General features: G+C 42.9%; 1 long non-coding RNA gene across 1 annotated transcript; it reads right to left on the bottom strand.

Moving 5' to 3' along the window:
- Nucleotides 1-70,354: 70,354 nt before the first annotated feature.
- Nucleotides 70,355-138,821, bottom strand: LOC121269817. The gene is made up of 5 exons (XR_005941421.1): nucleotides 138,759-138,821; nucleotides 136,936-137,001; nucleotides 93,734-93,785; nucleotides 74,695-74,759; nucleotides 70,355-70,399 (listed from the first exon to the last, which is right to left on the bottom strand). It is a non-coding gene; the product is annotated as an uncharacterized LOC121269817 (long non-coding RNA).
- Between the last annotated feature and the right edge of the window lie 5,358 nt (nucleotides 138,822-144,179).

The raw sequence follows: 144,179 nt of genomic DNA, 5'->3' as shown, positions 1-144,179 counted from the left end.
TCGCCATTATGTCCATGGAGTGTGAGGCTGGACCATCCCTTTGGCCTGAAGGCTGCATAGAGCACAGGGAAGAGGCCCTGGACTGAGAAACCTGCCTTTATCTTGTGCAGGAACCAAGGTTTTACATTTAAGTGGCCTGAACACTGCTCATCATATCAAGGCATCATTGGCAAGGTGACATCTTTGGGAGTTTATTTATGATAGTGAACATTAAATGCAAGTGATTAACACTCATACCCAGGCTGTGCAACTATATCTTCTTGACCTTCCTAAACCTGCCGCTACATCCTGGTGCTCCCCTGACATTCACAGCAGAGGTGGAGGCAGCCTGCTGACTGCTATGCCCTGTCTATGATGACCTTGGCAGGCATCCTGTGGAGGGCCACACTGGAGGGCCCTGGTCTGCTTTCAGGGTCCTGCAGTGTGGCAATGCCACCCTCCTCAACCTGTAGAGCTGGATCCATGGGGTCACAGGAAGAGGTGACTCGAATGGGCTGGACGCTCCCAGAGTCACCTGGGTGGATGGCCCCAGGGTGTGCACCAGCTGATCCTCCTCACTATAGGTTCCTGAGGGGCCCTCGCTGACACCTTGAGGAGAAGGGGAAGCTTGAGTGAGATCATGTTGACCTGCACCCCTCTTGCGTTGAGACTGTTGGAGGTCAGCTATGATGTCAGCAATGGAGTTCAGCATGCACAGGCCTGGACCAAGATCTCCATGGTGACCACCAACCTACCAGTGTTGACCTCGGTGCATTGGCATGCTTGCGCTATCACCTCAAATTGAAAGTGGACGGACTCCTCCATCGTGCCTTACAATCTGAAGAGTGTAGTGACCATCCCTTCCTGATGTTCCCAAGCTTGCCTTTGCAGTTCCAGCAACTGTGACATGACTGAGTTCAGAGGCTTGTCATCTGACTCAGACTCAGCAGATTTTTGCCCTCCAGCAGTCCTCTGAGTACTGGAAACCTGAGATGTCCCTGCTGCCACCTGCTGTGGGCCAGACAGTGCAATGTGCTCACCAGACTGTGACCCCGAGGCTACCCTAGAGCTAAGTGCCAGCGAGGTGTGTGTCTCTGTGCTGATGGAGAGGCTGGGTAAGCGCTGTGATGGGTCTTCAATTAAGTTGACAACAGATTCTTCTTCCAAGGCATTTTCGGGATTTGAGTCGAGGACCTGGCTCATGGACCCCCACAGCTGCTTCCCAGATGTGCCTGTGAAAACAAGGGGAGATAATTAGTGCATGGCAGGGGACTGCGGAACAGGGGAACTCACTCACAGCATAAAGGCAAAATACTGCGGATACTGGAAATCTGAAACAAAAACAAAAGCCATACGGACTCGAGAGGTTAACTCTGTCTTTCTTGCCACCGATGCTGTCAGACCTGCTGAGCTTTTCCAGCATTTTTTGTTTTTGTGTCACTCACGGCATGGTTGTCCGATGGATGTTGCACTGCTGGATCCTCACCAGGTTGAACACCACTGACCTCACCATCAGCACAGGAATGGTCCAGCTGGATGACTGCATTCTTCCACCAGTCCAAACTATTCCTTTTGTTGTGTGCCAGCTTGCCCTGCATGAAGACAGATGGAGGGAGTGTGAGCAGGATGCCTGCCAGGCCAGATGTGAAAGATGCCTGAGATGTGGGGATGGTGAGTGGTGCCATGGACGGGATGAAGATATGATCTGCAGAGCAGATGAATGTGTGTGTGAGAGACTGAATGGTGATATCACTTGAACTGGCAGTGATGAGATCCCCCGGATGTGTGATGGGTTTGTGAGTGTGTGAGTTGAGAGAGATCAGAAGAGTGATTTACCCTGGCAGAATGGAGGAGATCATTCATCCTCTTTTGGCACTGGGTGGCCATCCTCTTTTGCAGAGTGTTGGCATTGTTCACTGCATCCCATGCTGGATTGGTGACCTTTCTTGCTGGTCTTTGCCCAGAGCCGGGGTAAAGGACTTCACGACAGGCCTCCACTGCATCCAGTAGGCGTCCAAGGGAGGCATCACTAAATTTGCCGGCAACATGTTTCCTCCCTTTAGTAGCCATGACTTTGTAGCAACTTCCAATCCCTTAGAAAGTGCTAGCTCTGTGCAGGGGTATCCTTTAAATGTGGTGCCCATATTACTGAAGACCTGCAGTGAGGGCGAGGTGGGCGAATCAGAGACTGCCCAACCAGCGATCCAGCGTGTTTCCCAGGAATGCATTATTCATGAGGCAGGACGAAGCCGGAATGGGATGATATGGCATGCAATCCGCATTGCGGCCGGCGGGTGATTGCACTTTGGGCAATTCTGGGATGATTCCACGCAGAAATCCAGAAGTTGCTGTCAGTGATTCTGCACTTCTCCAGAGGGTGCGCTATTGAGGTCTCTCCAGACTGCATTCAATTAGAAATCACTGAACTGATGAAAATTTTCACTCTTCAGCTCTTAATCTCACTGTAAAAGCCTTTGAAGAAATTGCATTCTTGAATGAGGTGTAACTGAAAGTTTAACAGCGTACTAAGTTCATTATTGCTTTTAAATAGTCTAAAAAAGTAATTTTATATTTGTGGAAAATCAAATTTCTCCATAATGATAAGAAATTGTACATTTTTTTTAATAAAAAGATATATTTGAATATTTTAGCTTTTACCTAAATCCCACATGAACGTCCTTTATTCAGGACAACGTAGCCCACTTGATTGACATCCCATCGATCACCTTCAACATTGACTCCCTCCACCACCAATGCACAATGACAGTAGAGTACCATCTACAAGATGTACTACTGAATTCACCAAGGTTCCTTTAATAACACATTCCAAACTGCGGCCTCTACTTCCTAAAGGACAAGGGCAGCAGATGCATGGGAACACTACCACTTTCAAGTTCCCCTCCAAGCCACACACCATCCAGAATTGGAACTATATCACCGGTCCCTCATTGTCGCTGGTCAAAATCCTGGAACTCCTCCCAAACAGCACTATGGTTGTTCCTACAACACATGGAATGCAGTAGTTCAAGGAGGCAGTTCTCCACCAACTCCTCAAGGGCACTTAAGGATGGACAATAAATGCTGGTCTAGCCAGTGATGCCCATATCCCATGAACAAATACATTTTTTTAAAATCATTTATGTTGTGATATGTAAAATGTAACAATTAAATGTGAAGAGAGTGAATAGTTTTTATTTTCTGATTTGCTGTCTTTGAGCATGTTTCAAGGTGATTGGCAGCAGCTTGGTGACTTCACTGTTGCTAGGTGCCTGGAGGTCTCCAAGATTCAATCTGCAGTGGGGAAAGGGGTAATCCCTGTCACAGAGATCACTAGATCTAAGTCAATGGCAAGCTCCATGGCTTCACCGCTGATCACAAAAGCCAGGCCATTAACTAAAATGGATGTGCAAGTCAGGTGCTGAACAAAGCGATTGTCCCAAATCTTCCGGTCAGCATCAGAACTGCTGCATCTGACACTCATCAGGCTGAAAACTACCCACTCACCTGATAAAAGCAAAATACTGCAGATGCTGAAAATCTGAAACAAAAACAGAAAATGCTGGAAAAACTCAGCAGGTGTAACAGTGTCTATGGAGAGAAAAAAACAGTTACTCGAGTCCTAATGACTCTTCTAAAAAACTCAAAAGAGTCATAAGGACTCGAAATGTTAACTCTGTTTTTTTTCTCTCTCGACAGACGCTGTTAGACCAGCTGAGTTTTTCCAGCATTTTCTGTTTTTGTCACACACGTACCTGGATAGGGTTAAAGGTCAGCTTTCCGACCCACGAAGTGGAAGGGCTCCCACAGTGCAGGAACCCATGTGGAGAGCAATACAGAGAATCAGTGCAGAAGCCACGCTCCTGTCTTATAGCACAGGCTGCTGTAAGATAAGTTTAAGTGTCAGTGTGAACGTGTGAATGGGTGATGGATGAATAGGTGAATGGGTAGGGAAGTAGGTTGGGTGAGTGAGTGTGTGGATAGGATTGCAAGTGAGTGTGGTGGTAGGGTGGCAGTTAGGCAGAGTAGTGGGTGGGTATGGTGGCAGGTGGCTTGGTGGTAAGTTGGGTGGTGTGGAAGGTGAGTAGGGTGGAAGGCGAGTAGGTTAGTAGGTGGTTAGGGTGGTAGGTGGTAGAGTGTCAGGTCATTAGGTTGGAAGGTGGGTAGACTAGCAGGTGTGTAGGGTGGTAGGAGCATAGGGTGGTAGGTGCATAGGGTGGTAGGTGCATAGATTGGTAGGTGGGTAGAGTGGTAGGTGGGTAGAGTGGCAGGTCACTAGGGTGGAAAGTGGTTAGATTGGTGGGCTGATAGGATGGTAGGTGGGTAGGGTGGTAGGTTTGGAAGGCAGTAGGTGGGTAGGATGGAAGGTGGGTAGGGCGGTAGGTGGGTAGCATGGTAGGTTTGTAGGATGGTAGGTGAGTAGGGCAGCAGGTTGGTAGGTAGCTGAGGTGATAGGTGGGTCAGGGATAAATGGGTCAGGTTGGGTGGGGTTGTCAGGCTGAGAGTTTGTCAGGTCTGCTCGTGGTAGGGACATAATCAGTGGTCGGTGCTCATCAAGTCAGGTCGTGTTGTAGTCAGGTGGTGGGGTAGTTAGGTCTGGTCTAGGGGGGTAGTTGGGTCAGGTCAGGGAATAGTTGGGGGGGTGTCAGGGGGTATTCAGGGGGTCCTGGGGAGTCAGGGGTGCAGGGTGAGTGATTGGGGGTCAATTATACAGTTACCCCGGTGCTAGACTAGGATTCTTCTGTCTAGCCATGGAACTGTCCAAAGTCACTGGCTCTAACTCAGAGCTGGAGACTTTGCAATAGGTGCAGGGGAATTGCCTGTCATAAGTTCAAACTCCCTGGGCATTTCCCATGGAGGTCAGCGCATCGGGACTTCTGGCAGGGGTTTGGGGGGGTGGGGGGAGGTGGGGGTGTAGGGGGTAATGGTGGGGTGGGGTGGGTCCCGACGTGCATCTTGGGTCATAAATACGGCCTCTGATGATCTGGAGACTGGAAGTTCTGGGCCGTTGTGTCACAGGGGGAACATATTCTGAAGCAAAATCAGGTAAAAAGGAATCCATCCTTAACTGATAGGGATTGATAAAGCAGGTGTAGGGGGTTGCCAGACCTTTGGAACGAGAAGTTAAAGTAGGTGTAGATCTCCCATCAATGTTCCGGGTGAGTGTCTTGACTTTGTCACGCTGCAAATGTTATTTCCTATAGCTGATGCATGTGCACATTAACCAAGGAAATGAGCTAAGTATTTGGAAAGTTTTTGGTAATCTTAGGTTACATTACACAATCCAAAAACAAATGAGGTTAATCTTGACCAGGAGGAAAACCACGAGACTGACAAGCAAAGGATACATGTGGCAAATTACAGATTTTTTAAAAATGCACACCAGGGTGGCATCTGAAGTCGTCAGGAACTCCCTTCCTAACAGCACTGTGGGTGTACCTACACCACATGGACTGCAATGGTTCAAGAAGGCAGTTCACCACCACCTTCTCAAGAGCAACTAGGGATGGGCAATAAATGCTGGCCTAGCCAGCGAAACCCATATCCCATGAATGAATTTTAAAAAATTGGATTTTCATATTCAAGATTACTGGTTGACCTCTGCCAGGCATAAAAGGTCTCCAGTTGATCGAGCCACCTTCTTCCTGTTGAAGTTAGCTGATGGGTGGCACATTGTAAGGGAAGCACTTCCCAATTCAAATGTTCCTCACCACTAATCTAACCCACAAGCTTAGAAAATATGCATATATTGCTGTAAAAAGAGACATGTAGAAGCTTTTCATCTTGCACTCATCAGGACATTTCACAAGAATACCAATATAAGGGGAAAACAACATTTATACTATATGTGAAGAGAGTGCTGATTGCTTGGCAACTGTATTGCCATGGAGAATGCACCAGTAATGGTGGCTGACAGTTAACTGCCAAACATTATTTGAAATTTAAACCAGGCAGCTTGACCTTAATTAGTCAAGGCATTGCCCTGAGGAATGTGTCAGCGAATGGTTGTCACTTATTTAGTTTAGCTGAAACAGGCATAATGTGTGTACATGTTCTTTCTGTCTGAAAGAAGAGGGCCCAGTGTATTAATATACAAAGCTTCCAGTACACACAATTTCACCACATTGTGAGCCCAACTGACAAGCTTAAATTTGTTGTCAACATAATTCTTAGCACACTAAGGATTATTTAGCAAATGTTGTCCAATTGCAGAATCACATCTAATGTTGGACACTGCGTTTTGAGGTTTGCAAGCACGGGCTGGTTGGGTACGGTCTGTACCCTGCCAGTTGTGAACAGCGGCTGGGACATGCTGCTTGATATGATCTGCCAGCCTCTGGGATGTATGGCCTACATACCCTAGCATCACACTGGCACTGAAATTCATAGACCACATTACTCATTTGTGTGATAGACAGAATGTTTTTCTATCTGATGGCAGCATCCTGTTAGTGGTGAATACCACTTGTGTTGCTGCTGCATAGTAGCAGCGTGAAGCAGCTAATTTCACCTATTTCTCAGATTTTTGAGATGCCTTGCCCTTCCAGGGTATTCTGAGGTAGACTGGCCACTTTTCAGGGCCACAGATGAAAGTCTCAGGCCCATTCATGAGTTTGCATGATACACAGGGCAAAATGATCTGATCAGGGTAGCCTCTATCCTGCAGGTTGCCCAGGATGTGCCCTATTTTAGCATCAAGCTTGCAATGTGAGCAAATGGCTCGGTCCTACCTACAAGGTTGCCTATAAGACCAACCTTATAGCGTGTGAAACTGTAAGAATCCCGGTGTATATATTGGCCAGTGAAGGTAGGCTTGCGGTAGACCGAGGTAGAGACTCCCTTGGCAGATTTCTCAGCTAGTATGTCAAGGAAGGGGAGTTCATTTGGCTGCTTGATTTCAAAGGTGAATTTGAGTGCAGAATGGAACCAATAAAGGCATTTGAGGAAATTGTTACATGCAACTGCAGATTTAAAAATAGCGAACGTATCACCCACATATTGGAAAAATGCAAGGGATAGAAGGTTGGTGTCACTCCATCAAAGACACATTTTTCCTGGAACCCAACAAGGATGTTTTCAAGAGCTGGGCCTGGAAGGGACCCCATGGCAACACCATCTATATGGGCATATGTGGTGTCATTAAAACTGAACTCAACCACACGAGTCACCGAGTTCATAAGCTCAATGAATACTGAAATAGGCCATCAGCTGTGCTCCAAAGGACTTGCCAAGGCACCAGAACCTCATTTTCAAAATGCCTATCGTTTGCTTCACCAAAGTCCAGGTCGCGGCATGAGCCTCGTTACACCGTTGCTCTGCTGCAGCCTGAGCCCACCGCACGGGCATCATCAGCCACGTCCTCTGTGGGCAGCCCTTGTCCCCAAGGAGCCAACCCTGCAGCCTCTCTGGACCATGGAAGCTGCCAGGGATCTGAGACCAGCTAGGGATGTAGGAGTCATGGGAATCGTGTGCAGATATGTAAGATATGTTTGTGATGGTCGCACAGCAGCTGAACATTCAGCAAGCGGAAGCCCTTGGGGTTGACATAGTTGACTGCTTATTGCCATGGAGACCTAAACAACACATGAGTGTAGTCGATGGCACCCTGCACCTGTGGAAAACCAGAGATCGGCACAAATCCCAGCACTCATACTTCCTCGCCTTCCTGATCCCGGGTGAAATGCACAAAGTTCTGTGCCTTCTCGAAGAAGGCACCTGTGACCTCGTCGATGCACTTGTGTGTGGAGGCTTGCAAGATCTCACACAGGTCGCCTGTGGAGCCCTGGAACGAGCCATTGCATAAAAATTGAGCGCCACGGTCACTTTCATGGCCACTGGCCATGGATGCCCCACCATGTCCCCTTGGCACCGAATCCTGTAGCAGGTGGCATATGTGACCAGCCATTTTCCTAGACATGCACAGTCTTCAGCAACACTGGCACTCGGTCATCTGAAGGAATGATAAGCGCTGTCTACAGACCCTGAGTTTAGCAAGGTACCTATGAGCGACAGTTCGCTGTGGATCTTCAGCTGCACGCACAACATGCCCTGCTGTCCCTTCATTTTGAAGGAGGTGCTCCTCCCTTTGCCGAGCCAGGCACCTCTGCTGCTCTCTTCTTCTTCTTCTCTGCTCTCTATAAGCCATGAGGCATCCCGCTAAATCACCAGGCTCCATGATCCTGATGTTCTCTTCCTGCCGAGTCAAAGAGAGAGAGGTATGGGTTAGCATAGGTGTGCTAAGAACCTCTCTTGATTAAGTCTGAAGGCTTCTTCATGCATGTGTGAAAGTCCTAGCCACCACTTGGATGGCCAGTATGTAGTGCACTCATTGGGTGTCCAAACCCCATCCACCTCTGACCCACTCTATTTGACTGATTGGCAGCAGCTTAGGAGACTGGACTGCATGCTGTGCTCTCAGCTCAGATGCAGGCAATCTCCTAATCCATACTGCAAGGCTGCACTGTTAGCTTGAACCATGATGGAGACTGGTCCAACACTTAATAAAGATATTGCAAGAGGCTGTGAGTGCCTCCACCAGTGACTGCTCCATGGCCACCTTTCACAAGAGGATTCTACAACCTGTCCAGTTGGCCAATTGTTCTGCTGCCCCCTGAAACGCACATTAATTTGCAGCCTGTGCCTGAGGGGTGAAACGTTCTGGAGCATTTGGTGGCACTTTCATGCTTTTGCGTTGCTTCAGTGGGCAGAAGAGCTCCAGAGGCCTGACTCCAAGCATATCAATGGAGCTGCAGTAGGATGCTTACTTTTGACAAGCTTCACAAAGTGTACGGCCACTTCCCTTATCACCCTCCTCCCAAGCCCCAGCATGTGCTTGAGTATTTCCTCCAGTCTGTGTTTCTAAGCCCCCTACACACCACCCCCCTCCCACCCTAGCCTATCCTGAACTGGAGCTCTTGCCCGGGCATGCACTGAAAGCCAACTGGGAAAAAGTGACTTGACTTTGCCCTCCATGAATGTGCGGCACCTCTTCCTTGATGCCCTATGGGCAATGCTTGCAAGGTTGTGTGCACTCACTTCCGAGTTCCCCTCGAAGATCAGGTCAGCAGGTGCATGCCTTTTAAAAGCAGTCATGATGTACCCCGTTCTGATGTCACGCTGATGTGGGTAGTAAATTTGATGTGGAGGGATGATTCTGATGAGCAGGGCTTATAATTAGATGCAAACGTATTAAAATGATATTCCCAAGGTGTGGTGGTGGGAAATGTGGCCTGCCATTGATGGGTGGGGCGAACGATCACAAGCTGGTTGCACAACGGCGTTAAAGGGATTTTTGGCCTTCTCGCCATATTGTGCCCCCTGCCCATCATGACGCTCAACTTATATCCAATGGGGCTGGAAAATTCCAGCCTCTGATATTCAACTCTGCTTCTACTTCACTCCATTAGATATGTCCCTTCCTTCTGACATGTGGATTCTGCTTTAAAAGGAAGCAACACAATTATCCAAAATAACTAATGACCTAATAGTCTTGCATCAACAACTGGCAAAATAATAGACCAGCTCCTCACAAAAGGAACAAAGGATCAGACAAGAGAAAAAAATGCATGTGAGTAATTCAGTAAAGGGCAAGTCAACAAAGTAGCAGAAGGAGTGATTTTCCTTTGCTAAACCCTGAATATCTTCAGGAAGTTACATTACATTTTGACATTGGCCATGCTCGTAATGCAGTCAATGTCCATGTTAAGGCCTGGAGATGGAGGAGTTAACGGAAAGAAGGAAAGTACTGGAGACTAAGGCAGCAATGTTGAGCTGTGAAGATATAATGACTGGTGTGTTCAAAGGTTAGTGCCAATCCCTTATAATTCTTGATCAGAATAAAGTACTTGGATTCAGAAAAGACATAAAATTTGGTGTACTTTCAGATTATGCAAAACTGAGAAAGGAATGGCATCCAGGTCTGATAAGGTAGTTAAGGAATTATAAAGCATTGTGTTAAAACTTACGTGTAGGAAAAGCTATATGGGAGATGAAATTCAATGGATGAGTGCAAGGGTGATATATTAAGTTAAGTGAATGCAGTGATATATTGGCAAATCAGTAGAGTATCAGGCCTCAAGAATTAATTAGCAATTGAGTTGCATTTTCCACAACAGAAAGGGCACAAAATAGATTGGGTCTCAAACACACTGGCAATCAGCCTCATGTGCCAGTTTGTGAAAGGGCCAGTTTCAGTTTATAAATACTTTGCAGATAGAGACCCTATTATAATACATTCAAGTGTACCATGGCAGTAGGGCAGAGTGTACAAGATCAGGATTTAAAAGCATAAATTTCGACCAGGTGTCAAGAAACAATATTTTACAGACATGGTGGTCAATTAGTGAAATGGGCGCCAAGAAGAGTGGACGAAGCTGGAAAATTGGTCTGATTTAAGAGTTAGATGGTGCAATGGATACTTGGCAAAGTTGGTATTTTTGAAGGACGAGATTAAATAGGTAGAAGGGCCTTCACCATTCAAACTCACTTTGTGACCTTGTAAAGACAAAAGATGGCATGACTGCTTTAAGCAGTAGGGAATGAGAAAAGGAAATTAGGTTAGGAAAGAAAGTAGAAAAAAGGAACGTGAATGTAAAAAAGAATAAACAACTTGTATTATTATAGGACTTTATCACATTCTCAGGATGACTCAAAGCAATAATTGATGACTGATGTTTGAAGTATGGTCACAAGTTGTCATGGAGGCTAAAGCAGCAATCAATAACATACAGCATAGCCTCACAAACAGAAATGAAGATGATTGGCCAATTAATCTGTGTTTATGTTGCATTGGCTGAGGACAAGATATAGGCCAGGACACAGGGAGAACTCTTTGTTCTTCAAATATTGTTGTGAAATTTTTATCATCCATCTGACCTCAGTTTAATGAATGAATGAAGTCACCTGAATGAATAATGTTAGCTTATACAAGTTTAAATCTGATTTTGATTGACACGCACTCCAATCTTTCTCTAGGTATTGACCTTGCTTGTTTCAAACAAGTGATTTCGGGAAGAACATTACTGTGACAGCAGCATTGACATCCCCCATAGGCTGGTCATCCCACTCTCCAAATTTGGAAGGAATGAATATTGATAACTGTAGGCGATGAAATTAGAGGAGAAACATTTCACATCAGATGAAGAAATTAGTTTCAGAAGGAGCTATAACAGTGAAACAAAATTGCTAAACCATTAAAACCGCTTTAACTAGCAAAAACTTAAGTAGTGCCCTTCTAAAAATTAGACATAATTTGACTTTTGTAATAAATAGCAATGAATTGCCCCGAGTAATTACATTACTGATCCTGAGCAGATGTGACAAATTGTAAGAAATGGATTCCATCATCTGAGCATTATAGTATGAAATTCATAGTAATTTGCAAAGAAAAGGGTGAAAGGAAATGTATATTGTGTATATATTTTATGAACTTAATGGCTTATGTATATCTCTGATCTTCTTTATCTCTACTTTTGATCTTGGTGATTTGTGAGTTCTCAGCATGGAAAGCATGATACTTGCATGGTAAATAAGAGACACATACGGCCTCTGTATCATCAATGCAAAGTTTATTTTATAAGACATGCACATGGTATTTCTTGTGGTAAGTTAGCCTTTTTAATTTGGTTCAGCAATGTATGTTTATTTTCAAAGTTATAAAAACAGGGTTTGACTCAGCAGTGATGCTTTCATGTTGAATAGTTTTCCACACATCAGAGGATTTATCTTTACCCCCTGCCAGAGCCAGGAGAGAAAGTGGTAAAATTGGAAGGAGGACAAATATTTGCACCAAATGCTCTGAAAGAAATTTTCCCATCACCGGACAGATGAACTCTTTCCTTACATTGCCCTCAGTGTTTATCCTTAAATTATTCTTTTAATTCACGTGCAATCTATGAGTTGAGGGAGATCCTTGAAGGATCAGCTTTGAAAACAAGTTAAATTGTTCAGCATTCTCAAGCAGAATTAAATCATAAAACCTGACACATAAGGTTGAGGCCATGTTTAACTCCCTGAGATTTCAGTTTATAGTTTAAATTTGTCGACCAGAATATTGTCAATTTGTTCCTCCGGTTTTAACTCCGAGACAATAATTCTGAGTGGCACTTGATTGAAAGCATTTGTGGTAATTTTCCTCATGCTTGTCTAGTAAATCTGAAGAAATGAATGGAGGTTGATATGTGGCTATTAACCCATTGCAAACAGCCGTAGGCTTTCAGCGGCTTGTTGCTGGTGTTGGGCGGATGAAAGATTTCAGGATTTAGAATCAGCATGTGGTTGGACATATCACTTTGCAATCATAACTGTTTTCTTTGGCACTGCAAAGTAAATGCGACCCCAGAGAGCTAGTTACAGTAGGGAAACCCTGACCATGAACCTCCCAGTGTTCTCTGGAGACCCCCAAGGCATATGGTTTACATTTAAAGTGTGAATTAGGCCATCCACAATTATCATATTATATAAACACAGGTGAGATGGATTTTAGCACATGGCTGCTCGGGTTTTAAGAATCCTTTTCTAAACGTTTCTGCACATAAAATGTCACATTTGTTGTGTTTTCAGAACATCTTGGCCTTCACTCCCAGGCAATTTATGGTCAAGAACCACATCTGGTCTTAAAACCTATCATCTTGTGCTAGCTGTGCTAATATCAGACAGGAAATAGCAATCTAAAGGCTGGGGGGTAAATGGCTGCCTCTGTGGTCTGTAATTGGTTCTTTCTGGCTTGTGAAGAATGGCAAAAGGGGGCAAAGGGTGGGAGACAGTTTAATAAAGAACATATGGGCATCAGTAAACCACTGACAGGCTATACAAATGTGTTCCACTTACCATTAAGCAAAATACAGATCTTAAGTTTTAATAGACTATATAAAGGAAATTCTTCATTTAAGGGACCAAATTAATTTTGAAGGCCTATCTAGGCTTGTCAAGCTATTATGAAAAAATGAATTTTCTTTAAAATCCCTACCACTGTACTGGTAATTTGATTAAAGAAGATGACTGCAGCCATTTAATTACTGGGGTGATTCATTCCTATCACAGCTTTAAATGAAATTCTTCTCACAAGAATCACGCATATATCTCAAGATTAAATGCTGGCTACAAGCCGATAAAAAGGGATGGTTGTGATTTTCTATCTTTTACACCAGCACCAAGACAGCTTTGTATTATATGCAGTGATACAGATGAAAACTCGCAATATATTCTTCAGTTCTCTGCCCGAAGGAGGTCCAACCCACAGCACAGCAACCTCCACCATGGGCAAGGAGGCAGGTCCTGACTACACCCCAGCCAGAATGGGTAGCGAACCCTATAGTGTTGGCAGCAATCTGATCCACACTAGCCATAAGGCCAACAGAGCCAACCACCCCCTATTTCAAGCTAAGAGTGGGTGAAGTGCCTTTGTACCAGGCTGTGAGACTCCTTAAAAGGAATCCTTGAGGTCACTAGCAAAATGTCCTAGGAAATATATCTTTTTATTTGCTGATAGCAGAAGCAGGAGTGCTCTTTCTAGGGCCCAGCAAAAATATCTAGGCTGCTGCAGGCCTATTCAAGGCCACCCCCCACCCAAGTTTCAAGATCATAAGCCACTTTCCCCATTCAAGGTTCTGACTGCCAACCAGCTCTGTCAAGTGCCCACCTTCTAAGGGCAAGTCAGCTTCAAAGGGGCATCCTTTTGGTGCCCGCGGCTCACTAGCAGAAAAGAATCGTGGCCCTGGTCGCCAACTAACTTGCCAGCTGCCCAGTCTCTGCTGGTGGGTGAAATTAGCCCTGTAGCTTTTTTATTGAATCGAGACACGTCATTTACCGTAGCTGTCGATATGTAGGTAAACATGGGCAACCATTGCTAGCAACATCTCAAAATAGCAATGGGCTTTAATGGCCAATTATTTTGTGTGTGCTAATTTTTACCAATAATCTTGATGGAAGGAGGTTGACAAGAAATAAAGGTAATGACATGTTTCTCTTTTTAATGTGTGCTTTAAAGTTTAGCATCCATCAGGGCAAGCAAATTGATTTAATTTTTCATCTAAAGATCAGCACCTCCGACAATACAGCCACTACATAAGAACACATATGTGCATATGCATGTGGTGTGTGTGTTTTCTGTTAATATATATTATTTCACCCATTTGCCATTTCTTGTAATTGAGCTAAATATACCCAACTTTTAATGAAAATTATTCAATTTTAATGAAAAATTGGGCTGGATTTTCCTCTTAGTATCACATTTTGCAAGTTGGGCCATCTCACAGCTTGCAAACTATACTCCCGACTGATGTCGACTTTGCCCAGGACTTTTGTCTATTCCCATGGCCCAATATGGGAGGGGTGCAGATGTCGGGGCGTGCTGGTGAGGAGGCCTGCCACAGTTCCCAGCAACAGCAGTACAGCTCCTAACATTGTTTAAAGGTCCCCTAAATATCACCCCTCATCCCCTCATTCCCCCAGCTTTCCCATGACACCCTATAGCCCTCCAGGCAGGACACATACACCCCCATTTATTATCCCCCATAGCAATTCATTCAATATCCAGTATGTACAGTCCTAGGTTCCATGCAATCTCAGTGGAAAATATTTTACCTTTCTTGTGGAAAAAAACACCTCTCACCATCTAATAAAAACCTCCATCATTTATACTGAGAAAAAAATGCACTCTGCCGTGTGAGAAATCCTTTTGGTACTGGTAATTCTATTAGCCTGAGTCAACAAATCAAAAAACCACTTCAAGTGCACAATCTATTATTACAACCTCTTAAAACTGGCATTCATTCTCAGATGAAAGGAACACCTGCGGTTCTAAAACTGTTTAGCACTTGAAACTTGGCCAAGCATTTAGAATAGACACAGCTTTGCAAAGAAGGGAATACTCTCAGAAATGGAATGAACAGAAGGTGTTCATTTCAATTTCAAAGAAAAGTGCCTATCAATCAATGGATGGAAGCAGGCAGTTGGATTTTTTCAAATATCAAAAGTAGGGTTTCTCTCATCAGGCAGAGCTGACATTCCATTTAAATCACAGTAGAAAAGATGTCAGCACAAGCTGACAGACATTTTTTAACATTTTTCACTGCATTATTGTGCTTTCTCCATTGGAAAACTACTGTAATGCATGTGAACAATTACACAATGCTGGGCAGACCCCTACAGCACCTAATAATGACATTTGAATGTGTGAAAACATTTTACACTTACCTTTCAAAATGTTCCCTACTCCTCAGCAGGCTTTCCATTTTCTTCATGAACTCTCAAATGGGGCGTGCTTTTAATGCGCTTCCAAAACCCCACACCACCAGATAGAAACGGTGCATGGGATAAAATCCAATTCTCATGCACCACCCAAAATTGGGAACCCAATCTCAATGGGGGCAGGTGTGTGTTTTTCACACCAGGCATTCCCAACCCACAAAAAGACCAGAGGAAAATGGCACGGGGTCAGGGATGCAGAGGAAAATCTCATTTCCTCCAAAAAAAATTTGAAGTGTGGCCATATTAGTGCACAAAACATGCCCCTGCACTCAGGCAAAAAATTGGCCCCTTCTTTCCATAAAATTGAAGGATGTTAACACAGGGAGATGAAATTCTTCATTTTATGAGAACCCAGTATCAGGTCCATCATTTCCAGGTCAAGTGTAGCACAGCCAAGCTCCCCCAACTTTGTTCCACACCAATATCAAGGCCAGAAGAGAACCTCTTCACTCCTGCAGTCTGGCATTGTTTCCATATCCATTTCCATATGTTTATTGCCCATATCTAGCCCTTCTGATGGGCCTTCTCCCTGGACAGCTGCATTCCTTGTGGCGATGGTACCCCCATAATCATGTTAGGTATAGAATTCCAAGATTTTGGTCCAGCAATATTGAAGGAACATTCTCCAAGTCAGGATGATATGTGACTTTGCAGGGAACATACAGCTGATAGTAATAAAAACAGAAAATGCTGGAAAAGCTCAGCAGATCCAACAGCATCTGTGGAGAGAGTAATAGAGTTAACGTTTCGAGTCTGTATGGCCCTTGTTCAGACCAAGGGTCATACAGACTTGAAACATTAACTGTTTCTCTCTCCGCAGATGCTGTAGGACCTGCTGAGTTTGTCCTTCATTACTGCTTTTATTTCCGATTTCCAGCATCTGCAGTGTTTTGCTTTTATATTTATGCAGCAAATAGTGTTCCCATGGTTCTGATGCCCTAACCCTCGGAGTGATAAAAGCCGTGGATCCTTGGAGATTATGTCCACACACTTCAAGAAATTGAATGTTTTTTTTAGAATTAATTTAACATTGCTGTACTAATATTTAGCCAGTGAATTTATTTCTATTACAAATACTAAACCAGAATATTTGAATTCTGTAAACAGCCTTCAGAAAAATGATTGTATGGAGAAGAAAAGATGGTTAATACAGTTCTACAAGGCCACAATACAATCAAATGATATTTGTAAATAATAAACTACATTTATACAGTTAACAGAGCTCACAGCACATATCCAGTTATCTATTTTAATGAAATATGCCCTCTTCTGTTCTTACTGTTGTGTTATTGAATTTTCCCTTTTATCTTTTGCTATGCACATTCATATTAAACAGCAATATCATCAATCTGGCTCTCCAGTTAAGGTAATTGGGTTATGAAATGAGTTTGGACAGATTCACAAAATCACAGAATGGTTACAGCACAGAAGGAGGCCATTTGGCCCATCGTGTCTGTGCTGGCTCTCCAAAAGTGCAATTCACCACTCCCCAGCCTTCTCCCTGTAGCCCTGCACATTATTCCTTTTCAGGTAATAATTCAGTTTCCTCTTGAGTGCCTTTATTGAACCTTCCTCCGTCACACTCTCAGGCAGTGCATTCCAGATCCCATCCACTCACTGTGTGAAAAAGTCTTTCCTCATGTCTCCATTGTTTCTTATGCCAACTATTACCACCCACCCCCAGGTGAGGGTCCCCAAAGTTGTTGATCCAGGTGAGGCCCCTCAATTTGACACCTTCTGGCTGGGACACCCCCGAATTGTTATGCCCTAGCCGAGGAGGGGTGAACTGGCTTCCTTTTTCTATTCAGCCCCCTTCCTCACTTCTGTTGGCCGCAACAAGATTCAATCTAAAAAGGTTCCCATTCATGGATACCATTTTCCCAGACCCAATCGTTCTGGTTTTGAAAGAGCCAATTTGATCAGACTTCTTTAAGTTAAAGGTAAGAGTAAGTTAATTAACTATTTAAGGCAAAAAAAGTATAAAACATGCGCAAATACGGTCATACAGGTTAAAAGTGAAAATTTAGCTTGAAGTAAGTGAGAGAGTGTGTATATATATATATATTATATACATACATATATTAAAAAAAGGATACGGAACAGTCCTTGACTCAAGGGGAGTAGGTGATTGAGTAATGCAGCCACTGAGGTTCCTGTAGAATTTACTTCGGTAGGTGAATAGTTGGTTTCAAGGTTCCAGTCAAGTTGACTTCAGTAGGTGAATAGTCGATTTCAAAGTTCCAGTAGCATTGACTTTGGTAGAGAGAGTGAGATGGGGATATTTGCAAAATGGCAATTTGCATGGGTACTTTGTATGGCTGTTACTTCTGAGTCAAACTTCTAGCACTTGCTCTCTCTCAGAACACCCACACCAGACACCAGGGCTGCTTTTCAGCTCACTTTTAATCCCTTCTTTGTATATTCAAAGTGGGAAACAAACTCACAAATCTGTCTGGGCATTGCCCTCAGGATTTCTTGATGAGATGTTGCTCATCTCCCATTATGTCCCATTGTTTCTACTGGAGGGGGCAATTAGTTTCTGGGTGTCTTTAGAAGTCTGGCAACAGGGTAGTGTTCCATTACCTCTTAGGGAGTCACCTTGCAGCATTCCAGCCAGCGGCTTGTGTGCATTTTTAAAAACTCAGGTCTTATTTTTAAAGTCCAGTATTTCTGGATGCAACTCGACATTTTTTCCTTTATTATCATGACACAATTAATTTAAATCGGTGACCTCTGGTTCTCAAACCTTCCACCAATGGTAACAGTTTTTCCCGATCTACTCAGTCCAGACACCCAAAGATCTTGGCTACCTCCAGTCAAATCTCCTCTCAACCTCTCTCCTCCAAGGAAAACAGCCCCAACTTCTCCAATCTATCTACATAACAGAAGTTCCTCATCTCTGGACCCATTCTTGTGAATTCAATCCAGTTTCTATCAGCATAGCACAATACCTAAATGTTAAGTTATGCTACTAGACTAACAATCAAGAAAACATGAGTTCAAATCCAACCAGGGCTTTTGAATAAAGTCTGAAAATGTATCAGTAAATGGGGCATCAGTAGAAGAGGTGACCATCAAGCAGTTGAATGGTCATCGAATCCCACCTGGCTCCCTAACATCCTACATGGAAGGAAACTGGCTATAGCTTGACTACACGTGTCGGCTGTTGCTCAGTTTGTAGCATGCTCTTCCCCAAATCACAAGTATCTGTGTTCAAGTTCCACTTCTTGAGCACAAAACTCCAGGCTGGCACTCCAGTGCAGTACTGAGGGAGAATTGCAGGTTGTAGCTTCTGTCTTTTGGATGGACATTAAACCGAGGCACCATCCACCTGCCCAGTGGGTGTAAAAGCTTGCAGGGCAGGGAAGTTATCCCCAGTGTCCAGGCAATATTTATCCCTCAATCAACATCACAGAGAACAGATTATCTGTTCATTACCACATTGCTGTTTGGAGGCATTTGCTGAGTACAAATTGTTTGCTATATTCTCTAAATTACAACATGACTACACTTCAAAAAATAGTTCATGGGCTGTAAAGCACTTTGAGATGGTCATGAAAAGTGCTGTAAGAATGCAGGTCTTTTCTCTTTTGCAATCCCAATATGGTTGACTCTTTGCTGACTTCTGAAATACGACTAACACTCTGTTAAGTCCATGGAAACCTGGTGATGGACAATAAATGATGGCCTTGCCAATGATTCACACCATATGAGATTGGAAAGAAACTCTGAAGCCACAGAATGTGAAAGTAATGTCAGACTGTGGCAGTAGGGAGATTCTCTTCAATCATGGGGGTAAGTGGAGGAATCTTTCTTCTACATCAGGTTGGGCGACATTTGACCTGTAAGTGTTTGATTTGACAATGGGTGTCCATAACATAAAGTATTCCATTTCCCCGGTTAACACCCCTTAATTTGATAAACATGGTAGTTGGGCATATTTAGGTCTATTACAGGAAATGGCAAGTGCATAATATAATTTTTCCCTAATGGTCATTCTGAGCATAAACCTTTGTACTTTGAGTGACCTCTGATCTCTCCATGTACTTCCATTGTCAATGAGTTGGTGAAGATTGTGAAGGTACACTCTGTTGTGTATTGCTAGCAGGTTTGTGGCTTTTATGAGTTTGATGGCGATCACAAAGAGAGAATCTTCATGAGCATGTTACTGCATATGGTGCAAATCACCAATGTATTTGTAGAAGGACAGGTTTATGATTTTACTGCCCCAAGCATTTGGAGAAACATTTACCCATAGTGACCAAAGGAATCCTCAATCTTGTGTTTTCTACATACAAGAGAGAGATGGGATTCTACTTCAGAATATGTATATTTTTCCCAAGCAAGAGGAAGAGATACTATACTGAGGGAAGTATGCTTTCCCAGATGTTTATTACGTTGTATTTTACTTAGAATGGCAAGATATTATTTTATTTCAGGAAAATAAATCTACTTTTAACCTACGTTCCTGAGCAGGAAGGATTCTTTTTAACATCAAATACACAGTGGTCAGTAAGATTGACTAAGCATTTCTCCAGTGTGCCACTGAAAATCCCAAACAGGGATAATTGTATTTAGCCAGTATCCATGCAGGATATTTGTTGCAAATAGCCTTAGTGACGCATATGGGTTTATATCCAGCACAGGTCAGAGCTCATGAAGCTAAGCTGTTTGGCTGTACATTGCCTGTGCTCAGATTCCTAGTACAATGTTGACCTATCATGCTGACAGCATTGAACCATCACTATTAAATCAATATTGAAATGTTAATGGGTAATGAGCAATAGCTGCATCACACAAAATGGCCATATTTATTCCTGATTCTGGAGATGTGGAATAGAGAAAATACTTAAATCTTCTGGGTTTTTTTTCATACTACAATACTGATAAAAGTTATTTCATATCAAATTTGAGAGGAGAAATTGGAAAATGCTATTACCAATGGTCAGTGTGTTGGTAACTGGAGAGCATACATGTAAGATCATTACCAGCAGGATGAAGGGAGAGGTAAGGAGATTTTGTTTTACATGTAGTGTTGTTAGGGTTTGAAAAGTGCTACCAAAACCAAACTCTAATTTTAAAAGGGAGGTGAATAAGTCTTTGATAAAGAGAAATGTAAATGGGTTTGGGGAAAGGGTATGAGAGTGGGACTAGAGGATAGATTTTGTGGATTGCTGACACAGGTACAATAGACGGAATGGCCTTCTTCAGTGCTATGAGATTCTATGATTCTACAATTTCATAAACTTATAGGATAGTGAGTCTGTGGAATTCTTTACCCAGACAACTATAGATGCTGGGTTGTTAAGTATATTCAAGGCGGAGATAGACAGAATTTTAATCAATAAGGGAATCAAGGGTTATGGGGGAAAGGCAGGAAAATGGAATTGAGGATTATCAGATCAGCCATTATCTCATTGAATGGCGGAGCAGACTCAATTGGCCGAATGACCTACTTCTGCTCCTACATCTTATGGTCTACCTACAGGATTCTACATATAACAAGGATCAAATATTCATACTGTTGTCTACAATAATTTAAGATCTTTGAAGTGAAATATTGCTGTGTGATATTAGCAAATTGTTATATCTGAATAACCTCTCAAATTGGTGTGATAAGAACTAGCTTTGTGTTTATTTCCAGACCCTCTGGGACACTTGAGTCAAAGAATAACAGCAGCACTGGGAGAGAAGTGTAATTGCGACAAAGTGCTTCGTCCCATCAGGGGCTATTTAGAGTTCCATTCACAATAAGTAACACCACACATCTCACATACGAAAATATTGTCATCAAATAGTGCACAGGCGCTTGTCACCCTGCTTGAATAGTACATAGGTGTTTAATTAAAGAAATCTTATTCTGGTCTGATATGGTACCAACCTGAAGTCACCCATGCTGCTTATCTCAGCAGTCTCATGCTACAGAAATTGTAAAGTGAAGACCGGAACTGGAAGGGACAATTGCATAATGAGTTAACCTCAAGTTTTTCTCATGCACTGTCCATCATCCTATTTTGGGTTTGATCGCTGTTTGGGTGGTTTTATTATGCATACAGCTACCACTCTTTGAGTGGGATATTATTAGTTCAGTTGGCAGATTATACTGTCTTGTTACAAACCATTGACCCTTGTTTTTATTTTCTTCTACTGCAATATTTTATTCATTTGTTTTGTGTAGAGATTTCTTTCCTGTGACGCAATCATGTGAATAGAAGATCAAGCCTATTCATTTCATTCATTAGCCCTTCCTTTCATAATGATGGTACATGTGACATGATTCACATTGAACAAACATTCATTGCATAACAAATCAGCTTGAAACTAACTTACAAAATAAGAAAGGTTGTATCTTTCCACTTAAGATACTATACTTGCATCCATATAGCACCTTTCATGACCTCAAGATATCTCCAAGTGTTTTCCAGGCTGATCAGTAATTTTTGAACTGTTAGAAACATGGCTGCCAATTTATACACAGCAAGGTCCCACAAACAACTATGTGACAATCACGGGATAGTCTTTTTTTAGGGGTGTTGGTTGAGGGGTAAATATTGGCCAGGACACCAGGGAAAACACCCCTACTCCCTTCAGGTAGTATCATGAGATATTATATGTCCACTCAGAAGGGCAGTCAGGGCTTGGCTGATCTGAAGGATGGGCCTTCAGACAATGCAGCTCTCCCTCATCACTGTCCTGCAGTGTGGAGTGTCAGTTTAGATTTTGTATTCAAGTCTCTGGATTGAGGCCTGTCACCTACAACATTGTGACTCAGAGATGAAAGTCCTACCAACAGACCTACAGTTCAAACTGTTGAATATAGCAATTTACTTTGTTAAATAATGTTTCCTTTGTCACCAGACCTGCTCACAGGTTTTAGAATTTGCTGACATCTGCAGGGAGAATCCTGGAAACACATATTAGCGTTAAGTAAAACCTGTTCAGTACACTGATTAGGCTTGAGGATCCGATAATACCATGACAACACAGTTGCAGCCATTTTGTACTGAGCCATTTTCTGCTGATTTGCTTATTGACTTACTTTCGCAATTACTCAAAATTTTTCAAACATTCGCTCAGTATAAGTAGTTAGAGAATTCATTGCCCTCCGACATTGCATCATTTTAAAAGCCAGAAGGAATCAATAAAATAAACAGTGGGCTGGATTTTAATCATTGAAGCGGGTAGCAGGAGTTGGGGAAAAATGAACACAAAGGCGGGATTTTCATTGTCAGGGGCCATGTGTGGGCTGGAGTCAAACCAGCCAACCAGGGAAAGAGGTCAGAGGCAGCCACAGGTGCTGCTGGATGCTGAGGCGGACTGCTTAAAAGGCCTGCCTGGGTGATATGGGGTGCTGTCCCAGTTATATTAAAAACAGAAAGGCCCTCCAGCCCTCACCACCCACGTCCCTCACCCCCACACACTGCCATGCATGCCACTTCATGCCCCCCCACAAACATCCTATGGTCCCTCATGCCTCCAAGCCAAGCTATGGCACTCCACCCACTTCCTTGACCCCATACCCCCAATGCCAGGTGATGGTATTTCCTTGCCCATTGATTCACTATACACTCTGTGGAACCAAATGAACCCTATAGTGACAGTAGGATGTGTAAAAAAAAAAAGCTTTAAAAAGTCATTCATTCATTACCTTCCATTATGTTAAAAAAAATTAATTTCACTGCAAGTTAATACAAGTGTTAATCATCCAGATCCTTTAAAATATCAGTAACAAAAACAGCAAATCCTTGAAACTACTTAACCTTAACCAGAATTTTCACAACAGTGGGCGGGAGCGGGTCCCGCACGCCGATGTGTAAAGTGGCACGCGATGATGTCGGGCGTGCGTCCCAATGCCACCGCACATCATTCCGATCTTTCATTTGGTGGGTGTGCGCTGGAGGTAGCTGCACACCTGCCATTCTGTCAAAGGCCTATTAAGGCCAAGAAAAAAACCAAGTAACCTTAAGGTTGGCGGGCAGGCGAAGAGCCCAAGCGACCTTTGTGTTTTTCAGGAAACCTCATCCACAGGCGGAATGAGGTTTCCTGAAGGTTTTATTAAATAAATAAATTATTTATTCATTGTCACGTGAGGGGACATGTCTAAATAATTTTTACCTTGCTTTACTTAAATACTTCAATTTGAGCTTAATCTCCCTGCCGCAGCTCCGTGCCTGAGGGAGATTTCTGCACACCTTCACGCACATGTGCTAAAGAGCGCAGGCTCCAACTCTCCCTCTTCCTTCCCCCCCCCAACTCCCCACCCGCACAGGTAACACTGAGGCCATGCGTCACGCTGGGTGGGCCTTAATTGGCCCGCCCACATAAAATGGCAGTGTGGAGCCTGCGCCCACTCCTGACCGCCCCACCCAACAGGAAGAAAATTCTCCCCAACCTTGTGTAAATAAGCATTGTGACATTGACAGCGGTTATCAGAGAGCCAGAACTGAATCAAACAAATATTCTCTGGGGCTCAGCTGTTTTAAAAGTAATGGATTTCTGGGTTCTCAGTCAGGAATACAAAATGAGGCTTAACTGAAAGCCCAGAAATCCATTAGCCTTGTTGAAATGCCTGAGCTCCAGAGAATCCATTGTTTGATTGATGGTTCTGGCTTTTGATCTCTACTGTCAATTGCACAATGTTTATTTATGCAAGGTTAAGTGGTTTTAACTGCTTGCATTCTATTATTTATACTTTAAAGGCTTGGATGATTGACACTTTTATTTTCTTGTCCTGAAGTGATTTTTTTCTAACATAGTGAAAAGAAATGAATGAGTCGCTGCTTTCTTAAAGGTTTTTTTTTGCACATCCTCCTGTCACTACAGTGATCATTGGTTCTGTACAGTGTGTAGTGGGTCAACAGCCATGCAAGTGCCATAGATTGGCATAGGGGGTATGAGTAGCCATGGGAATGGGTAGAAGGGTGGATCTTAGCATTGGGGGTTTGAAGGGTGGATAGAGTGGCGTAGCTTGGCATGCAAGGGCATCTGGGGCTACAATGTTGGGTGGGGGAACCTTACCTTGCTATAGGGGGCTTGAGGAGGACCTTTTGAACTCACATTTTAAAAGGTCCCCTCATGCAGACTAGGGTTTATGACTCTTCTGAGGTGCATGGCACCTCAATTCTTTAAAACCTCCTGGCCAAACACCATGAAAATTACAGAGGACTAGGACATGCCTATCTCTGCAATGGAGTTGGCCAGATAAGGAGTTCAGGGTGTGGGCTTTTGAACAAAACCAGTGTGCACCCTTTATAGGCACTCTCAAAATTCAGATAGGCTGGGAGTGGGGTCGTGAATCCCAGACTCAGGACTTACTCATTTCTTTAAAGGGTTCCTGAATCATCCTGACTGGGTGAAATTGGGCACATCACAACAATGTAAAATAACTTTCCTCAATTATTGAGGAGTTAATAACAAGTAAATGCAGTATAAGGGTGTAGCACATATAGGGTTAATGTGGGACTGAGTACAGTATCGCCCACACAGTGACGTAAAAGAACATATGACCCGCACCTAGGGGTCAGTCTAGTGTTGAACAGAGCTGTGTGCACAAGCAAGCATGGAGACAGCTCCTAGCTTGAACACTTTATGTATGCAAATAGTTCTTACAGTTAATAAATACTTACAGTTAACCTACTTAAGACTATAAAGCCTTCATTAAGACCTACCGAATGGTATCCAACACCCTATAACAGTAACAGCTTAGTCAATAAGAGCTCTGCTAAACTGATGTATACTGCTTTCAGTGCTGATGAATAATTACAATTTGCATCAATTAAAGTAATACAGGGAGACAATTTCCTCTGGTCTCCATAGGATCATAAATATAGCAGGACTGCTTCCACCAATTGGTGGTTCCAGGGGAAATGCTCTATCTGAAAGTGATTACAAATTCAGTTGAAGCAGCTGAAAGGAGAAAGCTCCCCCTGTAATGCTTTAAGTCTGTCCGTGGTTCAGCACTATTTCATCATAAGGTCATGGATTCAAGTCTCACTCCAGAGACTTGAGCATCTGTTCTGATGTTTTGCTGTAGCACTGAGGGAGAGCCGCACTATCACTAGGGGTTGTCTTTCAGGTGAGGTATTAAACTGAGACATTGGCGCTCATAAAAGATCACATGGCACTGTAGGAAGAGAGGAACAGGAGTAAATCCTCCAGCCCATTGAGTCTGTTCCTCCCTTCAATTAGATCTTGGCTGATCTATATTTCAATTCCATCTAGCAGCCTTGGTTCAGTAACCCTTAATACCCTTGCATAGTAAAAATCTATCAATCTCAATTTTAAAATTTTCAATTGACAATCAATACCCCGCCCCCCACCACCCTTGCCCCCTAGGCTTAGCAGCTCTTTGAAGAGAAAACCTCCAAAGCTCCTAGCTCGAAGAAGAGCATATCAGGCCTGATAATATTTATCCCTCAGCAAACATCACTATTTGGTCATTATTTCATTGCTGTTTCTTGGACCTTGCTGTGTGCAAACTGGCTGCTACACTTCCGACGTTACAATGGCTGGGGCCTTCTGTCCCCTCTTCTCAGCAGGGTCTTCCGTCCCGCTGAAGTGAATGGAAGTTTGAACGGCCCACCACACAGAGACTGGAAAATCCTGGCCAATGATTACACTTCAAAAATGCTTTGTTGACCAGTATGAATTTTGAGTTTTTCTGAGGTGGTGAAAAGCATCATATAACTAACTACAAATCTTTCTTGATCTACAAGAATGCTTTGCAAAGCTGTCACTTGTGATATTGTCAACCTTATAAGGGATTGCCAAGTTTCCATAGGAGGCAAAGGAATGTGTCTTTCGCTCCTCAGAGGTGACAAAAATTAAGAATTCCTGGCTCTGTAAAGTTTATATAACTGATCTTTAAAATAGGATCTGCTCCTTCTAGAAATGCAGAACAGAGGGCAGGCTGTCAGAAACAAATTATTGAAGATTAAGGTGCTTTGATTGTACCATGATTGAATCTTCTACTGTAAGAGTCATAGCGAGTAATAGATGCTTGAGTCTCCGCATGGTCCTAAAATTCCTTTCAACGCCTTGAGTGCTGCAGCAGAGCAAATTTTCTACCTGTCCACTGATTCTAACATTAACTGGACAAAATCCAGAGGGAGCTGGCAGACAGAGAAAATTGGCTATTGCACCTTGCCACAGTGTCAGCCAGGTCACGGGGCTTGGGTAATGCCTCATACTTTATTTTTCTCCAAGTTTCCATAGTGTGAAACCAGCTTTGAAATTTCCTAACTCAGCCCACCCTACCCAACCCCTCCCCTCTTCAAGAAACAGGTAATGATGGGAGCCAGGAACTTATGACACCCCAACGTTCCAGCATTGCCAAGGGTGGGATTAAGGAAATGCATTGTGTGAATTATTTTCCTTAGTTAAGTTGGACTATAATATATCCCTTCATTTATAGATTGGCACACACATGCTTGCTTGCCAACTGCATTACAATAGTCACTGGGGCTGATAAAAGAGGTAGACCTCTGCTGGATCTGAGTTCCAGCATGAATTCTGGGTTTCTATTGCATGATGCGATGCAGAGTTGTCCTTCCAAATCAGTACATTTTGGGATTTTTCTGCTTAATCTCTCATTAACATTCCTGTAGTTGTTTTCCTGGCATTGTCTGTTTATGAACAGCAATGTCATTACAGAAAAAAGTTGCGATATGAATTCTTTAGTCACCATTGGTCCTGAGGACACCCCAGCAGCTGTGGCTGCATGGAGGCTTAAGCGTTCAACCTGCACCATCTTAGCCGAGAAGGTAGACAAGAAATGGTGCACTGTGCTCTAAGGAACAAGAGCTGAAGGCAGCATTCTGAAAAGGGAATATTTAGCCATATAGGCTAGTTCTCTGACAAGTATTGTGCTATTTAGTGTTTTTTCTTGCTTCTATGAATTTTTTTATTATAAATAAATTTGACACGTCACTTAGTCTGGACAATGTGATATGACTTAATAACATTTTTCACCAAATATATCCACGGTAGATCAAGAGGGTAGCCTGCCTGCTCCCCTGAAAACTATTTACTGTGGTTGGGGTTACTTGTTAGATCTGGGTTATACAAAATAAGGAAATAGGTTTCACTTTAATGGCAGACATGGCCTGCATATAGAAGATGCCATTAACCAAATTACACAAGAACATTTGTTATGGAAAGGTTTTTCTTATGCCTGATATTGTCAAAAAACAACACATTTGAATAAATATAAAGACATATCAAGAACAGAAACCTTTACATATATATGTTCATTCTTGCATATTGAATTTCAGTAATACAGTACAAGCTCCCAGTTCTCCAGTGGATACACCTCCTTGTCCTAAACTAAGTAATTATTAGTAGTCTCACAACAATACTCCCCTTTTGTCTCTTGGATATTGTTTATATTTATATTGAGGCAATTTTAACCTAACCTATGCAGTGGGAAGCTGAAGGGTTCCAAAGCAACATTGATTTTAGACCCTGTCCAATTTAACTCCCCATTGAGGTCAAGAATAACGGTAACATTGGGTGGGGTGTAAAACCAGAACCCACATAATCCTGTGGGTTTCTTGCCTGGGGATTTAAATTAGAATGAGCTCCTGTGCCTCTCTTTCTTCACTTCAGTGTCTCCTACCCATCTTCCAGCTGGTGAGAGTCCCAACTGTTATAAACAGGTAAAGAAAAAGGCAACTATAATTACTCAGCATTAAGCATCACCAGAAAGAAACCATGCTCATAATCTCAGGCATGGAGAGCTGTTGCAAGTTAACTACAATTTGTTGAACATGATATGAAATCTAACTTGCTGAGGTAAGCAGGCTGGTGCATCATTTTTCTTGCTTGAGTGTTTCAGGAAGTATACACTGCACATAAACCACCTTGAGTATATATCCATCAAGTTTGTTTATTAACTGCAGTCTCATAATATATTGTACGCTCTCACAGAAGAGAGATGAGTACAATTTTAGTTGACTTTCTTTATCAGTTTAAAGTCGCTCCAATACCAGTAGAAGCTAGTTGTGCTGCCACAGATAAACAAATCCCTGATGTTGATGCACATTAAAGAAAGAGCAAAAGTGGATGAAAGCAATGTTTTTCCATGTCCCCATATCATTTGGCGAACAATTCTTCTGAACAGGTTGAGCCTAACATAAAAGCCTTTGCTCCTTTCTGTTTCCAGGCTCGATAATGGAACTGAAATGGTTCAAAAAACATCTGTAATAATAGAGGTTTGGCATCAAAAGAGGTGAGGCGACTTCAAAAAGCAGCAAAAGTTTTGTGTGGGAGTGCTACTCAAGGGGCTGCTGTTCAGCTTTTAGTTGTCACTTTGAAGGGCTGAAAGGGAACAAACAAGCATGATCACTGTTGAACTCTGTAGTCAGAGTTGCATGACAGCGAAGATGAAAAGAAGGCAGTTTGGGCTCTGTTGTAAAATATAAAAAGAGAGCGGTACCTCTACATTCACTAATTCTAGCTACAAGGTGCTTCAGACAGCACTTTCACTAATGGCAAAAGAGACCTTAAGGCCACAAGACAAAACTTCTTGAAAAAACTGAGCCTGCCAACAAGCAAGGAGCAAATGTTTTATGCTAGGTTCAACCTGTTAAGAAGAACTGCTCACCTAATGATGAAGGAGCACAGAAACACATTTTTTTCATTCACTTTTGCTTCTCCATTTTAATGTGTTTCCATATCAGAGGCTTGTCAATTAGAGGCTAGCTCTCCACCACCACTGCAGTCTCTTTACATGTGCAGAATCGCCATCCGCAGAGTGATTCATCTTTGTCCTGCAAAAGAATACAGAAAATGACTGTATAAGTCAGAAGCGCTCTGAACATTCAAGGTATCTCACGCGCATGAAGATAGCTGACTGGAGTTACATTAACAAAATTGTTTTATTTTTGATCGTGCTTGTTCTCTGGTATGGCAATGAGTTGATACCGAGGACTGGATTATTAACTAAGCTGCGTTCCACTGCACTGAGGAAGTGCTTCACAGTCAGAGCTGCTGTCTTTCAATTAAGATATTAAACTGAGGCCTCATCTGCCCTCTCAGATGGACATAAAAGACCCTACAACACTATTATGAATAAGAAGCTAGGCGAATATTTATTCCTCAACCAATATTATTAAAACACAACTACCTGGTCAACTATTGTATTGCTGCTTATGGGACCTTGTTATGCACAAAATGGCTGCTGTATTTCCAACATTACAATGGTGACTATACCTCAAAAGTATTTAATTGGCTTTAAAGCACTTTAGGATGTCCTGAGATTGTTTAAGGTGAAAATTCTTTCCTTGTTTTCATTGTACAGGCTGTCATTTGCTTATATCTCCATTAGTACTGGTTGGCATTAGAAAAAAGTCCTGATGACTAGAATTCAGATACGTGTGAATGCATTTTGTGATCCCAAATCCAGTTTCTCATCGAATTTGTCTGCTGCACGAGCTGGTCATCTGGTTAATCCTTTTGAATCAACCCTGTTAACCACTTTCTCCCAGCTACGTGGAAAGCAGCAAGTCTTGGTACCTTTCTACAAGAAGAGTCAAAGTTAGACACTGATAAATAAACAGCCATCCAGCACAGTGCACTACTGGAGGCGCTGCCTATTGGTTGAGACATCCAGCATCACTACAGCCAAAGCTTGTGGAAACTGTCACGAACAAAACGATATTAAACTACAACAAAGACATATTTAATTTGGAGGCAGGGTAAAAGAGTTGCCTTCTAACACAATTAATCGGATAGCTCAGAATCTCTCAGTGCCTAACACTCCTAAAGTTGGAGTTTGTTCGAAGCTTTAATAGGATCTGGCAGGCAGATTCACTGAGTGACTGTTGGCAAATATCAACCGTATCTGAGTGCCTGTCAGCAGAAAACGAGCCTATAATTCCATGGAATATCAAAAAAAAAATCAGGAACACTGCAGAAAATCATTTTATGTTTCATGGAGGGCCTGATCTTTAAAAGGAATCAAGGTTTTTGAGAGCATGAAGTCACATTTAAACTTGAATGCCAAATAAAGAATATTGAAGTCATTGTCAGCAGAAGAAAATGAGAAAACTCCTTTTCACATTTAATCTGATTTTAAGTGACCTTGATCCAATACCACAATAATCTAAAATTCACTCATAGATCAATGCTCAATTTTGAAGGTTGTTGTCATCCAGAAATGGAGATGTCAGTGTCCAATAGAGGGCGCCCCTACCAGATACTCAGCAGGTCCGCTGACTGACATAAGGAGCAAATACAACTTTGATAAAGCCAGAAGTTGTGACAAATATAGAAAGTAGGGAAGAGTGCAGGTGGGCCATGTCAAGTTATACAATCAAAAAAGCCACAGATCTGGAATGCAGCATTATTTTTCTTTCCACAGCCTACCTCAGAGAAAACAATGCTAAATAACACAACCTTGTGGTGGAAAATCTCTCCAAATACTTCATAGTGTTAGATTGTTAATTAAAAATGCACAGAGTGTTATTGTGACAAACACCACTGAGATCAAATTGCTTATTTTTGCTCTTGCAGATTTAACTCTTTCATTTCTTGATTACTGGGTGTTTTAAGAACAACTTTCAAGCTGTTAAAACGGCTAAGCAGTTTAAAGTTATTGCAGATAATATCACCACCTTCAACACCTCTTTGTCCTTTTGTCTATGACATCTTTTGGGTATTCTCACCTATCACTGGCCCTCTATCCAGCTCTACCTGTCCCACCCCACCTTAAACCAGCTTATATTTCACCTCTTTTCTATTTTTACTTAGTTCTGTTGAAGAGTCATACAGACTCGAAACGTTAACTGTATTCCTCTCCGCAGATGCTGCCAGACCTGCTGAGTTTTTCTAGGTATTTTTATTTTTGTTTTAAAGTTATTGCATATGGATTGAAAAAAACAATCAGAAGGTTTCTTATTGAAATGTGCTCAGTTCTCAGCTCATATACTGTGACACTGAAATTAAACCTAAACTTGTAGGGCTATGGGGTGAGAATAGGGGAGTGGAACTAATTAGATAGCTCTTTCAGAGTGTCAACCAGGCAAGATGGGTTGAATGGCCTCCTTCTGCACACAATGACTTAAGCAATATTGCCAATCAAACAGCAGGAACTGCAGGGTTGTAAGATAAATCCAGCAGTAGAAAAATCACCTGAAATCAAAAATACTTTACTTTTATCTACCCGTTTTATTTTTCCTTCATATTTGCTATCCCTGTTTTATATTATTTTAAATTTATATTAAATAGAAAGGACATAAAAGTATTGAACCAAATCACATTGCAAAGTGAGTTTTCTATTTCCTTTGCTTCCTAATCCTGCTGTTCAATTTGGAGCAATGAGCAACATTGACAATTTGCCTCTGCATGTGACCAGAAACTGGGCTCTTAAATTGAAACTCATATCGTAGATATTTCACGTAACCTTTCAGTATTGAATTAAACTATATTACCAAATAAATTCCTTGCCTTGCATAACTGGTAGCTTGTCCATACATAGACATGCTAACTTGTCCTTGGTCTGCATTTTAGTTTTTAATATAAAATTCTCAGTATTGTCATGTTATTCAAATTTTCTGGCCCAGTTTCCATTGGAATGGAACAAATGCAGGGTTGGATTCATTTTAAACACACAATTCTCAGGAAATTGTGGTGTAAGCGAATTGCACAATGATTCATCCTGCACCATAATTTGCTTGGACTTTTCAAAAGGAAGAAGAAAACCTTGCATTTAGATACCACCTTTCACAACCACTGGGCATCCCAAAGTATTTTACAGCCTATGAAAACACCGCAGCCAATTTGTGCACAGTAAGCTCCCACAAATAGTAATGTATAACCAAGCAGATGTTGATTGAGGAAAGGCCAGGACACCAGGGATAACTAATTTGCAAAATAGTGTCAAAGAATCTATTACTTTCACCTGAGGGATATGTAAGGCCTTAATTTAATGCCTCTTCTGAAAGACAGCATCTCCAACAGTGCAGCACTCAGTGCCACACTGGACTGTCAGCCTTGATTTTTGTTCTCAAGTCCTAGAGTGAGGCTTGAACCAACAACCTATTACAACAATACCCACGCCAAAATCCAGAGAAGTTCACCCATAACTCTGTATTCACACACAAAATTTCTCACTGCTGCTATTTAGACTGGAAACTAATAGCACAAATGAACGGTATTAAATTCCTCAGTTTAAAATCATTGTTTAAAGTGAAGTAAGAGGCCAGATTTTCATCTCTTCATGGAGGCAGGAATTGGCTCGCAAAACACAGAACATGGTTTTTTGTGACAGGAGAAACAATTTTCCTCTGCCTTTCAGACTCATGATATTTCCAAGTGGCCTTTCTGCAGGTTGGAAATCTCTTAGGTACAAAAAGCACACATACTTCTGGCAAGGTCAGTGTCCCCATTGTGAGGACCACAGAATGGGTAATCTGAAGGGATATGGAGAGGCAGGGAGGGTGGATGGGGGGGGCAGGAGGGAGGGTGGCAGGTGAATGGGATGAAGGAGGGGGTTCAGCTGCCCTGTAAATAATGTTGAGCATTGGGCTATTGCACTCAAGAACCAAGCTAGGACTTTGAACCAACATGCCTCCTCCCACACTCCACTATGGTAATCAAACTGCACTGTGTGCCAGCAAAGAGACAAGGGCCATTTTGAGGCCTAGACATTTTAACCAAGCATTTGATCGGGGCTGGTATCAAGGAGCCTTAGCAAAAGTGGAGTCAATAGGAATCTGGGCAAAACTCTCCACTGGTTGGAGTCATACCTAGCACAACGGAAGGTGGCTGTAGTTGTTGGAGGTCAATCATCTCAGCCCTGGGGCATCACTGCATGAGTTCCTCAGGGTAGTGCCTTCAGCTTAACCATCTTTAGCTCCTTCATCAATGACCTTCCCTCCAACATAACGTCAGAACTGGGGATGGTTGCTGATGATTGTACAATGTTCAGCACCATTCGTGACTCCTCAGATACTGAAGCAGTCCATGTCCAAATGCAGCAAGACCTGGACACTATTCAGGTTTTGGCCGACAAGTGGCAAGTTACATTTGCACCACACAAGTGCCAGGCAATGACCGTCTCCAACGCGAGAGAATCTAATCATCTCCCTTGACATTCGATTGCATTACCATGAATCCACTGCTATCAACATCCTGGGGGTCACCATTAACCAGAAACTGAACTGGTCCAGCCATATACATACTTGTGGCTACAACAGCAGGTCAGAGGCTAGGAATTCTGCAGAGAGTAACTCACCTCCTGAACTCCCCAAAGCCTGCCCACCATCTACAAGGCACAAGTCAGGAGTGAAATGGAATATTCTCTGCTTGCCTGGATGAGTGCAGCTCCAACTACACTCAAGAAGCCTGACACTATCCAGGACAAAGCAGTCCGTTTGACTGGCACCCATTCACCGCCTTCAACGTTCACTCCCTGGGGTCCCAGTGTGGCAGCGGCACAAGTTATGCTTGTAGAACCCAGAGGAGCATCCCCTGGTCCAAATAATACTATATAGAACTAACTTTTTTGGAATACCTTTGGCTGTGCCACCGGTAAATCAGGTCCAAGGGTTTGTGAAACATGTTTTGACCAATTCTTTCTTAAAGTGACATTCAGAGTATGTTATTGGACCTTGATTTGCATGTCAAAAAAAGCTTACTATCAGAAACAGCCTGGGCCTTTGTCCACCCAGTGACAGCCCCTTGTAAAAAATTGGCAACATCCAGACCATCAGCATTAACTGGATGGTAATCCTAACAGCCCTATTTTGAGGTAATTAGCACCTGTTAATTTGACTAGTTAAAACTGCTCCAGATAGTTCTTGCTTTGGCTGATTTGGACAATAAAGTAATACGACATTGGCGAATTAGGGATATTTGTTTTTTTGGGGGGGTGGGGTTAGGGTTGAGGCTTTTTTTTTGGGCAAAGTTTACCTCTATTCACACTACATCAAACTCGCCACTGCTTGGTATAGGCACCAAGCGCCAGGAATGGGAAGTATATTGTTTCTTAGCATTTACATCCTTTTGATGAGCACATAATTCACTTTTTAAGAAAGAGTCTCTCGAGATGAAGCCTAAAGCCCACAGCTATCCTTCAAGACTGACTTCATCAAGTACTATTTCAAATCACAAATGTAATTACATTGTTATTTTCTGGAGTTATTTTGTATTTGTAATTGACATTGCCTTGCACCCAGAGAAGATCTTATCATTGTAAGAGGATGAAGACACAACTACTATTCAAAAAATATGTTTAGGTTGGCCATAATGGTGCCTAAATATGGTTGAAACTTCTACATTATGGTAAAGTGGAGCGCTATGTACCTTAAAGAGAATGTAGTTAGTTGACCATGTGACTGTATTGACCAATCACTACACAGTGCGGGCTTCTTGGGTAACTGTAAGTCCAGAGCTGGAGGTGATTGAAGAAGCACCCATGGGTCTGCACCTTCCGGTCGGCTAGTGGGGGGGGGGGAGGGCAGAGCCCACTCGCCGACGCGTAAAATGACGCCAGGTGAAGTCAGGCAGACGTACCCACGTCACCCCAAGACATTTACATTCTCAGGTCACGCCTGTTTCAAACCTGCGCCGATCTCCCTGAGGCAGCACTTTGCCTCAGGAGGATCTGTGCGCTCTTTCGCGTACATGTGCGAAAGAGTGCACTCTCGGCTCAGGGAATCCACCACCCCCCCACCACCCCCCAACAAGTGCTTCCTGGCAGACATCATGCTGGGTGGGCCTTAATTGGTCCGCCCACATAAAATGGCGGCGCGCCCCTAACCGGGGGTGGCGATCTGGAACCTGCCCACCACACCCGCTGTCGTATCTCACCCCCGATGGGGGAAAATGTTGTCCCATGCTCTGTCCTTAGTTCCAATAAACCACCAGGGTTTGTTCAGTTAATCAGCCTCTCTGCCTATATTGTTTCAAGCACTGATGAAGGTGTTAATATCAAGGGTGCAGCTAGCATTTGCCGGACAAAGCGAACCTGAAAACCAAAAAACATAAAAGACATAGTTCATCCCAAAGTTCCTAAATTCCCTTTCACCTTCCAAACACTGAATGATGTACCTCCGCCCAAAATATTATGCTCAACTGCACATAGATCTAGAGAGATTGAATGGTCAATTTTAACAACTCCACCAACCAGGCTAAGTGGGGGTGGGGGTGTGGGGGCGGGATTGGAGGGTGGGGAGCAGGGATGCGCACAGGGCTCTTCCCCACCCCTATCATATTTTAATAATACCACTAATTTTTAAGATTCCATGTTGGTTTGAAGTAACATTTGTGGATTTTATCTTGACCACTTTTTAAATGACTTGGTTTGAGCTGATGCTAGCGGGACAATTTATAGTTAATGCAGGCTGGGAGCAGAATGGCAGCTGCTTGCGAGGAGCTTGTGTTGATGACTTAATTACTTTAAATGGACTGAACAGTCTGGATTCAAGGAACCGTATTTGTTTTAATTACACTGTGCAATTGAGGGTTTCTTTGTAAAAGTTGGAAAGTCAGAGGGCGGGGTCTTCCATACCCGCCCGCTACCGGGATTTTCCGGTCCAGCCGCAAGTCAATAGGCTTCGGGCTGGGGCACCACCTCGCCCACAGCAAGTCCCACCCACGACAGGGCCAGAAAATCCCAGCCAGAGTCTTCATTGGCACAGTTTTACCATCGCTACTGTGGTATAGTTCTTCTGAGACACAGTTCAATGTAACATCACTTCAGAGGCAGAAGAAGAGAGGCTTAACCTGTGCAGGCTGCACTCGAGGAATCCTGGGGCCTTGAGGGATAAGAACTTTCCATGTTGTCTTCACTGCTTTTGATGAGTATATGTAACATCTTGCTTAATAAATTCTGCTTGATTCATGAATACTAATTATTCGTACCTTGTTAGCTCAGGCAGAACTGAGGACCCCATTGTTATAAATTAAGAATTTGAAACTTAGATATTTTAACCTCAAAACCCCTGAAGCTTACACCTCACCACCCAGGGCTGGCAGAAGCAGCCTGGGGAGGAGGGATGTTGAGGAGGGAGTGGCATGGGGGGGAGTGGTGCAGAGCACTTCCTGCCTGTTTTGGGCACCACAGGGAAACCTTGGACTACACCTTATGTCACTTAAATCCTCATAATCAAACTTTTCCTCACAGACATTCATGCCTCAAACAGCATACTTTTTTTTTTTGCAAAAATATACTTTATTCATAATATATCTTCAACCACATTCCAAACCATTTCAAAATCACCATCACAAAGGTTCAACAGGTTCAACTTTTACAACATGTATCATAAGGTGCATCAGTACAAACAATGAATATTACAATCATTTGCATGCATTCATTTTGGCCCTTACAGCCCGAGGCGCTTGACACAGTTCCCAGCCCCTCGGTGCACTGTGGCAGAAAGGTCTTACTGACCCCCGCCAAAATAGCATGGGGAAATCTATCAACAAAAAGCTAAAGCTCGACAGCAAGGCCGCAATCTTTACAAATCACATTTAGATGACAACTCTGTTTACTACTAGTTGTCCATTGTCCTCTATCACTCGTATGCAGATTATTCCTCAATAGGTAACATGGTCACGTTTCAAAGCACATGGAATGCACAGCACAGAAACAGGCCATTCAGCCCAACTGGCCCATTTTTGTTGCTACATGTGCCCCCACCATCCCCCCCCCATTCATCTTTGTTTAACCTTATCAGTCTATCCCCCTGTTCCTTTTTTCCTCATAAGTTTATCTACTTTCTCCCAAAATGCACGTTTGCTATTCTCAGTGTGGTAGAAAATTTCACATTCTTAACACTCTCTGGGTAAAGATATGTTTCTTGAATTCTTTATTGGATTTATTAATGATGATCTTATATTTTGACCCCTCATTTTGGTTTTGGCCACAAGTAGCAAAAAAAAATCATGTAATGGTAGCATTCCACAAGTCAGACAGTAAAGAGTTTGAGTCCCACTGCAGACAGCCTCAGTGGGTGGAGATTTGTACTAATCTGGTGTGTAATATACTTTTAAAATGAATGTTGTAAACGAAAATCACATGATCTTGATGTCCAATAGCAGAGTAGCACGGGCTACCTCTGTGGTCAGTAGTCTTGAGTTAGAGTCTAAACTGTAAAGACAAAGTTTTGAGTTGTAAGCACACAAGTGTAGCTGCTGAGTTACTTTTGTAAATAAACAGAATGTATTGTTTCTAAGAATGGTCTACTGATCTTCTCTGTCTTGGTACCAACTCGGTCATCTCGAAACAAGTGTGCAACCCCTATCCTTAAGTCCCAACAAACAAGGGTACAGGATCCAACAAGACTACACTAGGGTTCCTGACAATCAAAAGGGGGACTTGTGTCTGGAAAGTGTGAGCACTGGCTCAATGGTGGTATTCCTGCCTCTAAGTCAGAAGCATTGGGTTTGGACCCCACCCCAGATAGCACCCCATCAAAAAGGATAAGTCGGGTCTTTAGCCTCAGTTGCAGCCCACAGAGGAAGAGGTACTCCAAAGATCAAAACTGGAAGGAAGACAACAGGAAGCCACCTCTGCTACTCTACTCTACTCTATTAACCGGTTCAAGAATTCACGTGCAAAACTCAAGTTAGGACTTGCCCAAGTCCAGAACACAAAGGACAGACTACAACTTTTAAGGTATTATGGAAAATGATGGATATGTTCAATTAGTTAACTCACTACTTTGATGATTTTTTTATTCACTGGCTGGGCCAGTGCTGATCCCTAATTGCCCTTGAGAACTGATTGGCTTGCTAGGCCATTTCAGAGGGTATTTAAGAGTCAACCACATTATTGTGGGTCTGAAGTCACATGTAGGCCAGACCAGGTAAGGACAGTAGATTTCCCTTCCTTAAAAGACATTAGTGAACCAGATGGGTTTTTTATTAGACACTTAATTCCAGAATTTTTCATTAAATTCAAATTTCACCATCTGCTGTGGTGGGATTTGAACCCGGGAAGTACTATTCCAATGACAATACCACTACGCCACCACCTCCCCTAATGTAGTAGCATTAGTAATACAAATGGCCTTGCAGTATATTTTGTTCAAATCAACATATGGGTCTGTGCTGCTGTAGGGGTTTAGATATTTGATGGTGAAATAATCTACATTTATCTACATTAACTTGTGAACTTCTGTACTGTGTTGCAATATTTATTTGAACATGGAATGAAGGCTGCAAACAGATTCTTTTGGACTCTACAGTTGATTAGATTTTAATGGAAAATGTGTGAAGGTACAAAACAATATAGGAGTACTTTTTTAACCTTCGGCAATAATCTCTCTTTCTTTAATATCCAGTTGCTAGGACACCAAAGCACTATTTTGTGATTTAACCTCCTGCAGCATCAATGTGCTCCACTTTTGCTGAAACGTTTAAGTAGCTGAATGAGGTCAACACGAGGAGATAGCTCCACAACTTGCGAGAATTATTGTTTAATGTGGCTTACACAACCAGGATTCAGACATGCCAGCTTTAATTATGATTCATTTACAAACATACAAAAGACGAAAAGCCCAGACTCATTTTCTTTTGAAACCCCAATATTCTTTGCTTACTATCATTCTCCAGGATAAATTATCCTTTTCAAATGCTCATTAACTGACAGAAATGTGCACTGTTGCACACAGTGCGTGAAAGCAGCTCCATCCATGATATCTTCTGATCTAATAACCTCCAATTTAGAAATAATTTGATATCATTCACATCACTGTACTTTGTTTCATAAGTTGCCAATAGATGAGAAGGTAACTAAACTTACTAAGGCTTACTGGAGTACGCAATTATAACATTATATTATAAAATTGCAGTATATATTTCATTTCTCAAACCAAAGGTTTCATTTTTTTAAATAGTGTGGTCACCAACCATGTGAAATTAGCCCGTGTGACTGCACCAGGTTGCTTTGCCCCGAACTGCCACATTATAAGAAATGAACTAAATGGCATAAACCTATTGCTCTTGTCAATCTACAAACATAGAGGAATCCTTGGGTCACTCCTCATCAGGCAATATCAGCAGTTGCTGGAGGAGGGCTTGTAAATTGCTGAGATTGGTGTGCAAATGAAAGTTAAAAGAAAAAATCAGAATGAGCAGCCCTTTGTTGAAGGGACAGAACATTCTGTTACCTGGCAACTGGGTTCAACTTGAATTAATTGAATAACCACAGTGGGGATGGGAGGGCAGTTGGGTTTTTTATGATATTTATGATTTTTCAGCACATGAGCAGCCTCAGACGATTAGAGTACAGAAGGTTAGTAGGAGGATAGTGTGTAATGAGATTACTAATATCCAGTAATCTCTGCCACAGAATTCAAGCAGTACTTTGATTTGGACTTGTTTCCTTGTGGGCAGCTCAAGAGCAAGATTTGTAGAAGTGTGGAGTTCATTGCCTGCCACCTTTTTGATCAGGCAATGGTAGCTGATGCATGGAATCTACAAAAGGAAAGAATATGCCAAACTACTTCTGTTTTTAAATGAGCACCACCCGGGCAATTTATACTTTTGTTTGTTCTTAGTTTGTGTGGAAAGGCCAGCATTTGTTGCCCATCCCTAATTGCCCTTGAACTAAGTGGCTTGCTAGGCCATTACAGAGCGCAGTTAAGAGTCAACCACATTGCTGTGGGGCCTGAAGTCACATGTAGGCCTGATAGATAAAGACAGCAGATTTCATTAGGCAGCCAAATATGTTTTTACAATTGATGATAGCAGTTGTATGACAACCATTACTGAGACTACCTTTCAATTCAAGATTTATTAATTGAATTTAAATTCCACCAGCTGGTGGGATTTGAACCCATACTCCCACAGCCTCAGCCTGGGGCCTCTTGATTACCAGTCCAGCGGTATTACCACTACGCTATCTTCTCCCCTCAAGTATGAGTAGAAACAGGCTCTCAAGTAGCTGCTGGCCCTGTGCATTGAGCTGTAGCTGGGCAAAGTCATGAGACGGTCCAAAAGAAAGCTGGTCTCCACAGAACAGCAGTGTTCACAGAATCACAGAATTGTTACAGTTGAGGAGGAGGCCATTCAGCCCATTGCGTCTGCACTGGCTCTCTGAGCATTTTAACTTAGAGGCAATCTCCTGCCTTTTCCCCGTAGCCCTGCACATTGTTTCTATTTAAATAATCATCCAATGCCCTCTTGGATGCCTTAATTGAACCTGCCTCCACCACACTTCCAGGCAGTGCATTCCAAACCCTAACCACTCTCTGTGTGAAAAAGTTTTTCTAACCTCGCATTTGCTCCTTTTGCAAAACACTTTACAGCTGTTCCCTCTGGTTCTCAATCCATTTACGAGCAGGGACAGTTTCTCCCTCTCTCCTCCGTCCAGACCCCTCATGATTTTGAAAACTTCTATCAAGTCTCCTCTTAGCCTTCTCCTCTCCAAGGAAAACAATTCCAAATTCTCCAGTCTTTCCTCATAACTGAAGTGTCTCATCCCTGAAGCCATTCTCGTAAATCTCTTCTGCACTCTCTCTAATGCATTGACATCCTTCCTGTCAAGTATTGGGGCAAACTCCCAGCTGAATCACAAGCAACACACCCCTCAGGAACACTCTGAACCTGCTCCCAACCATTACTACATCAGATAGGGGTAATAAGATGGAACTACCATGCACTTTAATATCAAACCCTTTGAATGCACATTAGGTTCAACAAATGCTACAGCATCCTTGTTATCCTCTAGAACAAAACCTGGGCAGTTTATTTACTTTCAAAATTTATGACTTTGAACCTAATCACACAAAGAATGAATGATTATTCATCACAAAAACTCAATGAAATATAAAAAGTCTCAAGGATACATTTAATCAGAACTCGGTGTACTCCTTCTTCTTGTACTGAATGTTGAGCAGCAGCTAGCTTATTACCATCATTCTCAACCTTCTTCTCCTATACCCAAACTTGTTGTGAGGGATTGGAAAACAGTCTTGTTTGTAATAAAAATTTTACTCTAGATATGTTATAGTTATGCCATTTTGGTAGCTAGCCAGCAGTATTTGTGTGCCTTTGGAATATACTTTACGTGTTTTAATGTCATTTCAACACAGGCAGAAGAATCACCCCTGTCTCAACATACTGCCTAACAAGTTTTAGTTGCCAAGTACACACACCTGACAGAATCACTTAATATTAATGAGCTGGCTACAAGGAGACAGAGCTAACTGTATGGGATTGCCAGCCCACCATTAAGGGAAATGTAGCAGCACTCTATAACAAGAATTGCATTGTCTCATAGGTGTAAATACTGTACCAGGAACTCCTATCAAGTTGACTGTTTTTGACAGCTTTTGCAATTGGGAAGATAGGATTTTTTGATCTTACTTTATTCCAAACTGGCTTTCTAAGTAATGAAGATCTAAAACTGGAACTCTGCCTCACAGGTTTTTTAGTTAGTTCATATCTAGTTGCCAGGCAGTTGATGTGCTGGCACGCATGGAGACACTTCATGAACATCTGATTTCATATGGAACTTTTACGTTGCCAGTAGGTGTTTCAAGTTACGAGAATAATGGAAGTTTTGAGCCTTTACTTGTCTTGGAGCAGATTTGAGCCATATTGTATTTTTTCTATATGTGGTCATTTGACTTTGCTTCAGCTAACTATTTCTAAAAAGAAAACCTGATTTGTCATTTGTAGAGGGAATATGCGATATCTGAAAGTGTTATTCATCCCGTTGGTCAGACAGGCGAGGGGACTACAAGATATCCTGTACTATTTACAAGCAGCTTATCAAGAGAATATGATGTTTATTGATCAACTGAGAATTCCCACACTAGAAGTTTGGATAAATTAAGGGGCAGAATTTTACACCGGAAGAATTTTACTCTCCCACTGAAGTCAATTGACATTTGAATAGCTCGCCCCAATTTATGGCACCACCCGTGCCATGACTTGGTCATAAAATTCCACTCAAGGGCTTGCCTGTGGGAATAACGCTTTGCCCAAAGTGCCCATAGGAAAGTGTTTTCTGATTGTAGCCCAAATGATAAGCCATTTTCCACCAGCTTCTCCAATGCCACCTCCCAGAAAGATAGATATGTCTTTTTCAAGAGCTATGCTGCATAGTATGCGGAGCACCATTACTATTCTCCAGAGTCATGCTCTTGACTTGTAATCCCTAGAGAATAGAAGATTGAAGGAGGAGAAATGGATAGAGCAGGAGTCTGGAATTCTCTGCTCCAAAAGGATGCTGGAGACAAATGAAGCTTTGAAGACTGTAATCAATCAAGTTTTATTAGGTGTGGAGCTAAGGTGTGTAAATGGAGTTAAGGTACAAATCAACAATGATGTCATGTTCCAGCATATTATGGGCTTTCAGTCAATACTTTATATTTTTAAATGCCACCAAAGACACACAAAGATGGCCGCCTGAGGATCACTTGACTTCTCTTGTAGATTGGAACACTCCCCTGTCTCAAGAGGGGACAAAAGGACCTTTCCAGACTGATGTTGACTCAATGGGCAGAATTGGCTCAGATTTACACTAAGCGTGGTAGCAGGCGGAAAAAGAAACGTTTTGCACGTTGGCCGCAATGGCGGCTTTTCACGCCATTTCATCCCAATCCTGCCTTATTAATCATGTATTCCCAGGAAAAATGCCATTTCACTGACGGGTGGCCTCCGATTTGTTCACCACACTGTCATCTTGTCGCTACCTCACACCAGGCACCATAGTTAAAGTGCAGCAATATGCACACCTTTCAGTGCTTCCAGCCCAGGACAGCTGCACAGAAGACGTGGCCATGAAAGGCAAGAAGACTACAGCCCCCAATTCAGTGACACATCCCTGGAAAAGTTTTTGTATGCCGTGGAGGCCCATCATGATGTCTTCTGTCCCTCCTTTGGCCACAGAAGAGGCAGCAACATTACCAATCTGGCTTGGGAGGCAGTGGCAGCAGTGGTCAGTGCCTATAGCCTGCAAAGAGGACAACCACCCAGTGCCAAAAGAGGATGAATGATCTCTTCAGTTCCACCAGTGTCAGAGTCTTCTCTTCACTCTAAGCTCACACACTCACAAACCCATCACACATACAAAGGGCTGTCACTCACTGCCAGTTCAAGGGACATCAGTATTGACTCTCTCACACACACCTTCATTGTCCTCATCCTGATCATGGAACCATTCACCACCCGCACATGCCAGGCATACTTATCATCCGGCATGACAGGTATTCTGCTTACACCCTCTCCATCTGTCTCCATGCAGGACAAGCTGGCACACAACAAAAGGCAGAGGTTGCAGACTGAGTAGAGGAATGTCTGAATTCCAGGTCCTTACAGACTTTGAAAATAGAATCATCCAGCTGGCCAGCGAGGCTCTGGACCAGTCCTGTGCTGACGGTGAGGTCGGCGCTGCTCTACCAAGTAAGGATCCAGCAGTGCAACATGCATCAGACAACCATGCTGTGAGTGATGTGTCCTGTTTCGCAGGACACTGTCATGCCCTAATTATCTCTCCTTGCTTTCACAGGCACATCTGGGAAACAGCCGAGGGAGCCCACAACCCAGGTCCTTGACTCAAGCCTCAAAGGCACCTCAGAAGAGGAATCTTTTGATATCCTCATTAAAAACCCGTTACAGCACTAACCCACGCCCTCCACCAATGCAGAGACACATACTTCGGTGGGACCAAGCTTTAAAGTTGTCTCAGGGTCACAATCTGGTCACATCGTGCTGCCTGATCCACTGCAGGCGGTGGTAGGGACTTCCCAGTTGTTCAGCACTCAGAGGAACGCTGGAGGCCAGAAATCTGCTGAGTCTGAGTCAAATGAGAGCCTCTGGACTTGGTCATACCTCAAAGGCAAACTCGGAAACATCAGGAAGGAATGTCTGCTACATTCCTCAGATTGAAAGATGTGATGGAGGAGTCCATCTGCCTTCAGCCTGAGGTGATAGCGCTGGCATGCCAACATATCGAGGCCAGCACTGGTAGGATGGCAGTCGCCATGGAGACCTTGGTCTAGGACATTGGTCCTGCACTGTTGCGTGGGCTGAGCTCCTTCGCTGACACCATAGCTGGTCTCGAATAGTGTCAATGCGAGAAGAGTGCAGGGCAGCTTGATCTCACTCCAGCTTCCCCTTCTCCTCAAGGAGTCAGCCAGGGGCCCTCAGGCACCCGTGGGGAGGAAGATCAGCAGGTGCACACCCTGGGCCCATCCACCCAGGTGACTTCGGAAGTGTCCAACCCAATCGAATCCCCTCTACCTGTGACCCAAGCAAATCCAGCTCCACAGACCAAGGAGGGTGCCAGACCCACACTGCAGGACCCCAAAAGGGGGCCGGGGGCCCGACAGGTCTCTGCCCTCCAGAGAATGCTTGTCAAGGTTATCACATACAGGCCATAGCAGTCAGCAGGCTGCCTCCACTTCCGCTGTGGCTGTCAAGGAAGTGCCAAGACATAGCGGCAGGGGCAGGAAGGCTAAGAAGATATTGTTGCACGGCGTGGGCACAGGTGTTAATCACTTGTACATAATGTTCACTTTGTTAATAAAGACTGTCTTATTGCCTTTGGCTTCTGGTTCTGACGAGCAGTGTTTATATCGTTCAGATGTGAAACCTTAGGCCCTGCACAAGAAAAAGGCAAATGTCTCAGTCCAGACCCTCACCCTTGTGCTTTGTGCAACCTTCCCAGCGCACTGATGGTGTGTCTTCACTGTCACTGGACACATCAGTCATGCCTGCACCTCACTGGGGGTTATCATTGCTGCCAGAATGTCCTGAGCCAGTGGCCAGTTCCTCTTGTCACTTTTCACAGTTGCTTTTGACAGTGTTCTTGACAGTTCCAATGGGTTTATGGACTTCTATGCACATTCATGCTAACTTTTAAAAATCCAAAAAGGCACCTTACCTCTCCCAATGGTGTCCCTGGATCATGTCCAAAAGGGTACCTTATCTCTTTGAAAGGGTGCCCCATCTAACCAAGCAACTCTGCAAAGTTTAAACCTGCTCCTACCAGATCTAATCTGCACATGTCATTTTCCCACTCCTAGCTGGAAAAAAATCTGACATGACTGGAGGCAGCTGCTATTTTATATGGGCAGCTGCCTCCTTGAATCATGTATATGCAACTTAGAACCCACGCCTGTCTCCTCCCCCTCCCATCCCCACCACAGAAATGTTAGGTGCCATGTTCAGGGGCGGGACTCTGGATGCAAGCCTCCACAGCCACTTTTGTACTGATGGAGAAGCTCTCTATCTTTACAAAAATTTAGGCCGATGTTTCTATGTATCTATACTCAGCGGTAGCCAAGCAAATGGTGAGGCGTTATTCAAGCACATGCTCATGTCTGGTCATTCTCCTCATGTCGTCTCTAATGTCCCTGTTACCCTGTGCTCCTCACCCTATTCTTCAAGCATGTCCACCATAACAAGGCTCCCTGAAGATGCTGTATGGACTAAAACAGTTCAGTTGCTCTTTACAATGCCTCTTGCACCATTCCATGCCAGCTTCCTTGTAGCATTAGCTGCAATGCAGGTTTCAATATGTGATGTGAGCTGGAAGAGAGATATGCACAAATCTGAATGTCAGTCCTTTTAGTTCATGCTTAAGAAGTCTTTAAGAAGTAAAAAAAAATTGCTTAGTGCATTATATATTCATGTGTGCTAAACCAGTCCAGTTGTGAAAGGAATTTTAGAATGGTTCATTAGCTCTAACATGCACGGTAGTTTTTCAACTTAATTATGCATTTTTGCACATGTTTAGGTGCATTTTTTTTAGAAACATCATTAACGGAATGCTGCATGATTATATAATCTGAAAGGTGAGGTTAGTTATTAGGCCAAATTATCAAAATGTTATGGCATTAAGGTGCAGCTGTAATAACAGAAATTAAACTAAATTAAAAGTTAAGAGGGCAATTTTGTCATTTTTTTTAACAATAATAGATTGAGAGGATGTATATGCATTATGGACTTAAACACATGAAGCAGAATGTTTTCATATGAAGTGACCCTGTGGCAGTAAGATCCAGATAAATACTCATGTTCCAGTTAATCATTACCACTGGTGTGTATATGCTTTTATTTTTAATTGCTGTCTCTGATTTTCCTGAATGCACAGTAGTAGCCCTCGAACAAAATAACCAAAAAAAACAAAGAAGAAAGTTGGAGGCTCAATTTAGTTCTGTTAATTGGAGTTTTAAAAACGGTGTTCAGCCAATTAAGCCCTTCTTTCTTCCTGCCTATAAAATAAGTAACTAATTGATAACAATCAATCAATTGTATATTACTGTGCACTTAGAATGCATATAATGAATAACAATATGCTGGGCTACGTTCTATGGAAATCAAAGCTAAAAATGAAGAGACAAAGCAGAATGGAGCTTGTATGCTTCTCTGCTAGGTTTATTTTGTCTTATCCTTATATTAAGCATTTATCTGAAAGAATAGACTATAATAATTTTTAGTCTTTAATGGTTAAAGACCCTACGTTAATATTTCACACCATTGAAAATACAGCTTTTACACGTTTGTAAAAATATGAATTATTGGCTCATATCACTCCCCCATCCCACCAATCTGAAGCGAACAATTAAGGACTGATTGAATTGTGCATGCCCAGCATCTGGGCACGAGTGTGGTTAACATCCCCCCTTGGGTGCACACACCGACATCCTTCATCATTCCCTCAGGTGAGGATTTGAACCTGCTCTTCTATGCAGGAAGGAAAGACATCATCAACATGAATAGGGAAGGGAGAACTGTCAACAAAGACTGGGGGATAGGGGATGGAGTGTCATCCTTAAGCAGAGGAGATGGAGAAGGATGCCATTTTAATTGGTGACATATGTTGAACAAAGAAAGGTTTGCCAATTTGAACTGGGGAATGTGGGGCAAGAGTGTAAACTTGGATTGACGGGGGAGCAGAGAATAACTTCAGTTTGGATAGGGGATGGAAAGGGAGGTATGCCTCACCACACACTGGAAGTAAGTGATTGTAAGATAAGAAACTGTGCCACTATGGCAACGAGTAAGGGTAAAGAGTTCAGAAGAAGTGGAGTGGATCTGTAAATAGGAGGAGAGGATTGAAGATGGAGATATGTTTTGTGAAGGTGGGTGGTTGAAATGGCTTTTGAGGTTGCTTTATGGCAAGTGAATGTCTTGATTGGTCTGTTGCAAGCACAGGTGTCACTATTTCTTATTTGTTTAGATTAATAATCCATAAATTACAAAGTCTAAGAGTGTGTGGGTACATCATTTTGCTGTAAAATTCAATTATCCTTATGGGAACATCCTTCCAAACCCTTTTCCCACCAGTTCATGCCAAGGATGAGACAGCATTTGGTGTAGGCATTTGTTCATTTGCTGTCTACAGCCCTGACTGGAATCATCCGACAGTAGGTTTAAATTCTCTATTTCCTGTGAGACAATTTTTAAAAAAATAAAATTAATTGATTCTTTTTTTACCCAGTAATAGTAATCTGCTACTGCTGATGTTATGACATGGCAGATGATATGTGTCAGGTGGACCATATCCACAAGGGAAACTTGGCCACGCTATCACAATAGTTTTACAATTTGTACTCATCACAAGAAGGTTTGTGCACTGAATTCAGAAGTAATCAGCCTACTAACAATGTTAGAGATTTTAAAAATTAAATTAAAACATTTATTAACAAAAGAAAATAATTCAAATATAGGTATAAGATTACAGTTACTTGATATTATAACATATCCCAAAATTCCTAATCAACCTGACTCCCAACTACATATCCCCTTCAAGGCAACAGTCCAAAATAGATTTTAAATTTAAATAAGCCATCCAGGAAGGTTACCACAGCACCCACTCGACAGTGGAATTCCAAAGGCTTTGTACACAAACTTAGTTACTGGACGCAGAAGACTTCTGTAACAGTGGCTAGAGGTTTTCCCCCCAAGGCTGCTTTACATGGTGTGCCTTTCAAGATGTTACAAGGCCACACACTCACATAGACTTCCATCGTTCTTTACATGTGTTTTTTCTCTATAATGTATAAAATCCCATTGTTCTACATGTCTTTGAAAATTTCCTTTTCCCATAATAAAAATCTTTAATGTTGCCAATATAGTCAGTACCTTTGGGTAAAATAAACATACTGCTTGGCCTTGTTACCTTGTTAGTCATAAACATCCTACCATCCCTTTGAAACCTAAATAACCCCTTCACTTATCTAAAAATGCAAATTTCGTTCACACCTTATTTGTAGAATCCTCATCCTTGCTTGTCCATCTCCATTTCAAAAGTTTGCTTTACAACTTTGATAATTTTAACCTTGAAGTCTACCTGACTCTAATTCAATTAAAACAGTCACACAGACAGAACCATTCACACTCACACGCATCGGCATACAATAATATTGTGAAAAATATTATAGTTTAATGACAAAGATTTGAAATATAAAGTGAAATAATTAATTCCCAAATGACAACAGACAGTACTTTTCAACAACACTGAGGAAGTACCCTTTCTTTTTTAGATAAAGTATAATTTCCATGCTCAGCTCCAATATATTGGCATGAACCAAATTATGTACCAAAAAGGTATTTACTTTCCTGTGCAGGCAGAATCTCTTAGAAAATAAATCTTTAAGACTTTAGGAATTGGATCTCCTCAGGCCTTAATATATTTATGATTTATTTCCACCAATATGAATGCAGAAATGTGGGACAGATCTAGAGCTTAAGCTATGAGCCCATATTCCACTGCACTTCCAGTATAATTACTTATTTTTATATGTCATCTCTTTACATTAAAGACCTTTTTGAGTTGTCATCTATTCAGGGCCACGTCACCTGTTTTAGAGCTGTTCAGCTTGTGCTAATTATGCAAGTTGACATGTTTTTTTCGACATAGATCACGACAGTAGCATGATTTTGGCATGAATCAGGCTGCTGCTTTTGAGCATGATACAATATCCTTCCTTCCAACTCTCACCTCAAATTATACAATTTACAACAGAATGTGGGTAGGACAAGGCACTCACTGCAGCACAGGCATGCCACATAGAGGGTCATCTAATGATCCAGCAAATGGAGGCATAAAACCACTTCAATCCCAAAACGTCAGTACTGACACACACCAGCTACCGCCAATGTTCTCTCTAAGCTATGCAGCAGGAAGTCAATCTGGAATGTACCTTCCATTGAATCAAACTGGCCACTCGTTACTTCATCAGTTCACTGGGAGAAATTCCCAGCATAAAGTAAGGTATGACTTTTAAAATGCAGACTGCCCACAGTCAAAAATATGATGGTCAAAGAAAAATGCAGAGGGAACTTTAGCTACCACCTCTATTACTCCGTCACTCCAACGGAACTTTTGGTGCAGCGTGCAGGTGCGCACGCGACTCACTTGAGTGTAAAATAATGCATGATGAGATCGGGGAAGCATCCCAACACCATCCCACGCTCGTGCAATATTGTAGTCGGCGGGCGTGCACGAAAGCCAAAAGCATACCCGCCGACCATTAAGAGGGCAATGCAGCCCATTAAAGTTCCAATTGACTCTGATCTTTCATGGTCCGGCCAACCTTACAGTTGGTGGACAGGCAAATCTGCCAGACGGACTTTGCATCTTTGATGAAACCTCATCCAAGGGCGGGATGAGGTTTCAGGTTTTAATTTTAATAAAAAGCAAAAATGTTTGGACAGAATTCTCATATGTTCAGGTGACTGATTCTAATGTGTGAACATTTACTTTCTGTGTTTTAAAATCTTTATTACAAAACAAAAACAAAAATACCTGGAAAAACTCAACAAGTCTGGCAGCATCTGCGGAGAGGAGCGCAGTTACATTTCGAGTCCGAATGACCCTTCAACTGAACTAAGTAAAAATAGGTGAAATATAAGCTGGTTTAAGGGGGGGTGGGACAAGTAGAGCCAGTGATAGGCGGAGATAACCAAAATATGTCACAGACAAAAGGACAAAGAGGTATCGAAGGTGGTGATATTATCTAAGGAATGTGCTAATTAAGGGTAGAAAGCAGGACAAGCAAGGTACAGATAGCCCTAGTGGGGTTGGGGTGGGGCGAAGGAATCAAAAAAGGCTAAAAGGTAGAGATAAAACAATGGATGGAAATACATTTAAAAATAATGGAAATAAGTGGGAAAAGAAAAATCTATATAAATTATTGGAAAAAAAAGGGGGGAGATTGGAAATAGGGTGGGGATGGAGGAGAGAGTTCATGATCTAAAATTGTTGAACTCAGTATTCAGTCCGGAAGGCTGTAAAGTGCCTAGTCGGAAGATGAGGTGCTGTTCCTCCAGTTTGCGTTGAGCTTCACTGGAACAATGCAGCAGGCCAAGGACGGACATGTGGGCATGAGAGCAGGGTGGAGTGTTGAAATGGCAAGCGACAGGGAGGTCTGGGTAATGCTTGCGGACAGACCGAAGGTGTTCTGCAAAGCGGTCATCCAGTCTGCGTTTGGTCTCTCCAATGTAGAGGAAACCGCATTGGGAGCAGCGAATGCAATAGACTAAATTGAGGGAAGTGCAAGTGAAATGTTGCTTCACTTGAAAGGAGCGTTTGGGCCCTTGGACGGTGAGGAGAGGGGAAGTGAAGGGGCAGGTGTTGCACCTTCTGTGGTTCCATGGGAAGGTGCCTGGAGGGGGTTGAGTTATATGGGGTGATGGAGGAGTGGACCAGGGTGTCCCGGAGGGAATGATCCCTGCAGAATGCCGCCAAGGGGATGAAGGGAAGATGTGTTTGGTGGTGGCATCATGCTGGAGTTGGCAGAAATGGCGGAGGATGATCCTTTGAATGCAGATGCTGGTGGGATGATAAGTGAGGACAAGGGGGACACATCATGTTTCTGGGATGGAGAGGAAGGTGTGAGGGTGGATGCGCGGGAGATGGGCCAGACACGGTTGAGGGCCCTGTCAACCACCGTGGGTGGAAAACCTCGGTTAAGGAAGAAGGAGGACATGTCAGAGGAACTGTTTTTGCAGGTAGCATCATCAGAACAGATGTGACGGAGGTGAAGGAGCTGAGAGAATGGGATGGAGTCCTTACAGGAAGCGGGGTGTGAGGAGCCGTAGTCGAGGTAGCTGTGGGAGTCGGTAGGCTTGTAATGGATATTGGTGGACAGTCTATCACCAGAAATTGAGACAGAGAGGTCAAGGAAGGGAAGGGAGGTGTCAGAGATAATGAATCGTTATTCATTGATTTTAAATTCTTCAGCTCCCTGAGGCAGCTCTCTGCCTTCAGGGAGCTTTCATTCTATGCTCCCCGGACCTGCGCTTATGTCAGCACCTGCTCCCACCCCAGCAGCACTGAACATTTCTGTGTGCCTTTCATGCTGTCTGGCCAAAATGGAAAATCCTGACAGGAGTGTCTCTCTAGCATTGGATCTTTCATTATAAATGGTCATGGGACTAGTATAATGATGTCACCTGACAGAATGCCTTCTAGTCGAACTAAAAGTCCTGCCCTGTGTATATTTCAGGCTCCAATCTACAAGTGAGGTTTATTAAGCCGTAAAATTAAACAGAAGCAAAAATAATTCAAAAGAAACATAAAGCTGGTTTACAATGGGTCGCTTAGCTTTAAAAATTTATTGCAAAATTGCAAAAATCAAAAACGCTTTTCAATTCTCTGTAAGATTTTAGACATCGTGGATCTTGGAACAGAATGGAATGTTCATGTGTCCCTTTGTTTGTCTCTGCCAGTGGATCACTCGAACAAAAAAAGAATTGGTGAACCAGTCATATGTTTATTCCTCTCACAGGTGATCTATAAGAATGCAGCTGTCAATAAGCACCATCTTTGGTCAACATGGCCAAAATACCAACAATCTGAAAAGTTTAAATCAGTCTCCTTTTTATGGGACTTAATCAATATTAGTTGTTTTTAGCATCCGGGTGAACTTTGCACCCTGTTCCACATTTGAAGTGGCATTGACACTTAAGACAGATAATGTGAATTCCATATATACACACAGATGGTCACAGGCTAGACAGCTAACAAAGCCCCATCGAGAAATATTAAAGACCCCAAGATTTCACAATGCTGCTTCATTGCAAAATTATCCCAGAGTGGGACATAGGATCCACTGGAGATAAGCATGTCCAATCCTGCTGGATATTTCAAGGTTAGACAATTTTCATATTGTTTGACCGGTGCTCAAATCAAAATTGGCACAACTGGCTCACTCACAATATAGAGGGCTCCAGAAAATGTACCAGTGAAGTGCCACTTCAGGAAAAAGGCAGCAGCTCTGACTGAGACTTGATCAGAAACTTTGAATTGACTCCTTTATAGGCTGACACAATTCACACAGCCAACTCGGCTGTCTTTGTGTGCTCTAGGTCATAAGACCTGCTCGAAGGGTTCTGGTGAACTCCACTTCTACTTTAGAAAAGTACTGTACATATTCATCTTGAAAAAAGAGGCAGGACTAGAAGGCATTCTGTCAGGTGACACCGTCATGCCAGTCCCTTGTCCATTTATAATGCAAGACCCAATGCTAGAGAGACACTTCTGGCAGGATTTTCCATTTTGGGTTGGGAGTCCAACATCAGAATCAAATTCAGGTTCCCACCATGTATCATGTTGGAAGCAATAACCTGTCTTGATTTATGCTGGATTGGCCAACTAATGGCCAGCTCGGTCCAATTAAGGATGGCAGGCAGGCTTTTGAAGTTGGAGGGCCAATAGGAGGCCTCTCAGCACTGAAGCAGCTACAGCCTGTCACTGCAGGTAAAGGAGAGAGAGAGGTCACCTCCATCTTGAGGTGCCCTGTCAACACTTTTAACATGTTTGAAGTTAAAAAAATGAACATACAAAGGGGAAACGTGGCAACATGCGGGCACAGCTGTAACTGGGAACTTAAGGGTGTGGTGGTGGGGATGGCTCAAAGTGATCCTGGAGCACTGGCCTGCAGTTCTGCTGCTAAAAGGCCACCTCCCAGCATCTCCTAACTCCTAACTCTACAGGAGGCCTTGGAGGCCAGCTGGGAAATTCAGATAGCCATTCCTCACCCAGTCTAGCCTCTAGGTAAATGGCTGAAGGAACAGGTTCGCCAGCAGGTGTCAGGAAATTCCGCATCTTCACATTGCTGTTCCTGCCCAGAAATGGGGGCCAAAAATCTACACCCATCTCAGGTTGTCCCCAAAGCTACAGATCTTCATGGCTGTGATCTTTTAGAATTTGAAACAAGGCAGATCTCCAGGTTGTTTCGCAATTTATTTTGAGTTTTTTTTTGAGGTTGATGCCATGTAACCTGTGACTTTACTGCTTTCAGTTGTGTACCTCAGCAGAGCTGGGAAGTCCACTGCTACATCTAGGAAATCATGGAAGGAATGTTGTTTACACTTCAATCCGCGATTGAATGGATAACAGCTCATGTGCATCAACGGCAGAGCCCTCAGTAGCACAGGACATACAGTGTAGGCACAGCTCACAAATACTGCTGTGGAGACACCTTGGGCATGCAGTCCTGGTTAGGATCAACATACTTGTAATGCTAACAGTATGTTAATTATGTTAGTAGGATACACAGATAAAGGACATTGTTTAACTAAGTGCATGGAGCACGTATAAGAAGGGGATAGCTAGGATACTGGGTGTCTGGGAGGAGAGCTGTGAGGCTGAACAAAGTTAACAAACTCTCTAAATAAAAAAAAGCTCTGTGTCTTGGTTTCGAATTCATCAAGTGGCTTGGATCCTGTTAACATGTAGACTGCGTTAAACCAATCCTGAGGTATCGATTCACAGACCTACAGAAATCACAGCATGTGGAGGGAGCACCCAGCAAGAGGAGGATACCTGGAAGTGGCACAGATTGGATGACTGCCTTTTAAGGCAACATGTGGTTCATCAACCATTTCTGAATAAATAAATGCTCTATAGGCATATAAGTAATGAAAAAGGTGGTGAACAATGGGTGGGACCGATAATTTGTCAAAAAGGGGATCTATGCTTGGAGGCAGAGGGCATGGCCTAGGTTCTAAAAAAGTATTTTGCATCTGTTTTTACCAAGGAAGAAGATGTTGCCAAAACGATAATGAAGGAAGAGGTAATTGGCATACTGGATAGGCTTAAAGTTAATAAAGATGAAGTATTAGACTGGCTGTACTTAAAGTAGTCAAGTCATCAGGGCCGGATTGGATACATTGAGCATGCTGAGGGAAATAAGGATGGAAATTGCAGAGGTGCTAACCATAATATTCCAATCCTCCATAGACTCAGGGGTGGTGCCAGAGGACTGGAGAATTGTAAACATTATTCCCTTGTTCAAGGGTAAGCCCAGCAACCACCCATGTGGGTGGTGGGAAAACATTTAGAAACAATAATCTGTTACAAAATTAGTAGTCACATGGGCAAGAGTGGATCAACAAAGGAATGATTCTGTGATTCTGTGAAAGCTGCATGGATTTCTTAAAGGCAAAATTATGTTCAACTAACATGATTGAGTTTCTTTGTTGAGGTAACAGAGAGGTTGCAAGTTTGATTACCTCAAATGGTTAGAGTGGGGTGCTTAATAACACTGATGATGCAGGTCAATCCTGGTATCAGTTGAGATAGTTCTTGTCCCTTGTACTTGCCCCACTGTGATATCGTGGCAACATGGAAAGACTACTAGAGATAGAGATGTGTGGAGAGCCACGATTAGAAACCTCAGATAACCAATGATGTTAAATGAAGAGAGAGAACAGAGGGTTGATGAGGGTAATGCAGTTCATGTGATGTGTATGGACTTCCAAAAGACATGTAATGAAGTGCCACACAATGGACATGTCAGCAAAGCTCAGGCTCATGGGATAAAATGCATATGGTGGCATGGATATGAAGTTGGCTGAGTGACAGGAAACAGTTAATTTTCAGACTGGAGGAGGGTACACCATGATGCTCCCTAGGGGTCAGTACTAGGACAACTGTTTTTCTGGATATATACCAATGATTTAAACTTGGGTATGCAAGGGCACAATTTCAAAATTTGCAGATGACACAAAACTTGGAAATATTGTGCATAATAAGGAGTGCTCGACTTCAAGAGAACATAGAATGGTGGAATGAACACGTGAAGGTGAAATATATTACAGAGAAATGTGAAGTGATAGACTTTGGTAGAAAGAACAAGGACAGGCAATATGAACGAAGGGTAAAATTCTAAAGAACAAGAAAGAACAGAGAGACCTGGTAGTATATGTGCACAAATCATTGATTGTGGCAGGACATGTGGAGAAAGTGGCTATATAGGATCATGAGGTTTATAAATTGAGGCATAGAATAGAAAAGCAAGGACAATATGAACCTTTTTTAAAACTCTGGTTTGGCCTCAACTGTAGTTTCTTAGGAGCATACTTTAGGAATGATGTGAGAGCTTTAGAAATGATCCAGAAAAGGGTTACAATAATGGTTCTAGGGATGAGGGACTTCAGATACAGAATAGATTGGAGAAACTGGAGGGGATGCAGAGGAGATTCACCAGGATATTGCCTGGGATGAAACATTTAAGTTATGAAGAGAGGTTAGATAGACTTGGGTTATTTTTGTTGGAGCAGAGAAGACTGAGGGGCAACCTGATCGAGGTGTACAAGATTATGAGGGGCATGGACAGGGTGGATAGGGAGCAGCTGTTCCCCTTAGTTGAAGGGTCAGTCACATGGGGACATAAGTTCAAGGTGAGGGGCAGGGGGTTTAAGAGGGATGTGAGGAAAAACTTTTTTACCCAGAGGCATTGGCTGGGAGGGTGGTGGAGGCGGGTTGCCTCACATTCTTTAAAAGTATCTGTATGAGCACTTGGCACATCAAAACATTCAAGGCTATGGGCCAAGTGCTGGTAAATGGAGTTAGGTAGGTAGGTCAGGTGTTTCTCACATGTTGGTGCAGATCCAATGGGCTGAAGGGCCTCTTCTGCACTGTGTGATTCTGTGAACTGCAATGTTCTCCTTGGTGAAGAAGGGATTTCCTTTATTTCCACAAGCTCTTGGGGCTTGTTAGATCATTTCAGAGGGCAGTTAAGAGTCAACCATTTTGCTGTAGATCTGGAGTCACATGTCCTTACCTGAAGGACATAAGTGAACTAGATGGGTTTTTACAATTGATGACAGCTTCATGGTTACTAGTTTTTAATTCCACCAGCAATGGTGGGATTTGAATCCATAGCCCTACGGCATTAGCCTGGGCCCTTGGAATACTAGCCCAGTGACATCACCACTATGCTACCACCACCTCCCCTAGGTAAAAGTATTCAAAGTCATGTGTTACCTAGGCAGAGTATACAGAGATAAAATGTTCCCTTAGTTAGAGGGATCGAAAACAGATTCAAGGTGACTGACAGAGGAACCAAAGGCGACATGAGAAAACCTTTTTTTACACAGCAAGTGGTATAGGGTCTAAAATGCACCATCTGAAAGTGTGGGGCAAAATCAATCATGGCTTGTAAAAGGAACTGGATAAGCACCTGAAGATAATAAAAAAAGGAGGGCTATAGGGAAATGGAAGTGGGGCTAACTGAATTTCTTTTGCAGAGAGCCAGCGCAGACTCAACTGGCCAAATGTCTTTTTACTGTGTTATTAGCACTCTATAATTCTATCATACTATGTAACAGTAGACGCAGCGGAAAGCAAGCAGAACAGGTCAGCCTGATGACAACTGGGGACAATTCATTTCAAATCCAGGGCTATCAAAATGCCTGCCTCAGGGCTGCCAGAGGTGACCAGCTTCCCAATAGGCTGCAAGTGAAACCCAGCAACCACGAAGAGAATCACTTAGGACAAGTACAAGGCATAAGGTCACATGTCAAAACCAAAGGGGAAATCCCCTTAGCAGCACTGGTACACAATGGGTTAAATAGATGCAGCACAATTGATGTGAAGCTTGCACTCACCAGTAATTATAATTTAATAAAGCCCAGTGAAAGAAGGGAGATGGTTTACATAGAGGAACTACACAGAACATCATAATTTCGAGAAAGATTATTTTTCTTTAATGAAGTGCAGGTTTTTGAAATGCTGTCATAAATAACTCTCCAATATTACAGCAATTATCAGGCTTATAACTTTAATTGCATATTCCTCAACTCTTATCTGCTATTCATGAATGGAATTTCCATCCTAAAATTCTCTGTGCAATTCAACAAATTAACTTGGGGCCAGATTTTCGCTACCGGGGCAGACAGCTCGAGTTGGGAAATATCCCACTCAGCAGATCCGTTTCAGTTCAGAGGGCCACATTACACCAAATTTTCGCACCTTGAGCTGTGGGCGGGATAGACTCGGGTTCACTCGCCCAGGGAACAGATCATAGGGAGCCACGGGGGTCAGCAAGTGCCAAGGAGGGGTGGTTTGATGGCCTGCCTCAGTTCTCTGGGACTTTGTCTCAATTGTCTTGGAGGATGCTATTAGAACCTCTAGCCCTTGGCCGAGACACTCCCTCATCCCCCGACCCACTCCCCATGGGTACCTCCATGCCACCTTATACACCCATGCCACCTCCATAGCCACTCAGCCAGTGTCCACCAGTGGCAGACTTCAGGACCCCTGTGGAGATGAAAAAAAAAACTTCTAACAATCAAATATAGTTCTCATCCCCACACACCTCATACTCTAAAAAACTCCAATTTATGAAACCCATTCAAATGTTTCAGCGCATGCTGACAAAAGTAGCAAAATCTGTGAAGTTTGGCAAACCTTATCAAGTATTCCAACCCAGTTTGCGTCCTTACTTTGGGCCTTATTGCCCATTCAGCCCAAAATCAACCCAGGCCTAATTCTAAGATCCATCGATCAGGGAGGGAGTCAGTCAAATGATATGTCTGGACCCAGGTAAAAAGGTTAGTCAGTCTGTGACCTATGCTGACTGAAATTTTTACCTGGGTCCAGATATAACACAATCCTTACAGCTTGTCAGCAATGGGCTACATTGATTAAAATCAGACAACCAAGAACCTAACAAGGATCCACTTTCTCCTGCTTTTGCATCAGGTAATCTGATAGCTGATGTCAACAACATTTTTCTCTGAAATGTCTATTTTTATGATGTATTTTTGTTGGATCAAAAAAGGCAGGCAAATGTTCTGCAAAATATCTGAAGTAAATAAATGTATTGCTTGTCTCTAGATGTGTGCTAATACTTAAATAGACTAATTATCCTTTGGAATTACATACTGCATGAATAGATGGTTTTTATCTGAAACTCCCATAGAAAGAAAATAGCTGAAACTAAAACTATTCTGCTTGGATTGGTCTATTAAAACTACCCTCAAAAATCTGATCAAAAAATGGAACCTGTTGTAAAAGACTTTTAAGTGCTCTGCTTTTTTAATGTTGGAATGTCTTAGAACAGCAAAAAAACACAAATTTGAAACAATTAAATAAAATGGTGAATGAAGCTCTCCTGATGTGGGAATTCTGAAAACTCAGCAAACTACTGCGGCTTGAGGGAGTACAGAGAAACTCCCACTGCCCCCATTTATTCTCCAGTTTAGTTGTGGAGTCTCTTTGATCTAGCATTGGCATCTGTTTGGATTTCTTCACTGCTTTGATTGTTCAGGCTCAGTCCTCTTGTGTTTGCTTTTCAGGACTAGAGTCACATGTTCCTGCTTCTTCCGCAGGTAATTTGGAACAATGACAAGAAATAGGGCCCTGTTTCCACAGCATGAATCTAAATCTTCCAAGCCGCACACCCTCCCCTTTAAAGTTTGTTAAGAGGTCAGTGATGAATTTGGTTCTTTTTAAATGAACAATTTACCTTGCACCAGAGAATGCTTAGCCCTTAGAAAGGGGAAAAAGAGCAGCAAAGAAACCAGATATGTTAGATAGTTAGAAATATTGTTTACATATTACACATAATAATACTTGATAAAGTTAAACCAACTTCTGGTTTCAGGTTATTATACCTGATCATTGTGACTTTGTTTCTTTGAATGTGTTTTTATGTCACTGTTTGGTTTTATTGATTTGTATTTGCAATTGGTATATTACAAGCTAGAAGATCAGGGCAGAATATTACATTTGGCATGGGGGCGCACGCACGAAACTACCAAGTATAAAATGACGTGTGATGGCATTGGGCATGTGTCCAGATGTCATCGCCCAGTCTCGCGATATTTCGTTCAGTGGGTGCGCACCAGAGTTGGCTGCAAGGCCGCTGATAATTAAAAGGCATATTAAGGCCATTAGCAATCTAACTAAATTCAAATTTACGCTGCCCGCCCAACCTGATGGTTGGCCCAAGCGGCCTTTACATTTTATAGGAAGCCTCATCCACGAGCGGGATGAGGTTTCCTAAAGCAGATAAACAATAAATAAAAACTTAATTTTTGAATTAAAAAACATAAACCAGCTCATGTGATAGAATCATATGAGGGGACATGTTTTGTTAAATTTTTATTCTCTTCATTTTTTTTTTTTACTCAACGCTTCAATCTCCCTGAGGCAGCTCCGTGCCTCAGGGAGATTGAAGCGCTCTTTCTCGCGCATGCACGACCTGCGCGCCAGGCCCAGCTCTCCCTCTTCCCTCCGCCTGCGCAGGCAGGGCTTAGCGCTGCCGCTCGCGATCCATGCCTTAATTGGCCAGCCCACGTGAAATTGCGGTGCGGGGCCGATTGCAGGCGGCAGTCGGCTTCCCGATCACCCCAGCCCATTCCCGCCAAGAGCAAAATCCTGCCCATAGGAAGTCAATCTAGAGTGCCTTGGTATAATATGTTGTGGTGTAATAGGGAAGGAGATAGGATCAAATGCCAAAATGGAATTCTATCAGGGGTGGGCATTGATAATATTGTCCCTGATAATGCTTGGCTATTGAGATGTAAATTTGTTCAAGTCATTAGAGTATAGTCAAAGTATTCAACACAGTTGTGGATAGACCATTATATGAGGTGCTCTGGAACCATAAAGCATAAAGCAAATATGGACACAAATGATACCAGGAATTATGGATTATAGTTATAAAGAAAGGCTGAAACAAAGGGCTTTCTTCACTAGAAGATTAAAGGTTGATCTAATAGAAGTTTGAAAAAATGTTTTTAAATAATCGTTTGGGAGTACAGGACTTGAGTATTGCTGTAAAAAGACATGCTTTCAAAACTTTGCATCAGGGGTAGCATGCAAGAAATTCTCAACAGGGGGAACAACACTTTGTACTGCATGCAAAGGGAGTGCTGATTGGTTGGCAAGTGGACTCTGATTGGTGGAGGCATTGCCCTGGAGAATGCAGCATGGAACAGTTAACTGCCCAGCTTTGTTCAAATTCAAACCAGGCCGGTCGACTTTGATTGATCAAAGCATTGCCCTGGGGAATAGATAACGAGGAGACTGTCATAGAACAATGAATGGCAAAAAGGCATATATACAAAAGGGCAAAGTTGGAAGATTGTCTTATACAGAGTGTCATTGCACAGAGTATGGACATAAAAATAAGGATTGTGAAAATACAAACTTTCCATTGAGTTTGTCTCATACTGATAATGAGTGAAATTTACATAAAATCACACCCATTCCTCACACCACTGCCTGATATATTCTCACACACACACATCCACCCACCCACACATATCTAAACATACATATACACAAGCGTATACACACACACACACACACACACACACATATCTAAACATACATATACACAAGCGCATACAAACACACACACACACACACACATATCTAAACATACATATACACAAGCGCATACACACACACACACACACACACACATACACATGGCCATGCAATTTCCGGGCAGAAGGTGAAAATAGAAATTAAAAACTTAGGCCATTTTAGGAAAAAAACAGCAAAGTTCATCTCTGATTACTGAAAGTGATGAAGAAAGTCCAGAAGAGCACAGTGACTGGATGATATAACCCCAAAATTTCACATACGTCTGCATGAAGATATATTAAGCATTGTCAATAACTTGACCAGTTACCTTCTGAATTTTTATGAAGAATGCAAACTCACTGCACATGCTAGAAGCTTATTCCAGAAGTCATTGACCCTGGGAAAGAATCACCTTCTAGTACTGTTTTTGTAATTTATGTCCGCCATCTAGCTCAAATACTCCATCCACTTGGACAGGATCAAATCCTTTTAAAGACCTCAGCCATGACTCATTGAAATCGACACCTTTCCAGAAGAAAAAGCCTCAATTTTCTTAGACTGTCCTGATAAATGAGGGTCCTCAAACTTGGTATCAATCCAACATCTCACCTTTGAACACATTTCAGGACCTGTGTACACTCCAAAATATGAGGACTCCAAAGCTGGATTCAATGTTCTAAATGAGGCCTGACCAAGCCTTATTAATTTTGTTACAAATGCTGCATGCATTCAGTTAAAGGCTTTGTATCTGAATGTGCACAGCATTCATAACAAAATGGATGAATTATTAGCACAGATAGAAATAAATATATATGACCTGATAGCCATTATAAAGACATGGTTGTATGGTGACCAAGGTCAGGACCTAAATATTAAAGGTTATTTGACATTTCAAAAAGATAGGAAGCTAGGAAAAGATGGTGGGATAGCTCTGTTAATTCAGGATGACATTAGTACAATAGTGAGAGATGATCTTAGCTCGAAAGAGCAAGATGTAGAATCAGAGATAAGAAACAGTAAATGTAAGGGGTCACTGGTGGGAATAGTTTTTAGGCCCTTTAACAGTAGTGACAAGGTAGGACAGGTATACAGGAAGAAATAATTGGGGCATGTAAGAAAGGTACCACAATAATAATGGGTGACGTTAATCTACACGTCGATTGGGTGAATCAAATTGGCAAATGTAGCCTAGAACATGAGTTCACAGATATAGGACAGTTCCTCAGAGCTGTACATTCCAGAGCCAACCAGGGAGCAGGCTATTCTGAACCTTGTAATGAGTAATGAAACAGGTTTAACCAATAGCCTCATGGTAAAGGAGCCCCTAAGTGACAGCGGTAGTAAAAGTTTCTACAAGTATTTAAATAGGATAAGAGTAACTACAGCTAGTGTTTGTCCTTGAGAGTGAGTCTGGGGAATTGATAATGGAAAACAAAGAAATGGCAGAGACTTTGAGCTGATATTTTGTGTTTGCCTTCACTGTAGAAGACTTAGAAAATTTCCCAAATATACTTAAAAATCAAGAGGTGAACAGGAGGAAGGAACTTAAAACAATCACCATCACTAGGGAAAAGGTTCTGGGAAAGCTAATGGCTGAAAAGTTCCCAGGAGCAGATAGCCTGCATCGTAGGGGCTTAAAAGAAGTGGCTGCAGAGATATTAGACACTTTGGTTATAATCTTCCAAAATCCCTTAGATACTGGAAGCGAGACAGAACGCAGGAATTACAGGCCATTTAGCCTAACATCTGTCATAGGGAAATTGCTAGAATCCATTATCAAAGAGGTTATAGCAGGATACTTAGAACATCATAATTTGATAAGGCAGTGACAACATGGCTTTGTGAAAGGGAAATCATGTTTAACTAATTTGTTAGCGCTTTTTGAGGAAGTAACAAGCAAGGTGAAAAAGGGGAACCTGTAGATATTGTCTACTTGGATTTCCAGAAGGTATTTGATAAGGTGCCGCATCAAAATGATTAAGATTAAGGTAAGATTACATGGTGAAAGGGGTTACATATTAACATGGATAAAGGATTGATAGCTAAAGAGGGGATTTCATAAGGTGGATACCGGGAGGATGTTTCCCCTTGTGGGAGAGACTAGAACCTGGCGACACAGTAGGGATAAATTGCTCTTTATCGGGTTGGTCAGCTGCAACTAGTGGAGTGCAGCAGAGATCAGTTCTGGGGCCTCAAATATTTACAATCTACATCAATGATTTGGAAGAAGGGACTGAATACATGGCAGCTAAATTTGTCCATGATACCAAGATAGGTAGAAAAATGAGTTGTCAAGAGGAGATAGAAAGTCTACAAAGGAATATAGACAGGTGAAGTGAGTGAGCATAAAATTTGGCAGGGAGTATAACGTGAGAAAATGTGAACTTGTCCACTTTGGCAGGAAGAATAGAAAAGCAGCCTATTATTTAAATGGAGAGAGATTGTAGAACTTGGAGGTACAGATGGATCGGGTGTCCTGGTACATGAATCACACGAAGTTAGTATGCAGGTGCAGCAAGTGATTAGGGAGGCACATAGAATGTTGGTATTTATTGCAAGGGGGAGGGGTGGAATATGAAATTGGTAAGTTTTACTGCAGCTGTACAGGGTATTGGCGAGACCACATCTGGAATACTGTGCACAGTTTTGGTCTCTTTATTTGTAAAAAGATATAATTGTGTTAGAAGCAACTCAGAGAAAGTTTATTTGACTCTTTCCTGGGGTGAGGGGCTTATCCATTGGAGAAAGATTGAACAGGTTGAGTCTACATCAATTGGAGTTCAGAAGAATGAGAGGCAATCTTATTGAAACATATAAGATCCTGAGGGGATTTGATAAGGTGGATACTGGGAGGATGTTTCCCCTTGTGGGAGAGACTAGAACCTGGCGACAGTTTAAGAGTAAGATGGCTCCCTTTTAAAACAGGTGAGGAGAATTTTTTTCTCACAGAGGGTCATTAGTCTGTGGAATTCTCTTCCCTAAAAAGCAGTGGAGGTTGGGTCACTGATCTTATTCAAGGCTGAGTTAGACAAATTATTGATAGACAAGGGAGTCAAGGGTTATTGGGGGCAGACAGCAAAGTAGAGTTGAGACCACAACCAGATCAGCCATGACCTTTTTGAATGGCAGAGCAGGCTCAAAGGGCTGAATAGCCTACTCCAACTCCAAAGTCCTCTATTCCTATGGGCAGAATCATCCCAGATTTGCACTGTGTGGTAGCAGATGGGGAAAACAGCGTTTTACCCTTTGGCCGCAATGGCAGCTTCCCATGCCACATCATCCCAAACCCACTGTATTAATTATGCAATCCTGGGAAACACACTGTTTCAATGGTGGGCAGGCTTTCACCCGCCACGCCAACACCTCACCGCTTCAAAGTGCCGGGCGCCATATTTGAAGTGCAGCTGTGCGCACACCCCTCAGTGCTCTCAGCCCAGGACTGCTACACATAAGACAGGATTGACCCAAAAGACTAAAGCCTGCAGCCACCCGGTTTAGTGACAGGTCCCTTGAGCGTCTTTTGAATGCCGTGGAGGCTCTCCGTGATGTCCTCTACCCCTGCTCTGGCCTCAAAAGGAGCAGCGGCATTACCAATCCATCATGCAAGGCAGTGGCAGCGGTGGTCAGCACCATTGCCCTGCAAAACAGATCAGCCATCCAGTGCCACTACAGGATGAATGGTCTCATCTGTCCACCGGGGTAAGTCACTCTTCTGATCACTCTCAATTCACACACTCACAAATCCATCTCACATCCACAGTATCTCACATCTCAAGGGACAACACCACTAACTCACACACACACCCTCATCTCCATCAGGCTCATTTCCTCTGGAGCTCACGTCCTCATCCTGTCCATGGCTCCGCTCAGCACACAAACATTCCACGCAGTGCCCTGTGTCCTGCTCACACTCTCTCCATCTGTTTTTATGCAGGAGAAGCTGGCTCACATCAGCAGGGAGAGGTCCCAGACAAGGGGATGGATAGGCCCACATTGGGCACCTCACTCACTTTGAGGAATGTGCCATTGCGCTGACTGATGAGGACATGGACCCTGCCTGCAGTGACGGTGAGGTTGATGGCGAACATCCACGTGAGGATCCTGCACCACATCATCCCTCTCTCAACGCAACTATGAGTGCTCTCTCTCCTGCTTTTGACCCTGTGGCCATGCACTAATTATCTCTACATAGGAAGCTCTGCCAAGCAACCAACACCCACAGCCAGCCAGTCCCTCAGCTCCATTCAGGTCTTCATCTCCAACCAAGAGGACACCTCCTCCATTGAAGAGCTGGAAATAAGCAACCTGGAAGACCCATCACAGCGCTTACCCACACCCTTCACCAAAGCAGAGAGACAGGCCCCAGTGGGACCTAAATCTAGAGCAGACTCGGGTTCTGATTGTTACTGCACAGACACATGTCAGCAGCAGGGGGAGGCAGGTTCAGCCAAGATCCCCGGTACTTTGAGGACTGCTGGGGAAGAGGCATCTGTGAGATACAAGTCAGATGATGAACCTCTGGATTCGGCCTTCCAACTCATCCAGGAGAGTCAGCAGAAGGCAGGGGAACATCACCCACAGCTGTTGGAAGTCTTCAACAGAGTGGCTCATGAGTCGGACGATTACCTCTGCCTACTCTCTGATGAAGTGGTGACTACATGTGTAAGCATGTAGGTCTCCATGGGGACAATGGCAGATGCCAGACTTTGGTCCAGCAGAACACAGAGATGTGTGCAGGCCTGCACTCCATCATGGGAGCCATGGATGAGTTTCTGCAGTGGCAAAGTGAGAGGGAACGACACCCCTCCAGGTGCTCCTTCCCCTCAAGAAGTCAGGCCAGGCCTCCAGCACCCGAAGAGAGAAGGAACGGCAGCTGGACACCCGTGGGTCATCCCCCACTCAGTAACCTCAGAGGTTGTCCTCTCCCTCCAAGTCCTCTTTGCCTGTGAGCCCCTCAACCTCATCTTCTGTCACTGCAGAAGGAGCAGCCGGCCAACGAGTAATTTTGGAGGGAAAAGTATATGTGTGTGACAGGGCTTTTCAGAGCCTCGTGCAAGCACTCTCCCATGTACACAAATCATTCACGTATCACACTGACCTCAATGTCCTGAGCATTTTCAACGCTGCCTGCGTTTTCAGTTGTCCATCTGAGCTGACCTGCATCCCCGCCCACCCACTGACCACACTCCCATGCAGCACCTGATCTCGCCCACCATGACTCTCGTTTCAATGATTCAGTTCTTCGTTTGCTCCCCCATCCTTTCCCCTCCCCCAGTCACCCATTTCCTTTCTCCCAACACTGTTGACTCCCTTGGCATCACCTTCCACCTCTCCTCTGTGATCTGCCAGCCACAACTCTTTTCTTTCAGGGATGTCCAGGTGAACATGCACATTCCCTTCCTTCCTGGAAATCCCACCCCCATCCACGTTCACCTCCCCAATCTCTTCTTTCCCACCCCCGGGGTCCATACCTGCCTCCAAGTCCCCACCAACCATCGTCACCGTCCCTTCTACTGCTACTGTCAAACTCACACCCTCCCACCCTACCACCTCACTCTGCCCTCACTCATTCGCACCATTCCCTCATGCCACGCAGGCCTCAGTTCGCTGTCAGGGAGACAGTCATGGATTCATCAGAGCCCTCTCTTGCATGTTCACCTGGACACCTACCCTCTGGACCCCTTCCCCATCTGGATGCCTTCCCCTCTTGGAACCCCTTTCCTACCTGGAACCCCTTCCTCTCTTGGAGCACCTTCCACCCCCAGGACCACCCCTCCACCCCAGCTTAGACTTCCCCTCCCCCACCTGACTCCCTCCGCTCTTAATCCTTCCCCCCCGACTCCTTCCAACACCCTTACTTCTTATGCCACCCTTAATCCTTCCGCCCTCCTGACTCTTTTCTCGAACCTTACTCCAGTCTTACTCCTTCCCCTTCCCGACTCCTCCTCCACTCTCACTTCTTCCTCCACACCTTACTTCTTCCCCTCTCCGCACTCCTTCTTCTCCCTGGACTCCCTCCCCTCTCTGCATTCCTTCCTCCCCCGACTCCTTCCCCTATCCACACTCCTTCGCCCCTAACAACTCCTTCCTTTACTCCTTCCACCCCCCTTATACCTACCTCCACAACTGTCATCTTCTTCCCCATTACCTTCTCTTCCCCCAGTACTCCCTCCCCATCAACCATCCCGCCGATACCTTTGTTTCCCTCTTCCCAACCTCACCAACCCTGAAACTTCTGTTTCTCCCCCTCCCAAGCTCACCCCCAATACTTTCTTTCCCTCCCTCCCAAACCCACTCCCCTCGACACCTTTGTTACACCCTCCCAACCTCAACCCCCACCCCCCCGCCCCCAACACCTCTTCCTACCCCAGTCGCTCCTAGACCTTCCCCCACCCCCCCAGTACATCTTCCTCCTCTCCCAAACAGAGCTGGACCTTCCTCTCCCCTCACCCCTGACCATTATCTGCTGTTAGCACATCATCAACAGTGATTTTGCAACCTTTGTGAGCTGCATCGCTGCAGAGCCATGCCCAGTTGAATCCACCCAGCATACCGTGGACGTTCTTTCGGTGTGCTGTTGCTGTTGGGCTCCAGCATCTCCTGCTCCTCAGATGTCCGCAATATGGGCAAGGCCCTGGTGGTAAGTCCCGACTTCTGTACATCACACTCGTCGAGACATGTTCTGCACTGGTATGTTTTCCTGTTGATGTGGGCAGACGATCCTACATGGGGGGGGGTGGATGATTCCGGTGGGCTGGCCCTATTATGATATGCAGATGTATTACAATGAGGTTCCTGATGTCTATTGGCGGGGAACGAGGCCCACCGTTGACAGGCAGAATGGACGGTCGCAAACTAGTCGTGAAACTGATTTTTGGGGACTTGGAGGCAGGTATGGACCCCAGGGGTGGGAGGGGGTGGGAAGGAAGAGATCGGGGAGGTGAACGTGGATGGGGGTGGGATTTCCGGGAAGGAAGGGAATGTGCATGTTCACCTGGACATCCCTGAAGGAAAATAGTTGTGGCTGGCAGATCACAGAGGAGAGGTGGAGGGTGATTTCTGGCCTTCTCGCCTTATTGTCCGCTCACGCCACCCAACACGCCCATCATCAGCGGGCACGGAAAATTCCTCCTTATGTTATACAACGAAAGGCTAGCATTTCCGGTCTTCATAAAATCATGGGATAGATTTTTCGCCCCATTGGTCGGGGGGGGGGGTGGGTGGGGGGGGGTGGGGGGGGCGCGAGGTGGGGAGGGGGGTGGCGGGGGGTTTGTGCGGGGGCAGGCACAGACCAGATCGGTGCCCCTGATCTGGTCCACGCTGCCATTTTACGTGTGCACTCCCTGTACGGGCGGTGGGGGGAGAGGGTTCCCTGAGTTGGGAGTGCTCTCTCTCACGCAAGCGCGCAAAAGAGTACAGAAATCTCCCTGAGGCAAAGATTAGTTTAAAGTTTCTAAAGTTTAATAAAGGAGATAAAAATCTTTAGACCATGTCCCCTCAAGTGAAACTGTTACATGAGCTGGGACATGCGTATTAATTTTATTAAAAATTTTTCCCAGATTTCAAAAACATTCATGAAACCTCATCCTGCCCGTGGATGAGGTTCCATGAAAAATGCAAAGGCCGCCTGGGCTCTTCGCCTGCCAGACAACCTTAAGCTTGGGTGGGCAACTCCACTAATTATTTTAATTGTTAGTTAAATGGCCTTAATGAGGCCTTTGACAGTTCGGCAGGCGTGCAGTGGAGTCGGGTGTGCGCCTGCCGAACTGAAAGACTAAATGACGCGCAGTGACGTCGGTTCACACGTCTGACATCACCCCGCATCAGTTTACGCCTCGGCGAGCAGGCCCCACCCCCGCTCACTGAGCCAAAAATTCTCCCCATAGAATCATACAACACAGGAGGAAATTACTTGGCCCATGGGTCCTGTGCTGACCCTCTGAAAGAGTTCCTAATTAATCCCATTCTCCTGCTCCTTCTGCATTATAACAACCAGGTTTTGCTGATCTTCAGCAGCCTTTTGTATGCAGCCCTGCACTCCGTGTACATGCTTGGAGTGGCCTCTATTCAAATGCATCATGCTGCCTTTGACAACATTGAATGCAAATTACAAGACATGGGATACTTTTCCCAACATACCTGAATCCACCATCAATCTACTTTTCATCTGAGGTTCTTACACCTAGTTGTACTTTCATGCAATTTTCATCCTCACGAGCTTGTGGATAGTTCCCTTTGCACCGGCATCATTTTGGTCAAATAGATAATGAAAAGCAACAGCCCTAATATTGATTCTTGTGGGACCCTGCAGTTCATAACTACCTTCTGTTCATGTGAATACATCAGCCCTTATCCAATCTGAAGCCTGACTGATCGTCCAAAAAATGTTGTATTACAAATGTCTTTTGAGGCTGATGATAATACTACTTCAAAGAGAATTGGATAAGTATGTGATTGGGATGAATACAAACCAGTAACAGGAAATTTTCAAGCTTGTGATCAACAGATTTTTGTTAGGTACAGGTATGAAGGGATATGGCTCAAAAGCAGTTCAATGGAGTTGATGTACAGATCAGCCATGATCTGAATGGCGGTACAGTCTTGAAATGCTGCATGGCCCTTTTCTATTCCTATGTAGGAAAATGGCAAGGAAGTGGGATTGGAGTCTTCAAATGTTAGTACAGGTATAAGCACATTGGGCTGAATGGCTTCCTTCTGTGTTTCAAATGATATCGTTCTCTGTGCCCTTTGGATGTTGCACATTGTGGGCAGCAAAACCGGTTTCACTGTTTATTAAGGTGCGTGGTGGGATCTGAAAAAATTATCAAGGGTTACAGCAAACACATTACCGAGTAACAACATAAATTTTATGCTTTCCACAATCACTTACTTTTGTACTGGATTGCACTGGAGAGGATGCAGAGGAGATTCACCAGGATGTTGCCTGGGATGAAACATTTAAGTTATGAAGAGAGGTTGGATAGACTTGGGTTATTTTCGTTGGAACAGAGAAGACTGAGGGGCGACCTGATCGTGGTGTACAAGATTATGAGGGGCATGGACAGGGTGGATAGGGAGCAGCTGTTCCCCTTAGTTGAAGTGTCAGTCATAAGGGGACATAAGTTCTAGGTGAGGGGCTAGAGGTTTAGGGGGATGTGAGGAAAAAAATTTTACCCAGAGGGTGGTGATGGTCTGGAATGTGCTGCCTGGGAGGGTGGTGGAGGCAGGTTGCCTCACATCTTTTAAAAAGTAGCTGGATGAGCTCTTGGCATGTCATAATAATCAAGGCTATGGGCCAAGTCCTGGTAAATGGGATTAAGTAGGTAGGTCAGGTGTTTTTCACGTGTCAGTGCAGACTCGATGGGCCAAGAGGCCTCTTCTGCATTGTGTGATTCTGTGATTCTAAGCTATTAATCTGATTGGACAACTCACTTTCACAATCCGCAAACAAAACAAATAATTTTTAATGCTTAAAAATTAAGGTGTTGCAGTAATTATAACTTTAAAGAATGTAATGACTGTAGATTTAATGCTTATTGTGTTGTATAGTATCACGTCACAGTGTGAACGAATCAGCTCTAAGTGCGGAGAACCTTAGAGCGGGAGTTCTTCTTCTAGTTGTGGAGCTTGATGGAAGCATGTAACTGCTGCAGCAGCCTGTAAATAAAGTTTGATGTTTCTAATGAGAAACCTATGTGGAAAATCAAGGCGATGAGAATAAATCAGGTCCGGCATTGTCTCTTGCCCAGTGACTATGAGTATCTTGTTTAAACAGAAGAAAAGGAAGACGTAATCACAAGATATGCTACTTTTGGCAGCATTGACCACTTCAAACCATCCACAGAGGATTATTATCAATATGTAGAACACCTTGGGTTCTATTCCCAGACAAGCAAGGGGAAGGAAAAGAAGAGAGAAATTGCTCTAAGCATTTGCGGGAGTAAAGCTATAATTTAATTCAAAATTGGACGGCCTCGAATGCCCTGAATTTGAAGACCTTTGGTGAATTGGTAGAGTTCATTAAGGGACACTTTTAACTCAAACCATCAGTCACCATGCAGAGGCTCAGGTTTAATTCAAGGGTTAAAGCCCCAGGGGAGACCGTTGTCATATATGTGGAGAAATTGAAACGACTGACTTAACACTGTGATTTTGGGGAGACCCTAAGCAATATGCTCAAGGATCGTTTGGTCTGTGGTTTGCAAAATGAGCCATTCAACGATGATTATTAGCTGAAGTAAACATCAATTTTAAAAAAGCCTTGGAAATAGTGCTTATGATGGAACACACCAAACAGGGTGCGCAGACTATACCAGGTTCCCAAAATGGTGCCATTTTCCACTTGGGGCAGGGACAGATAGCTGGGTGTGGCACAGAAAGCTGGGACTCTGCCACAAAGCGGGAGACAGCCTCTCTACCTGAAAATTTACTATAAATATAGGAAACAGCTCAGCAGCAAATCTGAAAATGAGTTGTTACCGTTGTCGAAGCCATCATACTCCTGAAACTTGCCGTTTTAAAGAGGTGGAGTGCTATTTTTGCCATAAAAGGGTACATACTGAAGCATTGTAAAGCAAGATTAAGACCCACTCCCAGGCAGCAAATTAAGTTAATCAAAGTACATAATGTGGAAGAACCATGAACCACCAATTCTGATATTTACTCCCTGTTTAATGTAAAATTAGGGAAGACAGAGCCAATCACTGTCACTCTGCAGGTAAATGCAAAGCCTTTAATAATGGAAATGGACACTGGTGCTTCAACCACTGGAGTGGGAGACACACCTTCAAATATTTAAACAAGGGTACTCAACAATTGAATTTGCAGCAGACTTCAGCCAAAGTGAAAACTTATACTGGTGAAGCTATCCAAGTGAAGGGTTTTACCAATGTACCTGTTTATTAAAAGCAACAAGCAACACAACTCCCAGTGATGGTAGTAGGAGGCGAAGGACCAAGCCTTCTAGGTCACGACTGGTTGAAAGAAATTAAACTAAACTGAAACATTCCAGCTACAAGTAGGAGGACTGCCAGAGCTGCTAAAGAAACATGACAAGGTTTTGAGATGAACTGGGGAGAATCAAAGGCCTACAGGCTAAGACCTACTTTGACTCAGAAGCAACTCCTTGTTTCTTTAAAGCAAGGCCGGTGCCAAATACCCTGAGGGAGAAGGTTGACATTGAATTGAACTGTTTAGAGAGGCTGGTTGGGGGGGGTCATACAGCTGGTTCAATTCTCAGAGTGGGCAGCACCTATAGCCCCTGCCTTAAAACTGGGTCAAATGATCTGGGTCTGTGGGGAATATAAGCTAACAGTAAACAAAGCTGGCAAGTTGGACAATTATCCTATCCCCAAGATTGAGGATCTCTATGCTAAATTAGCAGGAGAAACAACTTGTAGTAAACTAGATATGAGTCACGCGTGTCAGCAGCTGCAACTGGATGATACCTCCAGAGAGTTTGTGACCATAAACACCCACAAAGGGTTATATCAATACACGTGTTTTCCCTTTGGTGTTTTTTCAACCTGTGCAATTTTCCTGAGGATGATGGAAAGTTTGCTACAAGCACTACCTCGAGAGATGGTCTACCTGAAAGACATCCTAATAACGGGGTTCACAGAAACCGAACACTTGGCTAATTTGGAGGAACTCTTGAAATGATTTTTAGAAGCAGGGGTGTGCTTAAAAAAATAAAAGTGTACCTTTCAGGCAAGCAAAGTCATTTATTTGGGTCATTGGGTGGATGTCCAAGGGTTACGCCCGGTAAAAAAGGTTAAAGCTATTAAGGAGGCACCTTTGACTAAAAATGTCTCTGAACTCAAGTCATTCTTAAGTACAGCTAATTTTTATGGTCAATTCCTACCTAATTTATCAATGGTCTTAGCCCCTCTGCACTCAGTACTGAAGAAAAACCAGCGTTGGGTTTAGAGGTCACATCAAGAAGAGGCCTTCACAAAACTTAAACAACTCTTGCACTCTTCAAACTTGTTAGTACACTACGACCTGACAAACGAACTGCAATACGTCCCCCGCATGGTGTGGGAGTGGTACCATCCCACCAGACAGAAAGGCCAATGGACTACACGTCCGGGACCCTTTCCACTGTCGAAAAAAGGTATTCACAAATCGAGAAAGAAGGATTATCGATTATTTCTGGAGTTAATATATTCCATTAATACGTACATGGCCGCATCTTTACGATAGTGTCTGACCACAAACTGTTCTTGGGTCTGTTCAGTGAAGAAAAAGGTATCCCTCCCATAGCTTCTGCACAAATTCAAAGATAGGCTCTAATTTTATCTGCATATGAATACACTTTTGTGTGCTGACCAGTGATACATATAACCAATGCTGATGCCCTAAGTCGCCTTCATTTGCAGGAGAGCAATGAACATGCCCAATTCCCCAAGAGGTCATATTAGTGGTGAATTTTCTGGATTCCTCACCAGTCTAGGCCAGGCAGATAAGAAACTGGGTGACTCGTGATCCACCCCTGTCTAAAGTGAGAGACCAAGTGTTGAAAGGGTGGTCCCAGGAACCAGTCCCTGACGAATTGAAGCCATCCTTCACTCAAAGTGAACTGAGTAGTCCAAATGGTATCCTGCTATGAGGTGTGCGAATAGTTGTTCCTTCACAAGGAAGGGAACCACTATTAGCAGAGTTGCACAGCACACATCCAGGAATCTCAGGAATGAAGATGATCATGCAAAATTACATTTGGTGGCTGGGCATGGACAGTGATATCAAGAAAGTGGTTGAACACTGTATACAAATGTTACCTGTTGCGGCCCCACTATACCCATGGGAATAGCCCAGTAGGCCCTGGGTGAGACTTCACATAGATTACATCAGTCCTATTAATAACTGACCCACATTCCAAATGGCTAGACATGTATGAGGTTAGGTTGCCAACATCAGTTGCGAATATAGAAGAGTTATGCCAAAGCTTTTCTATACATGTATTGCCAGAAGTAATCATCTCAGACAATGGTACTGTGTTTACTAGCATTAAATTCTTAAATTTCAAAGATTTGTGAACTTAAATGGTATCAAACATCTAAAGACGGCACCATATCATTCATCGTCTAACGGATTAGCTGAGAGAGCAGTACAGGCTTTTAAAGATGGGATGAAAAAATTATCAGGAGGATCATTGGAAACTAAACTTTCATGTTTCCTGCTTCTTTATAGAACAACTCCCCACACTACTACAGGTTCAACACCTTCAGAGTTACTTATCAAGCAACGCCTTTGAACGAGATTAAGCCTGGTACTTCCCAATTTGGAGGGGAAGGTAGAGAAAAGTCAAAGGGATCAAAAAGTAACTCATGATTTGCATAGTCATGAGCAAGAATTTACTGTTGGTGAAGCAGTATACATACAAAACTTCAGTGGTGGATCGAGTTGGTTACCCGGTGTATGAGGTTTGTAACCAGACCCTTGTTGTACCACATGGAAATGGAGGGCTGGATCACCCACAAACATGTGGACCTTTTGAGAAGAAGGGAGATACCCCAACAAAATACTGTTCCACATGTAACCATTGTAGAACCTGTGGTCCCTGTTGAAAATGTTTAACCAAGTATAGACATACCAGATGTCTCTGTTGAAGTAGATAACACTGAACTGCCTGTGCCTAAAGAGGCACCTGATGTTGCTACAGTTCCAGATAATGTGGACCCTGTAGGAGATATGAAAGTTGTGGAGCTACGATGTTTCTCCCAGATCAGGAAACCATCTGAGAGACTGAAGTTATAATTCCATGACCCATGTATATATTTGTAATGTCATGAAGGTAGATGTTCTTGTAAATATAAACTGTACAAAAAATTTAAAGAGGGAGCAATGTAGTATTGTAGCTTTAAGGAATGCAGTGACTGTAGCTTTAAGACTTATTGTGTTGTATAGTATCATGTGATAGTGTGAATGAATCAGCTCTAAGCGTGGGGTACCTTAGAGTGGGATGTTCCTCTTCTAGTTGTGGAGCTTGATGGAAGCATGTAACTGCTGCTGCAGCCTGTAAATAAAGTTTGATGTTTCTAATGAGAAACCTGTCTGGAAAATCAAGACTATAACAGGTGTCTAACACAAATCAATATTGTGCACCACCAACAACATAACTTCTGGCTTTAAATTTGCCTATACTTGCACTTCAGACCACATGTGAAGCATAAATTTAATTACAACTTAAAAGTTCAGGGAGAGTTTGAGTTTGAATAAAATGTATTCAATAGGACACTGGACCTGGGCAAAACATACTGCAGAAAAGAAAACATGATTAATGATCATGCCTCAACATCTTTATAAGATGGTTTCTTTTTTAAAAAAAGACATAACATGTTGACATCTATGTTAGTTGAATAAAAGTTAGGAATAAAGCAAAATGTTAAGTTTACCTATGCTTTATTGTGTACTTTTTGCATCCATACCATATGATAGCATTCCTGCAATAAATAGTGCATACCATGATATAATATCATAGTTACCTACGAGAGTCAATGGACAGGTGATGTCCTCTCCTCCTCACTCACTGGGTAAATTGGAGTGGATCTTTCTTTCTGATGACAAAATGTTCTCGTATTAAATCAGCCCCTTGTTTCATAGTCGGCACAGACATGATGGGCCTAATGGTCTCTTCTGACATAAATTTTCTAAGTTTCTATAATCATTTTCACAAGGACCATTTCTCCATTGGCATTCATTTAGGTGTCAACTTGGTTCAGTGGTAGCACTCTTCATATCAGAAGGTTATGGGCTCAAACCTCACTATAGATTTAAACACATGATCTAAACTGACATTTAAGGCAGAATTTGATGCCTCCCCTAAGCCAAGTTTGGTAGCAGGGTGGCATTTAATCGGACAGGTGTGTAGTGGGTACACACTTGAGGGCCTCACCCCACTGCCGGGTTTACTTGAAGAGAGGGTCCCTTGTTCAAAGGCACTTAGTGCCTGATGGAGGGATTCAGCATCGAGAAGGTGGCGGACGGGGTGTCCACTGACAGCCACGCCACTGCCCTTGCTGCTGAGCCCCTCTCCACCCCACAACCCTCTTCTCACCATCATTCACCTGTGGTGTGGGTCCTTCAGCGATCCTGGGCCTCAGTGGGTACACAGCAGCAGTAGTTACCACTCCCAATGGGCTGCTGAGCCCATGCACAGCTGCTGGCCTCTGATTGGCCGGCAGCTTTCAGGGGAGGATGAGATTTCTGGTCCCAGGGTCCTTGATCCCAGGAAAGGTCCAATGCTACCCAGTTAAGTATTGGCACTTAATTTGGTGAGCCTCCCTGAAAGGAAGTGACATGGGGCTCTCGCCAGTTCTCCAGCCAGTGAGCAAGACTCCCATCACCTCCATTAAACACCGCCCTTAAAGTGCCGCACTCCCATCTGTTGAATGGGATTTAAATCAAATCCCTTAAAAGGAACATGATGCCCACAGCCCTTCTAGAGAACAAAGAGTTCTACTGGTAGCTTGACCTGCATCCATCGCTTAAGCTACAACTTAACACAATCCCTGGGATCTTGCTTTCCACAAATTTAGCTATTTCATCCGCTGTGAAAATCCATGGGAAATCCTCAGAAAATAAAAGGCACTATATAAGTGTAGATGTAAACATTTCTTTTCTTTCTTCAGGATGCTTTCTGCAGTCTATTTCAATCCTATTCTGACATAAACATTTGGCACATTTGGTAAAGCAGTATGACATTTTAATGCCATAACTGCCTATTTAACTTCTCTAAGTAGTTTGCCAAAAGGATCATGCTGTCTGAAACACAGTCTTAGACTTTTAGAGTTTTTGACTATTACTGCCGAGTACCTCACACTTCATTCATTACAAAAGATTAAATGGCTCATTTACTGCTCTCCAGCTTAGTTTGCATGATCACACTTGATGTTCCAGCGGTTGGCTTACCTTGCCGTGAATGGCAAATTAAGGCATTCAAAGCTAGCACTTCACATTTATGCTCCTATACTTTTAATTATTGCACCCAGGAAGGCCCCAACTCAATTTTCACAATCAGTTTTTTTTTATAATATACTTCCGAATCTGGTGAGCTGGCTCTGCTCAGAAACAAAGAAAGAGTAAACCATCAACTGGCAAAAAATATAATAGACCTTCTTAAACAATTGATTTTTAATTGATCACCCAACTGTGGCACAACAACGATCTGTCTGATATAATGAAGCATTAACAATAATCAATTAAATGCTGATGCTGGTAGTATTAGACGGCAATAGAAATGAAGAATCTACTCTAAACTATGCAAATACTAAATGGACGCATCTTCTAATATACCAAATGCCCTCTGTCAGTTATCAGCATGGTCCAATTGTATTATTTATGCTGATATTATGCTTTTGTAACAACAATGTAACATTATAAAACTACATACCTTCCAGAAGACCAACTCTATCAAATAATCCTCAATAAATCAAATTACATTTTCAAACATATTAATCATATAAAGATGGCACTCATAATTGCATAATGCTATATTCAAATTATGCAATTAAAATACAAAGGTCATTCAAATTATTAGTCTAACAAAAGAAATCTTCAGATACATATAAACAACATAAATCACAAATTTCCACTAATGAAGGTAATTAATAACCTATTATTCTTTTGCCCTGTTAACATTATAATGTAGAAATTTTAACTGATGATTTGAACGGGGTGAACAGGGGCCATATAAGAACGGTAGCCACCAAGAAAGAGCGACTCCATCAAACATCAGATGAGAGGCACCTTCTTTATGGTCATACATATTATCTAAACAAATTTTTATACACCAGTCCTAAGTCTGTTAAGGCACTTCCAGGTTGCCCAGTTGCAACTAGCTCCTGGGGGAAGGCTTTCATTTGGTAGAATTTCCATTGCTGGGGGTTGTTCGAGACTGGCGAGCCGGTCTTTCCACAAGGGCTTCGGTTGGGGTTGATTGTAATGGAACAGCATGGTTCATGAAGCTCTTCCTTGACTTTAGGCGGCTGGGTGTAGATGTATGACCATATAGAAGGTGCCTCTCATCTGATGTTTGATGGAGTCACTCTTTCATGGTGGCTAGCGTTCTTATATCAGCGGGAGCGATACCCACCAGGGTATATAGGCTGTTGGTGTTTGTTGGTTTTAAACAACCTGTGATAAGTTGGCAGCTTGCATTCAGAACGACATCCATCTTCTTAGCATGAGCAGATCTTTCCCATGCAGGGCAGGCGTATTTGGCAGTGGAATAGCAAAGAGCAAGTGCACTGGTTCGCAATGTTTTCCAGCTTGACCCCCATTTTGTGTTAGTGAGCTTTTTCAGGATGTTGTTTCGTGCGCTCAGTTGACAAAATGTTGGGATTACTGTCAATGTTTCCCATCACAGGATTTCATGCAAAAGGATGACACTAGAGTCACAATTCCCACTCTCAATGTTATGCCACCAACTGTATCTCCAGGCCCAGGCACAGGACCACAGCATCGTCAGTCAGGATCACAGTGTGGCACATTTGCGTGCACTGGAAGCTACATATATTAATACCCAAGGCCCTGTTCTTTGCAGACAGGAAGAACATGTAAACACATTGTGCCTGTTTCAACTAAACAAAATAAGTGATAGCAATTTGCTGGTTCTTTCCTCAGGACAATGCCTTGACCAATCAGAGTCAAGCTGTCTGGTTTAAATTTCAAACAATGCTTGACAGTTAACTGTCAATCACCACTAACTGGTGCATTTTCCGTGGAAGCACCTCTGCCAATCAGAGTCCACTTGCCAATGAATCAGCACTCTCTTCTCATACAGTATAAAGTTGTTGCTTCTCCTGACATTGATATTCTTGTGACTGTCCTGTTGAGTGGCAAGATGAAAAGCTTCAACAAAATGTCTTTTTTCAGTAATATTCACATTTTTATTTTCTTGGTGGTAGGTGCTACAACTAATAGCCTACTCGTACATTATAAGCCCATTGCTGATACATCAATATTAATATTATGCTCATGAATGCCTCTTTGATAAGCTTGAAGCTCAGCTCAAACTGCCACTTCTGCACAACTTTATATGAGAACAGTTCAGGCAGTTTATTGAGAATTGAACTAAAAATTAAAAGATGCCTTTCTTGAATCACAGCCTTACATTATGATGGGAAAAGATTCCTTGCAGTGAAATGCAACACTTGCAGGGATTTTCCCACTCTATAACCCCTTGAAGAATCGAACCTTGTTACTAATTAAATAACCAGCAGTCATTAAGTTCAACAATATTATCACAAGTGTGACACAAGCGTGATTTTAGTTGGGAAGGCTAATTTGACAAAGGATCAAATGAAAACTAGGATGGGTTGCAGCATGTACTTTTTGTTTAATTTGGAATTTTGAAATGCCCAGTCTTAATCTCATAACAACTCATACATGGACCTGGTCCTGATATTCTTTTTTGAAGGTAAAGCCAAACATTGGCACTTCTTTTTCAACCTTTGCCAATATAATAGGCCCATTTGACATGAAAAATAAATATTTTACTTTGTTACATCCACTTTAGGTGAAAAGGTCCCTGCACTTTTTTTTCCAAGACAAGTTTATCTTTTATTGGTTGCACAATTAACTTTGATTTCCTCACACTGAACTGAAACACTTAGCAGCTAACCAACAGGATATAGTGCGGCTTCTCCCTCGAGGCTTATGGTATTTTTCTAAAGTGTTTCCAAATGCTGTTCTGGAGGTAACCCTTGGCTGAAAAATGCTTGGTGTTCAAACAGGTGGAAACACTTAATCACAGCATTTCTCCGCTGTGAGGCTGGGAGAAGGGATTGTTCTGTAGCAGGCAAATCATTGCTGTAGTCTAGTGAAGATAAAAAAAAATGAGACTTTTCTCTAATGGCTGTTCATGAAAAGCCAACAAAGAGATGATGTCCAGCTCCTTTTATAATATTGCAATTAGGAAGTGTAATAGAAAGCATTAGGAACTGGATTAGGGGGCTATAAATAGGGAATGAATTACAAGATGATAAATGGGGTTGGATTGCAAAACTGTAAATGGAAAGTTTATTGCAAAACCAGAAGCAGGGAGTGGGTTACAACCCTGTAAACAGGATGCAGATTAGAAAACAGTAACACAATCTTGTCATTAAACTGCAAAAGCAAATCTCAAATAGTTTACAAACACTGTCTGAGTGCATTCTGCCTTTTACATATGAACATACGAATTAGGAGCAGGAGTAGGCCACTCGGCCCCTCAAGCCTGCTCCGCCATTCAATAAGACCATGGCTAATCTGATTGTAACCTCAACCCCACATTCCCACCTTCCCTCAATAAACTTTCACCCCCTTGTTAATCAAGAATCTGGCTCTGCCTTAAAAATATTCAAAGACCCTGTTTCCACCACCTTTTGAGGGAAAGAGTTCCAAAGTATTGCAATCCTCTGAGAGAAAAAAATTCTCCTAATCTATATCTTAAATGGGTGACCTCTTATTTTTAAACAATGACCCCTAGTCCTAGATTCACCCGGAAAAGGATTTCCCTAAAATCTTAATTTGTACGAGCGCTGTATTTCTCACACAAGAGTGGGGCAGATTTTATTGTAGCAGAAGTCAGTGTCAGCTGACTGAGGGATGCACACTTTGAATCATACTGTGTTATGTTTCTATGGCAACTTTCATATCCATGTATTCTGTGATGGATTCCAATACTCCATAAAATGTTTGCACTGAAGCAGAGTGGATATTGCACTGCTTAATTCCAGAAGGTGTAATTTGTTTATATTTGTTTATTAAATTCTGTGTATTCATAGATTATGCATGTGGGGCACTTTTATTTGGCTGTTGGCTGGTTTCTTTCTCTGAAACTATTCCTGAAAAGAAAGGTGCTCATTGACGTGTTTGAGAGTTTTGCCCTTGTTTCCCTCCACCTGCTAAGGCCCGGCAGGATATGCTTGGCAATTTTAATATCTGACATGGAAAAATAAAAAGGCATTTTTAATATCAAGGTGCTAGAAAAACTGCTGCACTGTTGCATTTGTGAAAAGGTTACAGGAGTGACGTTCACAGTGAGCACCTGAAAGGCAAAGAGGAACCATTTTGTGGTGCTTTGAAGTACATGTCTTTCCCTGCGACAAGCACCTCTGCGCACTTGAAACTTAACTTGCCACTAGCAATGCATATAACATGTCAAAATCGTGAGTAGCTTGAGAGAGTAAATAGGTCGAATCTGTTTCCAGTGGTAGAATGGTTGGTAACCAGAGGGCACAGACTGAGGTGATGGGCCAAAGAATCGGAGGCAACACGAGGAAACATTTCTTTACTCAGCGTGTTGTTGTGATCTGGAATGCACTATCAGAAAGGATGGTGAAAGCAGATTCAATGGTAACTTTCAAAAGAGAATTGGATAAATATTTAATGTGAAAATATTTATAATGCTATGGGGAAAAGCAGCAAAATTATTTTGGATAGTTCCACCAAAGAAACAGCACAGGCACATAGGGCTTCTGCACTATATCATACTACAATTTTATATTAAATGAGAACCCAACCTCTTAGGGCAGTGCAAACGCCACTCAAAAACTAAAGTCATAAAATGAATACATTCTGAGGAAAAATTCCCCCTTGAAATGTATTCATTTTAGTTTTTGAGTGGAGTTTGCATTGCGCTAAGATATAGCATTCTCATTTACCTGAGATACCTCTGATATAGCCAAGTGGGTCTAGAGCTGCAAGCAATTTAGCTTGCCTTTAGCACAAGATGCTACCTTGTAAAGGAGTTCAAGTCCACACTAGAAATGGCCTTCTCAAGAGTCATTAAGACTTTGATTGACAATTAAATTGCCTGCTAGTGCTCATTAAAGAGGCTGTATGCCATTTTGCTGGCTAGCGACCAGCTGAAAATGAAGAACCAAGTTGGTGTCAAAGATTTCTAGCACTGTTTAAAGCCATGTTTCACTTCCATTCGTTACTTGCTGCTGGAGATGGACTGACTACACTGTGTATGAACACAACTTTTGAAACACATTTGAGAGACTTTCTGGGACATTTTGTCATGTCCTCACCAGCACTCTATCAACATATTTCCTGGATATCCACTGAGGATTAAGGAGAGTGAGTGCTGTACTACAAAACAATACTGGAGACCTTATAGGAATCCCGAGGAGAATGGGCATGCTTAGGAATGGAAATCTTACTATACTGTTTGGTCTGGAGAATGTTGGGAGGAGGACATGAGGCCAGGCAGAGCAGTACCAGCTGTTGCAGAAGAAATGGGACAGGAGGGTAAGGTGGGCTTCTTAACTCCTGCAGACAGAGGACATCCCTTCTCCTCTGGACCTCCTCCACCAGGATCTCTAGAGCATGTCTGAGAACCTGTGTGCTCTGCCCCCAAGTCCCTGAGCCATCCAGAAACATCATGTTGTGTGTCAGCCAGTGTACTCCACATCTTCAGTGGATGTGAGTATATGAAGGTTACATAGAGGTAATATCATCAAGGAAAGCTACAGGAAAATTGCTCCTAATCAGTCCTTGGGTAAGAAACCTGCAGATGTCTTCAAACACATTTAGTTCATGGAAATCACCAATTAGTCCCAAACTGCGAGCTAAAATTCAGGTTTTTAAACAGGCATGTTTTATTAACAACCCTCAGCATCTTCCCCAACATAACCCGCTCACAATTTGACAGCATCAATGAATTTGAATTTTTTCTTATATAACCTGAGTACAGATATTCTGGCTCTCAGATATCTGCAGGGTATATTGAGCTCTTTGTGTAAATTTCCTCAACTAAATGTTTGGTGACATTATTCGCAATCATGAGATCAGCTGTGACATGTACTCTGGTGATACCTAACACTATCTCTCTATCATCTGCCTTGATTCAGCCATTGCATCTATGCATGTCTGGCTTGGGTGAACTGCAATTTTCTCCAGATAATGACCAAAGACTTTGTCTTCGGCCCCCACCATAAATTCTACCAATGCCACAAACTGCACACTCTCACCATTGACTCCAACCGCACCCCTCCACCCCCTACACACCGCCTCCCCCACCTCACCCCAACCCCCAACTCCTGAATCAGACCACCTGAGGAACCAAGAGCACTTCATATTTTAAGTGAAAGAGTTCATCCATAACTTACTCTCATGCCATCAGTTTTGTCAAGGTGTCATCAATTCAGCTTAGATCAGTCCAATGTTTGAAATGTACAGGTAAATTTGAGGTTTGGCATTCATGTCACAAATGTAGGAGGGTTTGATTTCCTCCACAAGCTTGTTATGAACTTCCTTAACAATAATAGTTATTCAGTGAACTTTATTCCCCCCTTAATCCTCTTCACTTTCCAGGAAAAACCCCAGGAGACTGTATCAAGAAAATCTTGAAAAGAGCCTCGACAAGAGTATTGAATTTTGGGACAACTCCAAAAAAAATGATGTATGAATCCCATTTCTCCACATTCCCTAAAATATAAAGGGAAGAGGTGGGTCCAGATGCTACTCAGAGGCTCAAAAGAAACTGTGACGAGTTTTAAGCTGTGCACTGTTTTCTGGAGCATATTAATATTCAATCTCTTCGTCCTTACTAAATTGAGATCAGCAATTTTGATTTGGTGACCCATTCTAAGGTATCACTGATATACACACACAGCAATTTGAAACAGTTTTTAAGGTTAGATATTTAAAAGGATTTTCAAATATTTGTTTTGATGTTCAACATCACTTAAGGGTTTTTGATGTTGTTGGTGCTATATAAACAGCACATGACTGGCAGAGGTCTGTGATGAAAGGAAATGTTTTTTTATATTAGTATTTGTCAGACAATAGGGTGATACAATAGCACTTTGACAAATTTTGACTGTATTCTGCACATTACATTCATTATATATTTTACTTTAAATAAAGATTTTATTTTAGTTTTAGGAAACCAGCATTAGTATCGTATCTCGTAGCATTAAATCACCTTGTGTGTCTAGATGTTTGTTTGATAATGTCCCTGTGACATGACTTGAAACATGGTATTACACGAAATACTCTTTGGCCCAAAGCTTGTGGTCCCTGGATCATTAGAGACTGCATGTATGATTGAGATGCACGTCAAGAACCTATGGAAATCCTGACATATTAATCTACATGGGAATTGCCAGAGAAGTTTCAACTTCCAGTGGGCAAGTCCCCTGCTCCCCAGGACCCCTTGCAAATTTCTGAGTTAGAGTCAGAGACTTTGGACAATTCTGATGTACTTACCTGGATAGTTACCCAGGAAATGTCAGACAGATTATAATCTAGTCCAACTCCTGGGTAACTACACAACTGATTCCACAGTCACTGATCCACCTGCCACATCCACTCCCACCACCTCACCCAGCTACCACCTCACCTACCTGCCACCTCACCCTCCCACCACCTCACCCACCAGCCACCTTCCCCTCCTACCACCTCACCCAGCTACCACCTCATCCAACTGCCACCTCGCCCTCCTACCACCTGACCCACCTGCCAATTCACCCTCCTACCACCTCACCCTCCTGCCATGTCATCCATCTGCCACCTTAACCTCCTACTTCATCCACCTACCACCTCACCCATCCTCCACACTACCCTCCTTACACCCTACCCACCTACCACCTCACTGACCTGCCACCCTACCATCTCATCCACCTGCTACTTCAACCATTTACCACCTATCAACCTACACACTTACCGCCTCAATCACCTGGCACCTCATCAACCCATGCCATTTCCACTTACCTACCTCATCCACCCTACCCACCTACCCATCTTACCACCCTACCATTCACTCGTGTATCTACTCACCCATTCACTAACATTCAAGCTGGACCTTTAAACTTACCTGAGGCAGCTAGTGCCATAAAAAGGGGGCATGACTCCGCAAATCTACTCTGTTGCGGCAAAGCTCTCTGAGCGACGCCGCGCTCGTCATTTATGGGAAAGCTGGGCTCAGAATGTCCCAGAAGAAATGTGGAACAGCGCTGAGTCAGGGGAGTGTTTGAGTGAAGCAGCAATCTGATGACGATTTCCGCTCTGCGGAAGATCCGGTCCTATATGGATGCAATTTGGTGTTGTTGTTGCCTGTCATCATTGTCAACCAACAAGTGATACAGCAGGGGGCCAAAAACTGCCTTCTACTGACAAAGGTGCCTGGGAGCACATTAGTACTGTTACATAGCTGCAGGAAAGCAAGTTTAATTTCAATAGAAGCAAAGAAGATCCCAATGATAAGTTGGGAAATTAAAGCAGGCAGGTTGGAAAGCCGCCAAATCATAAAATAAAACCTGTCATTCCGAGTAAGCCTGGCAACTTGCCCCAAAATTTCCTTGGGACAGGCAACCTTTGATATACAAGAGGAAGAGAACTGGCACAGTCCTGGTCCCCATGGATCGAAGATACAGTTTGTTATAGGGAGCCTCCTGAGGTGGCGTACAATGATGTGCCTATGTGACTATCCATCATAGAAACAACGGTTGTTTCTATGTGTGAACTTTATTTTTTACAGTTGTGTGTGTTACAAGAGATACAGCCAAATTGCCTTTATTACAATAACACAGGCAGTTTCTGTTGCCTATTTAGTTGTGCTATATGGCCGAACACTCGACTGATTTGCTAATTGTCACTAATACTCTGACAGTTTTCTCTTCATTGGTCAGAAAGCATCCTCCTGGGACCTTCTGGCTACAGTTTTACATGCAATATGGCCACTAAGCCTCTTAAACATGGATGTAAGCATCATTTGCATCTGTTGTTGGTGTTCAGCATACACTGGTATCTGCTTCAGATATGATTGTCACATTTTTCATGCGTTGCTCAGAATAAGTTCACAAATCCATAGCAAATGCAACAGATGCAAGGAAAAAAATGCCATCCTTTGGCACCTTAGGAGAATGCAATGAAACCCAAACCTGTGTACAGTCAGCTTATCTTTCAAATGTCCGTACACGCACATTAATACATCTGAATAAAATTCCTCCAGTCAATTATTGTTCAATTTGAAATGGGTTAACACTTTCATTAAACAGCTGTTAGAGCAATTTTATACAAACGCCATCATCATGTAGCGTATCACAACTTCACTTCATATACCTCTATAGAGATGTAGGTTATCCTATGAAATATTGTCAAACATGCAGCAATAATGTGAGCTTGTTAGCATTGACTTCACGCAGCCAAAACCACAAAACAGTCAGCAGGGGTTGTTTTTTATTGATGGGTGTGGTTTGCAGAGTATCACAAGGCCACCTGTTCTTCTAAATTGATCCTAGAAAGTCGCCAAAGGTTTGCCAGTAGGGAAGGAAAAGAAACTCTTAAATTCCACTGATAATGAGCTATCATTGCTCAAATTACTCAGAACACTGATTAGGTTTTAAGTAATGAAGAGGCTAACATAATCAATCATAATCTAGGCCCATCTTGTCAATATGCACTGAAAGGTGAGGGAGTGCGTGCAGATCTAGACACCGTCAGCAGAAATAAGTCTTTCTGTCTGTACGGTTGCAGGGCAATGCAGAACTCTCTGCACTCCACAATCGATCCCATAAGGTCCCTAAAGGTTGACGAGTAGGAGAACATAAAAAAACTCTTAAACGCGGCAAATGCCGATAATGAGCTTTCATTACTTAAATTGCTGTGAACACTGATTAGGTTTTATCAAGCGAAGAAGGCAACAATGATCAATCATAATCCAGCCTCAGGTTGTCGATGTACATCTAGAGGTTAGCCAATTCTTACAAGCACTGGCGACGTCAGCAAAAATTAATCAAACTGATCATCGGCTGGTAATAGACCAGAGAGAAAATTAGCGAGTGATTAAAATGCCAATGCCCAGGAACCAATAATTAAATTAAATCACCTAGGTGCTATCAGGATGGCTTTGAACATTTGAAACAATAAATTCAGAATGTCTATTTACACCTTAGGTGGGGAGCAGCCTTCCAGTCATGAATTGGGGTTGCTTGCAAGAGTGCTGGCGTGCAAGCCAAAATGATTTTAAAGCTTGTCATTGCTCATTCCTCGAAGCCTGACTATTTTTTTTTAAATAGCCTTTCATTTTTGTACACGAGCCGTCATTTCAATTAAAACCAGATCGTTTTATGCCCTCTCTGTCCTTGAGCCATGAAAATGTAAACTTCTTTTCATTTCAGGAAAGCAGACTCAATCTTCTCTTTGTGCACTGTCCATTTGAATAAGGAGATGGAGCTGAGGTACCTCTATCTAGTTTTATTGTTTGACTTGACAGTAATATTACTTGAGCTGAAATTGTACATGCATTCACTAATTTAGTGATTATTTACATGGCAGTGGGAAGAAGTGTTAGCAAACAGATGCTCCATAAAACAGAAATGGAATGAAAGGCATTCATATCATTGCTGAATAATATTTTATACCTTTGCGTATCATAAATGGGCCCATTGCACCATTTCCATTTCCCTGCACATTTATAATTCATGCTCTGTAATAGCTCCAAATATTTTTTTGGGAGAAACTCAATGTTTGCCAGTTTGAACTGACAAAAGGTTCAGCACGTAATGCACACATGATAAGGTGACATGAAGCTGACCCTAGACTTGTGTGCAGGAGAATTGACACCCTCTTCTGTTCTGAAAACAAATTCCGATCGGTGCTTCCCTCTAAGATTCCATCAAGCCTGCCTTTTTGAAGAAACATTTAGCAAGCATTACGATCCTCATCATTTCATTGCTGTGATGATTTTGAATACCCAGTTAAACAGGCTCCCTCCAGCCATTACTTTTGGACAGTCAAATCCTCTGCTCCACCAGCTCTTGGGACCCCTGGCCCTCTTCAGGCACTATTTCCACAAGCAAACTGTGGAAGTCAACTATCAAGCAAATAACTCTTCGATCCAATGTGTTCTCCCACAATGAAATAATAAAAATGACAATAAATAGAATTTCTAATCCTTCTAAATAATAAAGTAGGTGCAGCTGTTAGTCACTGGCTGAACTCTGCATCTATTCCCTTTTGTCTTTTCCCCATAGCAGTAACATATTTAAAAGAACACTTAAGATACAATTTACAGGACATAAGGGAGGACGAAAGTTGGTACATATTTGAAGCCGAGGAAGGTACCAGGGGCAGGACAAGGAAGCAGAGCAGTGGGCTTCACCTTGAATCTCGCTGGCAAAGAGCCAACGGGGACACAATGGGCACAACAGCCTCCGCCTATGCCGCAAACTTCAAAATGGAAAGGCAAACATCCTCTCATGAACACGGGAGCAAAATACTGCAGATGCTGGAAATCAAATACAAACAGAAAATGCTCAGCAGGTGTGGCAACACCTGTGGAGAGAGCGACAGAGTTAACGTTTCAGGTCCCCCTTCCTTCGGTCACCGGCCTGAAACAAGAGGCAGTATTTTACAGCCCCTCCCGCCAACGGGATCTTCCAGTCCCGCTGTAGTCAATGGATCTTTGAACGGCTCGCTGCATTTTCCGGCCCCTCCCTCACTGCAACGGGGCCATAAAATTCAACGCGTTGTCCAAAATTTCCTGGTCCTGCCTGCCGCAGAAATTGTAGCAGGCAGGACGGATAACTTGACAGGCCAGTAAAAATTTTGTTGGTTTCGGGCAGGAATTTCCAGTCCCACGGTGGGCGAGGCCCAGAAATCCTGCCCATTAACTCTGCTTCTCTCTCAGATGTTGCCAGGCCTGGTGAGTATTTCCAGAATTTTCCGTTTTTATGTCCTTTTGCAGGATATCCCAAAATGCTTTATTGCCAATTAGGCACTTTTCAAGTGTAGTCACTATTGTCATGTAGGCCAATGAGGCTGATGATTTGCACGCAGCAAAGTCCCTCAGACTGCAAAGAGAAACATGATCAGATGACCTGTCTTAGTGATGTTGGTTGAGGGATGAATATTGGCCAGGACAAGAGGGAAACTTTTACATCCACCTGAGGAGGCCAATGGGGCCTCCAATTAGCACATGATCCAAACAACTGCACCTCCTCCAATTAGCACCCCCTCAGTATTGCACTGAAATGTTAGCCTAGATTATATGCGCTAGCTTCTGGGGTTGGCCTTGAACACACAGCTATCTGACTCAGAGACAAGTGTTTCAAAGAGATTTTAGTTAGTCTACAATTGACTGGAGATAGGTGGCATAGGTTAGCTAAAACTATTTAGCTACTCTATTTACAAGGCATAATAAGCATATGGTATTCAGGACACAGACTGTTCTACCCCTACTTCTCTTTGAGTCTCTCAGTCATCTGACTACTGATGGGGCAATTACATCAGTAATACAGTCATAATCTCATTAACATAACCATTAACCCTTTACCCTACATCTCCCCCCAAGTATAATTCAAAACTGTCTTTTGTTAAACTATTTACAAAACTATTTACATTCCTGCCATCTCCCCTGTAAAGTCATGACATCACAGGTTAAGCCTGTCAGGGGCTTTGACAGGTCTCCCTGATCTCCTCTTGAGTCTCCTTGGCTGGGTCCTATTCTTAGACCTGAGCACATTCCTGAGGGTGTTTTTCGTAGAGGCCTTGTCATCAGTGTGGTCATTATGACATTGGAACGATTGGCTCCTTGTCGTATCCAGGGCAATCAGGATTTCTGTTCCATCTTACAATTCCAAATGGTGTGTCGACAAGGTATGACCGGGGCTGCTGGGTTTGGTGGACGATCGTATCTTGCGCTTAACACTCCCTGACCCAGATCTTCTGTCCTTGTGCGAGTTTGGGCAATGCTCGTGCACTATATCAGTGGTTATACCAAGTGGACTGCCTCTATTTGCACATTTGCTCATGGCACCTTACTCAGTTATCGTCTTGTAAAGTGATGTTGGGTCTGAGTTGGTGGTGGAGCAAAGGAAGTTAGGTTTTTAGTCTCTTGCCCACCAATAATTCGGCTGGCGAAAAGCCATTCATCAAAGGTGTGGCTGCAAGACAAGCTCTAAGTCCTTGTTCTTTTTGATCAACACTTTGATGGTTTTGACCCTGTATCCTACTTCAGCATTCGCCTGTGGATAGTGTGGCAAACTGGTAATGTGGTGGAATCTGTATTCTGCTGCGAATAGATTGAAATGGGCATTCAAAAACTATGGACCTTTGTCTAACACTACATCGTCTGGGATGCCATGGGTAATGTAAATGCATTTCAAAGCTTTTACCACCACTTCTGTGGTTATGGTATCGAATCTGCATAACTGAATAATAATTCAAAGAGGCCCATGCCAAGCCTTTACTGGGGCCTGGAGAGGAATGGCAAAGGTAACAATGGTTAGTTGGTTTTTGGCCATGAATAGCGCCAAGTATGGCATACAGTAATAAACACATCAATAGATTGCAAAATTCCCGGCCGCCACACTGATTTTTGTGCCCATGCTCAACATTTGGCAATGCCCAGCGTGGAGTTTATGGAGGATCATCACTCACTCACAAGCTTACTAACCTTTCATTAAAGACAAGGAGGCCATCTACAATAATGGGATGCCTTTGAGGTATAGTCTCAATTCCTGATTGCTAGGGGCATATTTAGACCAACCACCATGGCAGTACTTTTGGACCTGGCTGCGTTCTGTGTCTCTTAGCTGGGTGTTCCTGATCTCCCAGAGTTTACTTTCCTAGGCTGTAATCAATGAGGAATATGCTTCCACCTTGGAGTTGAGTGTCAAGTGGTACTCTGTGTGTCAAGTGATACTCTGTGGCCTGGTTGTAGGTCTCGACAGCGTGTCTGCTGTAATCTAACTTTTGCCTTGCACATACTCCGTGGTATAGTCATAGCTCATGAGCCTTAACTGTACCCTTGGTGGCATCTTAACAGTCTCTGTAGAGGCTAGAAGAGTGACCAGAGTTTTATGGTCCACATCCATCTTAAATTGCAAGCCCATTGAGCAACCGGAGAACTTTTCGCAAGCTCATGTCAGAGTCAGTGCCTCCTTTTTGATTGCTGCACACTGCTGTCCCGTTTCTGTTAATGATCGAGAAGCATAGTACACTGATTTTCTCCTCCCCTCTTCCTGGGTCTGCAGTAAAACTGTTCCAAGCCCCATCACTGATGCATTGGCCGCTACTATTGTTGGCTGTTTTGGGTCGTAATGTGCAAGCGCTGCGGAAGAGACTTGCAACTCCTTAATCTTGAGAAAGGCATTCTTCTGCTTGACTCCACAATACCGCTGCTGACCTTTTGACAATAGGTCCCTTAGAGGTTAATTAATGGCGGACAGGTGTGGGATAATGTTCCCCACCGAGTTGACCATGCCTAAAAAATCGCTGGATGACCAAAATACACTTAGGCTGCAGAAACTTTTTAATTGCCTTGGTCTTCTGGGCATCTACCTTTGTCCCATGTTGGTGGATGATGTGACCTAGAAATGTAATGGTGGTCTTCCTGAATTCAGACTTATCATTCATGGTGGGGCTGGTTTGTTAAAGCACCCTTAAAACCTCCTGGACTCTATAGTCATGTTCTTCCATAGTAGCACCATGGATGAGTAAATCAACTATCTGGCAAATAATGCCTTCTTTGCCTTTGATTATGCCAGACGTATTGCATTGCAAGATTTCTGGTGCAGAGGATGTACTGAAAGGAAGATGATTGAAACAAAAACGATCAAAGGGAGTGATAAAGGTAGTTAACAACCTTGATTCTTGGTCAACGGGAGTCTACCAAAACCCACTGTTGGCATCCAGCTTCATAAAAAGGACATATTTGGACAACTTCACCAAACTGTCATCAATAGAGGACATTGCGTGTATCTCCCTTTGGACAGCCTTATTTAGCTATGTCAGGTTAACACAGAGCTTAATATCGCCGCTAGGTTTAGGGACCATAACTAACCTGGAACATCACTTTGTAGGGACTATAACAGGATAGATGCGGTACCCTGTCAATTTGCTCTTTAACTTTTCCAATCAGTTGGTTTGGTACACTCCTAGGGGTAAATAAACACACAGGTTTGCCATCTGGGAGTAGAGCATTAAGAGTAGAGCTTTCCCAGACCCCACAACAACCTGGGAAATTTATTCCTAAAAATGTCTCCACAGCCCTACATGTTACTTCTTTGACCCTTTGAACAAGACCAAGACCTGAAAATATGGCCCTGCTGAGTAGGGAATGTTGCTGATTCTGCAGAATATAAAGAGTTTCATTAATTACTTAATTACTTTATATTTAAGGGCTGTAGTAATCTGGTCCTTCACTTTAAGGTCCTTCGCTTTATTTTTAACAGCTGGATCTCTGCATTATTCAGCCAGTGTGCAGTTTGCCTGATAAGACTTCGACTGTCGTCCTTGCGTCCAGCTTAAATTCTGTTCCATAACCTTTGGCATCCAGCACTACAGACCAGGACTGCTTACTCCTTTATTTCCCTCAGGAATTCTTCATCACGAATGCCCCTATTTTCCACTGGCTGTATTTCAGAGATTGAAAAGCTGGCTCCTTCTCTGTTCCTTTCAATTATGCTTTAAGTCTGTGGAATCATTTTAAATGTCCGGTCCTGCCATGGCGAAAGCGTTCAGCTCCCCTTCCTGGGCATGTTCTGTGACAGTGCTCTGTTTTAGCGCCGCATCCGGAATATTTCAAAATGGGTTGGAGGGTCCTTCCCGCCCCTTTGGCAGTTTTGGCAGGCTTTATCGCGGGGATTTTTGTTGGACGGGGCTCCAAACTTTGGGCCTACATACAGGATCGATCCCTCCTGAACCTCAACATCACCCAGGATTGCTAGTCTGCTGTCGGTACTCTGCCTGCCACTCTAAAGTCGAATTGTCTATGGGTTGCGAAAGACCCGACAGCTTTGTCGCCAAGCCCACTAGCCACAATGCGATCGTGATTAAACCCATGTTTTGAGGCTCCTTGACTGCAAGTACTCGGGGATTGATATAACTCCTTGATAGAGGAATCAACGACTGTGCCAACATTGGTTTCTCTGGTCAACTCTTGCATCTTCCATAACCCAATTATTTTTTGGACTGCAGTGCTTATCAGAGGTGCCCATAAGCTCATTGCATGATGCCGAGGTCTCTTCAAGCCTTGCTGGCCCAGGACCTCATCAGCTATGGCCTCTACTGCATATAAAAGTGTACAGACCTGGTGTTGCCGCTTGGTATCTTTTGAACTGTCACTTATAGAGCTCGCATTGATGTCCTTACTATGGATCTTTGATGTGTCGGAAAGGTTGTGGAGGGGGTAGTGGCTGTTCAGTGGCTATTGACATCATGTGCCCCTCACAGTCACCATACCATGATGCTTTTCGGGCCTGATCTTCGTCACTGCAAAGTCAATTTCCTTCTTTCACCGGTCGTCACTCACGCTTTGCCCAATCTGTGGCTGCAGTTTGCTAGACTGTGGCCTCCAGCACTGCCACCATGTTTCAGAGAGGTTTAATTTAGTCTACAAATGACTGGAAATAGGCGGTATAGTTTATTTACGCTATTTACAAGGCATTATAATAAGCACATGGTATTTAAGACACAGACTGTTCTGCACCTAGCTCCCTTGGAGTCTCTCAGTCATCTGACTACCAATGTCTGGGTTACATCAATAATATCATTATAGTCTCACTAACATAACCATTAACCCATTACTTTACAACTAGAGTGCTACCATTGAACCAAGGCTGAGGTGCAAATGATTCTAAGGAACTAATTCATGTATCATGGCCACAATGAGCATGCCATTAGTTTTAGAAATTAATAACTATTTTAATGATGAAATCCAAGGCTTTTTCCATTTACTAAGACAGCTCCAGAAGGTCTAAGTTTTCCAAGATCTTGTGCCAATGGCTGGGCTTAACACTGAAACTTATAGTACATAATGACTATAATCAGATTCATTGGCAGAATTGCAAATGCAGTCAGCTGAATACTGAAAAAGTGCAGCTCTGCAGGGCAAGCTCTTTGCATTGACTTATAAAATTGCTAATTAAATACTCATGTAAGTATGCAGTTCAACACTGAAGAGCTCGGCTTTTCTTTCCTGCTTAGCACAGTTGAACCATTCCTGTTGTGGGAGTGATGCCGATAGTGATGTTAATGTGATTGGAAGCCTACCTGGTATTTCAGCACTGTTACATGTATGCTCACACTAGGAACCAAAGGATTTCTGAAAATATAAGAGCAATTAGAATTTAGGTTTGTTATCATTTTGCATATTTGCTTATACAAGGATAAGAGAACCCTGATTTTAAGGCGAGACCCAATGCAAAATCATCCCCTTATCTCATTGCAATGGAATAAGAGGTTGGCACTTTGTCTACTTACACCAAAAGTAGTTCATGCACAGCCCTGTGTGAGGCCAGATCTGTATTATACAGGGCTCTGAACAATTATTGTTTGCAGTAATTGGCTTTTTTGAGTTTGAATTCAGACTAATGTCAAGAGGACTCCACACTGCTCCTTCCTGGCACCATAGATCAGGCCATTTTGCAAGAACACAGCAAATGTTACCTTAACTGCAGGTGAAAACCTTGCCTGGCTTCATTCAGTGGCAGTTTTCTGACATAACCAATATTTTAGTAATTTGATAAGGCTGTAATCCAGACAACCTGGTCATGTGTCAAGAAAAAAATTGATCAAGAATGCTCAGGCGATCTTTCTTTTGACAGTCAATGTACCTGACATCAACCTGAGGGAATGAATTTTACAAGGATAAGGAATAAAGCAGGTTAGCTGTTTTTATGCTTCAGTCATTCGCTAGTTTCTTTTGCGGCCAATATGCCGAAGGGCTTCTTTTGAAACAAGAGCAGCAATTTTGAGGAGACAATGGCCCAAATCTTCCGGTCAGAGATGAAATACCTGCATCTGGTGCTGATCAGACAGAACACTACCCACTTAACTGCATACATTGTAAAGGATCTGACTTCTGATAGAGGATTCTGCAGAACTCCCTCAGCACAGGAATCCATAGAGACAGCAGCGAAGAGAATCTGCGCAGAAGCCACGTCCCCTTTTTATGGCATTAGCTGCCATATTATGGGAAATGTTTAAAGTCCCCTAGCTTCTCAGTATGTTCGTGAATGAATAAGTGAATGTGTGAGTGATTGTGTGAGTGAATGTTTGAGTGAATGTTTGAGTGAATGTGTGAGTGAATGTGTGAGTGAATGGGTGATCGTGTAGGTGTGTAAGTGGGTAAGGTGGGTAGCGTAGCAGCTGGGTAGGGTGGGTTGGAAGGTGGGTAGGGTGGCAGCTGAGTAGGTGGGGCAGGGGAGTTGGGGGTCAGGGGCCTAGTCAGGGAATCGAGGGGGAAGGGTTCGGTCGAAGAGTCATGAGGACTTGAAACGTCAACTCTTTTCTTCTCCGCCGATGCTGCCAGACCTGCTGAGTTTTTCCAGGTAATTCTGTTTTTATTTTGGATTTCCAGCATCCGCAGTTTTTTTGTTTTTAAGCCATCTGTATTGTTTTAGGAATGTAGGGACAGGACTAGGACAATCAGCTCCTCCAGCCTATTCCGCCATGTAATTAGATCATGGCTGATTTATGTCTTACCTCCAGCCTTTGATTCCTATCCCTTATTAACCTTGCCTAACAAAAATCTATCAATCTCAGTTTTGAAATTTTCAATTGACTCCCAGGGTAGGATTTTGGGTTTTTGGTTGGATCTCCAATGACAGGATCCCGATCTGCACCATGAAACATCACCCGCCAGTGATTTCCCCTGAATTAGTGGCCAGAGAGCCCGCCTACATCCAATCACAGATGAGGACCGGCCCTTGAAGGTCCAAGAAACCCTCCACCAAAATAGGATCTGCAGGCTGCCATTATTAGGTAAGAAAGAGAGAAAGAGCACCTCGATCTTGGACCACCCTCTGAGCAACTTTAAAAATATTCAAATTGAAGGTGGCTACAGCCGCTGAGCCACAAGCTCTCCACAGGGTGACCTGTGGCTGCAGTTGTACCCAAGCAGACAGGGAGGGCCTCAAAGGCTGCCTGGAGTGCTGGCCTCTCAGTCTGCTAGCGGATCACCTCTCAGAAGCTAATCAAATCCCAAAGCTGCGGGGGTTCCACAGGTCGACTGGAAAATTCCAATCAGCCTCTGAGAATTGGCCTTAATTGGGCTGTAGCCTACCTTAATAGGCTACCCAGCATAGACTCATAGACTCATGGACGTTTACAGCACAGAAGGAGGCCACTTAGCCCATCATGTCCACGCTGGTCAACAAAGACCAGACTACACTAATCCCATTTTCCATCGCTTGGCCCAGAGCCCTCGAGGCTATGGCAACACAAGTGAATATCTAAATCTTCTTAAATGTTATGATGGATTCTGTCTCAACCACCCATTCAGACAGTGAGTTCCAGACTCCCACTGCCCTCTGGGTGAAAAAATTTCTCCTCAACTCTCCTCTTAGCCTTCTACCTCTTACCATAAATTTATACTCCCTCTACTAATGGAGAAAGTGACTTCTTATCCACCGTATCTATATATCCCTCATAATCTGAAACACCTCTATCTGGTCCACTCTCAACCTTCACTTCTCCAAGGAAAACAACCCCAGCCTATCCAATTGTTCCTCATAGCTCAGATCCTCCAGCCCAGGCAGTATTCTGGTAAGTCTCCTCTGGACCCTCTCCAATGCAATCACATCCTTCCCATAATACGGTGACCAGAACTGCACGCAGTACTCCAGTTGTGACCTAACCAGCGTTATAAACAGTTCCAGCATAACCTTCGTGCTTGTAGGCAGCAAGTCCTTCAGCCACCAATCCACGTCTGATAAAATGGCACAGGGACAGGATGGTGCGGGCAAAGGTCAACAGCACAAATTTTTCCACCTCTGTTCTTACCCCAACGTCAACAGTTTTTTGGGGAGAATGATCTAGCTATCCATTGTCCTTTGTGAAAAGTAACTCCGAACGACAACCTGCATAGCCTAGCTCTAATGTTATGATTATGCCTGCTTGTTCTGGACTCCCCCACCACAGGAAATAGTTTCTACCCACCCGAACAAATCCTTTGATCACCTTAACCGTCTTAATTTAGATCACCCCTTTTTTTTATACTCAACAGAATATAAGCTGAATTTATGCAACCCTGTCTTCATAATTTAACACTCTTAGTCCTGACATCAAGGCAGCATTTGACTGAGTGCGGCATCACAGAGCCCTAGCAAAACTGGAGTCAAGAGGAATCAGGGGAAAAACTCTCCACTGTTGGAGTCATACCTAGCACAAAAGAAGATGGTTGTGGTTGCTGGAGGTCAATCATCTCAGCTCCAGGACATCACTGCAGGAATTCCTCAGGGTAGTGTCCTAGGCCCAACCATCTTCAGCTGCTTCATCAATGACCTTTTATCCATCATAAGGTCAGAAGTGGGGTTGTTAACTGATGATTGCACAATGTTCAGCACCATTCGCGACTCCTCAGATACTGAAGCAGTCCATGTCCGAGTGCAGCAAGACGTGGACAATATCCAGGCTTGGGCTGACAAGAGGCAAGTAACATTCACGCCACACAAGTGCCCCAGGCAATGACCATCTCCAACAAGAGAGAATCTAACCATCGCCACTTGACATTCAATGTCATTACCATCACTGAACCCCCGAGTGTCAGTATCTTGGGGTTACTATTGACCAGAAACTGAATTGGACTAGACATATAAATATCATGGCTACAAGTGCAGGTCAGAGACTAGGAATCCTGTGACAAGTAACTCCCCAAAGCCTGTCCATAATCTACAAGGCACGAGTCAGGAGTGTTATGGAATACTCTCCACTTGCCTGGGTTAGTGCAGCACTAACAACACTCAAGAAGCTTGACACCATCCAGGACAAAGCAGCCCACTTGATTGGCATCCCTTCCACAAACATTCACTCTCTCCATCACTGACGAACAGTGGCAACAGTGTGTACCATCTATAAGATGCACTGCGGAAACTCACCAAGGCTCCTTAGATAGCACCTTCCAAACCCACTACCATCAAGAAAGACAAGGGCAGCAGGTAAATGGGAACACCACCAACTGGAAGTTCCCCTCCAAGCCACTCACCATCCTGACTTGGAAATATTTCATTGCTTCTTCACTGGCACTGGGTTAAAATCCTGGAACTTCCTCTCTAACAGCACTGGGGGTGTACCTACACTAAAGGGACTGTAGTGGTTCAAGAAGGCAGATCATCACCACGTTCTCAAGGGCAATTATGGATGGGAAATAAATGCTGGCTTAGTCAGTGACGCCCAGATCCTGTAAATGAATAAAATAAATCATTGTAGTGAATCTGTGCTACATCCTCTCGAAGGCCAATATATTCTTGCTAAAATGGCCAGAAGTGAACATTGTATCCCACATGTAGTCTAACCAGAGATTTTTGCAATTCTAGCATATTTAGGCTCCTTTGTGTTCGAACCACAGTTGAACAAGGCCTAGTGTAATGTACAATGAGTAAGTATTTTGTACTAATGTCAGTTGAGGCATAGATAAGATGATAAACATTCATCCTTGATAGAAGAATATATAGGCATTGGAATTATGGTGGCATGACATTTACTGTATTCAACTTAGTACAACTCAATTCAGTTCAGAATTAAGAGCATTACGGCCCTGGCTGAATGCTGTTTAGTATTCAGATTTTAAGGATTATACTATGTACTTGGCTATATCACTTTAGATATTGAAGCAGCAGATAACAATTGTCTACTTCATAATTAAGCTATATCTTAGACAACTGCTATAGAAAACACAGGATCTCAATAGGACCAAGTAACGGTTGATCTGCTATATTGATACAGTTCTCGCTTCCTTCATGTTATGACTTCATGACTCATCTGTAGTCTTTAGCTAACTCCTTGCATGCACTTACACATGCTAATAATCTACACCCTTATTTTCGGAATTCTTTCTTAACATCTCTGAATTTCTGTTGTTAAGACCATAAGACCATAAGACATAGGAGCAGAAATTAGGCCAATCAGCCCATCGAGTCTGCTCCGCCATTCAATCATGGCTGATAATTTTCTCAACCCAATTCTCCCGCCTTCTCCCCATAATCTTTGATCCCCCACCAAATAAGAACCTATCTATCTCAGTCTTAAATACACTCAATGACCAGGCATCCACAGCCTTCTGTGGCAATAAATTCCAGAGATTCACCACTCTCTGGCTAAAGAGTTAAACTTTTCACTTTCTGCAATGTAAGATGAGATCCTCACTTTTTAACTTATCAAGACTATAACGTGACATCAGGAAATCTGAGCTATCATACATTATTAATCAAGATTGTAATTTCTGCCAAAACTCTACAGAGTGTCCAAATAACTTTAAAACTTCTCATGGAAAATAAACACTTAGCATGTTTTAGCCAATAAATTCTGTTCCAAGCTTCTGACCTTGCAAACTATTATTAACCAACTGAACATAGAAAACATGCAAAGTATCCTTGAATTTTTGGTTTTGAGGATCTTTAAATCTTACAATTTAACAAAGTGATTGACCTCTTTGAGCTCTTACAGACACATAGCTCCTATAATTCAGGGCTTTTCAAAGCTTGTGCCAGACACTCCCAGGATGCTACCACTTTCTCATTGGTAGTGTACCTTTAGTGTACCTTGCAAGAAAATGATGCTTGGGACACAGGAATAAATTATCAAAGAGATTACATAGACAAATTTAATACTATGATAGTTGCAAGTGCTGGTTCTACCTCCTTCAGATATGTATGCGCGTACATGTATATTTAATTAATTTTTGTGATGCTGATATCAGCAGCAAGGGTGGCATTTATTCCTAGCTGCTCTTGAAAAGATGGTGAGTGGTCTTGTAAGTAAGTTAGCACGCCCTCAGAAATATAGTGGGATTTCTCCATAGTCAGTGAAGTCTACTGCACATGACCCTTATTCAACTTCGGTATGCATTTGGGCAAGCTTGTCCTGCCATAGGTTGGACAACTTGCTTCTCAGTCAAGGGCAAAGGAGATAATGATTGACAGAAGAATGGTTTTGAGGACATTGGGCAGAATTTTGCTGTCGGTGAGCAGGGGGCGGGGCCTACTCGCCAATGCGTAAAATGACGCGGGATGACATGTTGTTGGGTGGAAACCCCGATGTCATCCCGCTCCATTTAAATTTTCAGGAAGGTGGGGGGGCGCAGCAAAATCAGCTGCAGACCCGCTGACCTGTCAATGGCCAATTGAGGCCATTGACAGGATCATTTAAACAATTAAAGGACCTGCCCGTCCAACCTTAAGGCTGGCGGGCAGGCCAGGAGCCCCGGCGGGGAATAGAAAAAACATGAAACCTCATCCACGGGCGGGATAAGGTTTCATGCAGGGTGTTAAAAATTTTAATAAAGTTATTATGTAAATTATGAACATGTCCCATCTCATGTGACATTGCCACATGAGGGGGACATGTTAGGGAATTTCTTTTTTCTATTTTTAATATTTTTCAAAGTGGAAGCAATCTCCCTGAGGCAGCACTTAGCCTCAGGGAGATGTGCGCTCTGTCGTGCGTATGCACAAAAGAGCGCACTTTCGCTTTTAGGGAATCCCCCTCCGCCCACACAGGAAGAGCATAGTGCTTCCCGCCAGAGGTCACGCTGGGCGGGCCTTAATTGGCAGGGTAAAATGGCAGCGCGGCCTGTTTCTCCGGCAGGGATTTGCTCCCCGCCCACCAGAGATTGGGTCAGGCCCTCCCAGCAGGCAGAAAATTCTGCCCATTATTGCATGGTGCATTCGAGAGGGAGAATGCCATAAAACTTTTCAATACATAGCAATTTAAAAAATCTAATATAAGAATGTGCTTAGTCTGAAAGCAGATATGAATTGTCAGGTAAGAAAAGTCCACCATAGGGAAACAACCTACACAAATGATCATCAGCATTGTACCCTACATATTGTAATTTCAAGATGATGCCCTCCCTCCTTTCTGTCACCTCATTAACTTATGATCTGAGCAAAGAGACAGGGTTAAGCTGTTTCTGAGTTTGCACAACTTCTTGAATTCACTTTAAAAATGCTGACAGTTTCCAAGAAGCCACAGGCTCCAATTTGCAAACCACTGCCACCATAATGGGCTTACTGTAATTTTAACTATGGCCCAAGTACTCATGCCTCAAAGTTGAGGAACCTGTTGCATATTTAGTGCTGGTTCCTCTGTACTTCTTTTTTTATTCATTCTTGGGATGTGGGCATCATTGGCTGGGCCAGGATTTATTGCCCATCCCTAGTTGCCCTTGAGAAGGTGGTGGTGAGTTGCCTTCTTGAACCGCTGCAAGGGAATGCATTGGAACTGCATTGAAACATCCCTCATGACTAGTCAATAAGGGTAGAAATGAAGGAGCTGGATATGTTGGCTAAAGGATCAGTGATGAGATTCATACATGTTAGGCTTGAAGAAGGCAGAGGTGAAAAAAAACTCTCCACTTTAACATTGCCTACCAATGATCCCATCATGAAGGCTGGTTTTGTGTCTCCTTACAGCAGGTGGAACCAATCCACAGGTGACTTCATGTCAATGCATAATGTGTGGAGCCAGTTCTCCCTGATCCTTCGCTGGTACATGTACTCAGGCATGTATGCTGAATGGTGTCAAGACATATGTGGCAATCTGACTCTGAAACCTACTGATCTGCCGAGTGTGGCTTCTTTCTTCCAGTATCATTTAATGCTTGAAGTTATAATGATTGAGGTATTTTCAAAGCATTCAGATAAATTTGACTTTGGACCAATAGTGTACAACATAAAACTAAGAAGAGAAAAAAAATCATTGAAGTTGATAGAAATTAAAATCAGGAGAGATATAGAATAGGTGGTTGATCTGAAATGCCCCATTTTAAGCTATCACCCAAAGTCAAAATTATTCCCTGCACATTGCTAAAGGTCACTGCACTTGGCGGAGCTTCCAATTAATTAATAACCCTCCCTGAGATGGTATTGTGGAAGACATTTTATAGATCCTGACTTTGTTAAGGCACTTCCTGTTGTACAGAGAACTTGGAAAAAGGTACTGTATAGTCTATTTCTCTCTGGCATTGGGAAATAAAAAATTATTCTGCTGTTTTTCTCATTTTGCAAACTTCCCTTCCATGGCCCAACAGGAAAACCTAGGAAAGATATATTAAGATAAAAGCAAAATACCGTGGATGCTGGAAATCCAAAACAAAACAAAAATACCTGGAAAAACTCAGCAGGTCTGACAGCATCTGCGGAGAGGAACACAGTTAACGTTTCAAGTCCATATGACTCTTCATCAGACTCTTCATATTAAGCTTTGACTGGATACCGAGCTAAATACATTAACTAAACTGTTAATGCACAAAAACATTAGCTGAAAAATTGAATTGTTTCCTTCGGTCCCTTTAAATTGTAGCTCTAGTCAGCTTCACTTTAATGGCTGTTGAACCAGAAGTGGGAATGGGCCTGATGAAGGCTGTCATTAGCATGCTGGAAGCATGCATAATGAATCTCCTGCTTACAATGAGTGGGAGTGAATCCTGTGGGTGTGCAGCACATAATGGAGTCACTGCAGGGTGTGTTTGAATTGGGGACAAGGTGCAAGCAACGTGCCTAATTTCTCAATCCTTGCTCGCATTGAGTTTTACAGTGGAATCTACGCCACTGGGCACTTAATTGACACTGTTACTTTTTTGGAAAAAAAGCTAAATGACTCAATTTCTGTTTGTAAGGTGCCAAAACACTTTGCAAATATATGCAACTTTTCCCACTTAAATTGTTAAGTATTTAGCCCTTGCTATTTCCCAAAATCTCACTTTTTTACAGAAAGGACGAAGTCAAGTCACAAGATATTTTAGAAATAGGTACGGATGTATATTAAATATCTTTAAAAGGAAGATTTTGTAGGCAGCTGTAAAGAGGGATGCACCTGATCTGGTAAGCTCGATAAACAATTGTCGATCTTAAATCACAAACCCAAATGAAGCTGCAAGTTTAAAGTTCCTGGTAAGAAACTTAAACTGGCAACCAACATGCAACCACTGCATGGCCTCAAGTTCTGGTTTAACACCAATACAAGACTGCAGTAGACGCTGATGGTGAATCCTGAAAAATCTCAAATGCTTGTCCTCATTATCAGTACTCCACAGTGACTTTAATAGAAAGAAGATTGCATGTCATCAGATTATCAATAACTTCAAATGGGTATAAATTACATGTGCATAGATGCAAGATAACCTATTATTTCAAGCTTTAAAAAGACTTTGGATAATTGTAATCCTTAAGGAAATTTCAGCTCTTAGAGACCTGTGAGTTGCAAGACAATTACACTATTTAATCTAGGATTCTTTTTTTTTTGGCTGAAGTCTTAATATAGCATTAGAGTGTTCAAGATGCATACTGATGCTGATGGCCTGCAGTACTGGATGGTTTGTGTAGTCACTTGATCCTCTAGGGGCGAGCAGTGTTTAATTCGCCAGCCTCAAGCCACTTCTTAACTCTAATGAGCACAAAGATAGAGGCCTGACTGATTTAAGAGATAGCAAAAAAAAAAGCACACCATGTTTTCTCAGAACAATTAAGGAATTTCAATCAAAACCTTGCACTCTGCCATTGCATTGATACCAATTTTGGAGTTCATTTGTGTATTATGTTTGCATTTCAGTCAAAAAACATAAATCTGTTGCATAAATATGTAAAACACAATCAGATTAATTTAATTCTAATAGAGTAAAATGGTCATTTTTCCCATTTAAATTACCACTCCAAAATGTATCACAAGAAACTTATAGCTCTGTCTCTGCACAATGACACTTGTCATGTTGAGAAGCATGAAAAAATCTTTAAAATTTGTTGCTCTGTTTAAATTCTATTTTTTAAAAATGGAATTGCTGGGCTGATAAAATGGCCACAGCTGGTCACATATGAACATGCGGACAAGGAGCAGGAGTAGGTTATTCAGCCCCTCGAGCTTGCTCTGCCATTTAATAAGATCTTGGCTGATCTGATAGTAACCTGAAATCTGCATTCCGCCTACCCACGATAACCTATCACTCCCTTGCTTGCCAAGGGGTAAGTTTCCGTACTGGTAGTCCTGGAAGATTCTAAGCTGTTCCAATGGACAAAGGCTAACTCATCATCCTCCTGGAATGTGACACCCACTTTACATTGTCTGAACATTCCAGCCAAGCCAACACAAAAGACTAGTAGACAAGATGTCTGCCCAGCCAGCTCTGGACAAAGGCAGAACTATTTGTGACTCCTCATCTCCAATATTGTGCTAATGGTTCCACAGTAACCTGCTCAAAATTCGGTGGGCAGGATTCTCCCCTCGGCAATGTGGGGGTGGGGCCCGCTCACCGAGGGGGAAATGACGCGGGATGACGACAGGAGGAATCCCCGATGTCATCCAGGTCCCTTTAAATTTTTAGGAAGGCGGGTGGACAGCGAAATCAGCTGTCTGCCCTCCGACCTGTCAATGGCCAATTGAGGCCATTGACAGAGTAAGTAAGATAATTAAAGACCTGCCCATCCAACCTTAAGGCTGGCAGGCAGGCCAGGAGCCCCAGGGGGCTTCTGATAATACATGAAACCTCATCCACTGGCGGGATGAAGTTTCATGTCCGCTTTTTAAACATTTAATAAATTTTATGTGTTTATTATTAACATGTCCCATCTTGTGTGACATTGTCACATGAGGGGGACATGTTAATAATTTCAATATTTATCTATTTTTATACGTTACTTACCTGTCACAAATCTCCCTGAGACAGGACTTTGCCTCAGGGAGCAGTGTGCACTTTGACAGGTGGGGATTCCCTCCCCCCCACCGCACAGGAAGTGCATAGCACTTCCTGTCGGGCAGGCCGCTGGGTGGGGCCTTAATTGGCCCGCCCACTCAAAATGGCGGCGGGCCCCGTTTCGGTGACGGGGGTCGGCTGTCCGCCCGCCGCCGAGCTGGTGGGGCCCGCACGCCCACTGAGGTTAAAAATCTGCCCAGTGTGTTTTAACGAGGGTCCTGAAAGTATATCCTTAATGGAATGGCTCATCCCAAAAACAATCTGTCACATGACCGAGACTTGACCTGTTTGAACTGCTTTTAATTACACAGCTTTTGGATTCGCTCTTCAGATGCGGTTTAAGCCCAGAAGAGAAAACCGGCCTACAGGCTAGGAACCTACCTCTGACCTCCATCGCTCTCAAGGTTGGATCTCCAGAAAGAATAACGTATATCGTCTACAGAGTGAACTAATTCCCAGAATGCAAGAATACACTGCTGCATCTTCAACAACCTAAACTGAGTTCCTAGGACAAAGACCAGGAATTCTGCCAGACAAAGCCACCCGAAAGCATTTTCATTCACATTGACTTACTGGACTCTTCACACTTGAATTAATGGCAATAAGTTTTTGATCTTTTTAAGTAACTTGCAATTTGCTACTTCTTTTCCATTTTTTCTCTGTCTTTCTACCTTGTCTGTTCGTGAGTGTGAATATGTGTTGTGGGCTATCCCTCGGGTTTTGAATGTGTTAATAAATCCTAATCTTGTTTCACCTTAAGGGATTTGCTATGGGGTTGTTTTTAATGTTGGACCTCATAAACCGGCGTTTGAGAAACACACCATGGCCCATTTCAACAAGGGAAAGGATACTAAGGGGAATAAATTAGTTTAGAAATTAAAACTATCACTGTTGGGGACAGAAGAGGGGAACAGTAATAATAATTCAATCCACCTCACCCTCGTGCCTGTATCACATTAAATAAAAGAACAACTTGTGTTGATATAATGTCCTCACATCCACAATATGCCCTATAATGCTTTACAGCCAATAAATTACTTTTGAAGGGCAATACAAACACAGTAGCCATTTTGTGCACAGAAAGATCCCGCAAACAGCAAGTGGGATAAATGGCTAGTTAATCATCTTTTCTAGTCCTGTTGGTTGAGAAAGGAATGTTGGCCAGGAAGCCAGGTGAACTCCTTGCTCTTCTTCAAATATGACCAATTGAACATGCAAAATTGATTGGAGTTTCCGGTCTTATCTAGAGGGCAGTGCCTCTGACAATGCAACTCTCCAGCAGTACCCCACTAAAGGAGGGGTAGCCTAGGTGAAGCTGTGCTTTTGGAACCTGTGTCTGAGAGGATAGAGTGCTACCAGCAGAGCCAAGTCGACGCTGATGTGGTGGGAAAATAAAGGAGGAGTCCAAATAGATATTGCAATGTTATTCTTAAATGCACTGGTACATTAAAATGCATGAAAAATACATAAAATGCAGCACAGTAATTAGATGAAGCATGGCAGATAGCCTTGAAGTGTGAAAGGTTCAAGAGGTAGATAGTCAACATACGTGCCAAAAAAGATATTTTAAAAATCACAACCGGATGCCAGGAAATAAAATGGAAACTTGTATTGATAAAGTCAACATAATCAATAGATTAAAAATGGTTGCTATGTTGACATGATGGGATAACTTTCCAACAGTGAACTTCCAACTGTTACCCCAAACAGCTGAGAGCATGCATTGAAAACTCAGTACATGCCGAGCAGGATTTCCTTTTGGCTTGAAACTAGCCGTTGGTAAAGCTTGCACACCAAATGACCAAATTTCCAGTGCACAAAATTGCTTCTTGGAAATGAAGTCCCCCTGTGATGCAGCAGGTACTTTTCCAACACCTTCACGAGATGTAACAACTTAAGGGTTAGAATGATGTAGGACCATCCATCCGATTGAACCTCGCCCCTGGAAATCAAAGCTCATTTCTCAACCGCTCTTTTAGAATAAACTATTCCTTAGCATGTAAATTTGCAAAATAAGAAATAATACCTTGGAATGGATAGACAAGGTTGTGTGTCACAAAATAAATCTAGATGCAGCTACACTTATGTGAGCTTCTGTGGAAGGCTCTGAATGTGCTTTGATATGGAATAAGAATGTTCAATGTACCCTTCCATGTGAAACTGAGTAAAATAGATCAGGAAGATCCCATTTGATCCTTGGTGAATTAGCTGTTCTCAGCCAGAAAGCAGGAGAAATATGTCACTGATAACCTCAACAAGTCCACGCAAATGTTATGGCATGGTGGTCGTTGGGGAAGGAAATCAGCAACAGGATGTGGAAGGCCAGAAACACTCCTTCCCCTCTCACTTTTGAACACATCCATCAGTTTTGGTTCTATCCAGAAGGAAAAACCAGTTAAAAATTTTAAAATCAGTAACACTGGCGCCAGTAATACTGGAGTTCTATTTTAAGGCATACAAGACCAATTCACACAAGCTTTACTGGTACTCTTCCAACTTTTAGTGTTTGTTTTTCTTTTGGGATTGCAAGGGCAGAAAATGCTGCATGCACCACACAAAAGCAATACAGGGAAAAATTTTCCACCCTTTTGTAGGGGGAGGTACGGGAGCGGGCGCCAGCAGGCGCGCCTCCAATCGGCACCCCCAATCAAGGGCACGCCGCCATTTTACATGGGCGGGCCAATTAAGGCCCAACCCAGTGTGACGTCCACCAGGAAGCGCTGTGCGCTTCCTGTGGGGACCGAGGTGGGGGGGATTTCCCTCAGCCGGGAGTGTGCTCTTTCACTTATGTGCATGAAAGAGCGCACAGATCTCCCTGAGGCTAAGTGCTGCCTCAGTGAGATTGGTTCAAACTTCAAATTGTTACTAAAAACCATCCTAACATTTCCCTTCATGTCCCCTTACGTGACAATGTTATTAAAACTCAATGTGCAGATTTTAAATCACTCATGCAACCTCACCCCGCCCATGGATGAGATTTTATGCTTTTTCTGATGCCCACCAGGGCTCCCGGCCTGCCCACCAACCTTAAGATTGGATGGGCAGGCCCACTAGTTATGTAAATTGATTTTATAATGGCCTCAATAGGCCGTTGACAGGTCAGCGGGCACACAGCTGACTCGGCTGCACCCCCGCCAGCCTGTAAATGGAAATGATGCAGGATGACGTTGGGAGTTTGACTCGACGTCATCCCGTGTCATTTTACGCGTCGGCGAGTGGGCCCCGCACCCCCACTCGCCAACCGGAAGATCCTGCCCGCAGTATTGAGGGAGTGCTGCACTGTTACAGGTGCTGCCTTTCAGGTGAAATAGGAAACTGAGGCCATGTACTCACTCTTAGGTGAAAAATCCCTCAGCATACTCAAAGAAGAAGAGGTGGTATGCCAGTGTGTTGACTAACATTTATCACTCAGCCCAGCTGGACATCTTATCCAAAAGGCAGCACATTTGAGAGTTTGATTGGATGGATGAAAGTAATCTTTACAAATGATAAGTGTGAATTAGGCTCTGGGTTGAAATCATTGAAGAAATGTCATAACTGACTAGTTTAACACATGGGTCCAAGTGTTTAAAGTGTTGACATTTGCTCCCACTTAGAAATGACTTTGAGTTTCAAGGCTTGCTCCTGTACAATTTATTCCCGAACTTCCTGGTGATTCTACACAGATGTATTTCTTAATCGGTTTGCAACATTGTTTACCAGAGAGGTCAGTGGTCAGAATTCACTTTATCAAAATTGCTGAATCAGGGGCTGGATAATAACAGATAATCCAGTTTGGAAAGAATGAAGTGGAATCTATTCAGCCAACTTGGCTTTGCAGCAGGGGAGCAAAGCCAAAGGACAGCAGGCCTCGTCTGACAGTTGCTGGACTGCCATGGAATATGTTATTCTGGAGAAGCTCCAACTGATGTCAGACTGACCACCATTGACCGAACAGATTGCATTTTTTTTTTCATTATTTGCCTGAGATTCATATTGCAATTTGTAAAGAGAGCACAAAGCTAACGTTAGCTTATTTAGGCAGAACGTGCTCTCAAAATGATCACGGAAAGCGCTACCACTTTTAGAAATCAACCTGCTTTGCCTAAATCAGGAACACAATCCAGGTCATTTCACAGGGGGGGTTCAAATCTGGTCGCCACTTACAAAGATCAACAGCATCTTCAGCACTTAGCCTCCTAGCAGAGCAGAGCAACCTTGAGCCAGCAAGTGATCATGGATAATTTTAACTCTTCCACTCAGCATTCCCACCTGATGGGTGGAGAAGGGGGTTAAATTCAACCTCAGCACCTCTGAGACTCTGGATTGCACTGTGGTATCAATCTAAATTGTGTGCTCCGTTGCCTCTGGAGGTGGGGTTTGAACCCGCAACTTTCAGATTCAGAAATAAGAGTGCCACCAAGTTTAAACCAATAGTGTGCACTGAGAAGGATTTAAAACAGACAGGGAGCTCTCAGATTGTCCCACCTCTGCAGTTGAAATTAGCATTTATTACACCTTTGATCTTGAACACAAGTGCGTCAGCAATAGTGTGCAACTGTGAACATGTTAAAGCATACCAGTGCATAGTTCAGAGTGTCAAACATTTCATTCCCATGAGAGTATTAAAATGCTGCAGATCCATATTCACTCTGGTGCCTTAAGTAAAGGAAGAACCAGGCTGGCCTTTCTTATTTCACTTTAGGGCAGCAATTGGTTGATCCAACTCAGTCAGAATTTTTATGAAGCTAGGAAAGTTCAACTTGCAAAGCCTCACAAGGTGAGAAATGGTCATTTGCCACCCTCCAAATGATACAGTTGGGAAACATCTTCCAAGATGAGTCAATTCAGGGTCATAAGCATTGAAAGGCCATATGATGATTGCATGATCAGCAAATGTTGCTTTCTTGATTGACTGCGCTGTAAAGTGACACCTTGCAGTTCTCCAAGAGAACCAGGAGGAGAGAAAACAGTTTTGTTGACAAGAAAGGATTCCACTGACCTTTATGCTCCATCAAAGTACAGGATTTGGATTTTCAATTCTAGATCGAGGATCCCACCACTAGGTCATCTCTGAGTTCTGGCCTTCCGTTTTGTCAGCATCGCTGATGCAATGCTATTTTCAAATGGAAGTGAACTAATTGGCCAGGAGGAGGATTCGACTCCCAATCAGTAGTGTCGAAAGCAGCTTGAAGGCAGGTCACAGATACTGAGGGGCCTTTGAAAAGGTGAGCAGCAGTCATGACTGGGCCTGCCACTCGCTATGGAGCTGGATTTTTGGAAGCCTCCCTGGTGATCGTCACCGAGGCTGTGGCTGGAGGTGGCAGATTTTCTTCTCTGCACCTGGCCACGGGGGAAATAAAACACCCAGGAGATGATCAGGGCATGGCTGGAGATGGGGGAAGAGGTCAGCAGTCACAGCATGACCAGGGGGACAGGAGCCCAGTGCCAGAAGCGGTTCAATAACCCCATGAGATCTGGGATAATGAGTGGCAATCAACACCTGGATGACAGTCCCCAAACTCTGTACTCAGCAGCACTCAGCAGATTCTGTGTTCATAGTGCCCCAGAGCATTGTCATAGCAAATGATCAGCCACATCATTCAGAGCACAGAATGGTTACAGCACAGAAGGAGGCCATTTGGCCCATCATGCCTGTGCTGGCTCTCCAAAGGAACAAATCACCTAGTAACACCCCCCTGTCCTTTTCCCCAAAGCCCTGCATATTCTTCCTTTTCAGATAATAATCCAATTCCCCCTTGAATGCCTCGATTGAATGTGCCTCCCCCACTCTCTCAGGCAAATGTCAGCCAACCTCACATGTGGGCCACTGGTGAACAGGGAGTATTACTGAGGAGCAGAGAAGCTCGAATTCATGTTCTGCTGTGTAGTTGAGGGAGGACAGCCAACTTATACATCGCTCTCTCCTGATGGAGAAACACATGGACAACACACGAGAAGTGGCGTGGACAGGAGCCGGAGTGCCTGACCTGCTCCAATTGACAGCCATGGACATTGCTGTGGTGTCATCGCAGCAGGCCATCAGCTGAAGAGCATGGTGGAGACTCCTGCCCAATGTGCACTGTGGCTTGTCAACCATTGTCATCAATGGGTTTAGTTTTGATGACGCACCTGCTGAGTTTTCCGAATTCTCATCAACACCTTCTTCACGTGTCTCCTCTTGGGCCTGCAGCCTGGGTCAGGTAAAGGAGCCATCACGGTTGGCACTGGCCTTCTGGGCAGGGCGAGACTTCACAGAACCGGCCACAGATCCTAACTCCACAAAATCCACCAGCACAAACACTCTCATCTTGATGGGGTCACATTCGGGATGAGAGCGGAAGGCACTGGGCAAGCATCACATGGCCAATGAGCAGGAGGAGGAGAGTGAGGCGGAGCTGGCTGTGGGCAACTCCCTTTGGAGGATGGAGGACAAGCACATCCATGCTCCACTGGGTGAAGATGCTGGATCCTGGGTATCACAAACAAGGTCTTCCTGGAGCACCAGAGGCAGATGAGTTCCCGATTGTCAGAGAGATCCCTGAGGAATCACAGAGCCATTGGCAGATCATGGAGGAGCCCATACAGTTCATGTGCACTCTCATGGCTCAGGGAGTTGAGCAAATGCATTCCTCAATTGACAGAGTGGCTACTCTATTGGGAAGCCAAATGCAGCAGCGCTCTGAGCAGATGCAGGAGCAGGACGCTGACACACACAGAAAGAGTGACACTGTCTGTCGCATGGAATACTCAGTGTCAGTGATGGTGCAGGGATGTGAGGAGCAGATGCTAGCTGCATCTCAGCCGGTGATCTTTTCCAGAATGCACGTGCTCCATGAAAGGGCTAAGGCAGTTGACGAGGTTGATGGGCAGGGAGGTCAGCCCTCAAGGGGCATTGGTGTCATCCCTCATCTCCTCATCCCCTCTGACTCAGCAACCACCCCTGCTGCAAGACTGTAATAATCTGAGGGGTAATACACCTTTAAGAGACTGTGAGCAGATTGACCACATGACTGTAAGACCCAATAGCTGTGTAGCGCAGGCTACCATATAAATGTTAGTCTAGAGCAGGGTCTGGAGAAGCACACATCATGTTAATGCTCTGTTGTTTGTGAAAATAAATAGAATGTGCTTCATTTCATATTGGTCTCTGCACCTGCCATATATTGTAATTGACTCGCCCGCTGACAGATAAACCTGCAACAGGTTCGCAAGCAAAGTGAACCCATAGTCAAAACATAACAACTGGTGACGAGACAAAACACCACATGTCGACGACACCAAGGAAAGTCGTGAAAACTCAACTGTACTGAAGTAGCCGTGCCTGCAGGCCGATTGTAATTACATTACCATTGTAAACCCTCACTGTAGTTGTCAAAGCCATTGCCCTCTAATATGACACAACTTGGCCGCATCGAACCATTTGATCAGACCACTGGCGACCGGTCATATTATACTGAATGCCCTGCATTTTTCTTTTCGGCCAACAACATATCAGGGGAGGAGAAGACGTGGGCGATCCTCTTATCAACATGTAGCAGTAAAACTAACGGCCTAATTCGTAGTCTATCGACACCCAATGCCCCAGATTCCAAACGTTTTGATGAGTTGATGAATCTAATGGAAGGCCATTTCCAACCGAAACCCTCGGTAACAACGCAGTGTTTTAAATTCAATTCGAGGTGTCGCGCCCCTGGAGAGACTGTCACTTGCTATGTAGCAGCCTTAAAACAACTGACAGAGCAACTGTGAGTTCAGGATGTCGATTAATGACATGTTAAGAGACCGATTAGTCTGTGGAATTAACAAGAGCACCAGTCAAAAAAGGTTGCTGTCTAAGACAAATTTGGATTTCATCAAAAGCCCTGGAGTTGGCACTCGCATTGGAGAGTGCAACTTCTCTACTTGCTTTGATCTTTCAAACCTCCTCCCATTCCCCTGTAAAGGCCGTGTTGTTTAATTTGATAATGTTTACAGCTATCCTGCTTCATAACTCACATTTTCAATTCATCTACATTTCCATTCCCTATTTCATAAGTCACTTCCAGTTTGATTATTTATCGCTATTATCTTTACCTATGTAACAATGGTAATGGGACTTCAAAAGTAAATGGATGTCAAGCGCTTTTGGAAGATTCTGAGAATTTGATGAAGCGTCGTCTAAACACAAGTTCCTCCCTTCTATCTTCCTTTATTACCTATCTTCTCCTTTATTCCTTTCCATCCAGCTTATATTAATACCGAAAACACAACCAACAAAATAGAACTTGATACCACTTGACTGTTTGGGTCCATTAATGTTGCCAAGGCTGTGGAAGCCTGATGGCTCAGGGGGTCCAGTGTGTCACTGAGCTATACAGACCAGGGAGCCTCTTTGCTTTGATTTTTGTTCTGTGCTGAGTTTCAAAGTTGTGAGGGGTCTGAGCAGAGTAGATACAGAGAAGCTACTCCCACTGGCGGAAGGATCGAGAACGAGAGGGCACAGATTTAAGGTAATCAGCAAAAGATGCAAAGGCGACATGGGGAGAAACTTTTTCACACAGCAGGTGGTTGGAATCTGGAATGCACTGCCTAAGGGTGTGATGGAGGCAGGGTCAAAATGAAATTATCTGAAAAGGAAAAATTTGCAGGGCTACAGCAAAAAGTCAGGGGAGTGACACTAAACAAATGTTTTTTTAAATTCTTTCAGGGGGAGAGGGTGTTGCTGGATAGGCCAGCATTTATTGTCCATCTCTCATTGCCCTTGAGAATTGCCCTTGGTAAACCTTCAGATTGTTCCTTCAGGAGGGCCAGAACATCATGACAGGCCAAATGGCCTCCTACTGTGCTGCAACTATTCTAAGATGATAGTTGATCACAATAATGAGGGTGCTAGAATTGACTTAGAGAGGGGAAAACTATTCACTTTGGTCACTCCTTATGATTGTCCAGTCACCCCTGCTGGAAATGCTGTACAGAATGTCTGGTGCGGATAGGATTAAGATCAGCTGTAATGCCCCATTACTGTCAAATAGTCTACCAAAATTCACTGTCGCTACAGGTGAGTAATAATCACTGATTACGAGCAGCCAATATTTTCTTGAGTCATATTCCCCCAAGGAGCCTATATATTCAGCAGAGTGGCAGAAGGGAGAAAATTCACAACATCGCTGGTCTTCACCTTAATAGTCCATTTGTTTCTGAGTAAGAAGCAATAATTTTCCTGAAACAGTTCTGAGCTGATTCTTCTTTAGCTAGGAAACTATGTCAAGGTCATTTAACAGTGTACTTCCATAGCTTGGACCTCACCGCCTGGAGAAGAAAAGTAAAATCTATTAAATAATACATACACTGAAAACTTGCTTAACTACAGAAATCTCTATAGTTTATGGAGTGTACCACTAAAAAATCTCCCTATGTTTATATCCCTGTATATCAGGTAAATTTTCCAATTCAAACATGGAGTAGTAGCTTGACGCTCACCAGAGTTGCACTGGGATAATTTCTCCTGTTTGGTCCCAATCGCTTAAGCTACCAAGGTCCATATTGGCTGAGCTACCAAGGTCCATATTAAGCCTGGTGCTGGGTCAAGAATTTTCCTCGCTACCTGTTCTACTAGGTTGTGACTGCATTCTTAGCCAGGCTTGGCTTTTTAAAAGGTTGCATTCTAATTTCAAACACAATTGGCAAAGCACTGCTTTTTTACATGGGGTTTGCAAAAAGAGAGTTTTACGTAAATATTTCAAAGAGCTCAAACCATGAATGATGGCAGGTTCAACACTGCAGGACAGCAATTGCAGCGAGTTCCAGCTCATCACTGAAAATCCAGTCTTAATTCACCATGTGAAATTTTGAGGCTGTTAACTTTCAAATTACCTAAAATTATAATTGTGTTTAAAGGCTTTATTGTTTACAAAAAATCTCCACTGACAGTAGGTCTATTTTTAATGCTGCCTGTAGCTTGCTTGGCAAATTAAATTCCAACTGGAACACCTTCGGCGTTTTCTCTTGGTGATGTATCTTTGCAATGATATTGGCTGCACAAGTTAAGGTCTCAGCCAATTGAGTACATCATTATAAGGTTTAGCAATTATCTTACCACATTATCACATTGCATTGTTTGCAAACTCAGTTTGCCTCTGAAAGTCATTAAAAGGGAAACAGGTATCTGCAGGCAGGCTTATGGAAGAAGAAACCTTTTGAAGATTCCTGAAGAAGTAAAAACAATGGCCAAGACGTCCCTTGAAACTGCTCCTATTTCGCCGCACTCCCTTCAAAGTTATGGTGACAAAGTTGGAGCAGCTCCAAGGAATTGCACATTGTGAGGATGTCTTCCTCTCATGCTCCTTCACTCCATTCTTATTGTACAGTCTACTTTATGTCACTTGCAATATGTTGTCTTTCACAATTGAACAGCGTATGTGTTTGGAATGCCAAGTTAAGTGATGCTGGAGATTTCCTTTGAAGCGTAAGCCTCGTGGGAAAGTCATTATTAATAGAGAAATTTCATGGTATGAAATGCTAAATTGACAGAAGCAAGATATTGTAGTCTCCGTCTCTCCAGGCAAGTAGTCCTTATAATAAGATATGACTTCCTGTGCCTGTGTTGTGTTTTTGCTGATGTCAGTCACGATATCATTATTTTATCACATCACTACCCATAGATCTGAAATTTCAGCTAAATTAGCAATCATAGTATCACAGTATCCTTTACAGTGCAGAAGGAGGCCATTCAGCCCATCTAGTCTGCACTGGCTCTCTGAAAGAGCATTCCACCTAGTCACATTACCCTGCCTTAACCCCTTAACCTTGCACATTCTCTGTATTTTGAACGCTGCATGACCCTGTATTATAATGCACATGCAGTATTGTAGAACAAGCAAATGTTATTTTTGATTTAATGTTTATAATACTATAACAAAATTATTTAAGCAGTATATTAGACAGCAGAAAAATTCTACTTAATTCAAAGATGAAATGTTCAACCTCACACCATCGACAACCCTTCACCAGAGCTTGGAAATTACTTTGGTTTCATTGGCCAGAATTTTTCGTTCAGCCGAGGCATAAAATGACGCGGGGTGACATTGGGCGTGCATCCTGATGCCAGCGCACATCATTTAGATTTTCAGTTCAGCGGGCGCGCAGCTGTCAAAGGCCTATGAAAGCCTGTTAAAAACTAATTAAACTAATAAACTGAGCTGCACGTCCGACCTTAAGGTTGTTGGGCAGGTGAAGAGCCCAGGCGGCCTTTGCATTTTTCATGGAACCTCATCCATGGGCGGGATGAGGTTTCATGAAGTTTTTAAAAATCGAATAAAAATTTTTTTAAAAATTCATTGACATGCCCCAGCTCATGTGACACTGTCACATGAGGAGACGTGTCTTAATTTTTAAAAATTTCTATATTAGATGTTTAAAACTTAAACTAATCTCCCTGAGGCACCTCTGCGATGTGTGCCCGGAAGTGCTGAGCGTTCCCTCTGCGGGTGAGGGGTGGTTCCCTGAGTCGGGGCCTGCGCTCTTTCATGCGCAGGTGCAAAAGAGCATAGGCCCCGGCTCAGGGGAACCCCCCAACCCACCCCACCTCCCCACACACCCGCACAGGGAACGCTCAGCGCTTCTGGGCACGCATCATGCTGGGCAGGCCTTTATTGGCCCACCCACATAAAATGGTGCTGCGAATCCATTTGGGGGCACTGACCAGGTTCATGCCTGCTCCCGCCTATCCCCCCGACACAACCCTCCCCACAACAGGGGGAAAATTCTCCCCGTTGTTTCACACTTAGATCAAATTCTTCTTTCACTTTTTTTTATACAGAGATGTAAACCTCTTTATTTCAAATAGGTTAACTGCTCTGTTAAAATAATGCACAGAAAGAATAATGAGGTTGTGTTGTATGGTATCACTAACATCGCTGCCAGAAATTGCTGCCCTCTCGGTTATGCATCAATGTTTAATATTTTGGAGAATCATTTTTCTTAGTGCAGCTTATGTTGGGGAGCATTAGATAAACATCACTAAATTGCTTTTTGTTTTCATATATTTTTATTTTTAAGTTTTAAGATTCTTGAATAAACATCTGTAGTTATAAGGGCATTACACATTTTGCTGGATTTAATAGTCAGCGACAAACAAGCAGCAATTGCATTTACCCAAAGATCTTCTGAAATGATGACACTGCACTTTCCCACATTAAATGCCATTTGCCACAGTTTTGCCCACTCACTTAATGTATCAATAACCCTTTGCAACATATTGTTCCCAAAGTGTTATCTCCAATTCCAGGCCCTCTCATTTTTGTTAACTGTTTCTTGTGTGAACCCTTATTGAGTGCCTTCTGGATGTTGTTATGAATGTGGGACTATTCAAGACAATTATGTTTTAAAATGTCTCCTTGAATGTAAGGTGGAGCAGAATGTTTTGGAAAGGTGGGTGCGGTGACCATACTAAACCTCTTCTCGGAGACAGGCACATGTGATCTGGTTGTCATGGAAAAGAAATCCAAACCAAAACCCATTGAAAATCAAATGGCAGTTTTCACACCTTCACGCAGAAAAGGGACAGCTGCTTTTTGGATACAGAGACACAGAGGCAAAGGGAGAGACAATGCAGCTACTGTGTAGCGCATAAAAAAACTGTGCTGCGATTGGCAGCCAAACAGGATGTTAGTGAGAGCTGGTTCGTTTGAAAAGAAGAAAATGGAACTTTGAGATTTAAGGAACAAAGGGTCACCGAGGTGGGCTTTGCTGGTGGAGTGGACATTGGAAGATTCATCGCGACATAACAGGGAGATGTAAACCTTCTGGAAAGCTGTGAGTATCTTGGCACTAGATCTGATAACGCTATATATCTGCCAGAATTGCCGTGCACAGTGAAAGGATTTGTGAGATATATCTCAATTGTGTTAGTTAGTTAGTGTGAAAGTACCCTTTGTTCAGGTCAATGTATTAATTGCCTATGAAGGAACATTGGATTTATGTTGATTTTAGTTTCTTAGTTTCAGTAAAAGTCTTAAAATGTGAAATCTTATTGTTACAAAATCTCATAGATATTGATAACTTTAAAAAAAGAGATTTGAATTTCCCAGCAACTTGCACAGTCACATGACAAGATTTCATGTAGTAGGAATTTTGCTGCAATGAACATACAAAAATCAACAGACTAAACATTACTTAGTAGGCAACTAATACAAAACTACAGAAAAGGTAGTCTTCTTTAACTTTTTAACACAACCAGAAATCCAATGCCGTATCGAAACATTGCACTGTATTCTCAGCAGAAATGGGCTTCGGATAAGCCCCCCCTTGCTTTAGCAGGGTGTCCTCTCCCTGTCCCACCAGGGTGAATCTTCCAGTGTCCTTTTAAACAAAGTCCTCTTCACTCAATCTTCTGAGCAGTATATTAGGGATGGGCAATAAATGCTGGCCTAGCCAGCGATGCCCACATCCAATGAAAGAATATAAATAAAAATCAAATGGACTTCCAGTAGCAAAGGTGCCCCCTGGTGATTCCATGGTCATTTAACTCTCCAAAATCTTTGTTTCTTTGAACAGGGGTTCTGCCCTCACCAGCACTCTGCTTGGGTTAACCCAAAAGCAGTTCTTTTCTTCTGCCTGGCAAAGCAACACCTATTTTCAATCTCCTTCCCCAAAACTCTGACTAGCCCTGGGAGTCTGAGAGCCTGGGCAGCAGCAAGGTTAGCTAGCTCCTGCTTTGTGTCCTGGTGTTAAAGTTTGCATCTCATTCTGAATAGGTTTTAATTTGAGTTCCTATCTCCATAACAAGCAGGTCACATGGGTTTGCCTCCAAGCAGATTTAGTATGAGGTCTTCAAACTCCATTTTATATTGAATTTTAGGAGATAGTTTAAAATATAGCCATCTCATAAAGTCCAGTGGTCATAGCACTGTCCTTTGATTTATTAATTTTGGTTGCTGGGGAAATTTTTTTTTAAAGTCTCTACAGGGATCGTAACAATGTGTATAAACATCTCCTTATCTATCACATTAGTTACCTCCTCAATTAATTGTTTTATGTTTTATGTTTAATTGTTTTTATGTTTTAATGTTTTATCCTTTACAAATTCATCTGGCTCTCTTTGATCAGCCCACATTTCTCCATATGCTCAGCCACTCTATCCCTGATAAGTATCTCTGGTAACTTCCCCACAACTGACTATGGACAGATATGCCAGTAATTTCCTAGTCTATCTCTCCTACACTCCTTAAAAAATGGAGTGACATTGGCAATTTTGCAATTCAAGGGGACAATAGCTGAGTCAAGAGATTTCTGGGAGATCATGACTAACATAGCAACAATATAACAATATCCTCACCAATTTATTCTATTACTCTGGAGTGGAAACAACTGAGCTCTGAAGATTTCTGTATCTTTAATCTCATTAATATATCTATCACCTTTTTTTTTACTTACATTGAATCTGAAGAGTTTCTTCCCTTGGTGTATTTTTATTTTCATAATATCTCTTGAACTTTATCCTTTACTGTGAACACCAATACAAAGTGCTATTTATCATGAATTATATTAGTAAAACCTTCTAAGATGCTTCCCAGGAACATTATCAAAGTTTGGCACCGAGATACATAATGAGAGATTAGTACAGATGACCCAAATCTTGGTTTAAGGAGGGTCATTTAAAATGAGAGATTAATAAAGAGGGTTAGGTAGCCCATTCCACTGTATCGGGCCTGGGCAGCTGAAAGCACAGCCAGCTTTGGAGGGCTGATGAAAACTGAGATTGTGCAAGAAGCAAGAACTGGAGAAGGGCAGAGTTCTGAGTTGTAGGCTTAGAAGAAGCTAGAGAGATAGGGAGGGGGGTCAAGGACATGGAGGGATTTGAACTCAAGGATGAGAATTTTAATTGAAGCAGTTAGATAGGGAGACAAATTAGGTCAGGTACAATGGGGTGATAGGTAAATGGAGCTTGGTGAGAGTTGGGGTATAGGTAGCAGAACTTTCATTATGCTGAAGTTTGCAGCAGGTGAGAGGTGGAAGGCAGCCAGAGAGCATTGGCTGAGATAGCATATATCAACAATATCCCTTGGGGAACTCCATCGGAGTGGAGTAGAGTCGGGGGAAGACGGAACATCAGCCCCGCACTATTCTGCATCCCCCTCCCTTTTTACAGCACTAGCTATCATATGTTGTTTATCGATTCAGTCTTTGAATGTTAATGAATGGATGAATGAATGGGTGAGTGATCGTAAGTGATTGAGTGAGTGAGGAGGGATTGTTTATCTTTGTCACAGTCATGTAGAATGCCTATTGTGACTTTGATAAGAGGTGTTTCAGTACTGGGGTAGTGGTGAAAACCTAATTGGAGGCACTCAAGCAAATATTATCAGAAATCCATCATTTATAATGTATGGTGCCACAGTATAAACTCTGTTTGTGGGAAAACAATATATTTGTCTCTCCTACATTACTGACTTGTAGATTAGTAAATACTCCAGAATTAATTTGCAATTCACATACAAATATGGATGACTAGAAAGCAATGTCAGCCCTCATGCTCTGGTGAGGGATGTGCAGCTGAAGGTAAGTGAAGTGACTTTCAAGAAGTTAGCAATCACCTGTCAATCAGTGAAAGGACTGTCTGTGAAGGAGTGCTTTGAACAGCAACCTCTCACCTGGCTATGTCTGGAGCCCTTCAGTTTCATTATTTAAAGGCTTCCCAGCCTGTCAGTTTCACTGAAGAAGCACTGGCTACTGTTGCATTAGCCTCATCTGCTGACAGTTCAGGAAACTGATGTCCTGGTTGTTAAAGCCAGAACTGAGCATTAAAACAGTACTTAAGACAAATGGAATGTTGACATTTATTACAAAGGGCGGCTGAATACAGAAGTAGGGAAGTTTTGCTACAGTTGTACAGGGGTTAGTAAGACCACATCTGGAGCACATTTTGGTCTCCTTAGTTAAGAAAGGATATAATTGCGTTAGAAGCAGTTCAGAGAAGGTTCACTCAACTGATTCCTGAGATGAGGAAATGTTGGGCAGGTTGGGCCTGTATCCATTGGAGTTTAGAAGAATGAGAGGCTGAAACAAGTATGATCCTGAGGGGAGTTGACAGGGTGGATGCTGTGTGGGTGTTTCCACTTGTAGGAGGGACTAGAACTAGAGGACATGGTTTAAAAATAAGGGGTCTCCCATTTAAAATGAAAATTAGGAGAATTTTTTCTCCAAGAGGGTCATTTGTCTATGGAATTCTCTTCTCCAGAGAGCAGTGGAGGCTGGGTCATTGAATATTTTTAAGGCTGAGTTACATAGATTCTTGATTGACAAGGGAATCAGAGGGTCTAGGGGGTTGATAGGAAAGTGGAGTTGAGGCCACAACCAGATCAGTCATGATCTCATCAAATGGTGGAGCAGGCTCGAGGGGCCTCATGGCCTACGACTGCTCCTTATTTACATGTTTGAATGTTAATGAACTTTTTGATTATTTTTGTCTGGGAAAACTCCCCCTCTCTGTCACATCTTTTCCATAACATTCTTACTGTTCTGACTCTCCATGATCAATGCCACAGGAGCTTTGCTATGATAAATAAAAATAGAACAGATTTATTTAACTCTTCTGTTGTAAATATAGTATATATTTTTTTCCTTTTTTGTGGGATTATTCCAGCATTGCATAACGAACTCACTTGAAGTCACCTCTTCCAAAACACTATTAGGTGACTGCTCAGCATTATCCAAGCAGTCTCGCAGTTAAGTATTGCCTGAATGTGAGATTCACCGGTGTCTCATTTACACGGCTCTCTCTCAGCTGAAAATCCACTTCAAATCACTTGCACGGAGTTGGCAAGCTCTCATAATGGACATCTGTTTTTGGCAGTTCTTGCTGATTTGCCTGAGCAATACCCTCTGCCAGTGCAGGAGCGAGCATTTCATATTCAGAAACTGGTACCAACAAGACATGTAAATTTACACATGAATCAGCTGTCAGAAACGCCGACACGTGCAGTGACAGCTTTGGAATGTGGGGGGATATTTTGTTGGCTTCTTTTTCTAAAAGAAAAGCTTCGGTTTCCTGAAAGCTTTTACTATCTGATTGCCTTCTCACAATATCTGATTACTATTTTGGCATCTCAGTCCCCACAAAATCAGCAAGGATTTCGCTTTGAAACCTCAAACTTTGGGAGAAAAAATATTAGCTAGCTTGTCTCTGCATATATTGTCCTTATTTCCTGGTTTTTATGCCTTTCTAGTAGCATTTCAACAGCGGATGTCCCAAATATTTTTAGAAAGAGACCAGAGCACCTTCAAAAGTAGGCAGTTCTAGCATGGAGATTTTTTGATTGGCTAGCTGTTAATCAAGAACACATCCCTTCACAGAGTAGGGCTTTCCTTCACAGTCGGCAGTTTTAGCAACACTGAGAGCCCATGGGCCTGGCAGTGGCTGACAATAATTAACTGATCAGTTTGGCAGACTCACCTGGTGTATGGTCCTTCATTAACAACGTAGAAATGTCTACAGAAATGTCTTAAGTAAAAGGTTTTTCTTGCATATTTCATGCATACAGCGTTTGCATGCCCTCGCTCCTTTCCCACTGTGCACGCAGGATGTTTACCTCACACCTGGAAGAACAACAATTCTATAAAATTAACAATATTATCAGATGCTGGACATGCTACAAAAATCTGTACTTGGTGTAGGAAGGTTCATGATACAAACCTTATACTGATTCGATGCTATTTAAGGCATGTGGTTCAAATCCATAATCAAACAAAGTAAAAGAGAACTGTTGATCAGTTCTCTATAATACAAAGTAAAAACTTTTAATTCCTTCCCATTATTTATTCAGTATGAAACAAAAAGATACAAGGAATTTATGGACTCACTAATATTTAATTTCAAGACATTTAAGTGTATAACACTTTCTCAGGTAACCGGCAATTGTAAACTGAGAAATATTTAATTTGTGCTCATTTTATACAGCTTTGAAATATTTAAATATAGGGAAGACGTAGTCTACGTTGGGAGTCTATAGATAAATAAGAAGATTCGATCACACTGAAAGAACAAAAAAAAAGTGTTGACCACACACAGGGCAGAAGAATGAAATGAGAGTAAAGGTAAATATACAGGAAAGCTACAAAAAAGGTAATTAGCATTACTGCGAGGAATATGAATACAACAAAAAGATTAAGGAAAATGATAAGATTTTCTCAGGTCACGTTTGTTGCAATAAGATACTGAATGTAAGATAGGACTGGGAAGCTTGTGGTGGTGAGTGAGGATATACTAGATAAGCATATTGGGCCGGATTTTTACTGCTGAGCCAGGTAACTCGAGTCAGGAGGTTTCCTGACTCAGAAGACCCACCTCCATTTAGAGGGTCCCATTAGATCCAATTTTTGCTCTGGAGAGGTGGGGGCAAGATAGACTCAGGCCCAATGACCCTGGAAGCAGACTCTAGGCAACCATGGGGGCAGGTGAGTACTGAGGCAAGCTGCTTAGAAGGCATGCCTCAGTTCTCTGGGACTTTGTCCCAATTGTTTTAGATGTCATTAGGCCCTCATATCCTCACCCCTCACATCCCCTCACACCACACCCCCCCACTCAAGTTCATGATGCCTCCATGTCATCTTATCTCCCAGTCATTGCCCATGCCCCATCATAACCCCCATGCCAACACCATGCCAATTCATGTCCCGCCACCCTCTATGTGTCCTCCATAGCCAGTCACCCAGTATACACCATGGGCAGACCTCCAAGCTATGTTGAGAGGAAAAAGATAAACTTCGAACAGTCTAATATAGTACTCGTGCATACACACTTGATAATGAATAAACTCCCATTCATGAAAGTCATTCAAACCTTAAGGGCAGATTTTTTCCCTTGGCATGCGGGCTCGGCAAGGGTGAGCGGGGGTGGTCTGGAAGCCGACTGCCGCCCGCAATCTGGCCTGGAAGGCAATTTTATGCTGGCGGGCCAATTAAGGCCTGCCCAGCATGAAACGCAAGCGGCAATGCTCAGCACTGCCTGTGTGGGCGGGGTGGAGGAGTGCTAGCCAGGCAAGTGCAACCTTCACGCATGCGTGCAGGTGTGCACTACATAACCTCCCTAAGGCAGAGAGCTGCCTCAGAGGGATGAACTGATCTCAAAAAACATTAAAGATTTCATATGAAACATGCCCCCTCATGTGACTCTGTTACAAGAGCAGGAACGTTATTAATGGAAAAATAAAAATTTTTATTTGATTTTTGTTTGCTTTTGGATACTTCATCCCGCTCGTGGATGAGGTTTCCAAAAAAATGCAAAGGCAGCTTGGCCTTCTCCCTTGCTCGCCAACCATAAGGTTGGACTGGTAGTGAAAATTTTATTTTAATTAACTTGTTAATGGCCTTAATTGGCATTTTAATTGTCGGCAGGCACGCTGCCAACTCCGGCGAGCACCCGCTGACCGAAATATTGCCCAAATGCGCAATGACATCAGAAAGCGTGCCTGACTTCATCGCATGTAATTTTATGCTCGATCAAGTCGGGCGTGCGCTCACCCATCAAGCTAAAAATGTTATCCTATAATTTCCCTCAAGTGGTTCAACTCTTTTAAAAACAAACTTCAATCCAAGCCACACATCTGTAAATTAACAATCAAGCTGTGAACTCAGAACCCCTGCTGAAATGATCAAGCTTTTGAAACTCAGCCAAGCATTCATAACAACATAATAATAATAATCCGTGGGTAATTTCAACAAAGGCCTCTATTGAAATTGCACCAAAAATGATCATTTTATTTCCTAACCTGCAACAGAATGCCTGTCAATCAAAGCAGCCCAGTGAAGATTTTTTAAACTTTCAGGGCAACTTCAGCCTGTTATTTTCATGTTCAATGAGTGGAGGGTTTAAAACAACTTTAGATCATGACACTTACACAGACCTTATCCACCCTTCAAGAGCATTTATGTCAACTCCATCAACTTGCAACGCCCATACAGTGGATTCAGACCCTTAGACCAGTCAAAAAGGGGTCGGAACATAGTACTAAGTTCAAATAGCCCTGCTGAGTTCAGGTTTCCCTCTAGTGTGAGCCACGCCTCGTCCTTCCCCATTGCTGGCAAAAATGGGATCCACTTCCAAGTCTCATCTACTATTTTTAAAGGTTCACGGAATCTTCCTGGCTCTGCAAAAATCCAGCCTAATTGCTTCTGTTTTCACAAAGAAGATGAACATTGGGACCATTGAACACCAGCAGTGAATATCGAACAGAGATTATTATTCCAAGACATAGTATTAAACGACATGTAATCAATCTACTCAAAAAAAGTTAAAGGTGGTTAGGAAAATATTTTTGTGGAGAGTAATTAGAATGCACAATTCTCCATCACAAACCATTATTGAAGCAATTAATAAATTCTTTGAAATAGTGCTTGAAAAAGAAGATTGTTGTAGGGACCGAGCAGAAGGGTAGAGATAATGGCTCATATGGAGAAAAACACTGATGCAGAAGCAATGTGTAAAATGGTTAGCATCTGTGTCACATTCTATGAAATACTCATTCAGATCATTTTTGTTAAGGGTCAGCAATATTTGCAATAATCTATCAACGCCCAGAAATAGCAGTATATCTGTTTGATCAGGCGTCCATTACCAGTGCCTGAGATCAAAAACAGACTTAAAAACCTGCTGCAAAAATATCAATTAAGCTCACTGAGTGTGGACTTGATCCAAACAAAATAGGCTATGTTGCAGTTTTTTAATGATTTAGAGGCTTGTATCCTTGTTACCCATAAACCTAGCTTGCAATGATCAGAAATTCACACATAGGACTAACAGAGAAACATGTTCCTCAGCTACTGAACTACAACAAAGTTCAGTCTTGACTATTACAAAGCTCTTCTGGTCGGCCTCCCATCTTCTAACCTCCATGAACTTGAACTCATGCAAAACTCTGCTGCCCACAACCAAACTCAAACCAAGTCCCATTTACCCATTACGCCTGTGCTTGCCAACCTACATTGGTTCCTTCTTTGGCACACCTCAATTTTAACATTCTCATCCTTGTTTTCAAATCCCTGAATGGCATTTCCCATCTCTGTAGCATCCTGCAGCCTGAGAAAATTGCAGCACTCTTCCTGTCCTAGGCTCTTGAGCATCCCCAATTTTAATCACTCCACCATTGACATGGTGCTTTCAGTTACCTAGGCCTTAAGCTTTTTTATTAATTTTTTCACAGGATGTGGGCATCGCTGGCTTGGAGAGCCTTTATTGCCCATTCCTAATTGCCCTTGAGAAGGTGCTGGTGAGCTGCCTTCTTGAACTGCACACAGGTACACCCACAATGCTGTTAGGGAGGGAGTTCCAGGATTTTGACCCAGTCACAGTAAAGGAATGATGATATATTTCCACATCAGAATGGTGAGTGGAACTTCCAGATGGTGGTGTTCCCATGCATCTGCTGCCTTTGTTCTTCAAGGTAATAGAGGTCACGGGTTTGGAAGGTGCTGCCTAAGGAGTCTTGGTGAATTCCTGCAGTGCATCTTGTAGATGGTACACACTGCTGCTACTGTGCACTGGTGGTGGAAGGAGTGAATGTTTGTGGATGTGGTGCCAATCATCGGGTTGCTTTGTCCTGGATGGCGTTGAGCTTCCTGAGTGTTTTTGGAGCTGCACTCAACCAGCCAAGTGGAGAGTATTCCATCACACTCCTGGTTTAAGACCTGTAGATGGTGGACAGACTTTAGGGAATCAGAAGGTGACTTACTCGCTGCAGAATTCCTAGCCTTAGATCTGCTCTTATAGCTATTGTATTTATATGGCTGGTCCACGGTCTGGAAATTCCTCCCTAAATCTTTCCATCTTTCGCTCTCAGCCATTAAGACATTCCTAAGGCTCTTTGATCAAGTATCTTGTCATATATCCTTATATCTCCTTATGTGGTTTGGTGTCAAAGTTTGCTTGATTTGCTCCTGATGATTACCTTGGAACATTTCACTACATTAATTGTGCTACATAAATGCAAGTCATTGTTGCTGGGTAGCTGCTAGTTTGAGTTTGTCCTCAATACAGGAACCGAAGATTACAGCTGCTCTGGGTGTTTTGCTACTGGCTTTCTCCAATCATCTGGCAGTGATTTAGTTCCATTAACCAGTGTTTAATCTCCACCTGCATTCAATATGTGACTGCCTTCAATATGATGCAGAAGAGTTCCTGTCTCATCCTTCCCTACTGAGATACAAAGCAACAGCTCTGAAGGCAGTGTCATGCTTTGATGTGAAGTGTGAAGACTTCCATTCAATTAATATCAATGAGAGGATCTCATAGTGAATGTACCCAGAAACAATATATCCCTCAGTCATCCTCAGCCATTTACAGTAGTTTGAACGCAATATCTAGTAGTCAGAGAATTTTGACCATGGTGTGAAAAGGTGACCTCTTTTCCCCTTTCCACAAGCCACAGATGCTGGCAGAGCAATGGGCATGCAGAAAATGCATTCCATCACTGAGCATGCTGCCCTCAAGGGTCAATATCACATGTCTACAGGTGGAGTTTACAGTGTACACCAGATCAATTCACAAAAAGATTTTGCTGTGTGACATAGCCACATCATCAAGCAAGGCACCATGGTTACCGAATGAGAAATGCATGCATGCTTCGAGAATGAATCACAAAAAACTGGAGCTGGACACGCCAGGATATTGCATTAAAAATGCTATATCAATGTAACTTCTTGCTGCCATCATTTCACCTTACTACATTTCTCCTGCATGGGATTAGGAATGTATTTTGTACACATTTGTGGTTGGGGTAGATCTCTCATTTCTATGCTAAGGAATTTGAAACCATTGACATTAATTCCTGGGGCTTATGGACCAAGGGAAAAACGTTCTGTTAGCACGGAGCATTGTTCGACAGGAGCAGGGACTGTGAGATCAGGCATGGAGATAATGCTTAGGAAATCAGGTATGCCATAGAATGGATGCACAGCCCTCAATAGAAAGACTCTGTAGTGGGGGCATAGCTTTCGCCAAGACCTCTTTAAGGTGTATATCTATTTCAACTCTAACTGAATAAAGTAAAGAATCTCAGTCGCTTAAAGCAGGTGTGTTTAGAGTTGTCTGTCAGTCACTGCAGATTCTTTACAGCTACTGTTGATGTTCATGCCCTCACCATATGCATATCTATAAATAGTATGATTGAATGACACAACAGTCTTAAGATTCTTTGTAGATTCCATGATTTTCCTCTCCCATTGAGGCCTACAGGAGGGTATAGCATGGTGGAACAGTGTCCTTTCTGTATTTACGGACTCTATACTGTCACAAGGACTCTTTTAAGGCTGTCAGGCTGTCATCACATTATCAAGCAACCAAGTCATGCATAAAGTGAAAAGCAGGTGTTTTACTTATAATGGAAAGTATATTCACGCTTTCTGGCATACCTTATTAGCTCTCTCCGCATAAGTGAGTTTTGGAACCGTACTATGCAAAGAAATGTGAAGGATAACAGCTAATACAATACATAATCCTTTCAAAAACTGTTTGTGGATGGTATCAATATCAGCACCATGATGATCCTATTATGATTTAAAATGCTTTGCACAAAGAATGACGAGAATTTAATGACTCTTTTGATAGGCTCCTGGTCCATTTCACTCAACAGCAACTCTCTGCAATTTGATCGCCTCATGTTTTTAGCCCTTTCAAGAGGGTGTGTTTAATGACCTGAACTCTGACTGGCTTCTAAAAGCTCCAGCCTGATTGATGCTTCACTCTTTCTCTATTACCAAGAGCAAAAGGGCTGCTCCAAGGAGATAATCATCAGAATCAGTGTAAAAACACCTTGTTTACTCAAGTTAATCTGCTTCTATCTCCAAAGTAACTCACTGTCAGTTAACAGTTAACTAGATGGAACTCATTCCTGATTGCAGGCAACCTTTATGGACAGTGTGCTGAATCAATCAGGGATCAATACTAATGGCTGATGCTTTTGCTCATCATCAATAGGTGTTCCCAATTGGTTTAACAAGGTAACAGTCTTGTTCTACTGTACTGCAGAGGTTTACAGTAGGTCAGTAATTTCCAATCAATTTGTTTCAACTTCATCAAAATTGTTACAAGGGTCAGATTTGCAGATTTAATCAATTGCAAACACAATTGCGTAAGGCAGACAAAATTAAATATTTCTGATTCTGGGAGCCTATGATTTAAACTTGGTCTGCCACTGAGGAACCAACAAGTTCTGTGCAATATCACATTTCAATCACTATGGATGTTATGCAGAATCAAGGGATAAAAGCTGCAGGATAATATTTGTGACAGTAACTATTTCTCTGTTTCGATTTTCTACAATTGATCTATTGACAGTCCCAATACACAATGTGGTATTGAATGGTGAATAATAACAGAAATAAAATCGGATCATTATCTGGTGTGTAAACAGAGGACACAGATTTAAGATAATTGGGAAAAAAAGCCAGTGTGGAGATGAGAAGGATTTTTTTGCTCAGTGAGTTATTGTGATCTAGAATGCATTTCCTGACATTGTGGTAGAAGCAGAATCCATCACAACTTTGTGAAGGGAAAGGGATATATATTTGCAGAGGAAAGATTTACAGGGCTATGTGGAAACAGCAGGGAAGTTGAACTAATTGGATCCTCTAGTGCATAAAAAGAGTAATGTTAGAAATGACTCTATGATTTCACCAGTCATAAACTTATACTTACACTTAGATCCAAAAAAGTCCTTGAGCTACAGTTCCGACTGTTATGTTGGGATTTGGTCCTCTGGTATTGAGCCTGTCAGAATATGCAGGATCAATGGGAGACAACTCACTTTCATGGAACCAACAAGTCCAGGTTGACTCCCAGCCCCAATATCTTATGCTACCATCCATTTCCTGCTGCTAGCGTAGACCAATTTCATCCACTTAATCTCCCCTGCCTTCCACCCTAATATAGACCTTCCCTTCTCTTTTGTATTTTAGTCCTCCCCTCCCCATTTTCCTGTCTCGGTACTGGACTAAATCTTGTTAATTTTCTAACATTTTCCAATTCTGATGAAAGGCCGTCAGCCTGAAACATTAACTTTCAGCAGAATTGAATTGGAAAGTTGTGGCCCAGGAGTGGGCACCAGTTCTGCTGATGTGTCGGGAGCCACGACACACACAATTATGATGCAAGTGATAAGTTCGTGCAGTAGGCATCTACTGTGCATTCAATTACATGGCTGGGTGGGCAGCAAGTGTCTGCCAACAACATCAACTGCTTCAATTTCAGATTGGGGCGAGCTATAAAAGACCCACCTCTGCAAGTACCCATTCTCTGCAGACATGGAAAACTGGTGCCAAGTTTGAATACAGATTCTCAACCTGGGAGCGTCATTTAGATATTTTCTTTCTGACTCACAATCTCCATCTCTCTTAACACTTTCCATCAATTATCCACCATCACTCCCCACTTTCATTTAGCAAATCATCGTCTTGGACCACCATTACTTCCCTCCATTCAGTAAAATAGCTGTATACAGACAAAGAAGGCCCCACAGTTCAAACGATGCCTCCCTGTAGGTTCTCCTCCAGGTCGTCAAGGAATGGCGGGAGGTGCTCTTTCCCCAGGGATGCCAGCAGGAGACCCTCCCATTTGACCAAGGTGGCCTGGGTGGAGATCACAGAGGAAGTGAGCAGATGTTGGGTCCAGCCATGAATTTGGTTCAAGTACCACAAAGAGATAAACAGCCTCCTCTGATCAGTGGCAATGCAGCATCGCATGAAAGGGCCTCTCAAAGGTTATCAAGCCAAACAACGTTGCAAATGGGGAGAGAGGCCAGGCTGGAGAATGTGTGCTCATCATTGGTACCACATGGCCAAAGAGGCCAGACCGTGTGACAGTTGCGCATGATAAGTTGACTGGGTACCAGTTAGAATGTGGGGCCTGTTTGTGGGTGATGGGCATGCATGGGAACAAAGAAGATAGCTGTCTCTTGATATGCCACTAAGTCTCCACTTTATCACGCAGGATAAGGAGACTGTCAATGCCAGGGAGAGGGTCAATATCGGAGGAGGGTGGCTGACATCAAAGTACTAACACCTTGGAGATTGAGCGCAAGCAGGAAGCCCAGTCTGTTGCAGACAGTGAGACTGGCCTAGCCAGCCAGCAGAGGGAGAATGCCTCCACCTGGTGTAGAGACATCAGCACCTTAGAAACACTACAGCCACATGTGAAACTGTTGTTTCCTGAAGTGTGGGGATCAGGGCCATGCTGAGCCCCAGGCTGATGACGGGCCTCTGGTCTTAGCCACAATAATCCTGCTGTAGATGCAGAGACTGGCAGGACAAGTACCAGAGATTATAGGGAACCTTGAGCAGATATTGGAGGGGTCCATCCATGCCCTGCGTTTTGTTTATGCTTTTGATGGAGTGTGGGTGTTGCTGGCAAGGCCAACATTTGTTACCCATCCCTAATTGCTCTCACAGCCATTTCAGAGTCAGCCACATTGCCTGCAGATCTGGAATCACATGGAGACCAGGCTAGATAAGGAAGGCTGATTTCCTTCCCCGAAAGACATTAGTGAACCAGATGGGTTTTTAAAACAATCAATGTTAATTTCATGGTCACCATTACTCTAGTTTTCAAATCCAGATTTTATTAAATGAAGTTAAATTCCACCAGCTGCCATGGGGGGATTTGAACGTATGTCCCCAGAGTATTAGCCTAGATCTCTGGATTACTAGTGCAGTGATGTTACCACAATGCCACTGTCTCCTGAGGAAGTTGGCTGAAGTTACATATGAACATGTGAAGTGATGTGCCACCCAATCAATGCAGGCAAGGAAAGATGACCAGGCATAGCTTCAGTGTTATATGTGCCAGTGTGAAGCCGCTATTCTCGTCGACAGTCATCTCTGATCACCCTGTGTGATAAAGGTCCTCTCCCCTTGGCCTTCTAGGGAGTAAAGGACACAGGTAGTGAGGTAGCTCCAGATGGAGTCTGACAGAGATGGGTGCACATTCAGAGCAGGCAAAAGTTTGCAGGCGAGGTACTGACGATCATGTAGGCTCCTCATTCCTGAATAAGCTGTTTAAAGATGAGGTTTCCCTGAAAGCCCTGCCACATCCCTGCATAGCCTTGGCACCTTGGAGAGGTGCAGCGATATCGGTGTCCTCTTCCTTACATTACTCTGAGCCATGCCCTGATGAGATTGCCCTTGCCACTTGGGCACGGGATGGAAATAGCTGTGGCAACTGCGAGTTCCTTAAGATGATTGAGTCACGAGAACATCCAGAGAAACAAGTGTACACCTGCATAATTCTTTTCCAGTTGTCACAAATAACTTGACCATTAAGGGCGGGAAACCCCCTTCCAATGGACAAATGCAGCTGGCTGTTCTCAGGAGCTCTGATGGCCATGTGAGTGCAGTCAGCTACACCTTGCGGCTGTGGGGACCACGAGAAGCCAACTGCCCAAATGGCATGGATATCAGCATCTGATGGCCCTTCTGAACAGGACATTGGTCACTTCCCCTATGTGTCGATGTATTGCAGCCTGGGAAATGCCACACATGTCCCCCAGGGACCCCTGAAACAGTAGGCATGAGCTAACTTAACCTTGAAGGTAGGACAGAGTTTGAGGTGAAGTTCCCACTTAATGAGCATATGGTGTGCAAATACATGTCCCTGCTCCATCACTGACATGCCGCTGAGTTTCTCACACTCAACCTGAAGTCTGGAAACTGATATTTTGGCTCCCACCTAATTAAATCCCCCCACCCCCCTTGTTTCCCACTCTTACAGACCCTATCTAATACCTTCCTTTGTTTCTCTTTCCACACATCCTGCAGAGTATTTCCAGTGTTTCTGTTTTTATTTCAGATTTCTAGCATCTGCAGTATTTTGCTCTGGCCACTCTATGTTATTGTTCTTAATATCTTCAATGAATTCATCTTTACATTTGGTCAGGAGTACTTCATTGTTATGTTTCTTTGGCATTTCTGTCCATACAAGCAAGCTGAGTTCAAAGCCTCAGCAATGTACATAGTTTTTCCTTGATTGTACTTCATTCGCAGAGTGTTCTTCTGAAATGCAATAACATGCTTTGTAATTATTTAGTTCTGGGCAAGAAAGGTTTCTCAACAATGCTCTTCAAGGACTCATGGTCAATCTGATTTGCAATTTCTTTTCCACATACACAGTGTTTGATCCACGTATAGCCAGTCACTTTCTCAGTTGGTCCATCGTTGCTTTTTTTTTGGAGTGGGTAATCATGATGCACAGGCCGTTCACTATCATTTTTGCACTAGATTTTCATCAAGACTTGATTTCCTGCACTGACTGATACAATCCCACATCTCTGTCTTTTGGAGTTCTCCAGTTTCACCAAATATAAACCTCTACTCCCTCACAAGTCCCACACATTCTTCACCCCAATCTTTGCCAGATTCTACTGGCTCTCTATCCCCCAACTTATCGACTTTAAAATCCTCATTTTGAGATACTCCACGTAATCAATTTCTGTAACTTTTTCCCAATGCCTCGGTCTCAGCTTTGTCAACTCTGCTGTATTGTTTGCTCTCTCTTCCATCTGCCCCATCAACAGAGGCACAAATTTCAGCTGTTATGTCCTTGCTGTCTGGAATTCTCTTTCTAAATCCCTTCACTTTGTCACCTTTGTCACCTCACACTCCACCTTCAGAAGTCTCTTCAAATTCTCTACATCTCCTTGTTTGGTCTCCTTGAATTTCCTGCAAAGTACTTGAGATGGTTTTATATGGAAAGCACTAAATGTAGGTTATTTATCCTTTCAAGAGAAATGGGCATCACTTGCAAGGCTAGCATTTGTTGCCTGTTCCAAATTGCCCTTGAACTGAACATTTCAAAGAGCAGTTTGCTGTGGGTCTGGAGTCACACATAGGCCAGACCAAGTAAAGTGACAGATTTCCTACCCTGAAGGACATCAGTGAACCATTTGTGTTTTTACAACAATCAATGATGGTTTCATGGTCACTAATACTGAAACTAGCATTTTATGTTACAGATTTATTTTTATTTCGCACCAGGCAATGACAATCACCAACAAGAGAGAATCAAACCATTGCCCCCTTAATGGCATTACCATCACTAAATCCTCCATCATCAACATCCTGGGGGTTATTATTGACCAGAAACTGAACTGGTCCAGCCATATAAATACTGTGGCTACAAGAACAGGTCAGAAGCTAGGAATTCTGAGGGGAATAACTTAGCTCCTTACTCCCCAAAGCCTGTATACCATCTACAAGGTACAAGTCAGGAGCATGATGGAATACTTTCTATTTATCTGGAAGAGTGTAGCTCCAACAACACTCGAGAAGCTTGACACCATCCAGGACAAGGCAGCCAGATTGATCGGCACCCCATTCACTATCTTAAACATTCACTCAATCCATCACTAGCATCGTGACAGCAGTAAGTACCATCTACAAGATGCATTGCAGAAACTCACCAAGGCTCCTTCAACAGAACCTTCCAAGCTGTGATCTCTACCACCTAGAAGAACAAGGGCAGCAGACACATGAGAACACCACCATCTACAAGGCCCCCTCTAAGTCACACAGCAGCAGTTCAAGGAGGCAGCTGACTATCACCTTCTCGAGGTCAATGAGGGACGGGCAACAAATTATGGCCTTGCCTGTGAAGCTCACATCCATGAACGAATAAAAAAAATACCTACCTCTTTGAGTCACTTTGGTCATCTGCCCTATTATGTGCCTTGGTGTCAAATTTTGTTCGATAATATTCTTGTGGAGCATTTTGTCACGATTTACTACTTTAAAGGAGCTATATAAATGTAAGTTGTTTATGTTCTTGTTGGGTCTTGATTTTACTGGGTTTTGTGACAATGCCTGGGTGTCGGCCTTGCAGGTGAAATCCTAAGGAAATATGCAGATGTTCAACTTTACAACTGCCACTCCATTTGAGGCACAATCTGTGGGTTCACTCATAGTAATAAGCACCTTTATTCGCAGCAGGAAGTTTATAAATTAATTTCCTTACAGGCTTCTTCAAAAACACATGGATTGTCTCAAACGGTTTCACGTTCCGCTATGCCTCAATGCGGTATGTTCCCTGTGGGCAACACAGACCTTAAAACAATGGCAGAAAACCAATTTGTACCTTTTTTCTTTAGTCTGGGAATGTGGAATCAGCATGGGTGGAGCTAATAAATAACAACGGCTAGAAAACACTGGTGAGAGTAAGTTTATTGGCCCCTTAAGAGTAATCATAGTGTGGATAGAATATAAATCAGGAAATTAGAGGAGGATGCAGCAATCCAATAATGGAATAATCCTGGGGGATTTGTATAGACTGGGTAAACCAAAGTCGCAAACGTAACTTGGAGCGCGAGCTTTCAAGGACTGAATTTGAGAGAGTTTCTAGAACAATATGTTGAGGAATACATTAGGGAACAGACTATTTTAGATCAAGTATTGCACAATGAAACAGGGCCAGTTTGTAATCTTATGGTAACGATCCTCTGCAAAAGAGTGGTCAGGATTTGATCAAATGTCATGGTAAGTTTGTAAACAATGTGGCTAAGTCTGAATCAAGGATCTTAAATTTAAATAAAGTCCATTACAGAAGCATGAGGTGTGAGTTGGTTGAAGTAGATTGAGAGATTATATTAAAAGATATTATGATAGATAAACAATAGCAGATACTTCAAGAAATAATCTTTAATTCACAACAAATACAGATTTGCTGAAGGAATAAACACTCCACTGGAAGTGTGGTACAGTCATGGCTGACTGAAGAAGTTAAGGATAGTATTCATATTCAGAGCTTGTACAATTATATAAAAAGGAAGAGATTAGCTAACGTAAACTGGGTCCCTTATAGACAGAGACAGGGGAAATTATAACAGGGAATAAGGAAATGGCAGACATTAAACAAATACTTAAGAATTTTCAGGTCTCACTGAGTTCAGAGGCAGACAGGACCAAAAATTACGAGGCTGACCAGCGTGCTAGCTTCCCAACCACTTTCCTGAAGCCAGCTATTTTGGCTGATGTAGATTCAGGGCCGAGTGAGGCAGTCCGGCCTCATGAGGCAGGCAGGCAATTAGGCTCATTAAGAATTTTGTTAACTAAGGATTAAAGAGACCACCTGAGATTTTCCAGTCAACCTCCAGCTTCCCGAAGCGCCGGGAGGCAGTGGCAGGCCGAGGTGCCAGCACTCCAGGTGGGCCTGTAGAGCATCCTTGCCAAGCTGGTTGGGGGTGCAGCCAAAGGCCACCCAGTACAGGGGCTCACCCTGCCACAAGACCATAAGACGTAGGAGCAGAAGTAGGCCATTCAGCCCATCGAGTCTGCTCCACCATTCAATGAGATCATGGCGGATCTGATAATCCTCAATTCCACTTTCCTGCCTTTTCCCCATAACCCTTGATTCCCTTACTGATTAAAAGTGTGTCTATCTCAGCCATGAATATAATTAATGACCCAACCTCTACAGCCCTCTGTGGTAAAGAATTCCACAAATTCATTCCCCCCGAAAGAAAAAATTCCTCCTCATCTCTGTCTTAAATGGGCGCCCCCTTACTCTGAAATCATGCCCTCTGGTCCTAGACTCTCCCACAAGGGGAAACAACAGCATCTACCCTGTCAAACCCCCTAAGAACCTTATATGTTTCAATAATATCATTCATTCTTCTAAACTTCAAAGAGTACAGGTCCAACCTATTCAACCTTTCCTCATAAGAATATCCCTCCACACCCGGGATCAACCTAGTGAACCTTGTCTGGACTGCCTCCAATGCCAGTATATCTTTGCTTAGATAAGGAGACAAAAACCATTCACATATTCTAGCTGTTGTCTAACTAGTGTCTTGTATAGTTGTATAGTAAGACTTCCTTATTTTCATATTTCATTCCCTTTGAAATAAAGGCCAACATTCCATTTTCCTCCTCTATTACCTGTTGAACTTGTTTGCTAGCTTTTTGCGATTCATGCACGAGGACCCCCAAATCCCTCTGTGCTGCAGCTTTCTGCAGCCTTTCTCCTTTTAAATAATATTCAGCTCCTCTACTCTTCCTGCCAAAGTGCATAACCTCACACTTTCCCACGTCATATTCCATCTGCCAAGTTTTTGTCCACTCACTTACCTATGTCCCTCTGTAGACTCTTTGTGTCATTCTCACCACTTGCCTTCCCACCTATTTTTGTGTCATCTGCAAACTTGGTGATAGTACATTCACTTCCCTCATCCAAGTCATTAATATATATTGTAAATAATTGTTGCCCTGGCACTGATCCTTGTGGCACTCTATAGTTACAGGTTGCCACCCTGAAAATGCCCCCCTTATTCAAACTCTGTCTTCTATTAGTTAGCCCCACACAGTGGTGGCCTGGCTGCTTGCTGCATGTTCCAATAAAAAAAGTTTTAAAAAGTGGCTGAGATGACACCTTCTTGTTGAAGTGGACTCTGATTATTCCTCCAGCTTTGAGAGCCCACCCACTGCTATTGATTGGATGGGGAACCTGTCTCCATGCCACTTAAGAATAAGAGCTGATTCCCTTGAAAGGTATAAAATTCTGAGCGTCCTTGGCAGGGTAGACATACAACACACATACAAACACATGGCCAAGAATCAAGAATCACATCAAGCCTACCCCATACTCTTGTGCAGAGATTCAACACTTCCTTCTTTCCAGTTATCCTCACAGCTCTGCAATCTCCTGAGAGAAGGGAAAAAAAAGAGAAGTAATGCTGATCTGTAATTTTCCTTCCTCTGGAACGCTTATAACTAACACATAATGCGACCAACTTTAAATAAACTTCGTCCCGTTTCATTTTGAGTTTCTAGCTGAGAGTTGAAATTGTTCTGATGAGAAACCCTGCTCTGTTATTTTCATACCCCCTACTTTCTAATCAGCTTCTTTGAGTTGTTTTTGCTCTTCTGGCAACATTTAATGTTGTCTCCAATTACAACAGACATGGAATGTTCTTTGCTACCTGGTAGCTTCTTTTTGCTTCACAAAGCACACAACTTAAACATTGTTTCTGAGAATACTTTGAATCTAGTTGCGTACTTAGCTAAGGTATGTAGTCACCTACTCAACATCAGCAGCTGCAAGGGACATGATGACCTCAGGTGAATTGTACAGATCTCATTACGCCAACCATCAATGTGGGCCTAATGCTTGCCAATGAGAGATTATGTCTCTCAACAATGGTCCTCACACCACCTCTTACTTCCAACAATTCCTTGATTGGTTTAGTGTGGGAGCATTGTTACAATCCCTGTAGAGAAAGAGCTATCTTCGAAAAAAAATAAATTCAAACTTCCAATTGATAGCTGAAAAAATGACACAACAAGATTTCATATTTTAATACATTTAATGTAACAAACAGGCTAACAGCACTATTGATGAAACACTATTTTTGTAGGCAACTTATAAATCAAACTACAGAACAGAACTTTCCGATTTTACTTTTAACAAAACCAAAAAACCCACTTCACAGGCATATTTTACTCTGTCCCATAAGTTATCACTCTATTTTACTCTGTCCCTTAAGTTATCACTCTATTTTCCCGGTCAACTGCAAAGTGATTCTTAGCTCCCTCGGGTTTACTTCCATGCTTTTCCTTTTCTAATTTGGTAACTTATGACCTCTGAACTGTCTTTCATGGAAAGGGTTTTTCCTGGCAATTCTTCCTCCAACCCAAGACAGGCATATCTTCCAGCCCCTCTTCCAATCCTCTTAAACTTGCTCTTTTCAATCTAAGTGTGAGCTACGATTTGCATTCCTGCATGGCGAATCATAGAGATTTTCAGCCTCTGGCTGCTCCCTCTCTCCCCGTTCCTGGCAGACTAACTTGTCTATGCATTTTCAGGGTTATTTTAGAACCTATTCACTTCATGGGCCTTATATCCAGGTAGAAATGCTGATTAGCTATTCTTTAAACCCCAACTCTATTCTATTTTGGAAGTGAATGGACAGTTTAAAATATAATCGTTTACCACCTGGCATTCTCGACAACTTCCTGGGAGTTAGGAGACTAGCTGTCTAACCACTGTGAACACAGCTGCTGCTGCCATCTTCTTCAAAAGTGGACACCTTACACAGTCTTTCCAGCCAAACGACCTGGGCCTCCCTTTAATCTTTAACAGCCACATCACCCAGGTCAGGGAGACTGCATAACAGATCACAGAACCGCCTTCATTTTATCCTAAATTTAAAACACAATCCCATAACATAATAATCTTATAGGCCTCATATCTGTAACAGCAACAGAATAAAACTTATATAATTAGTTGCGTGCACAGTTATCATAACCGCATTTAACCTGCCAGGTATACAAATGCTTAAAGTCAAGATCCCAAGTTGGATGTTTCTAAATTCAATTTGATTTGTTGCAGTCTCTATTGGCAATAGTTTAGAAGTGACTTTTTTTTTCAGCATGTGTAGTATTTAATGTTATCTCACCCACATATTAATTTCCGTTCCGTGGGATTCCAGAAGATTGCAGCTTTATCCTTATTTTTGCTCTCACATTAGGCTGGGAAAAACTTTCCTGGGCCTCTGCCCAGTCCATGTCAGAATACACAGATGTACTATTTGATCCGAATGATGCAAGCTGGAGCGAAGGTAAAGCCAAGAGAGATTAGGACTTCCTTCATACCACACATTAATCTTCATTGAGTAAAAGCTTACGATGACAGAGAAGCAGAGGAAGAATCAAGTGAAAACAAGCTTGGGGTTGCATTTCACTCAATGCCATTCAGACAAAAGACAAACAACAGATATTTTTTTCCTCCTGCTCCTCTTATACTTTCCTGATTACCAACTAGAAGGTGAATCCTGTGAGGGTTATTCAGGACACTTAGGAATATTGACAGACAATTTGGTGCCTACTTTTGACTTGGCAGGTTAAAAAAAAAGTTATGTTAAATTTGATTAATGAGTGATATTTGCATATAGATTAGCACAGTGATACACCACAAAATCATCAAAAGCCACTGACAAAGATACAGTAAGATTCTTAATGTTTTTCACCAGAAGTGCCTTTCAGGCTTGATCAGTTAACCCTTTAAGGGTTACATTTATTTTGAACTCGGTCAGGTTTTCAGGTTTTAGCTCTTAATGATAACATTATAAAAAACAACAAAAATAAAATGACCTTAAGCCAATGGTGGTGAAAATGGGAGTGGCAGGGTCAGGGTTCCTGAAGGGGCCAGGCTGTGGAAGAATGGCTTCAGTATGGTGAAAGCCTACTCAATGGGATTTTTGGTGGCAGCATGGCTATCATTGTAGGCTAGATCTGTGTCTGTGCCTAGCTTTGACAGCTGCAGTCATGAGCCATGTCTAGAGAGGTTATCCCTTGTTGCCAAGTAGCCAGCTTGTGACCTGATGGGCAAAGACTAAAGGCGTCACAGAGGACTCGCACACCATGAATAAATCATGACTGCTAGCAGGAAATTGGGCACAGACATGAATGATATGCTGCCTGTGTTTGCAAACAAGCTGCATAATGAGGGAATAGAGTCCCTTTTTATTGAAAATGATGCCCAGCTGGTAATGGGTAGCACACAGGCCAATGTGGATGCACTCCAGAAAAACCAGCAATGTGGGTGCCACCTATTGCTCCATTGCCCTACTTGGCTCTGTCCATGGGGAATGTACTTGTTCCTCCTGGTTTATAGATTCTCAGTCACTTCTCTAAAACATTGTTGTACAGAAAGCTCTGATATGGAATGAGCCTACGGCATAAACATTTAGGGTCACAGTGACCTTGACAACCACAGGCACTGCTGTCCAGGCCCTGGTTTGAGGCTCCTGTGGTGCTTGGGGCAGGTGACATATCTTGGTCACAACTTCCTGCGTGAAGTATAGGCATCCAATGCATTCCGCCTCAATAAAGTTGAGATATGAGGAGTGTTCCCTGTGAATTTGGCCTCCAATGCAGTGTTCTTCATCTCCATCTCCTCTCAGCTGTTCCTGTTTTCTACTGCCTTTGTTCGTCCTTCTCCTCTCCAGCTCCAAAAAGCAGACCGACTGGACCACCATAGCTAGAATAAACTTTCTAAAGGAGAGAAAGACATTTCTGCACCTGCACAATTTTTTCACAGAAGTTGGAGTTCACTTGTGGAAAGGGTCAGAGATTAACTAGTAGCGTAACAGGAGAAACCAGCAACTAATCTATATGAAGGTGATGAACCCTTTAAATAAACCTCCTGTAGAGCCCTTGCAGGCTGATAGCACCATGAATTGCTGACCAGCTTTATCACATTGTGAGTCAGACACTGGGTCAGATCAATTTTACAAAGAGATTCCACAACCAGCATAGGACCCTTGTTTATACATCATAATGAACTTTCTGAATTGTTTCATGTGCACGCTGGGCATTTACAGAGCAGTTTGATTGATCATTGCAGGTGGTGCCCTTCCAGTGTGGAATATGGGTGTGTTCACGCTGCCCACCCGATTGGAGCCCTAAGTGCCTGTTTTATTCCTGAAAAACCGACACAGTACAATTGAGTTTCTCAGTCCTTATGTTTCTAATTCTCTCTCTTTTTAATAATAAAGATTATGATGTTATTGCATTTTTAAGACACATTGGAATGATTAAGTGAAAAGCAAGAATTTACAACACATAATGCTTATGGAATTCAGTTGGGTTGAATGAAAATTATACCATCTGATTAGACTGTTGATAAAACCACTTCATTCACATTTTAACTAGTGTTTGTGAGGGAACGTGCATTGATGCCTGCCTTTATTCTATGTTTTTGCAGAATTGAATTTGCCCGGACTTTCTTTATTTTAATTAACCAACATTTTTTTGTAAATGGTGCTTGCATGTCACTGAATACTAATAATAGCCTGTTATAATTACGATTACCATCTCTCACAAAGTAATTCTCCGTTTGGTTTTGTTCAAATACATCAATATGCACTGGATAACTTTGGCCGGATTCTGGTCAATTTGAAGCTGATTGTCAAATTTTAATCTCTGCTTATTATGCATGAAAATTCCAGCCATTTCAGAATGAAGCGAATATTATTTTAAAATTCATAAGCTCTTCAGTCTAGCAAACACTTCGCATGAACAAGCAACAAACAGCCTCATCCTATACGCTTGGAAAGCTGCAAATGTTAAGTTTCTCTTTCTGAATTTGCAGCCCATTTGAACTTGTCATCATTGTGACAGGAGCACCTGAACTGTTTCTAATTAGGGTGTGCAGTATGATACAAAACTGTAATAAGACCAGTACCCTGAGTCTTCAGCAATGAGACTAGGTGATTCAAGACTGTTGATTAAGATATTGATAGATGCTTGTTCCACTGGTATCGTTTCTGGCATGAATGATATCCTGAAGAGGTCGAGACTGAGGTAGTGCTGAGGGGCTCTCTGCAGACAAATATGTTTTTAATTTTTAATACTTTTCTTCATACAATGCCTGAGGGTAATAATTAGAAGAAATCAGATGACCCAAGTTCCACATTTATTCCCTTCAATGCATAAACAGTTATCTTCTTTTCCACAGATATTTGAGAAGTTGGGTTTGCACCATAAAACCACATAGGTTTATTAATAAAACATAAGACAGGCTTATCCATTCTTTCACATAAAGATGGATATGGAATCCCTCTCTGGGGTATAAGGGGATAACAAATTAATTTAGTCTTCTTCATTGGATTACTTTGGTTAAATTTGGCCAAACTGTCAGCTCCACTAGAAAATCAGTAAAACTGACGTTGTTGACAACGTTAAGGCATATTATTAGTTTCAGAACATATACACTGGACTGAAACTAGTTTCTATTTTCTGGTATATATGGATTTGAGTTCCTCAGTTAGATCATAGAGGCAAATATTGGACCAAGTCCACTGTTCAATCCCATTTGAACTTGGCAGATGTGATTGGGTCTGGCTAGATTAATTTTTACCCCCAAAGGTTAGGTGATGTCTACTTTAATCCACTTCTATGCCAGTTGAAATTATCTGGTGACGATGATGGGCACAGAGCTACTGTTGTGCTGCCAGCTATCAAATAGGGAGAAGGTATCCCAAGCTAGCAGCTGTGAACCGTACATTTGGTGACATGGGAAGCTTTTAGTGTCGATCTGGGAAATTTATAAATGTCTGGAAATACTCAACTATAGCCCAGAAATGGTGGTGTAACATTAGCCAGCTCAGCTGGAGTATTGTGTTCAATTTTGGGGACAATGCTTGACGAAGGATGTCAAGACCTTGGGGAGGGCGCAAAGGAGATTTACTGGAATGAGAACAGAATGAGGGGTTCGAGTGATGTGGAAAGAGTGGATAAACTGGAATTGCCCTTGGAGCAAAGACAGTTATGCAGGGTTTTGATGGAGTACACAGGGAGGAAATACTCAATAAAACATCTGTGAAAAGAGAAACAGATTTAACGGGCAGAATGTTACTGCTGAGGCTGATAGCCCAACATTGGCAGGAAATGTTGGCATGGACTTCCCCCTGAATTTTATGGGTGGCATCTAATTAAATGGCTCTGAGAGTTGCCAGCCCAATCAAGGGCCAGCAGCTCAGCAGCTTCAGCTGTGCCACCAGGAGCAGTGTGCAATGCTGAGGCAGACTGGAGATCTGCTGCTATCAGCAAGAATAACAAAGGAAATAGGAACAAGAGTATGCCATTCTGCCAATCGAGCCTGCTCCACCATTCAAACAGATCATGGCTGATCATCTGCCTCTATGCCATTTTTCCTTTCTGTCCCCATATCTCTTGATGTCATTAGTATCCAGAAATCTACTAATTTCTGTCTTGAACATGCTCAATGGTTGAGCTTCCACAGCCTCGGGGGAAGAGAATTCCAAGATTCGCCAACCTTTTAGTGAAGAAATTCCTCCTCATCTCAGTCTCAAATGGCGTGCCCCTTATTCTAAGAGTGTGTCCCCTGATTCTAGATTCAGCAGCCAGGGGGATCATCCTATCTACATCTACCCTCTCAAGGCCTGCATGGATTTTCTCAGTTTCAATGAGATCACCAGGTAAGGACAAAAAATTGAAATTTGAGGGGCTGAGGGGAAATCGCTGGGCCTGCAAGGGGCTGCCTCTCCTTCCGTGGCCCGGTCTTTGCTTTAAAAAACCTTCACCCCCCCCCCCCCCACCCCACCCCCAACCCTGATTTGCCTCTGGGAGGCTGCCTTCATTTAGCTGGCAACCTCCCCTCAACAACAGGCCATTGGTGATTGGGAAAAATGGCTCTTAATGGTGCCTTTACATATGCAAATTAGCTGTCCAGCTTCTTGGGGTGGGCAACCTATTCTATTCCAGTCTCACGCTCAGTAAGATTCTGACATGGGTCCTCCCGATTTTATCCGCTCACCTGCCTCCTGAAGTTTGGCAAAAATCAGCCCAGATCAATGGCTTTCCAAGACCTGAGCCGTTACCCCAATTTCTCTGTCCACAAATCCTGCCAGACCTCTTGAGTATTTGCAGCACTTCCTGCTTATATTTCACCTTTCCAGCATCTGCAGTATTTTGCTTTCACACATCGGGAAAAACTGTGTGGGCCGGAGGTCAGTAACCAGAGGCTACAATAATAACGTAAGCAAGGGACCGTGTGAACCGCTCGGCCCCTCAAGCCTGCTCCACCCTTTAATTAGATCATGATTGATCTGATTGTGGCTGCAACTCCGCATTCCGCCTATTCCGCATAACCCTTGGCTCCCTTGTAGATCAAAAATCTGTCCAATGCACCCTTGAATATATTCAATGACCCAGTCTCCTCTGCTCTTGGTGGAAGAGAATTCCAAAGACTAATGACCCTCTGACAGAAAGAAATCCTCATCTCTATCTTAAATGGGAGATGCCTTATTTTGAAAGTGTGACTCCCTAATTCTAGATTCCCCCTCAGGGGAAACATAC

This window comes from Carcharodon carcharias, chromosome 26 (genome assembly GCF_017639515.1).
Source record: "Carcharodon carcharias isolate sCarCar2 chromosome 26, sCarCar2.pri, whole genome shotgun sequence".
In the NCBI taxonomy this organism is placed as follows: domain Eukaryota; kingdom Metazoa; phylum Chordata; class Chondrichthyes; order Lamniformes; family Lamnidae; genus Carcharodon; species Carcharodon carcharias.
The sequence above is the reverse complement of the archived record's forward strand: the minus strand, read 5'-3'. Positions and strand labels throughout refer to the sequence as shown.